The sequence below is a fragment of the Amblyomma mixtum genome, chromosome 1, assembly GCF_055824585.1.
Source record: "Amblyomma mixtum isolate Tamu chromosome 1, ASM5582458v1, whole genome shotgun sequence".
Lineage (NCBI taxonomy): Eukaryota > Metazoa > Arthropoda > Arachnida > Ixodida > Ixodidae > Amblyomma > Amblyomma mixtum.
Window position 1 is genome coordinate 216,236,885 of NC_143012.1, and position 144,179 is coordinate 216,381,063.

Genomic DNA, 144,179 nt, shown 5'->3' on the forward strand with positions numbered 1-144,179 from the left:
TGAGACTACCATCTCATACAGATGTGTTCCCACATTAATAAATTCTATTTTAAAATGTTCTACCGCACTCCTTGGCACCACAGCTGGCTAAACGGTAATTTGAGTAGGGAGCTATCGGTTGCCGCAAAGAAAATATGGTCGATAAAATTCAGTAGACTGACCCTTTAAGTTAAGGACAACGCAGCGAGCTATGGAAACAAAAATGATAGGTGTAATGTTACGAGACCGGAAGCGGGAAGAGTGGGTGAGGGAACAAACGCGGGTTAAAGACATCCTAGTCGAAATGAAGAGGGAGAAGTGGGCTTGGGCAGGGCATGTAATGCGAAGGCAAGATGACTGCTGGTTCTTAGGGGTAACAGAGTGGATTCCAAGAGAAGGCAAGCGTAGCAGGGAGCGGCAGAAAGTTAGGTGGGCGGATGAGATTAAGAAGTTTGCGGGGATACAGTGGCGGCAACTGACCACAGGGTTAATTGAAGAGACATGGGAGAGGCCTTTGCCCTGCGATGTGCATAGTTAGGCTGATGATGACTATGGTAGTTGTTGCCCTCTAAATTCTGCTTCTGTTCTGCAGCAGATAAATACGAATACCTTCGTTCTCCGGTTTCTTAGATTTATTTATTTTATACGTAATCTTCGCATCTGTGCACGTCCTGTTTGTCTTGGTCTATGCATCGAATAAATAAGAGGAAGGCATGCGGGTTGACATACGTGGCCCGCCCGCCCGTTCTTCAGCCTGACGTATGGGATTGTCCGTATCTGATCTGATACCTATCTTTCCTTCTTACTGGACAGGTGTACCATCGAGCGTAAGTTGATCTCCCATCTACTCCGCTCTCCAGCTATTGCTGTGTCACAGCTTCGACCACAGTGGACAGCCAAGATTTACGGCAGTCACCACGCGTTCTCCACTCCTAAAGATGCACAAAAAATATCTTTGTCATTTATCTTTTCCAGATATGTCACAAGGCGGTGGGCAGGGTGACGGGCGATCCGCTGTCGAGATCATACTGTGATTCCGCAAAATGACTTAAACACAGAACGTGGCAGACTATCAGGCAGAGTAAGCCGCAAGAAAAATGTGCAGCCGTGAGCTATTCGGAGACGCCAACGCCCAGAATGTCGACCTGTGTCATTCTCTCCAGCAGCGTACCGTCGCTTGCACCGCGTGACACCGTTTTTGAGCTAACTAAGCGGTCCGAATGCAGGCGCAAACAGAGGCAAAAAAAATGCAAAAACCGAAATCAGTTACCTTGGCCTCTTATTTCTCCCCTCGGACTACATTATATCCCCGTGTCATCGCCTTGACAGGCTAGTGACGTAAGCGGTTCAAGGTGTTTTATCGTATCGTTCAATCTAGCCTGCGGAGGCGTTCGGCAGAATTTCGAGGACCGACGGCTTATCATATGATTCTTCCGAGATAGGCTGCACAACGAGCGTAAATCTCGTCCCGCTCTCCGCCGTATCACTGGACAGCTGGAAGAATCGCGCGTGACGCGGAAAGCGGCAGAGAACGATAGGGAACTGAAGTGAGAAATGTGGGGTCGTCCGGAAGGCGATCGGATTCGAGCTCCGATGCGCCATCGCTGGAGCTCTTACGCAATACCAGATCCCCTTCCAGGCGGCGACAGGCGATGCGTGCACTCGAGAACCCGCCCCCTAGCGACCTTCGACGCGTTCTATAGCGTCGCTTCTTGGAGCATCACTCATTGCATGCCGGCGGTGCTTGATACGGCAGTGGAGTGGACGTGAGCACGTAGAAAGCGTCACGTACTCATTTATTTGTGTCAACCTGTAGTGGTGGTCTAAGTACTTAAATAACTGCGCGTGGTTTGTTACGTGAAGGGACGCGTAAACTATAGCAACGTCTAGAGGCTGGATTTCTAGAAAGCACATGAAGCGTAGTCATCAGGGAGTGAAGGCGAAGGAGCAGACAGAACGGGTGCTGCTCAGTGTCGCACCCAGACGCCCTGTACCGCGTCATAGCCAGCTGTAATGACTCGGAAAGAGGCGACATTGCCTTCATAAGCGGTCTTCATAGCATTGCATGTCCTGTCCTCACAGTTTCTCGTCGGGTGCGCGGGCGTGAATCAACTTTGTGGGCACATTGAGAGAAAGAGAGAAAAAAACTTTATTATTTGAAAGGAATTCGGGGCACGCCCCTGCCATGGGTCCCCCCAGGATAGCAGTGCCCTCAAGTGCTTGTGTTCCTAAGGTCCATAACGCTGGCAGCCTGGCCGGTGGCGATAGTCTGCACAGACGGATCTTCCGAGCCTCGCCAGCGCGTTTCTCTCCTTTTTCGTACAAAAAAAAAAAGAAGGCAAAAGCAAAATAAAAATACAAAGGCGGAGAAACGTCAGAAATTTAGGGCGAATACCGGCCTAGATATTAGCGCCACCACCTAAGAGTTGTGAGCCGCGGCGGTGGCTCAGTGGTTATGGTGCTCGGCTGCTCACACGAAAGACGCGGGTTCGATCCCGGCCGCGGAGGTTGAATTTCTTTGGAGGAGAAATTGTACTGTGCGATTTCAGTGCACGTAAAAGAACCCCACGTGGTAGAAATTTCCGGAGCCCACCACTACGGCGTCTCTCAAACCCTAGTCACTTTGGGACGTTAAACCCCATAAACCAACCAACCTTCGAGTTGTTGCGTTCAGAGGCTGTCTTTTCCCTATCTCCTTTCTACCTTGTATGTCTGTTACACGTCTCTTTTTGAATGTGGTATAAATTACACGGTTTATCAAAAAGCGAGCGCCCTACTACAGTACATGAGGAAAAGATAAGAACCCTGTCATCTTTTTTTTTTCATCTTGGATTTCATCAAAACTTCAGCTGACAAGACTGACACAGTGTAACACTTCAGTTTGTTTCTAATTTACACACTAAATACTAGAAATCACTAATTGCTTTGTCTCCTCGGTATGCCAATATGGTTCACCGCGGCGGTAGTCTAGTGGTTGAGCATCCGCCTAGCATGCTGGAGATGCCGGGTTCGATCCCCAGTGCCGCCGGGTACCCACCGGTGATACATGGTGTACGAGCTTCCCCTGGCCTGGAGCTCTGCTTAATCAGAGTGCTCAGACTTGGGGGATGCGTCTTTGGCCCCACCTTGAGCAATACGAATATACCTTGTGGCATGGCGCTCTTTGGCCGCAGATGCCCTTGCGCCATAAAAATCCACCGTCATCCGCATCATCATCAGCAAATATGGTTCATAACGTGAACAGGTTTGGATCGCGAGTGTGGTTAGCTCTTTGCCGCCGTGTGTACAGCTTCATGGCTTCCACAAAAGCCCTAATGGATGTCACTTGAAGGCGACGATGTCTCCACACAGCTTGGCATGCGTTTGTGTGTGTGCATGAAGGATGATAAATGATCTCGCTCATAGGAAACAGCAGCTGCAACGTAGTTAAAAAGTGACCACACTGACGAGGCATGTTATTTTACGACAGAAAAATGGCAATTTTTCTCAGTTTCTTTATTCGCGTTAATTATTCACTTCACTTACATGCATTCGCTCGCACATTCATGGCGTATTTATTCCCACTTAATTCATTCAAAATTGATTGAATAGATCAAGGTGTTCTCGTCTCTGACTGCGTGGTTACACCGCCACCTACTCGGTGAGGAATTGCAAATCCAGCCTGTAAGCAAAGCGCAACTCAGTGCCGTTTTCTCTTGCACTACATATAGCTCGGCGACGAACGGGGAGCTACTTCTTCAGTGACCCACTCTGTGGGTTTGAAGTCTGGTTGTGCGCAAAGCGTGGGACCGATTGAAGTCCCCATCAGACGGCCACGATGACCACGGCTGTCCACGCCGTGCCAGAGTTCGGCTTCAACACGGGGGTGTTTCTAGGCTCTCGGCCAGGATACAGAACCGGAAGTTCTGACTTGCTAGCGCGACGGTGGTCAGTTTTGGAAGAGACACACCGAAATAAACGAACCACTTATCTACGTGGAAGCATAAACCTAAGGGTTTCACACGGAAAACATCGCTGGTTGTCACCGCTACGTAAGAGCATGCACAGCACGTGCACATGAGCTGTTATCGAAGTATATGTGAACGCTTCATGTATATAGCTCTCGTGTTAAGTGTTCAAATAGATCCGATATCGGGACCTACTGCACGAAGGTATTAAAGGCCCTAATGCGCCTTCCTCAGGGAGAGAAAGCGAGAAACAACTTTATTCGTCAGCAAATCAAATGGCGACTCTACTGGATCAATTCAGCCGCTCCAGGTGGCCGGCAGTTGGCTGTCGGCGACCTCTAGCGCTCTCGTCGTCGCCCTGGACTGAACGCCGGGGTCCGAAACGGCGAGAACAGCTTCCCTTTATTCAGGAGAAGGAGATGTCAGTAGATCTACGAGAGGCGGATCCTCCGAGCTGATCCAGGTTCTGAGGTCCAAAGTGGCAGGCTCGCAGCACAACTGACAGAACGGGTCTACCAGATAGGGGAATATGTTAGAGCGCCCACGGATTCGGCTGCGACCTCAGGTAACAATATCAGGCGACTGCGTAGCGAGGTGGAGCTACAATAAACGTTTTTCTAAGAACTCGCGCCCCGCAAACTTTTATCACCGATAGTACATACATTCCCTTCGAGGGCCACAAATATAGTTGTGGCTGTAAAACACTGATTCGAGCCGCCGACCCTGCAGGCGTCATGCTTTGCGCTGCTATCGTCGAACCCATGTCGCACGTTTTTCTGCGAGTAACGGCCAGCCTGCTCGCTTTGTCTTCGGCGTGTTTTTTTTTTTTTTTTTCGTGATGACAGTTCTTTTAAACGCTCGCGCTCGACGGAAGAAGCCCGCGCCTTTACAGTTTTGAAGCGAAAAGCTTCACTACGCGGGTCATAGCCGAGCTTCGCGTGAGCCGAACTGGTGAGTTATGCGCATGCGTGAAATCGAGTGACGTCACGCGCCGCGTAGGTGGTCGCTCCTCGCCGCTGCCGAAGCCATCGCCGCCGCCGACTCCGTCGCCTGACCTTTCGGGGCAGCCGCCCGCTACTGCGCGTGTGCGTCCCCTCCTCGCTGCCGCTACAACTGCACGCTTCGCCTCCTCGCCCGCCGTTTGACCTTTCGTTGCAGCCGCGTGTGTGTTGCCCGCGTCGCAGCCGGCAACTCTCCTCTCCGCATTCCTGCGGGCAGTTTTAACCGCGCCGATTTCCGTCTCCTCCTCCGCCTCCGTACAGGCAGTGTGTGGGTGCCCATCATACCAAGCATAACTGAAGCTTTTCGCTTGTATATCCAGGCTTAACCAGAGCTAAGCCACTGCCTAATTTTTTCTTGCCTAGGTCCAGCTCCTTTTCATTTGCAGAATGACGTGAGCTCTGCAGCTTACGCGCACATTGTTCGAAAGATCACGCTCGTCTTTTCGAAGGCATCGCGACTGTGCCTCTACAGTGCACTTCAAGGGACCCTGAAATGGTTTCTTCAATCATATTTTATTGCAACAACTCTGTAGAGGTGGTCTCTGCGAGTATTCTAGTCTGATTCAGAAAGCTGCGCGTGGAACCAATAATTTACAAACAATGTTTCAAACTTGCCGCTCACAGCCGATTAGGGCGACACCTCACCGCGCGTTTTTACCCGCCCCTACCACTTGACGTAAACTGGGCAGCCTTGGCCATGGACTGGGCGACCCTTCTCATTGGCTCTGCCCATTGACGTCACGCGCAATTTTTGCAACATTTCATTTGAAACTGAGCACTGATGCTCCTTGAAATATTATTTTATTGATTGCTTATTATTTTTTAAAAACATACGTATACAGAGGTAAGAATCCAGCGCATTTCTTGAAATTAATGTGGTACTTCCGGTAAAGAAGGAAATCCGTCTGCTCCCAAAAGCATGTGTTTTCGTCAAATCTCGGCGCCCGCCTTTACGAGTTTCCTAGCTGCGCCGACGAGTCGCTGCTATAGTGTACTAGAATTATATATATCGCTGCTGTCGTCGCCCTGTGGGTCTCGGTATGGCGTGTACTGAAAGGCTCGAAGCCCATCTCAGCGGTGCCTGCACGCAGCCGCGCTTCGAGCTCCGGATCCATGCTGTTCGAGCAGCAATCAGGAGACAGATGTGCGAAAACTTGGATGGCGCGGCACCGATCGTCATCAGAAAGACTGCCAGCTATACTCGAGCAGCGACAAAGCATGCCTACTTATGTTGGGAGCTTTCGGCAACGGCACCGCTCGCGGGCTCTCCGAGCGACGAAGCTCTGCTGCTGCCTGGCTGTCGTGGTCGTCGCTAGGCCTATAGCTCGTTTTGCGTCGAAGAGGCAGCGGCCGGCGCTTCGGAAGTCGCCTGAGCTATAATAAAAGGCTTACTCTACACATCGCTTTACAGTCAACAGCATCATCTCACAATAAAGTAATAGTATGGTCACTTTCCGCGACGCCTTCAGCCGCGAAGCGAGCGGGCGCCAGGCGAGCCGGACCCCAACGCCAGGCCAGCGGCAGCTGCAAGGCGGTTGTGGCCAGAAATTTGCTCGTATCACAGTTGTTACCTTTACCAGCAGCTCAGTATTGGTCAGCGATCCTCAAAAATGACACATTTTTCACATTTCTTGGCCTAGGGTTTATAATTTACGTCAAGAACACTCTTTAGCTCATTTTTTATGACGCCGGCAGACCTGATCCAGGCCGGTCGGCCGGCCGGCATGCTCGGCGTACTTGACATTCGCACAAGGAAATACAAAACAGACATTCTACCAGAGATGATGCTTTCTAGATTCGAGCAACGACAACATGTCTGTTAAAAAGTGGATCTTTCGGCAACGACACCGACTGCGGCAACGCCGGGCGACGAACTGCACGCTGGTCCCAGGCTGCCCTAGTCGTCGCTAGGCCTAATGGTTTCGCATCGCTGACGGCGCTTCGGAAGTCGCTTGCGCTATATCAAAAGGCCTACTCTTCACATCGCTTTACTGCGAACTCGTCCCATAATAGAATATATATTCGATTTCCACGACGCCTTCAGCAACGGAGCTAGCAGGCGGCAGGCGAAGCGCCGCAGCAGCGCCAAAGCGGCTATGGGATAAAATTTGCTAGTATCGCATTCATCACTTGTACGATCAGCTCGGTATTGGCCAACGACCGTCAGAAGTGATGCATTTTTGACATGCATCTATCCCAGGGCTTGCTATAAACGTGACAAACAATACTAGCGCGTTTTTCACTCGCCGGCGGCCGGCGTCAAGGCTGGCAGGCCGGCCCGCTGTGGCTCGGCCCCGAGCGCCCTGAGGAGCGCGCTGTACGTCATCACGACGCTGCCGCTCTCCGTGCTCGCTTTGGCTCCCGCTTCCCGTCGTTGCGTCTGCCGCGCGCGGCTCGTCGTTGACATCTAGCAAGTTGCACGCAGGCGACGAGCTGCGATCGGACGTTGCGACGCCGTTCGCAACAGCGCACCGCAGTGAATCGCACTCACTTTCGCACATGTGTCTGCGACCACCGGAAGTAAACAAGCAGAGCGCCATTGCCTGACGTATGCATGGGCGGAGCATCGGCCCGTCTTTTCTTTTTTTTTTCGGAGCGAGCCCCGCGTGTATGAGTTGAGGGTGGTATGTGGGGGGAGAGGAGGAACATCATTTTTAATCGGCGATATCTTCGGTGTTGATGGAGTTCGCTTAACAATTTTTGCGGTGCGGCGACAAGTGATGGAATACCGATCTCTCGTGGGCTTTTGCTAACCTTGGCAAAGAGCTTTTCAGGGTCCCTTTCACTATCTTTCCTTTCGTTCGAGGTGTGAAGCACTCCGCAGTACGTTGCGATAGGCGCTCGTGATAGCGGCAAGGATACGCGCGTGAGCTGCGGAAGCCGGGCGCCGGTGATCTGCCACGTGCTTTTTTTTCATTGTCGAGACAAGACGTGCGAGCGACATTTCTTCGAAGCTGAGATAACAGCTAGTGCCAGGAACTACTCACGAGTAGCATATAAGCGCAAGTATATGTGACCTTAAAAAAATAGCTGACGGTTCAGCCTGGCTAAGAGCGGAATACCGTTCAGTAGCACTAACTGCGTTAGGCATTTAAGGTCCATACGTCTTAAAGGCATTTGAACTAAGGCCTTCTACCGAAAGACCTTTACCTGGAAGCATTTATCATGAAGGTCTTCGACCTACAGTCGTTTACCATAAGGCCTTTACCATAAAGGCATTTACTTAAAGGCTTTTACCCTGAAGGCATTTACATCGAAGGTCTTCATCCAGGTGTACCCTTCACCCAGGCCTTCACCCAGGAGGAGGCCTGTCAGGTGTGCGCAGTTGGCAGGTTGCCAACAACCCCATGGGCAGGTGGGCTGCATGCCACAAAGCAGCCTTCAGGAATGTATACATATGCCCGTAATCGAAAAATGTGCCTAGTAGTGCTACCGCACAAAAACTTCTGAAGAGTATGAATCGATTTCAGCATTGTCTCGCATACAGCATGAGTTTGAGATGAAAATACATGTCAATTCATGCCGGTAAATCGTCCGCACGCGTCAAAGTTAACGTTTAAAAATGTAGACCATACGGACTGTATTCTGGAAAGTACGGTATTTTTCTGTACAATTTCGGTACAAGCGTAGGCAGAAAGGACAGTGCGTATAGAGTTTCTAATGAGTGTGTTCCACCTCTTACTGTCCTGGGATGTGTCCACCGGCATCTTCTCCACCAGTTCTATCCATCTCTTTGATGGTCACCGCGTTATCTTCCCTCCAATGCCCGTCTCTTTTCTCCCTTCTTTCGTCACACTCTCCCCCCCCCCCCTTCCTCATCTGAGGTAAACACTCAGTTGAAATTAGCTTAAAATGGTGGGGGCATAGTTTAGACGCAAAGGGAGCAGCAGGACTTAAAGAACAATACTCGAGTTAACGATTTCTTCGCGGAAATCAAGAGGAGGAAAGAGAGTTTCGGGAGGGACAGCACAAGATAAGAAGGGCGGCACGAAACGACGGGAGATAACAATGCAAGAACTTCGCTCAAAGAAATGCAGTGAAGGAGCCAAACATACGATTAACAGACTGAAGTAGCTACATGGGACACGGCAACACTTGAAACACGAAAAGAAAACAGGTATGTGACAACATAAAAACGAGATGCAATAAAATAGCCAAAAGGGGCGTTAAAAGACTAAAAATGTGATGACAATTAAAACACATACATGGCCGAAGGGGCGAATAAAAAGCGAAAAACTGAAATTGAAGAACCTAAAACTTTTTAGACCTCAAGGAAAACAGCCCGACTGAACTACACAAATGACGTCATGCTGAGAAAGTCTAATTCACGTTTTGTTAGAGCTTTCGGTGCAGTGCAAGCACTTTCTTCTCCCTAGTCTCAAAGTGTGGGTGGTTTCAATGATTTCACGACTGATGTGATGCGCATTTCTCGCGAGAACAGGGCATTCATGAAAAAAAAAAGCCTTAAGGAACGAGAGAGGCACCTTCACAGTACAGTAAAGGTTGTTATAATGCTCTATTAGTGTAGGTTTTCCGGACGTAGTCTTTACCACAGTTCAAAGGAATTTTGTACACCACACTAATTTTGGATGCGGCAAATGATGACTAGTGCTGACTGTGCAGGCTGGCTTTCGCGCTGCAGAGGCCTTGGCTCTGTGACACAGCTTGGGCAGCTTGTAGGGTGCCAAAAACACAACACTGGCTCGGCTACTAAGGCAGAGTACCCGAGTTCGAACCCGGCCGCGGCGGCCCCGTTTCGATGCAGGCGAAACTCAAATGGCGCCCCTGTGCTGTGCGATGCCAGTGCACGATAAATATCCCCAGGTGGTCAAAATTATTCCCCTGAGCCCTCCACTATGGCACCTCTTTATTCGTTCACTACCACCTTTCACCCTCCCCTTAGGGCGCGGTTTGGGTGTCCATGGAGATGTGGGACAATTACGGCATTTCCTTTCCTCAGAAATCCATTTTCATTTGTCCGTTGCGCCATCCTCTTGAGCCGGTGAGAAATAGTGTGCAGGTAGGGTACAACAGCAACTTTCTCTTATTTGTCTAACGCAGCAGGCCCTATAGCTCCTGATTTTATCTTCTTCATGAGGAATCTGCTACCAAGATGAACGGGTGCTCAGGAGACCTTGCTTGAGCAAGCCTAGAAGTCTGCTCAATGAGACTGTGTCCCATAGAATGCATGCAAATCTTCATTAAGGCATTAGTGAAACACAGGTTCACAGTGCCGTGCTTTACAATCTTGCAATGAGCAGAACTGTAAGGTAACAGAGACTTGCCCCCTCTCGGCTCATATACCGTAACACACAGGTAGCTTTCTGTGATTAGGGGAAGCGTAGGGACCTTCTCTCAGGCATTTCATGTGTCTTTACGAGAGGCGAGTGGTGGTGGTGAAAAGCCTTTATTGAATAAAAGAGGTGAGGTTCTTTAAAGAGTGCCGCAATGGGTGGAGTCCTTACTCCGGGACAGCATTGGTCGAAGCCGCCAGCTTAGACCTCTTGACCAAGGCCTTTTGGGCCTGAAGGCCCGAGCAGCTATGCAGGGCCGCCTCCCATTCCTCTCTGGTAGGGTTGGGGGAGAGAGATGAGTTGCGCTGGCAAGTCCAAACCATGAGGTCGATGTCAGCCACCTCCCCACAGTGTTTGCACTCGCCAGTGAACGCTGGATTGAAGTGTTTTAGTACTGCCAGGCACAGCATAGCATTCGTGAATAATCGGAGCAGAACGCGTTCGTTTGCTTTCCCTAGTCACCTTGCAGGGGCTCGGTACAGGCGATGTCGATCCTTTTAATAGGATGTGATATCTTTGAAGGAGAATAGGCAGCCACCTTCAGGTTCCAGGGGCTCAGCTTCGTTTCCTGTTCCACCTTCAGGTTCCAGGGGCTCAGGAGCCAATGGGAGCGCCCGATGAATGAGTGCTCGGGCCGCCGCAGCTTCGTTTCCTGCTCCACCTTCAGGTTCCAGGGGCTCAGGAGCCAATGAGAGCGCCCGGTGAATGAGTGCTCGGGCCGCCGCGTCTGCAGCTTCGTTTCCTGCTAGGCCCTGATGGCCCGGAGACCAAACTATGCAGCGGGGAGTTGGATCGGTATCTCGGCTGCAGTTCCTTAGTATCCGTTCAGCTAGTGGAGTTATCCAGCCAGCCTCATAATTTCGACACGCCGAACACGAGTCTGTTATGATGTGCTTGGATTTCGAATCAGAAGCAGCTAGGGCGATGGCAACCTCTTCAGCTTGTGTTGTGCCTGGGGCTCCAAAGGAGAGCCCATCCACCTGTATTTCTTGATGTATGACCGCGGCCGTGTACCAACCCCCATGGCTCGGCCCGGCTACATCTACGTAATAGACACCATGCTTGTTGCCATAGTGGCGCGCCAACGCTTCCGCCTTAGCCTGGCGACGACCACTATGGTGTTTCTAATCTATTTTAGTGGGGAGGGATCTAACTCTGACGACGCGTCTGCAGAGTTCGGGCACTCGGACCCGCTCCTGAATGCGGAAATCGTGTTGGATGTGAAGCCGGGCTAGCATGTGCCGACCCGACTACGTTTGGGCTAGCCTCGTGTATTGATTTGGGAGATGGGCGTCCTTGAGCTCCTGAAAGGTGTTAACAACTTTGTGGGTTTCTGCGTGGACACAGGCCACCAACCACCGCTGGTTCGAGCTTCGCGCGAGCCAAGGGCCCCGATCAGCCGTCACCACACACACACTGGGACACCGATGCAGTGCATTCAACCTCCGCTGGGATGAGAGCGATTCGCCGCAAAGAAATAGGCCTCGAAGTTCACCAAGGAGACGTTTATTCACGTCGTCCTTCAGCAGTACACACACACTCAATCGTCACCCCGTCCCGGGGGCGCGCGAGGAGCAAGGCTCCGCTGCGCGCACGAAGCGACTCGAGCAATGCGCGCCGCTAGCACGCCGCTGCAGGAGAATGTCCCTGCGGCAGTGCTGTGATCTCCCTCTCGTGTCGACCGTGGGGCCGGTTGCGAGAGAGAGTGGGCAATAAACGCAAGGTACGCCTGTCGGAGGTCGCTGGACCCCGCTGGACAGGCTCGAGCCGCTGCAGGTCAGAGGACACGTGCGGGCGAGCTCGAGTATATGCACTGGTCCGAGCGGCAAAGGCCGGCAGGGACAAACAGTAGCGTACGCACCTTACGCTGTCTCCGAGGGATCTCTCTGGGCCGTTTCACATGCATGCGATTCTCGCCTGCGACGCTGCGAATTCGGTCGGTCTGCGACTGGGGAGGGCCGTCGGTCTAGCCGCAGACGGCCTGCGACCAAGTTCCGTCCGGTTGGAATCCAGTCGCAGCGTCGGTGTGGTCGCTCTGCGACTGACCAATGGGCAGCACCGAGACGGCACGTGACGTGACGTCACGCGGGAGCAGCTGCCGCGGCCACGACCGGTCTCCAGGCGCGCGAGCGAGAGCGCACGTGCGTCGAGACCTGCCGCGGCAACAACTCGCACGTGACGTGACGTCACGCGCCGTCTCGGCGTGGGGTCACGTGGGAGCTGTTCCCGCGGCGTAAGCAAAACTGTTTATTCTAATCAAAACATACGAAATATTGCCTTGCATCTAAAAACAAGCTGGTCATTATATCATCAACACATTCCGTGCAGTGTTTCTGTTGGGTTTAATCGTGGGTTGCCTATGCGAACATCGAGCAACCTTGCGTGTCCCTCCGACCGAATTCGCTGGGTACGCGTTGCATGTGAAAGCACTGTGCGAAAATCGCACTGCGGCGTCACCGACTAGGCCGACTATTTTCGTTCTAGTCGCAGCATGTGAAACGGCCCTCTCTCGGCCCCGCTCGGACGGTCGCGCGGTGCGCGGCCGCCCCAAGCGGGTCCCGAAATCCCGCCAAAAGGCACCAATGGCAAAGGCCGTTGGGGAGCCGGGGCGGAGCTGTGGCCAAATGACAGTGATTAGTCACCTAGCCGCCTCTCCACCGCCTGAGGCGGGAGCAAGGAAAAGAGGAGAAACAACGCGGGAAGCCGGCACAGCCGCGCAACGGCGACGGCGGAAAGCCAGGATTCCCACAACTTCCAATGCAAGAAGTATCGCATTAGAGGTGGAGACAGAAAGGTCAAGTGCCCCCTTCCTCATTTTGCGGAGTATTACCTCAAGTTTACCTTCGTCCTGCTTCCGCACGTGTAGGTAAGGGACCGAATAGAGAATACGGCTGATTATGAAAGCATGGGCCAGCCGCACGGCATCCCTGCTTCCCAAACCTTCTCTCTTATTGGAGACGCGGTGGACCATGCGGCCTACCTGGTCTCAAATTTTGCTGATTTATTGCAATGTTGTGTCTGCTCTTTGGTTATAAATGAAGAGTCCGAGTATTCGGATTTCCTTGGCCTCATGCATGGGGCCACTTGTTAAGGAGAGATGCATTTGAGTAGTGTCCTTAGGGGATGCCCTAAGGTGTACAAATTCAGACTTGTTGGGTACGCATTGGAGACCACAGTGCCCTGCGTAGCGATCCACTGCATGAGCGGCTGTTTGCAAGCATTCCTCCATGTGCCCTAAGTTTCTCTCGGTTGCCCAAACCGTGATTTCATCGGCGTATACAGCGCATGCCGTATGCCTTCGATACCCTGCAGCTGGCCCGGGAGATGGAGCATCGCCAAATTGAAGAGTAGGGGGGATAGCACCGCGCCTGATTGGGATGCCCCCCGCGTACCAATTTGATACGGACCATATTCTGCCTCTTGGATTTGAAAGTGTTGCGGCCACAGTGGGTCTCATTGAGGTGTGTCAGTATGACGCTGTGTTTGATGTTGTCGAAGTCTCCTTTCAAGTCCAAGGCTAGGACGACCTTGTCATTATGTGGGTGTTCGACTGGTTGTATTACAGGGTCTGTTCTGAAAGTAGTAGGTCTGGTTTTTTCCTGGGCGAACGGGCGGAAGAGAGCTGGTCTGCGCGTGCAGGATCGTTGAAGGGGGATATTGGGAATGCTGGGGAAAATCGGCAGTAGGCTCTCGGCCGCTGAAGAGAGGAGGTCGCTTGTACTGTGAACCCCTGTCAAAACGTCTCGTCACGCAGAATAGTCGAGCGTTTTCTCGATCAACGATACGCGATCAAATTTTGAGTAAATCTTAGTAAAACGGGCAAAGAGACTCACAACATGATTAAGGAGGCCTACGGTGATGCTTCCATGGGTAGATCAGGTGTTTTTTGAGTGGTACAAGCTGCTCCGAGAAGGTAAGGAAAGAGTGGAGGAAGACAACCGCTCCAGACGCCCTTCAACCAGCAAGACCAACGAAAATGTGTAGCGAGTGAAACATTTACTTAAGAGTGATCGTAAAATGAGTATCAGAGAATTGCTGGTGACTTCAGCATTCCTCAAACCCAAGTTTTTGAGATCGTGACAGAAAAATTATCCATGAGGAAAGCGTGCGCGAAGTTGGTGCCTGGTGTGTTGTCAGAGGAGGAAAAGGCCAACCGGTAGGATCTTCTTCATCATGTGAATGAGGACCCCGATTTTTTGCCCAGCACAAGGCGGCAACGCTGCCTCAGCCCCCCTACAGCCTCGACTTGGCCCCGCCAGACTTTTTTCTCTTCCCGAGAATAAAATCGACGCTCGAGGGGAAACATCACGGATCTGTAGAGGTGGTTCAACAGGCCGTGACGAGGGAGCTAAACAGCATTCCGGTCCAGGCGTTCCTGGAGGCGTACAAAAAATGCAAAACTCATAAGCAGTAGCGTGTAGGTGCGGAAGGGTGGTACCTTGAAAAATGGTAATCATTTGTAGTATTCTCTTGAATAAATTTTGTTTAAAAAAATCAGTCCTACTACTTTCAGAACAGACTATGTATGTCTCTGTTGAGTTGGAGGAGTATGTCCTGTGCTGACATATGTGGGCGAAAGCCGAACATAGTATCCGGAAATGTATTTAGTTGTTCCAGTTATTCGGAGAGCCTATCCTGCACCATGGTCTCCATCAGCTTGCCCACACACGAGGTGAGCGAGATAGGCCTCAAGTTGTTTTTGTTGATTTCCTTTCCCGCCTTGGGGATGAAGGTTACTAGAGCTGTTTTTCAATGAAGGAGAAGCGGGGTCTAGCCCTTCCATATAGCGTTCATGTAATCCAGAAGGGCCTCATACGCCTGGTCACCGAGATTGGCCAGAGACACTGCTCTAAGGACAAAAACGGGTCTGAAACCGTACTTGGAAAAGAACATTCATCAGCGGCCGAGAAGTCGAGGTAATCATCAACAAATATGAAAACTCTTATCAACGGGCGTGAGAAGTCTTTCAACAAGTAGTTGTTCGTGATGGGCAATGGAGGTAATTAGGATTGGAGTAATGCAAGAGCCAAAACACACGTTGCTTTTCTGAATAAAGGTACTCGCACCCCACTAGACATAAGTGTAATTAACAGTCTGTCAACAGTTATAAGCCGCCCACAGAGATACCACATGATTTCTGAGACGTGACAGCCGAACGCGTTCATGCAAACGCGTCAATGCAGCTTTCAATACACATAATAGTTGTGAATAATAAAGGTATTTAATGTCCTTGTCTGAAAATCACCCTGTGTTGTATTCCATGAATTACGTTGCTGGAGCAGCTACGCTCGCAAGTTATCATGTGGGCTTCAGCACATAGAAGACGGAGTTAAACAGTGGACCGGCTGTGTGGGCTTCAGTACCTGTACTCCCGGACAACTTTCTGTGGCTCTGCAGCCAAGGCTAGGCAGGAAAGGGTAAGAGATGGTCCTTTGCCCCCGTGACGTGGGGAGTGGACGCCTAGCGACCCCGCATCGTCTCTCCTAAAACTTCACTCTTTCACCCCTCCTCACCTCTAGCCAACGCCGCCTAGATTGGCTTCCTCTAGGCGGCGTTGCTCTGGCTCGAACAATGAACAACCCACTCCCCAGAACACGGAGACGAAGGCCCGTCTCGTTCCCTTACCTTCCTAGCCTTGGCTACAGAGCCACAGAAAAACCGGTTTTCTGGGCTGTAGAGAGAGCGTGTGTGAGCTTAGTCCTCAACTCTTTCCTGTACTACGAGCACAGCCCAGAGCCCAATATGGTGGCACCCGTCGACCGCTTTATGAAAAGGTCTACAGAAAACAGGTAATCTGTGGCCCACTCATGTGGGCTTCAGCATAGGTCCGTTTTCCAGGTGCTGACGCACAAGCTGCTGAGCCACTGTAAAAGAGGGGCGCACGGTGATGATTTCATTGTAACAAATTGCAATGGGGGGTTAGTGCTAGACTTCTTTGAGCGGCGCAACGTAGTTATTGTAAATAGAGAAACTAGATGTGAGGGACAAATCACGTGTAAATCCGTAAGAGGCAGACGATCATTGACTACTGCATAATGTAGCAGGGAATCATAGCAAGGCAAGCTCACAAAAATGGGAATAGAAGAGGGGAAGTACAGTCTGCGAAGTGAACATAAGCGTATTAGACTTCAGGTAGGAACCCTGATAGAAAGAGAAATGCAGCAAAGACAAAAACAGACAAAAAGAAAATTCTGGAACCATACAAGCTGGCTGAATAAAAAAAATAAAAGAAAGCAGGAACGGATTCAAGATGCCGAGGGAAAATGGGAGACAATGCTGTTAGCTGCATTATATCAGTTATAGCTGAGTCCTTTAGGAGCGACGATAGGGTAATCTCCCCTAATGAGGGAACAACACAGGGCAGCACAATAGAAAACAGCTTAGAACTGGCCAATCGTGACCGAAAAAAGGCGGAAGAAAATATTCCAAAATCAACACCCGCAGAGATAGACGAAATTCCAATCAAGCTAATTAATGAACTTGGTCCACGAAACAGGGAAACGTTGTTAAAAGCATTGGAAACAGTCATAACAAGTAAGAATATTCCGCACAACTGGCGACAGAATAAAATGAATTTAATTGAAAGGGAAAGAAGATAGGATGCACATAAAATCCTTTAGACCAACTACAATAACATCTGTTATATACAGCTGCCAATGCAGGAGGTCAAATCACAAATGCTGTCATGGATAGAAAGTAATAATTACGATATTCGGAGAACTTCAGAACGGATTCAGAAGGAGTAGGCGATTAGATGATAGCCTCTTCGCGCTTACCCAATGCATTTTTTGCACAGAAATAGTTCATGCGGAAAATAGACCTCTGTACTTTAGCCTTCCTGCACATAAGCGGTCATACGACAGCGTGAACAATGAATTCCTGTGCAACATACTAAAATATTAATGTATCGGTCATGAGATAACTGGGTTCCTACAGGAAATATACCGAGATCATAAAGGTAAAATTACATGGGAAGGTATAAGAAGTACGACAACTGTCGAGGTACGCAAAGGATTAAGGCAACGTTGTCCTCTGTCACCGCTGCTGTCCATGCTTTATGGGATGAATACGGAAAGAAGGCTAGAAAAAAGTAAATTTATTTATAACCTGTCGTACAGATTAGGCGGAAAAGTTGAGCAACGGCTTCCCGATTTAATGTATGCGGACGATATTGTACTGTTAGCAGATAGCCAGGAAGATTTGCAAATCTGGTTAATTGTTGTGGAGACGAAGGAGACGCTCTATGTTTCAATTTTAGTGCAACTAAGTCAGGTCTGATGATTGTCAACGATACAACTGATCAGGCGCTTACAATACAAGGCCATTAAATACCACAGAGTGGCTGAATACAAATATATTGGGGTATAGGTAAACGAAGGATGGATATACACGGAAAAGCACGAACAATCTATTAGGGCAAAGAGGTGAAGAGATGCCGGCATAATGAAACATATAGGGCATTATGGGAGTACAACCAACATGAAGTACTGAGAGGTATTTGGAAAGGAATAATGGTGCCGGGGCTTACTTTAGTGAATGCCGTTTTGCGCCTAAGCGCAAAAGTTCAGTCGATATTAGACGTAAATCAGTGAGCAGTTGGAAGATTATCACTAGGTGCCCACGGCAAAACCACAAACGAGGCATTATACAGGTGGATATGAGCTGGGCATTGTTTCAAGCACGGGAAGCTCAGAGTGAAATATTATATGAAAAATGTATGAGGAAATTGAACCATAAAAGGTGACAGCTAAAGAGGAGAAGGAAAGGCGAGGAGGCAGCTAAGGCATTCATAAACAGAAAGAGCGCTGACTCACAATGGCGGAAAAGGAGCAAGAAACGAAGTATGGAGGACACAAGGACGGAGAAATAAAGAGCTTTAAACTACAGGTAAAAAAAGAAGGAGAAGGTAAAAACTGGATTACTTCAACGAAAGAAAAAAAGTCTACAGAACTATATCGAAAGCGGAAAAGGAAGATTAGGCAAGAATTCTTATATAATAACTCAACAGGCAGTGCCCTACGCTTTGAAGCTAGGTCAGGGTGTCTTAGAACACGCAGCTACAAAAAAAAATTTAAAGAAGGAGCTGACGCACGTGCTGTGTGTGGTAGATCTTTAGAAGCAATTGAACACCTCCTACTCAAATTTGATGGTATCCATCCGGATGTCGATGTAGGCACAGTCTGTCTCCCTGAGGCCCTAGGGTTCAGAGATAACAATGAGAGTGTGAATGAATCTGCGGTGGAAGTTAAAAAAAAGGCGATTGGAAGATTGGCGGCTCAAGGGCAGAGACGTGACATTAGGTTAGAAGTATAGGAATAAAAACGTATTTAAAGAGAATGACGAATTTATAGACCGACTTAGAGAACTATAAAGAAAAAAAAGCCGAGCATGGTGGCAACTGCCAATACCCCTTTCAAAGGGGATCCATCCATCCATCCATCCATCCATCCATCCATCCATCCATCCATCCATCCATCCATCCATCCATCCATCCATCCATCCGTCCGTCCGTCCGTCCGTCCGTCCGTCCGTCCGTCCGTCCATCCATCCATCCATCCATCCATCCATCCGTCCGTCCGTCCGTCCGTCCGTCCGTCCGTCCGTCCATCCATCCATCCATCCATCCATCCATCCATCCATCCATCCGTCCATCCATCCATCCATCCATCCGTCCATCCGTCCATCCATCCGTCCATCCGTCCATCCATCCGTCCATCCATCCGTCAATCCGTCCATCCATCCGTCCATCCGTCCGTCCATCCGTCCATCCGTCCATCCGTCCATCCGTCCATCCGTCCATCCGTCCATCCGTCCATCCGTCCGTCCGTCCGTCCATCCAATCTCATACGTCGCGCTGGCTTCGCCGCACAGGTCGCGAGTACGCGGATGACATGGTCGCATACCCCGCATGACAAAATGTATTTTGGGAAAGGGGCATGACAAACCGGAGGCTTGGATGATGGCCGCGTTCTGATCAATGGAAACTGTTTTACGCTTTTGTTTTCTGAGTGAAAACAGCGGGACTTTGGTACCGTCAAGCGCCCCAAGCTAGCACACTACAAACGGCTTTAGAACATGCAGTGGAAACTAAAACCAAGCCCCACATGGAACCAGAGAAGCAGAGTGCGCTCGCTGTGGGCCATGTTGCGTAAGGATGTTGGAGAACCGGAAATTACAATTTTCCACGTACTACATCGAATAGGTACGAAAGTGTTTGGCTCGGTTACAGATTGCCACACTCAGCGCGAAATTCAAGTTTCAAAGTTTCAAAGTTTCAAAGTTTCAAAGTTTCAAAGTTTCAAAGTTTCAAAGTTTCAAAGTTTCAAAGTTTCAAAGTTTCAAAGTTTCAAAGTTTCAAAGTTTCAAAGTTTCAAAGTTTCAAAGTTTATTTTCCATTTAACACTACAGATGGAGGAATCGTAGAAAAAAGCTGCCCTTGGGCAGCTTGACGAGTCTACAATCCTAATTATTGACGGGGAGGCAACACAAGAGTTTATACAATTTTAAAAACAAGCACATCAAGGAAGCACCAGAGAATGCACGAAACAGCCATATGTATACATAATGAAACTTAAACCATGTTATTCAAAAACAAATTATGTAGTTCACGACGTGAAAAAGAAAACTAATCGAGGTTAATTTGGATATACCTATTTAGAAGAGATGGAAGAGTGTACTGAAGGCATTCCCTACCAAGATTTAGTCGAGGTGTTGGCACTGTCCATTCTTCGCCACGTCTTGTTGGATAGACTGATTCTTTTTTCCTTAGTTCTGCTAAATTTTTAAGATTGGTTACATTTTTCCTGATTTCTGTTTTAAAAGTAACACTGAGGCGATATTTATAAAGATTATGTGCTTTAATAACTCTGGAATGACAAAAGAAAGCTGCACTTGGATGTCGGAACGGTAAATAATATGTATTTCGGAGATATCTTTTTTGCATTAAATGAATACGTTCAAGGTTAGTGAATGTTGTAGTGCCCCACACTAACTGGGAATAGTTTAAATGCGAGTTGAATATTGAATTGTATACCAGCATCTTAGTTTTTGTGGGAAGTATGTATTTTAGACGGCCTATAACACCAGTGATTTGAGCTATTTTTTTTTTTTTTCAAGATATAATTTTTTCAAGATAAATGGCCAGTGGTATTCAATAATTGGAGGTTCGCTATATCCTGCTGTAGGAAAATATTAATTGTGTGAACACGAGGTACCAAATACACATGGGCCTCTATGAGGGCTTCCAAGGGAATAACTATTTCTTCGTTATAGTCATTATTTCATTATAGACCATTTCATTATTGCGTCGTTCTACTGTACCGCAATAGCTTCGCGGCATCACCGTCGGCTTAGAACTTTCGCTGCAGGAGACGTTTTTGCCGGCCGATCGACCACACTACGCGTACTAGATATAGAATACTCACACACGATGCAGTTGTGCGCCCGTGGTGGCAATTTTATAAGTCATTCAAATTTCTAAACCATTGGGTATACATGCACTGCAAGTTCCAGCGAAGTTTATGATAAAAAAAAAAACACGAAGAGCATAATTTAATTAATGATGCGTTTTCCATGCCCTAAACAAAGCACGCGCAATAATTAATGTATGCGACGTGAGCATGTTTTGACCATTCCACGCCTGGCAGCATGGGGCCAGCCGCGGGATGTTCAAAACTCTCCCATCAGCTATACATCAGCGCTGGACGTGAGCGTTGCGACACCTGTCGCCACAAGCGCTTCTCCGGGCTCCTCCGCGCGTTATTTACAACTTGGAACGTTTGAAATTCGGTATATTTACGACGCTTCGCCATTTCTGTTTTCATTCGACGCTTGCTGGCCCCTATTGCGTATTCCCATTCTCCAATGGCCTAAAAGTTGATGAAAGTTGACGGTCGTTTCTGAAATTGGTTTTTGAAAATTGGCGTTTGAGGAAAGGCAATGGCGCAGTATCTGTCTCACATATCTCTCGGTCGACACTCTAACCGCGCCGTAAGGGAAGGGATAAAGGAGGGAGTGAAAGGAAGAAAGAGGTGCCGAAGTAGAGGGCTTCGGGATAATTTCGACCACCTGGGGATCTTAATTTAACGTGCACTGACATCGCACAGAACACGGGCGCCTCTTGCGTTTTGTCTCCATCGAAACGCGGCCGCCGCGGTAGGGGTTCAAAACCAGGTACTCCGGCTCAGTAGCCGAGCGCCCTAACCACCGAGCCACCGCGGCGGGTATGGTCATTTCTCCCTCCCACGAAATAAAGAAGCGACAGAGACAGCTGCACCGCATTTCCAATCTGGGCGCCACCATATTGCTCCCGCTGGACTGTTGTGCACACCCTGCGCTACCATATGTCCACCGTGCTTGCGCCAGCAGCCTATATAGTGACACCCAGTGCGCCATTTGCACACTAGGTGTCCAGTGAGGAGTTTGTCGACGGACACGTTGCGCTGGTCTGGTGAGCAGAACATCTGGCTGCTCCGAGCAGCAGGTGTACGCGGGAGTTTAAAATGATCCTACATGCCACGCCGCCTGCCGAGACACCGGTCATACCAGGCAGATCTCCCCGTGCTTTGTTAACAGGGAACAGAGCAAACACAGGACACAGGAATGTACAACACATGCGCTGACTTACGACTGAAATTTATTCCGAAGGTGCACACACAATAAATAGCCTCGAGGCAAACTGTCAGCTGAGCCAACGTCAGGGGTGGCGCAACGGGCCGGATAAAAGCGATAAAATCTTAAAAGCTATAAAATTTTAACAAGGAACGATGCCTGTGGGAAGAGTGACATGAGAAAATGAAAATAACAAGATGCAGGTGAAGTATGGATAATGGCCATGCGGTTGGGCAAAAAAAGGAACGTGGCTAGCACTTTATGCAAAAGGTTTAAAAAGTTAAAAGTGTTCTACGAGGGATAGGATCACTTCTTCAGATAGGCAGTCTCTTTCGTAGTAGGTTGATGGACGGACTGCTGACGTGTCACCATGGTCTTGAATTCGGTAAGCTTCATGTACAGGTGCCGTCAAAAGTAAATGGAAGGCAATAATAACAAAAAAATTAAACATTGCCCGCTCAATTCATGCATCCTTGAATACATATGTGCAGACTAATTGTGATTGCGCGAATTGCATTGTGCACCAACAAACATCGACCATTATGCTTTAGATATAAAGAAATTAAATTTTTTTGACAAAGTCGCCTTCCATTTACTTTTGAAGGCAACTGTACCTTTCGTGTGCGCTTCTAAAAAGCGCATATCTTTTAAAAATCTTTGTCTTCTCGAGGGCTGGCACGCAAGAGCATTTCTTACAGTGAATGGCCAGGTTGCTGCCTGTGCCGGTCTTGAGTGACTTCGAGTGATCCATCAGACGCTCGTTGATGCACCTTCCTGTTTGTACAATGTAGGACGCACCACACGATAGTGGTATCTCATATACAGCCGAGGTCACACAGGGTTTTAGATATGGTGCCTTGCGCTTGATCTTCCACGCGCTTTTCGGCTGATCCTCTTTATTGACTCTTTTACATAGGCCTCCTAATGTGCCGAAAAAGCTATGCGTATCCGTGTTTCCAGGCTATTTCCTAGAGTCTATGACTTGCCTCGTGTACGTAGGGAATTACCGCTGTTCTTGACCGATTCGGGCTGCTGTTGGCGCGGCGAAAATGGCGAAGCTCTCGCAATAATTTCTCTGCCAAGCTAGTGAGGAGCGACATGGCCAGCACGAGTGGCGCCATCTGGTTAACAGCGGCGGCGAAAGGCAGACGCAGCTCTAATTCAGTCTGCAGTGAGCCAGGCGAGCGAAAGCAAAAGCAAACTTCGCTAATTATGGATGCTCGACCTACTGTTGTGTTTACCAATGTCATAACAGGTATAAAAACACTGCAGTCAAGGTTCGGAATATATTTTATTGCTTTCCTTGCAGATTGTGCACGCTTGCTCATGCACAAAGGGTCTACTGGATTAAGAGAGTGCATTGTGGAACTAAATTCATGAGTGAACTGGGAAGGCGTTTACACTGACGGGTGTTTTGAACGTGGTGGGAGTCTCTCCTAAGAATTGTATTATATCTTAGAGGGAAGGGATGCGCTCAATGAGCCACCAAAGATGGTGGGAAGGCGTTTACACTGACTGGGGTGTTTTGAACGTGGTGGGAGTCTCTCCTAAGAATTGTATTATATCTTAGAGGGAAGGGATGCGCTCAATGAGCCACCGAAGATGGTGGGAAGGCGTTTGCACTGACTGGGGTGTTTTGAACGTGGTGGGAGTCTCTCCTAAGAATTGTATTATATCTTAGAGGGAAGAGATGCGCTCAATGAGCCACCGAAGATGGTGTACGGTGAATTCAGTACTTGCAGCTATAGCATCTGAACTTTCACTCTTCGTTTGTTATCCTCACCTGTGGCTCAGGCGTCAATTTCATTTCTATGTTTTTTTCTTCTGTGTGTGTATGCTGTACATTTGTTTTGTACACTTAACTGTCGCATTCCCGAAATCTAAAATACTTTTCTGCGCGAATAAAAAGAAAAATATGGAGTGGTTCAAATTTCAGTATATATCTAAGTCTTGGATTTCACAACATCGCTTACCCCTTTCTGGGGTTATTCTTCTGATTTTTATGGGGTTTAACGTCCCAAGGCAACTCGGACTATAAGGGGCGCCCTAGTGCAAGGTTCCAGATAATTTCATAATTTCGACCACTTACTTGCACTGACATCGCACAGTACACGGGCCTCTAGAATTTCCCCTCCATCGAAATGCGACCGCCGCGACCAGAATCGATCCCGAGTCGTTTGGGTCAGCGGCTGAGCACCATAACCACTGTGCCAACGCGGCGGCCTTTTTAGAGTTAAGGATTTATCAAAAGAAAAATACGACCAAAATAATTGATTATGCCTTATGAAATATCTAAAATAAAAGACATTTAACTTTGGAAGATATTTAGCAAGAAGCACATCGTATTCTTAATTGTATGCTTAGAACTATAAAGCACTTTGAATCCTCAGGATACAGAGCATTATCATTTGTGTAGTAAATTAAGCTTGCGTTTTTCGCAATTCTAACCGACCATTCACACAGTAGATGTAAGGTACATAACTGGTTTCATTATGGGTCAATCAGATACTTGTTTCTCAAATTGTAAAGGCGCTGCCGAATGTTGCAGTGCCGTCAGGGCTGCAACACAATCATGGTTCCTCGAAATAGATGATCAGCCCAACCTGAAAGCAAACTGAAACTAAACATAGCGGTGGCGTCAAGGCTTTGAATGCGTTGAAATCCACAGAGAAGCAGGCGTTGACTTAGCCGCGATGCCATTCTGGCAACGCCGGTCAGTATATTAACCCTATGTATGCGTCTGCTATGCGCATGGAGGAAGGCTTTACTATTACTGCTATTACCTACAGGGAAAGCTGGCGCCCCGTCTATGGGAGTTTGCATGGAGCTTCCTCAAGACCACTTCAGCGAAATTCTTGGGGCCCGTGTACTGTGCGATGTCAGTGCACGTTAAAGAACCCCAGGCGGTCAAAATTTCCGGAGCCCTTCACTACGGCGTCCCTCATAGCACTTTTGGACGTTAAACCTTTATAAACCTAAACCTAAACTTTAGCCACCATGAGCGCTCTTAAAGGGGCCCAGAAACACAATCTTAGTTAACTGTTTTGCCTGTTGATTGCATACAGTGAGTTATAATGGTGCTATTAGCGTCGGTAACACCGCGTATATTCCGTTTTTTAATATTTTAATGTCCCCCCAAAAACAACTTCATGGCTCTGATGGTGTCGCCACACAGTGGCGGGTTTTTAGCAGCGGATATGACATCACCTTGCGCGAGCTTGATGACCGGACAAACAGTAAATATACTGCAAATTGTGTGAATAAATAGAGAAACATTTTGTCACCTGTCTGCGTTTTATATTATATCAACAAAGACAATTTGTTTGTCTTAGATAAAAGCCCTGCAAGGCAAGTAAAATAAAAATACACCACCAGGGGCGCTCTGGCATGGAAACAACGCTGCCAGTCTCACAGAGAGCAGGCAACCATGGAGTACAAACTTCCGCGACGTGCTCTGGCTGGCTGTTTTGATTGGTTGCGCCACGTGCCGTCATTGGGAGAGCGAAATAGGAGTGGGAAGCCCCGCCAAAATCGAGTTGAGGGCAGCGTTTTTTTTTGCTTGTATTTTCAAATTTCTTCATTGAATAACTCCCGTTTCTGAGCACCGATTCCTGTAATTCTTTTTGAGTCAGCATCTGTGTGACATAAAGAACCCACCTGAAGTATAGCCGGTATTCCCCCAGGCAGTGTTTCGCAGCCCCTTTAAGGATCATGGGCCGGTCCGCTAGCGACTGCAGAACCACAACTTTTGGCCAAAAAATAATGCAAAAATAAACGTTTCCCGATAATCAATAATACCCTAAAATTCAATATCCTGCCTATAAATTGCAACAAACGAGCAGAAAAGCATGTAAATGCAAAGTTTACCCAAAATTAGAGAATGTTTGCTCTTCTATTGGTCAACTATTGCACATTACAGAAACTAATATTTCGTGCTTAGCAGGCGCACTTTTAAAAAGAAATATGTTTAAAAAAGAATGTTGCTTTAAGAGGTTTTTTAATGGCATTTCGGAAGAAGAGAAACCTTTTACTGGCGTCGTGAGCTGTTGCGTTTTCACTACTATAGCTTTTGCGCACTACGATCGCGCCAAAGATGGCGCGGGGCGCGCCATCTGACGGCTCTTCTCTGAACTAGCACGTATGCGCGCACACACGGAGAACAGCGTTTTCGGAATAGGACATCTCAGTAACGCCACCCTATGTTCCCGAAAAAATACGATTGTCCCGCACCAAGTAGCTCACCGACCCATGATGCTCTGAGCGTCCATGGTGGCTGAAGTGCATGCAGCACCGCCAGCTTTTCCCTTTAGGTAAAAATACGGAGGCTAGAGACCATAGTAAGGAAGTCTATGCGGCCGGGCTGACGCGAACGCACGGCGCCGCGGCCGGTCTCGATGGGGGGTTAACGCAGCGAGTGCCACGAGGCGGCGCTGGTGATGCGGTCGCTGCTGGCGCCACCTATCCAGAGCATGGAGCCTATAGCACCAGTTCTGAAACTTTCCCCATCAAACCGTGAGCTGACTGCCCATTCATTTCCCGCGACACGTACCAGCTTTCTTCGAGCTCTTAGCCCACCATATATATAAACCGCTGTTGAAAATCTAATCATGCCATCGATCCTACATGCTTGAAATAAAGTTTCTCCATAATTACCACGTCCCAACGCCGGTCATGTGGCCATGCGCCATGACGTCACCGCGAGCATGCAGCCGTCCATGCACCCTCTCTGGGCATTTTTGATCACAAAGGAACTCAACAAATAAATACAATATTTTTCCGTTTATTTATACCTAAATACTATTAAAGTGACATCAAATTGTAGATTATGTATGTAAATATATACAAAAGTGCACAACAACATATATACATATAAATCCAAACATGTGTACGCAGGCTTCCTTAGCATAAAAAGGAAGAAATATGGTCCCTACATGACAAAACAGCCACGCTCTTTAGAGGGACAGAATCAAGTGATTAAGAGGGCACTGTAAAATTGATTGAGAATGCTCGACAATCGAGGCTTCATTTGAAACTGCTAAAAACTAGATAGGCATGAATAGAAGAACAGCCAATACTGACTGAGAGTCAGGCAAGAGTGATTAACAAAACCTCATGAGCCCAAAAAAGCAGTCCTGCCCACAGAAAAAGACTTTACATGTGCTCTTGAAGTGAGCATTTTCCAGTTTAATATATACAGTTTATCAAAGCATCACACGAGGACTCTCACGAAGGCACACAGTTAAGTCAATAACAATAGAAATCATCTCTGTGGAGGCACAATGACAAGAGCCACATTAAGAAATTAAATAATTTCAATCAACGAGCACACCTTAAAGGCGTAACTAGTGGAAGACTGCAAACAAACAGCACTGGGCTCGCTGACTGTTCCATCCTCAAGTTGCGTTCCTGAATGTAAGGCACACGTGTTTCAATTCTCATAGAAGAAACCAGATATCACAGAATGGCATGTCTGTGCGCAATGCAATAATGCATTGAAGGCGTGGTTTGCTCGATGAAGGCATTACAGGCACTATGTGCACAAACTAATGCTCTAAAACACCACACGTTTCACGTGTTTCACCGAGACGCCACAGTGCACAATGCATGGTGCACCATTGTTTGTAGAGAGAGGCATGTTTCAAGTACGGGCAGGATTATGAGACTAGAAAGATGCAAACGCCCAAAGGAAGAAAAGCACTCCCATGTTAACGTCATCACAACAACAGCCCCAACAAACAAATGCGCACACGGCAATGTAAACTGGCACAATGCCACAGCACAGAAGGTGGCGGGAGCCAACACATTACGACGATATGACATTTAAGCTCTATGGAAACAAAACAAAAACAAACACAAGGAATAGCTGATAACACATGACAATGTAAAAATAGACTCCACTGCGCACATACACAAGTGCATGCATGAGAAAAATTGCTTGTAGAGCTTACAGCAGGGTAAGGACAACCCTTGAAGATGCGTAAAATCTCTGGTGATTGCTTGTTATTTAAAGTTCAAACAACAAGGAACACCTGGCTGGCATCCAAGAGCTGCTCCTACTTTTGCATGCAATTCAAGGCTTCTTCCTTAACAAGATACGAGCGCCGTGCGATCCACAGGTGATGGTCGAACTCATGCCAGAGCCAGAAACCATTAGTTTCATACTAATGGATCCACCAGATCACAGTGAGTGCATATTGACAATCGTCTCACGGGGACAGTGATCATGACAGTCCTCGCTGCTATCCATAGTTTACTGGCAAGTTTTTCTGGCTGGTGTCTTACATTTAGGAAACATACTATACAATGAAGACTGTTTTGTAAAACTGCTATCTACGAAATGACCTGTTGCATACAATTCCTTTAGTCTATATCTGTTTAATTGTAGAACGAACGCATTCATAATTTAAAGTAAAACATAATTGCTAATGAAACAAATTATGCATTTTACATGCGACTTTTTGAGCTGTGGTTGCTACTCAGAGTGAATTGAAGGCCATAGCTATAAGCAGACTTTGCAACAGTGGGAACGTGGTAAAACTTGTGGTAAAAGAAGTCACTTGGGGGTCCCCAGTCACAATGCAACAGCTATCAAATCTCCAGCACAACAGCAGCAGTGTTAAGCACAGTAACGAACTGCAGCATAGACACATTACAATGCATCATATAACAGGCAACAACAGCCAATTAGCAAAAACAAATGCACATTTAAAACAGTTACTGTAAAATAAGCTCACAAGGCACCCAACACTGCGATCAGGAAAGCCAGAAGCAATTTTCGCAGCACAGTCCACAAAATGAGCTGCACAGATGTAGCAAAAACATCTGCAGGGCATCACTAGGTGGTGGGGCTCATCTGGGGATTCAAGAAGCAAGTACAAACAAACAGAACAAGCAGATCATGGAATGTGGCTGGAAGCCCTAAACACATTATCAAAGCCTTTGGCTCAAGGATAGGAATGGAAAAAAACCGCAGCTCCTACAAGCAGCGTGCTTAGCCTACGTCGTAGCATTGATAGATGATCAACCGATTGCTTTCTCTTTAGGCCTGGTCAGTAGCCTACAGTGACGTCGTATAAAGATTCCCAGCTCCTAACAATGGGCACCTTGTATGAGCCGTGAATAACTTGAGAATATGAAATGTGGTAACAATAATCTGGGCTAGGCCTCTTATCTCTCTTATGTGATCTTTAAAACACTAGCATCCGAAACAGGCAACTTCTTCCACTACAGCTGCAAAGGTTGGTTTCATCGGAAAAATCATCTGCCCAACTGCCTCAAATGTCACATTCATCACCTCCTCATTAATGAACAGCTGATCCATGCTCAATAAAAATAACATGGATGGTTTGTGCTTCACATGGCTACAGTCCAAGGTGGTGTAAAAGCAATTTCAATTCCAGTTCTAAATAGTCCCACAAAATCCTATTACATTTGCATTAGCATCACAAGAAACCAAGCTATTGAAACTTGCTTAAAAAGGTTACACCGAAAATTCTGGTGAAGTGTCCACCATACTGCAGTCTCTACACCAAATTCATTAGCCTTAGTTCAGGCAACACCAATACTGGCACCTAAAACAAAAACAACACATCATAGCAACAAACGTGGCAGTAGACAATGCCCCTCCATTCGGCTGTTCAGCTAAGCACACGCACTTAGCTAGCAGAAGCAGTATGACATGCTGTTGCATACTTCCCGCTGGATGTGCAATTCGATGCATTGCGCAACATCAAATGCCCATGTTTCTCACAGCTGTGAAGAGGTCCACCGTTTAAAGCCAACGCAACTGCCACACAAGTTTTGCAATATCACGTAAAAAAACAAAAAAGAGTGAAGCTGTTTCTGGCTTTTGTACAGTTTGGTGATCAGAGCTTGCTTGTGTAACACGTCTCCCATGTTTCTCAATGCATCTGCTTGCCCAAGAAAAAGCGTCTGTGCTCAAGCATCCATCATTGCATTAAGCCAGAACTGATTGTGATGCAAAATTACTGACGACACCTGTTCTCCGTTTTGAGCTGACTACGCAGTCTGATTACCTCGCAGAGGTGCAAATAATGCGCATAAGGGATTCATTTTGCCTAAGCACATAGAAAGGCACTCTGCATCATTCAGCTCAAGTGGGAAAGACAAGGGAGTGTGCCTAGTTCTAGAACTTCTGGGCAGTTGCATGAAACTTCGCGGTTCAGAGAGGAGACCAGAACGAATGTCGTCCCGCATCCCCGTGCCAAACGCAGCATCGAATGCAGCAATCATGCCGGTGGACTGCCGCCCCCTGAGCCACTCGAGAAGGTGTTGATGATCTCGGTGATGGTGACGAAGGTGCCGGTCACAAAGCCCAGCACTCCCAGCACGCAGATGAAGAGGTTCTTGGCACACAGCCAGGTCCACATGAGCCTGCCCTGGTCCCCCTCCCACAGCGTGAAGAGCTCCAGCAGCGGGGGCAGGATGAGCGCCAGGCTGCTGCTGGCCAGGGCGCCGACCAGCGGAATGAACAGGTCCAGCCTGGGTACTGCCACCGCCAGCACGACTGCACGGGGCAAAGAGAAGGCAGGGTGGGTTGTTAGCACAGCGGGGTGAGAAATATATGCAATGCTATCGTTGCTGAAATGCACTGTAAAAACCCACATATACAGTCAAGCCCACTTATAACAATATTCAAGTGCCATGGAAATACCATTGTTATAACCAATAATTGTTATAACAGGGTTGTGCCGAAAAAAAAAAGAAAGGATGACAAACTTCGGAGCATTTATTGACAGTAAATACCCAGAGGGGTTTGATTGTTCTAATGCCTGTAAAAGCTCGTTAAATCGAACTTCGGGGAACCGGAACAACGTTCACCGTTCACCGATGACCAATCACTGCGCCACCGGGAGCTTCGCGCACCTCCACGTCACAGGAATCAAGCCGGCTTTTTGGAAGCTATTCTTATGGGAGATTCAAGAAGCATGCAGAACTAAGGGTGCGGTGACAGCTGACAAGAGAAAAACTGCGCTGGCTGCACGCACGCGCACTGCACCGACTGATTGGGGGTACGCGTGGCGTGCGTAGCCAATGCAGCAATGCAGCAGCTCTCCTGACGCGATGACGCCTGCCTCTTGCTTTCGTGGCGTTGCTGCGCCAGCTTAGTCCATTGGTCGGCCCCACACATGCGCACTTTTGTGTTGTAAGCATGGTTTTGCTGGTGTGGTTGTAGCATTTCCTAGTTTTTTTCTGTAATGGTTGACACTAAATTACCGGATTTAATTGTTATAACGAATAATGTGCCTTGACAGCATTGCTATAAGCAGTTTATTTTACCATAGAACACAGGGCAAAGCTGATGGTGCCTCGATTGAGCATTGTTATATCCGATATATTGTTATAACCAGTATTGTTATACGTGGGCTTGACTGTAATAAGAACCTGAATGTAATACGAGGTAAAGTTTTAAAGACGCGAAATGGAAAAAAAAACTTTTACCCGCGTATAATACGAGTGACGAAAGCTTTGAGAAGACATTTATTCAAATCGCATCCTGCACTTCAATCACTTTCTTCTTCAGCCGCACTTCTTAAAAGAAAGAAGCACAAGATCTGGGATGGCCGTCCACGCGTCCACGATCCATTTGCACAGCGTGGCTGGCGAAGCCCGCTTCAGCTGCCCAGTTGGCGCCACTGCAGGCTCACCTGAGCGTATCCACTCTGCGTAGCCCCGCTTGACTGCGTCCTTGAAGGGTTTGTTTACACAAACATCAAGGGCCTGTAGTTGTGACGTCATCCCACCCAGAATCACGAGTGCAGTGCCGCAGTCACGTAGCAGCCTCTTCACTGTATCGGCCAAATGGCAATGAAACGCATCTAGCACAAGCATGGACGGACGGACAGGGATAGACGACCCCCGGCGCACCCAATGGATCAACAGCAAAGAAACGACATCGTGATGTCGTTTGTCGACAGTAACGGAGCCAAGCCATAGCCGCGCGCTAATAGCAAAGCTAAGCCGTAGCCATGCCGCAATAAGGAAACCAAAACTTCGAGCACCTTCGAAAATTTTTGTTCGGAACTGCAAATAGTACGAGGTAGAAGTTTAGGATGCCAATTATGGGTAAAAAAACCTCGTATTATGCACGGGTTTTTACGGTACCTGATGGGAGTTGTGTAACTAACAACAATCCACTGACGTATGCCCAGCATCGAAAGTTTACGGGGCATGCGAGTTGTGAGAAATGTAATTTTGCAGAAGTCGAAACTTGATGTATCCTGAAATGAAAACATGCAACTTGTGCAAACCCTTGTCGTATTTGGGCTGTCTACGCAGGCTGTGCGGAAACAGCGTTTTTTGCCGACCCACTCACCCCGCAAACTTTTGATGCCGGCGCCTACATCCTGCAAGGTAAGATATATTGCCGAGAAAAATGCGGTTCTGAATGAAATATCTTTTCCTGCCACTCAACTGAAAGTCGTGAAGATGATGGCGTTGAAAGAATTACAGTACGATTAGGGCCACTAAGTTTCTGCGGCGCAAAAATTCCCAATTCCGCGGATGCAGCACAAAGAATCTGCGAAATTCCGCAAATGCAGAATAAAAATCTCAGAAATTCCACGGGAAGCATAAGACGCATGAAAGAAACATGCAAGTTTATCTTCTGAGTGCATGCCTTGCATGCTGCAGAGGTTCATCTTCTAAAATTAAAGTTGGCTGTTGTAACTCGGCGTCAAGAAATATTTCGTGTACCGTAAAAACCCGTGTATAATACGAACCCGAATATAATACGAGGTGAAGTTTCAGAGACGCGAAATGGGAAAAAAAAGTTTTTACCCGCGTATAATACGAGTGATGCAAGATCATGCACAGAAGACATTTATTCAAATCACATTCCGCACTCCACTTCAATCACTTTCTTCTTCAGTAGCGCTTTCTTCGGACATTTCTTTGTCCGACAAATCATCCTAAATCTACTCATCTTTCGTGCCATTGAGGGCGCTCGAGATGCCGCGCTTCTTAAACCCGCTTCAACCGCCCGGTTGGCGTCACTGCAGGCTCACCTAAGAGCATCCACTCTGCGTAGCACCGCTTGACTGCGTCCTTGAACGGTTTGTTTACACAACCATCAAGTGGCCGCGAAAGCTTCGTCGCGTTCCGCTGCACGCGAAAAGGGCTTCTTTCTGTCGTGGCCATCCACGAATGCTTCCTTCGACGACACCAAACTGCCTCCCGACCGCACCGTTGCTGATGTTCTCCACAGCTAAAATCACTTTTCGCTTGAAAGCAGCCGAGTACTGTTTTCGAGACCCTGACATCGTGCTCCCCAAAACAATATCCACTTCACGAAGCGTGCCTTACATGCTAGCACGTGCGTTGTCAACAGGCACACGGCACACCGCAACCCCCCGGCGCACCCAACGGATCAACAAAGAAACGATGCCGTGACGTCGTTTGTCGAGAGTAACGAAGCCAAGCTGTAGCCACGCGCCAATAGCAAAGCCAAGCCGTAGCCACGCCGCAAAAACGAAACCAAAACTTCGAGCAACTTCGAAAATTTTTGTTCGGATCCGTAAATAGTACGAGACGGAAATTTAGGACGCTAATTATGGGAAAAAAACCTCGTATTATATGCGGGTTTTTACGGTAATCTTCATTCAAAGAATGGTGCTTGTTTGATAGAAAAGCTCCATAACCGCTGTAATGGAAGACAGTGCTGGAGTCACATCTTCCCTTCCAGCCCAGAAAGACGGCCCATTGAAACCTTCAACTTGTTCATCTTGCTTATAAGGAAACGGTGCAAGATTTCTGTCCCTGGATTTTAGTTCTCGAGCAGTTTTCGGACACATTTGGCGATCAGCAGCTAGAAATGGTGATCGTGACTAAGTTCAGGGACACTTGCAAACTCTAACCCCCCCCCCCCCCCCCCTTTTTTTCTGCTAGAACTGTATCAAAGAATGAGAAATTGGTGGCCAACACAAAATTCCAAGAACACGGCTTAAATATGCGATTTTTTGCAGAATCGCGGCCTTAAGTTGATAGACTCCGTGATCACCGGCTAGAAGTAATAGTCATGCACTCTAGCCTTACCAAACCGAACTAAAAACAAACTAAAAATCTCTCGTCATCGTAGCATAGTTGTGAGAATAGCCTGGGCGCCAGAATCTGTATTTCGTTTCTTTTTTTTTTTTTGCCTTTTCTTGCTAATAAAACAAGTTTTCAGTTAATGTAGCCTCTCTGTTAATGGAGCATGGTAGTACATTGATGCAGGCCAACTTCAACTCAGCTTCAGTGCCCAATCAAGAGTCAAAGCCAGTCTTTAGAATTCTACTCAGACATATTGGCACTTGTCTGAACTAGTGCACTGCACGGGCTCGGGCCGGCCCGAAAGCCCGGGCCCGGCCCGGCCCGGCCCGCGGGCCGGGCCGGGACATGATTTGTTTTGCCGGGCCTGGGCCGGGCCCGGGCCTGAACTTGCCCATAACTCCCCATAATGAGGTGTCTGCAGCTGACCTTGATACAACAAACTTGCAACACAGACCAATTATAACCTAGCGCTGCGTTACTTGCAATAGGGGATATTCAAAATTCCGCAAGTGCGCTTTCACGCATAACAATGTTGCCCCCAACAAGATGGCGGACCATGCGTTTCCAGCTGAAACAAAGCAAGAAAGACTGGTTTTTTTGTTTGATTCTTCCAAAATACGTTTCTTACATTCTATCTACACCTTTAGCGCCTGTCCTGAAGCCCATGTAGTTACTTTATAGCGAAGTCGGCCATCTTGTTGGGGGCAACATTGTTAGGCGGGAAAGCGCACTTGCGGAATTTTGAATATCCCCTATTCAGCCACACCATGCAAAAGTTACCTGCCCAATAACAATAAAACATGCGCAGCCACAAGAGGAATGTCAACAATCACAACGAACAAAAGTAGTTGACATTGCACTCTGCGCTCCAGTGCCGCCAACAGTGCTCCGTGGTAAACACAGCAATCTTTGGAGCTTTCATTTTTGTAGCGTGAAAGGGAGTGGCATTACGACAATTCATGCACAAAAGCAGTGCGAATTGGATGCCTGAATGCAATATAGGTACCACATTTGCTAGCGTGTTTTCTTCTTTGTAATGATGCGTAGGGCATAATTATACATAAATTACCACACGGTATTCTCCTACGACCGCTAAATAATTTACAATCAAATTTATTTCTCGTGCTGTCTCGGTTGCAGTTTCAAAACCCGAACGATGGCTGTGACGTCAAAGTGTGGTTAGAGGCCACGTGAGGCATGAAAAAACTACAATATAATCATTGTTTCTCCATTCGTTGTCATCCTGGCTCTTGAGAAAGGCGGGCTTCAGCCCTGTAGTGAAGCAAGCAGCTGCTTCAGTGAATGAAGCAGCGATTACCGTATTTACTCGCATAATAGGCGCACTTTTTTCCCAGAAAATCCGGCTCAAAGTTAGGGGTGCGCCTATTACGCGGGGTAAAATTTCCGGAAATTTTTCGACTCGCAAAATTGAACATACCGCTAAACACACCCATGTACGGGCCGCATCCTGTTTTCCCGAAGGAAATAATTAAAAATATATATCCGTGTAAGGGCCGCACCCAAACTTTCCACGATCCTCGTGGGAATAGCCTTCAAAATGCACACGCCGTGGCCTCCAAGATCGGCTCCGGCTGCGAGCAACGGTGCTTGGTCGCGGAGGCCACACAAGCGCACTGGAGTTTCCAGGTACCGCTCACGGATGACGCCCAAGGTCAAGCTTATCATCGTCATCAACTTTTTCGTCCGCCGCGAGCAGCCGCGAGCTTTCGCTATCCATATCAACATCAGCATCACCAGCTCCAGTTTTTTTTTATGGCTGTCAAAGGGCTGGTTTCTGTCATAGCGTGTTATCGTAGTTGTGGCTTTCTTGCGCTGTCGCCGAGTGTTGCTATTTGAGCACGACGGACAAGCGCCTTAATAGCTACACGGCTGGGAGTTAAATCTCGAACACAGCAAGCATGCGGCAGGCCGGAAATTCAATGTGGACGAGAAGTGCGGCAGTTGCAACTGCGGCGTGCCTAAATTTTCGTATGTGACTCCTATCACCGCAGTTTTCGGGGGTCGGGAAGGTTTCCGGTTGATGAAGCTTTCCAAACAGACGTTTAAAGTGAGCATCCCTGAAAACTGTGCGGCTGTTCCACACAATGTCGTTGTATGTGCTGTGGGTCCGCAGCAGCTGCGACGGCAGCAGCACTAGTGAGGACTAGTAATAAGTTAAGAAAAAACTTTGTTAAAATAAAGATTACGGGGGTGGGGAGGCGTCAGCTTGCAATCGTGTAAATACAGTACAGTTAAACCTGGATGTAACGAACCTCTATGTAACGAATTCCTGGATTTAACAAAATTTTGGAATTCCCCAACGCTGCCCCCATTGAAGCCCATGTATTTTCGACCTCGATGTAACGAAGACGTTGCGGCAGTTAACCTTGATGTAACGAACTCGCAAAGCTGATCAGTCATTACTTTTCGCACTTTTAAGGAAAATTCGACCAAATAAATGCACTTTATTAGTGAATATTAATATTGTACGGAGCCAACAGCTACGCGAACGCCTGGGATCACCGCGACTGGCCGCGACCAAGCGAACTTAGCAATGATGATGATAGCGACGGCTAGCGCGCGGCTGGCGCCGCCCCGTGGCTAACGTAGCAGCCTGTTCAGGCTTTGCTTGTGTAGCGTGGCACCAGGTGGCATCTGTAGCGGCGGTTGATTTCTTTTGTTGCATTTTTTATGTATGGATTTGAGGACAAGCACTTTTATTTTGTGATTTCCATTTGTTTCAATGGCTCAGACACAGTTATGTGTAAGAATTCACTTTAAAAGCAACGCTGATGGCCAGTTCTTTCATTACCAGGGCCACGGCCGGTCTCGAGGGGGGCGCGCGCTCTTTAAAGAGCGAGCGCGCCCCCCTCGAGACCGGCCGTGCCAGGGCAAAGGAAGGAGAAGGGGAAAGGAGAAGGAGAGGGGAAAGGAGGACGAGACCGACGAGACGACGCGTTGCATTCGCCATTTTGTGTTTGTCCTGCGTCTGCGCTTGTCAGCTGTGCTCTCGTGCTGGTTCGTTGACTTGTTTTGGAGGTGCTAGGCCTATCGTCGGCGTGTAGTCGTGCGTCTCCGCTTGTAACTGCGTCGTCGGTTGGTCGTGATGAGTTCTGCTGCCAGAAAACAAAAAGTTTTGTCTTTCGAAGACAAACTTGCAATTTTAAATGCAGTCGCCGCGGGCGAGAAGAAGAAGGACATTGCCGCCCGTTTCAGCATTCCAGCGAGCACCCTATCAACGATTTTGAGTGCGGAACACAGCATCAGAAACGCAGTGGAGTCGGGAACAAGCTCGAAGAAAAAAAGACTGAAGACGTCGACATATGCTGATGTGGACAAGGCAGTGTTCACGTGGTTTTTGGACACGCGAGCCAGAAATGTGCCCATTAGTGGCGCGATTTTGCAACAGAAGGCAAAGGACTTTGCGTGTATCTTGGGCCATGACGATTTCAAGGCAAGCAACGGGTGGCTGCAGGGTTTCAAGAGCCGACACGGTGTCGTCGGGAGAGTAATCAGCGGCGAATCTGCCTCCGCAGACAGCGATGCTGCTGCTTCATGGGTGGCTGACAAGCTGCCTGGAATACTTAGTCGCTTCGAGGCGGCCGAGGTCTACAATGCCGACGAGACAGCCCTATTTTATCAAACGCTTCCGGGCCGCACGCTAGCACTAAAAGGCGATGACTGCCGCGGCAGAAAGCAGAGCAAGCTCCGCATAACGATTCTGCTGTGCGCCAACCTCGACGGCACAGACAAGCGAGTCCCGCTGGTTGTCGGCAAAAGTGCCCGTCCCAGGTGCTTTAAGGGAACGAAGCGTATGCCCGTCAAGTATGTGGCGAACTCCAAGGCGTGGATGACTCGGCCAATATTTTCAGAGTGGTTAAAGGAATTTAACCAGGACGTCAAGCGGCAAGGCCGTCAAGTTTGCCTACTGCTGGACAATTGCTCGGCGCACCACGTTGAAGGCCTGCAGCTCTCGAACATCGAACTGCACTACTTCCCGGCCAACTGCACGTCCCTAATACAATACAACCCCTTGACAAAGGGGTCATTAACAGCTTTAAATGCTGTTACCGACGCCGACTAATCCAGAAGATTCTTCTCGACATCCGGCTGGAACGGGAGATAAAGATTGATATTTATCAAGCAGTCGAGATGCTTGCTGCCTCCTGGCAAGAGGTCAGGGCAGAGGTTATTAGGAATTGCTTTTTAAAGGTGCACTGAAGAGGAATCTGAACTCGTCTTTTTGCCGCGGGAACTCAATCTACACGTTCCTAACATTCTTACAAACTTCGATTTATTGCCCTGTGTGGCCGATTTCCCTAATGAAATCGAATTTACGCCCGGCTCCCGCCTTTTTTTTTTAATTCTGCCTCGTACGGTGGGCGGAGTCGACCAACGCGGGGAGTGCCGTTCACCCACTCCCGTGGCGGCTTGCCGCTCTGGCATCGGCGGAGTAATACCTCGTAGTCCGTAGAAGCAAATAGTCCGCGCGTATTTTTATTTCTGCGGGCTTATTTTGCGATTATATTACCTGCAAATTAAACTATTTATCCGCGAAAACCTAAAAAAGAAAATGAAGCGAAAGCAAAGCCTCCACGGAGCTGGCTGAAAGGCACTCCATGCGTTGGTCGACTCCGCCCACCGTACGAGGCAGAATTCAAAAATAAAGGCGGCAGCCGGGCGTTAATTCGATTTAATTAGGGAAATCGGCCACACAGGGCAATAAGTCGCAGTTTCTAAGAACGCTGGGAACGTGTAGATCGAGTTTCTGCATCAAAAAGACGAGTTCAGATTCCTCTTCAGTGCACCTTTAAAGGGACACTGAGGAGAAATTGAAGTTGGCTTGTATCGACAGAATACCAGCTCCTGATTACAAAAACGCCACTCATACCGACAACAAAGCTCTTGTAACGTAGAAAAGAGCAAGAACCAAAATACAGGTATCGCCGCCACAGGCCAAACTCGCAAGTACAAGCGTCATGACGTCATATAACAAAACAGTGTTGCTAGAACCAATGGTTCTAGCAACGCTAGGACACGAGAAGCACAAATCACTGAGGCGCAGCCAATGCATGCGCAAATCTCCTTGACGTCGCCAGATGGCGCCACGTGCCGGGCAGCTACGCGCTCGCCTGAAGCATCGGGACCAATCAGCGTCTGCTCGCCGGCGTTAGGCGGGCTCCCGGTATTCCGCTAGCGGTATCAAGGTACACGGTATGCTAAAGGTGTCTATTTGCGAGAACTTCGTTGACGACTTCGAGAACGAGATCCATCGTAACGCTCGCAAAACGCCGATGCAAACGTAAGCGAAGCGACTGTAGCGACGGCCGCAATAGCCGATAGATGCCTTCAACGTGCGGCCGGCGGTAGCTTTCTTTTCGGCTGCTGCTAGGCCGCACTGCTGGCAGCCAGAAATCACGGAGTCTGCATCACGTCATGTCACGTCATGTTTGACGTCACTTAGTCCTCTGTCGTCATAGCCGAATCCCAAGTTTGAATCAAAGCGGCGGGAAAAACCTTTTCAACTTCGAATCCAAATTTCTTGGAAATAAATGCATTTTTCGCTGCCGGCCAAGTGGCAACAAAGCCATGACATGCCAAACTATCGGATTTTGCTATAAAAAATATATTAATAGTGCTCTCCTCAGTGTCCCTTTAAAGGCCGGAATAGCAAAAAACGCACAGGCTGGTGCCGATGACGAGGAAGACGTTTCTACTCCGTCCGATGTGGCCGAAGCGTGGAACGAGCTACGCACTAACGGTGGTGCACCCGACGACGTTGAACTGGATGACTTTTTGTTTGCCGACAACGCCGCCGTGGCTACAGAGGAAATGACTGATGCAGCACTAGCTGAGAGCGTGCAAGATGATGGTGGTGATGGTGCTTGCGATGCAGATCCGTGTGACGTGCCTACTGCAAAGGAGGTGACGAACGCAATGGACGTTATGCGCCGTTTCGTCGGCTCGCGCGACGATGAAGGAGCTCTACACAATTTAGCTTCTTTGGAGCGGCGTGTTCTGCCTGCACTTGTGCCGAAGAAGCAGGCAGCAATTACGCAATTTTTCAGTGTAAAAAATATTTGAAGGGTGCCTTCACCGGCCGATCCGTGAAAAAAAAACTCCTCGCCCAACGGCGCCTCTCCTCCTCCCGTTCTCTCAAAGCTGCTTTGGAAGCTTTTTTTTTTTCAACGGTCCCTCTCGGGGCCACCAATCGCGCTTCGGCAGAGCATGCGGGCGCGATGCTTCCCGCTGCGTCTGACTCGAGTTCCTCTCTCTACACCAAGTCACCTGTGCGCAGACACATGGTGCAGTCGTTTCGCGCCACGCACTTTCACGTGCGCGGCGACGTAAGAACAGTCGTGTCACGTCATAAAAACAATTGTGACAATGAGGTATAAACAGTGTTGTAGGCATAGTGTTGTGGGCTATTTGATTTCGTTTCTGCATCATTCGTACGAGCCTTCACACGAAACCTGCATGTAACGAAAACCTGCATGTAACGAAAAATCGGGAGCTTTCTTCAACTTCGTTATATCCAGGTTTAACTGTACTGATCACAGTGCCAAGTTCGGGGTGCGCCTATTATGTGCGGAAATAAAAAAATCTGATTTTTCGCGACCGAACTGGGGGTGCGCCTATAGAGCTGTAGAGGTCGTAGGCGAATACCACACGGTGATTCATGCATAGTAGTGTCTTCCGCAGGATTGTAGAGAAGAAAACATGCCATCAAAATGAGATGTCTATACTCTGATTCATACATAGCAGGCAACGCTACCAAAGCTAGCGCGCCTGCTCACGCAGTCTAAGCCCGCAAGCAAAAAATAGTTCGCCTACAACCAAAGTGAACAGAAACATATTTCGTAGCGACACATCTTAAGCGCCATGACCGGCACCCCCTGGACTTCGTTTTACCTCTTGCCACATTTTTGCCTTGTGACTCGTCGAGATTTCGAGAAGCAAAAGTACACGTGGCAGTATGATATGCGGTTGGTAGGGCGAATCGCTTTTACCAAATCTGCGCCCAAAAAGTACCTCACACACCGTGAAAATTCTGGCCAGAGAGCCCAAACACTGAGTGCATCACAGCTTCGACCGCGATTTTCAATGCTACTGCATCGTTTTATACAACTCTTTGTATTGTCCAAGCAATGACCGGAGTTTCCAGAAGAACAATGATACATGGCAGAGTAATATGGTTTCCCGGACGCACTACTTCAGCAACCTCCGCAGCGTTGCCTGCTATGTATGAAACGGAGTATACATTCGTTTAATCGCGCTTTTCTGACGAGCTGCCACCTTTCCTGAGGGGCTATGCATGATTGTAACCAATTTTTCGAGAGCGACAAAGTCTAAAAGTTTGGTTTTCTGAAATTAACAGCATGCTTCTGGCGCTAGTCCTGCGGTGATAGAGCATTTCTACGAGCTTTTACAGCTCGTTTCAGGACTGTTCTCCCATTTCCTTGCTATCGTTGAGACGTGCAGCAAGAAAGTGAAAGGCAGGCAGAGTGAGTTCAACTCTGACGGCACGGTGGCTGCCTGAAACTGCCAGTATCCTCACACTGCATAAGAGGAAGAACAATGGAATGAGTGGCCTGCGATACCATCTGTGCTGCTAAAAACAAGCATCACTCTTTAAAGGGGCTGCGAAACACTGCCTGGGGGAATACCGGCTATACTTCAGGTGGGTTCTTTATGTCACACAGATGCTGACTTAAAAAGAATTACAGGAATCGATTCACAGGAACGGGAGTTATTCAGTGAAGAAATTTCAAAATACAAGCAAACAAAACGCTGCCCTCAACTCGATTTTGGCGGGGCTTCCCACTCCTATTTCGCTCTCCCAATGACAGCACCTGGCGCAACCAATCAAAACAGCCTGCCAGAGTGCGTCGCGGAAGTTTGTACTCCATGGTTGCCTGCTCTCTGTGAGACTGGCAGCGTCGTTTCCATGCCAGAGCGCCCCTGGTGGTGTATTTTTATTTTACTTGCTTTGCAGGGCTCTTATCTAAGACAAACAAGTTGTTTTTGTTGATCTAATATAAAACGCAGACAGGTGACAAAATGTGTCTCTATTTATTCACACAATTTGCAGTATATTTACTGTTTGTCCGCTCATCAAGCTTGCGCCAGGTGATGTCATATCCGCTGCTAAAAACCCGCCACTGTGTGGCGACACCATCAGAGCCATGAAGTTGTTTTTGGGAGGACATTAAAATATTAAAAAACGGAATGTACAGTCGACGACCAAAAATTCGGACGCCTGATTTTTCGGACATGCTTGATTATTCGGACTTTTTCGCGGCACCGCGACATGGCCCATAGAGCCAATGTGTAAGAGCGCTTGAAATTTCGGACGCACCGCAACTGACCACTCGATTTTTCGGACCTCGTTCGCACTCGCGCCAGCACCCAAGCCGCCATATAATGTGTACAGTGGAACCTCATTAATTCAGACTGCAGGAGATATCGAAAACTTGATCAAACAAAACGAAATTCAAGCTTAAAGGGAGCCTCTTGCGACGCTGAAATTCTGCGCGAGTCGGCAAATTGCGCTCGCGTGTTTTCGAATTCGTACTGTCCTTGAATGTCTTCCGCCGCACGAACTTGAACCGTAGTCTGAGTTCACGGAACTAATCTGTGCCGAGTCTTTAGTCCCGAACACGGAACGCGAATACGATCGCGGAGGCTACGCGCACGCCGTGGCCTCCGCGATCGAAGCGCGCTTCGGGCGCGCCGCCGGATCTTATCGCGGCCGCAATCTGCTCCGGCGCTGCGCCGTTCGCGGAGGCCACGCGCGCGCACCGGAGCTTCCAAGTGCCGTCTATGGATGGCGCCGCGATCATTATCAACATTTTTCTCGGTCGCGATTTTCCGTTGTTCACATCGGCATCAGTATCGCCAGCTCCAGCCTTTCGTGGCGTGTTCGCATGCGTGTTAGCGCGTTCGCCGTGATAGTGGCTTTCGCGTGCTGCTGCCGAGCTTCACAGTTTTAGCGCGATGGGCAAGCACCTTAAGCTACACGGCTGGGAGTTAGCTCTCGAACGCGGTCGGTAAGCGTGTGGCGGGCGGGAAATTCGACGTGGCCGAGAAGTGCGTCCGATGATGGTGCAACCAAAAGAGAAACACAAGCTGCAAAAAGCGCGCTTTCCGAGGCAAGCCGTGCGAGTTTCCTGAACTGGAAGAGCTGCTCCTCTTTGTGATGGAATTTCGGAACAGCGGCTACGCGTTGACAGCGGACATGCTGCGCGGCTTCTTTTGGCATGAGCGTGCACCAGAGCGCAGCACCAGCTCAGGAGTCTAAATACTTCGCGAGTGACGATTGAACGTAGAATAAATGTCGCTCATTCCCTGGTTGGTGTGTTTTTACTTAAAAAAAAAATTTTTTTTCGCATATCGCGTGTATGGGCCGCGTACCCCGAAAATTGGCCCTCGAATCTGGAAAAAAAAAAGTGCGGCCCTTATACGCGTTTATTTTCGCGCGGCGAAATATAGTCATGAGGAGCTTTAGAATGTGTGCAATACAATTGGCCGCTTTCTCCGGCATAGTGGTAATAAGTTCGTGATTTTTTCGGTGAAATTTGATTTTCCGGACTGCCCGATTTTTCGGTCGTTTTCGCGGTCCCTAGAGAGTCCGAAAAATCGGTCGTCGACTGTATGCGGCATTACCGACGCTAATAGCACCATTATAACTCACTCTATGCAATCAACAGGCAAAACAGTTAACTAAGATTGTGTTTCGGGGCCCCTTTAACTAGCCAAGTTACATGCGTGCACTATGCAAATGTGATGGCCATTTTTGACCCCTGCTGATTTGGTGACTGACGAAATATGTGATTCTGTGGCTCAAGTTATGATTTGGAGTGAGGATGGCAGTGCTCACGGGCGGATAGCGCTATAGCACCCATCATGCATGTTGGTATAGAAGAAATCTTGAAAAAAGTCCGTTTTTCAGAAAAGGTTCGCTGTCGTGGCAACCTAAATCTTGCAAACTATCTCACTGCTTTTTCTACCTTGCGCTAAACAAGACTTCAAAAAAAAAAAAAAAAAATACGCACACCGGAGGCCACTAGGGTGGAACTCCTCAACCCTGCAAAACTTCTTTTGGTGAAGAGCCAACACTTGGAAGAATTTTTTTCACACAACCTGCTGTGGGAAATTTCTGAAGGAAGCAAAGTCTCGCATGGCAAAGTGACTCTTCAAATTGGTAAGTTCAACCCCTGGAAACATGCATTTCATATAGCGTGTGTGCACACTACTATCACTGTGAACACTATCACTATAACACCTATCACCGTGAAAACAATGACCCAAGTGTGCATACTTACAGGTGAGTGTTACCAGGGCGGTGCGGACCAGGAACTCGAAGAACATGACCACACGTGGCGAGTGCTTTCCCTGGTCGAGCGAGAACCGCCTCATTATGGCGGGCCAGATGATCTTCACAGGCACGTACATTTGCAGGGCGTAGGACAGGAAGATGGAGATGGCGAAGATGATCCGGATCACCTCGTTCAGACTGGAAAAATGCGGACACAAGAAGGGATGGTTAGAGATCGCACGTCAAAGGCACTCTACCACCACAGGGCAGCCAAGTCGATGCAGACACTGTATTTTAATCAAAACCAAGATGAGCAAACAAATGTAAAGGATCTCACAGCACAGGCATTCACAGAGCACAGCACAGGAAGAGCACCGCATATGCATAGGTTAGGTGCACTTCTTGAACCCTTATTACCATGTACCCATGTACTATGTACATAACTGTGTAAATTATATATACACTATGTGTGCTCAGGTTTTTCTGGGAGTAAGCTACAGCCAGCAGTGGTTTTTTCATTTCAGATGAACTTCGCACTCCTCATATTGCAACTGGGGTGCTTTTCCATGCGCACTAGCAAAAGTAGTCAGCAATATTTCTCCAGACAGCTTGATAGCATATTTTTCGACATACTCATGTAGACAGATATTGTAACAAGTATTCGTATCGTTTTTTTTTTTTCTGCACTTCTAGCATTACATTCACCTAGCAAAGAGAATACGTGATTGTCTGACCCTTCGACTACTCATCTGACACATTATTATGTCTTGATGTTGAACTTTCTAGCATTGTGACATGTTGTACAAAATTTTGCCCATGCCTGTGAAAAAAAAAATTGCGCCTCTCCCGTAACCGAGAGTAGAGTAAGCATGAAATGTTTACGGGCCTAACACAGGCTCCATTGCTTGGCTTAAGCAGCTGTGATGGTGGCGGCATTGAAATCCAGGACGATGCAGAAGCGTACGCGGGCACGACGAGACGCAGGCCTGACAAGAATGTACAGGGTGGTCCACTCTAAGTGCGAACACAGCTCCGCGTGGCCGCGCTCCGCGGAGCGCCAGCGGATCCGGTGCGTTCGCACATCGAAGCAAAGCCGCGCAGGCGCACAGGGGCCCGGGGCAGGAGCTTTGTGTCCTCTGCTAGCACTGTAGCAGATGGCATGAAGCTCCTCCCCGCTCCTCCCGGGCCCCCTGTGCACCTGCGCTGCTTTGCTTCGATCCAAGCCCCTAATTGATCACGTATGACAACGAAGTGTATCGTGGCATTTATGTGCTTTTCGCACGCGTTATTAGAAATCGGAAATTATAATTCCGTGCATTATAAAATTCACAGCTCGAGTGATATCTTGATGAACATTGAGAAGACACTGGCAGCAGTTATTTTTTGTGACTCGTTTGGAGAGCAACCGGCGCTTGTATGCCGGTCCCGTAGGAGGGCTTAGAGAGTCTCGTTTCTCCCAGATGTTCTCGTTTCAGAGCCCGGATGAGTGGGATTCAGTGCCCGGATGTTGGCTCTCGATCTCGGCGTGACGTCACCACACTGCCGACAACGGGAGCTAAAAGCATTTCATGCTTAAAATTAATCACATGTTCTATGTAGCAAACTTGACTAACCGGCTTTCACCAAGCACTAACAAGGAAAAATGTTTTTTAAAAGAGAAATGGTGAGCGATGCAAGTTTTTCTTTATTTTTGCACGTTAAGCTGATATTTTCCAGTTTAACGAAAAGCAATTGTTATGGAAGCGACTAAACTCGCGCAACAGCTGAACAGTCGAATGCCTGTGTGATCTCAGCAAATATCTGAAAAACTGCTTAACATGTGCTTCCTTGTATACACCTCTTCTTTGTGCTCGTCTCAATACCAGCTTGGTAAAAGTGCAGTGCATGATCGCCCTACACATTCCTATGCTTAACACTTTCATTAAGCTAAGCTTCTGATAAGCCAAAACTAGAGGCTATATCACACAAAGCATGTTTAACTGTACTTTGAAAGGCATAGTACATCTGTGTTAATTCGCAGCCCATCGGATCAATAAAAAGTTTGAACTAAGCGCGGTTTCAAATTATTCAAAATAGAAAAAGGGCAAGTACGAAATGTTGTTCACCCATGCTGCACTTACAGTTGCTGCCATTGTACTCAACCATAACAGCTAACTAATCCTACAGCAGGAGCTCATTAGAACTTATCATGGTCGCTACATCATTGCTGGTAGCCAGAATTCTGGCATGGCAGTTTCAATGCCCGCAGAACATGTTCGCACATCTCCCCTGATTTAACTCAGTTCCTGGCAAAGCTCTTCGTCATTTTCTGACGCTTTTATACTTCGACGTTCTCAACGTGCACAACATGGCAGCCAAGGTTGTGTAGATCAGGTTAGCTTCAACGAGCATGCCCAGAAGAGCTTGCGATAAGTGCACCCTGTCAGTTGAAAAGGAGCAACAAGGTGACAATGCACATGGTACAGTCAAACCTCGATATAATGAACACAGATATTATGAATTATCAGGTATATTGAACGCGGTTGACCATGAAACGGGCATATCGAACTCGCCAGTGCCAAACTGCGCTCGTTCGGATAGCAGGCGGCAGGCTTTGCCACACTACAGAAATGACTGGTGGTGGTGCGCCAAGGTTTGACTTTTATCTCGCACTCGCCAATAGCGATGTGCAGGGTTGCAATCTGGCCGTCAGCACGCATTCACGCCTCTGGTATACATCAACAGCACCCTGGAAGCAGCAGCGAAGGTGATTGTAAGCTTGCAGCAACAATCCTGTGCTCATGTTGGCTGCCGCGGAGGTGGTGAAAACGGCGATATCTTTCGCTTTGACGTACCGCTTTCTGCGCGACATGGCTGAGATGCGGGGAAGCCACCGCAGCCGGCGCCTAACTTGCACTTGCGGTGCTGTGCGGAGAAGCCAACTTAACTGGAGCTCGTTTTTTTTTGCGGCTTTCGGAATACTTTGGAATAACCGCGAGCGCCTTCGAAACACCGCCAAAACCTGGGAAAACGTCTCTTAGTTTCTCTAGTAAGGATCGCCAGAATTGCCAGAGTTCAATGACTAAACTGCACCGCTATAGCATGAGTTTCTGATGAAATTTTTTTATTGCGAATTTCGGCTATATCGAACTGTTTTACTATTTTTTACCTGTTCGCTATAATGAGGTTTCACTGTATATCTGGATAATCTAGGGCTGTATCGACGAGCTCGATGTGGCACATGGCAAGCACTAAACAGAAACTAAACTCTGTATCAGCATGCTGGCAAGCTGCACAGGATTGCTCTGGCTGGCGGTATGCCACCGTACAGTGCACAAATTCATTAAAGAGTGGCGTCGCTTTCTGTATGATGGTGCGTGAACCATTCAGTTGAATTCAGTGCCGTGCTGCTTAGGCTCGCACGACATATATATGCAGCGCAATGCTTGTGTTGTTTGGTCTTCCTTGTCCGTTGTCCTGAGTCCGCTATTCTTTCCATGATGCTATGTTATCAGTCAAACTTGGCCATTCCCCCGTAAGCGGCAAAACTCAGCCATTCTCACACAGCATTCATGGTCTTCAAATAAGCCAGGTTGGTGAAAGCTGCTCGCTGCTTTAATTATCCACTAAAATTTACATTAGAAACTACGGGAAAGCAGGATTTTTTAATTATCTGAGCATGGCGCCCAGATCTGCACCTGCCAGGTGTCTGCAGCCATGTTACCCGCAGTGCGCAAGCTCTGTAACTGGCATGGCACCGTGCACCAATAGAAATTTAGCATAGCACGACCCACGTGCCGCCTGTGCACACGAGCTGACTTGTCCCGACGGGGCAGGCAATTGCTGTGCAACGACGCAATCGCAATTAAGACCAGCATTTGGGGATCTCATAGGTACATCTCACATCGCACACAAACGTCAGCTCCACATGTCGGCCAACTCCCTAACTTCCGATGGCTACTTCTGCAGGATGCTGACACAGCTTCAATGAGTGTGACAATGTTCAATGCATTCTCTATTTTTTTTTTTTCATGTAATCACCATGTGTGTTCGAAAAATACATGATTTTGAAAATGCTTATTGCGTCATTCATCCTTTTTTTTTGTGTGCCAGAAGTATTCGAAATATTCGCTTTGAAATTATTATTCGGCTCGAATTCACTTCAAACCAAAAAAAAAAAAATCACTATTCGCACATGCTTAATCCCAAAGAAACACACCGCAAGTGTGCTGTTACTAATTTCGAAAAACAGCATTCTCTCCTTATTTTTTTTTTTTTGGTCTCAAATACTTACGGTGAAGGTGGGAAGTTGAGGGTGATGCTGCCCAACACATGACTGCCGTACTTGAGGTAACCGAAGAAGCCAATGGCCGTGTAGAGGCAGACCACAATGACCATGCCAGTGTTGAGCACGCCAGTCAGGCCACCAAAGTCCTGCGGTGTCTTCATTTCATTTTCCAAGGGCAGAACCTGAAGTGAAGTGCACATTAATTGAGCTTGACATATGACAATCTGTACAGCACTGCAGAATAGTGTTGATTACGAAATCAAGAGCTCAATCAAAAGCTCAAAACTTTGCCTCTGTTTTAATAATATGACATGTCAAAACATACTTTCTATCTGCATTTTGAGTCAGCTCTTTGAGTATTTTCCTCCGGTTCCTTGCTAATGTTTACTGCAGTACACTGTTTTTTTCTGCCGAAACATCAACTTTTTTTTAATTGCTCATTAGCACATATTGACTAACTTCCTTCTTGCATTATTTTACACAGCAGGTCCCCACAGCTCTTGCTTTGGTACTTCCTGCTCAATAATATCTCTGAATACGTTACCACTCTTATACAATACAGACTTGATTGATAGGCTGATTAACATCGCAAAAATATGCCTGCCCAATCAAATGGAAGTAGGTAGAGCATCATATTGGTTTTCATCTCAGCTGACAAGTGGTTATCTCTTCCTGCCAACAAAACAAGTCAGTACTCCTCAATAAAAGAGGTGGCTTACAACCAAAGTGCACCGAGGCTGACAGCCTGGAACACAGGAAATGCAAAACACAAGACGTGTGACGTGGAGGAACAGCAACAGAAGCTGCTGACGCTTCCAGTCGATAAAAGCTAGTCACGTGATGGCACTGTCTGGTTACATGAAAGACAACTGGCCCCACGCTTCTGTTTTTTATAAGCTAATTTTCGTAATGAATCATTAAATTAAGCTTTCCACACACAGGACCCAAAGGGCACTGAACCTGTCCTGGACGTCCTGTGGACATCCTGAACATCCATAGGATGTCCAAGGGACTTTCAATGCCCATTGGGGAGCTTCAAAGGGGCCATTAAGGATAAACTGAAGTAAATTACGTGCATTGCCAGTTTTTCAAGCACGGATCCCAGAGGCTAGGCTAACTGCCATTCCCTACAAAACGGTGATCCCGGAGTCCTTTCGGGTGCACTATATGTCGCGAGTTTTAAACGAGAGGCAAGAAAAATTCTCAAATGCAATTTTCTCAGCAATAAATGCATTGTTTGCCACAAGAAAAACATCAACACAGCTAGAAAAAGCTAGACAATCAATTTTTACTGGAAACAAGAACTGAATCATCGGGGTCCCTTTGAGAGCTCATCCACTGGTTCATTTTGCTAGGTGATACTGCTGGAAGATCGTATTCCATGCCATCAACATGACCACCTCCACCAGTGCCATCATTTACCATGCATTTACAACACATCTCCTACAGCATACCTCCTTCTTAGGGGGCTTTAAGTGACCTATCTGCCTGCAATATAATTTCGACTAAGCAGTTTAAAGCAATTGGTACAAAATTATGCATAACCCTATCTTGCTATACTGCCCAACTCGCACGTCAGACAAGACAAGAAACGTAAAACAAATGTTGCCTATCAACGCTCGTTCGGCAAAATAAGTCCATATCTTCTTTACCTAATGTATCCTTATATCATGCCTTCACCGTTCCTTCTTCAGCCAAGCAGCTATAGTTCATTGACAAGACACGCAACTTTTGTTCAACCCCGCAAACAAAATCACGTGAGAATGCTGAGGTCTCGCACTGAAAGAAGAGGGACCTAGCACGTGACCTGTCCGTTGGTCAAAGTGACTGTGAATGAAATAGAACTGCTCGGCCAAAGAAGACAGCCGCAGAAGCAGAAGAAAAGGAGACAAGAAGAAAAGAAGTTATGAGCTGTTTTCACGCGTTAAAAAAGAGTTAATAAATAGTCAGCAATTGCTCCTCATTCTTAGCTTGTCTACGTTATGCAAGGTACATTATGTACCAAGATGCACATGATGATCTCCTGGGTAATGGTCTCTGGGACTTCATCGAGCTTTAATTATCTTTCAGCCAAGAAGAGCTTTCTGGTTTGTGGAAAAATAAAGTGTAGGCACGTACCGTAAAAACCCGCGTATAATACGAACCTGAATATAATACGAGGCTAAGTTCTAGAGACGCGAAATGGGAAAAAAAAAGTTTCACCCGCGTATAATACGAGTAACACAAGCTCATAGAAGACATTTATTCAAATCACATCCCGCACTTCACTTCAATTACTTTCTTCTTCAGTAGCGCTTTCTTCGGAAATTTCTTTGTCCGACAAATCATCCCAAATGTACTCATCTTCCGTGCCATCGAGGGCGTTCGAGATGCCGCACTTCTTAAGCCCACTTCAGCCGCCCAGTTGGCGTCACTGCAGGCTCACCTGAGCGCATCCACTCTGCGTAGCACCGCTTGACTGCGTCCTTGAATGGTTTGTTTACATAACCATCAAGCGGCCGCGAAAGCTTTGTCGCGTTCCGCTGCACGCGAAAAGGGCTTCTTTCAGTTGTGGCCATCCACGAATGCTTCCTTCGACGACACCAAACTGCCTCCCGGCCGCACCGTTGCCGATGTTCTCCGCAGCTAAAATCGCTTGAAAGTAGCCGAGTACTGTTTTCGAGACCGTGACATCGTGCTCCCTAAAACAATATCCACTTCACCAAGCCGTAGCCACGTGCCAATAGCAAAGCCAAGCCGTAGCCACGCCGCAAAAACGAAACCAAAACTTCGAGCAACTTCGAAAATTTTTGTTCGGATCCACAAATAGTACGAGGCGGAAATTTAGGACGCTAATTATGGGGAAAAAACCTCGTATTATACGCGGGTTTTTACGGTATATGTACATGTACGCAGTCTGTACTTTTGTGTTTTCTCAAACATATGGACAGCTTGGTCATTCTTCGTAATACTGTCACTGTGCAGTTAAAATGAATTGCAAAAGGAGAGTAACGTGAAAAAAATTACCGACGATTATTTTACTTCCTAATGTGAAATTTTAGCATAGCTGATCAGCTATTTCAGATTTTCCATAGATTGAGGCAATGAATTCGAACAAGACATGTATGTACAATTACGGACAACCTGTCATTCTACACACATACTCTCCATAGATTGAGGCAATGAATTCGAACAAGACATGTATGTACAATTACGGACAACCTGTCATTCTACACACATACTCCTTCTTCAAGAAACACTCCACTAACAGTTCTTGATTGTCATGAAGGAAGCTTTGTGGTAGGAGAAATAGATGGATATAAGCTCGACTTGCTGCACCAATGCCTGGTTCTCAAAGATGAGGTCCGCGCAAGTATTTCGCAAGGTTGTCAGCAATGCCGCGAAATGTAGAAACGGGCGCCAAAGAGCTGCCCTCTAAAACGCGAAACACAAAGCAGGAGAAGTGATCCACGCATAGTGCTTTGTGCTGCATGCTTTTCACCGTGCTTCCGCTAGCTCAACACTCCACACCGTAATGCTAAATTCTATTTTCGATCGAATGCACCTATGGGGCAGAAACGTGGAGGCTAACAAAGAGGGTTCAATTTAAGTTACGGGCAATGCAGCGAGCTATGGAAAGAAAAATGACAGGTGTAACGTTAAGAGATCGGAAGAGGGCGGAGTGGGTCAGAGAACAAGTGTGGGTTAATGACATCCAAGTTGAAATCTAGAGGAAGAGCCTGCTTGGGCAGGGCATGTAATGCGAAGGCAAGATAACTGCTGGTCCTTAAGGGTAACGGAGTGGATTCCAAGAGAAGGCAAGCGTAGCAGGGGGAGGCAGGAAGTTAGGTGGGCGAATGAGATTAAGAAGTTTGTGGGGATACGGTGGCCGCAACAGGCAAAGGACAGGGTTAATTGGGAGAGAGACATGGGAAAGGCCTTCGCCCTGCAGTGGGCGTAATCAGGCTGATGATGATGCCACTCACGATGCCGATGCCCTCGAAGGCGTAGATGACGGTGCCGAAGTAGATGGGCAACCGGCTCCAGCCCACGAAGAGGGGCCGCTCGCTGATGTTGGGCATGTCCTGCAGCAGGTTGTAGAAGATGAGCACCATGCCGGTGGTCTGCAGCAGGTTGGCCAGGGTGGAGGCCAGCGCCAGCATGCGCAGACTCCGGATGAAGTTGTACAGCACCATGAAGGGCAGCAGGATGGCCAGGCACACATACACATTCATCTCTATGCCCGCCCCGTGGAGGACCTGCGTGGGACAGGGACAGGCCAGTCCGTCATCTTGCCGCCCACAGTAGATTTATTTATTTCAGAATACTGCAGGCCACTGCTTGGCCCAAGCAGGTCGTGCATGGTCGTACAAGGTCATACAAGGTCATCCATTCCTAGTGTGAACGCACGAACATGTGGCTGCGCTCTTTGGAGTGCTAGTGTGTGCAACACAGCCCCACATCGAAGCGAAGTGGCACTCACACAGAGGAACCTGGTGGCCGTGCTTATCGTTACCTGACACTTTGCTTCAATGCATGGCCATGCCACATACACTGGCACTCCAAAGAGCACAGCCATGCGCTTGCATGTTCACCCCACGAGCGGATGACTCTGTATGTAGGGCACATTTTCAGTGCGTGACTAAGCACCATTAGTAGCAACACAAAAAGAAGAAAGAGAAGTTCTATCCAGCTACATCCAATGTCAGCACCATTCCCATGTTAACAAAGCTATTACAGTCGAGTTTCTCTCTGGCTTGAGAGTTATATGCACAAGGTTCAATTCCACCAACTACTAATTACATACTAGACATAACTATACATACATATACATATATACACATGACTATACAGAGTGTGTGCGTGCGTGTGTGTGTGTGTGTGTGTGTGTGTGTGTGTGCGTGTGAGCACATATATATGTATGTACAACTACCAGCTAGAACATTACAGACTGTCACATCTGGGGACAAAAAGGTGTTCAGTTTCACTTCAATGTCCACTTCCCTTTCACAAAATTGGCTCTACAAACCTAGCACGACATAACCTAAAAGCATTTCATGCTTTCATGCCAAAAAATTATTCTGTGTGCTTTTTGATAGCGTCAGTCAGTTATAAGCCAGGACCTTTTAATCGGCAACATTCTTACCCCAAAATGCCTACGAGTAAACCACACTGCCACTTATAGCCTGGCTTGCTTGCTACCCAAACATGAAAACACGACCACATTAAAAGATTATAGTTCATTTGCTTGCATACACACGACCTTAGGACCACCCAAAGCCTTGAAAGGTGAAATATATATAAGCTCTCTATGCTTGCATTTGTCCCAGCAAGTGATCGCCAGATGCAAAGAAAGAAGAGAAACTAGAAGCTGCGGTAATTTAGTCATAGTCATAGTAAAGTAGTCATATTTTTATAAGCACCACTACTCACCTCCTTCATACTTGTAGCAACGAAGACGAAGTAGACACAACAAAAGCCAAACTGAGTCAACAAAAGAAAGCAGTTCACAACTGACCTGCAATGGAGAAAAAAAACAACACTGTTATCCTAGCCTGCAAACTTAGTAAGTGTCGTGTTGTAGTACATTGCAAATATCTCACAGTCAAAAAGAAGTCTAATGGTGAGAGAATTCATCTATGTACACTAACCCCCTTGTCCGTACCGAGATGTAAACAAGACATCAGGCATCGGTCACAGTGAAAATCAGAAGCACCGTAAAAAGCACTTCTGGAACCACACAGTCCAATGGCCTAAAAGCCACACCACTCACATTAAGTAAAGAGTATGCTGGGACTTGTCTGAGCCATCTTTGCAGGTCAGCGGACCTACTGCAAGTGTTTTCAATCTTACAAACCAGGAAACTACACACACACGTCTCTTTTCAAGTAATGTCGAAAGGATTGCCAAGAATTCTGAAGCACCAAATTGAATGTTGCTGCTCATAACTAACAAGCAGAATTAGCCGGACAATGCTGACCTGTGGCTGTATTTTTAGCAATTCTGTTCCTGAATCATGACATTTCTTCTATTTTTTTCTTCCACCATCACTCAGCACTCCTTTTGATAGCAGAGTCAGAGACAAATAATGCTTGCTAGCCGCTATCAGCCTTGACGTTATCAGCAGTAGCAACAAACAGCGGAGGAGCACTCTGCTGTTTGAAAGGAATAAAGAATTAATGTAGAGAAGAAATGTTACGAAAACAGCCTCAGGGGCGAGTTTTGCGACCTTCGCCAGCACAGATGAACTCTGTGATACGATGGCAACTTCCCTCCTCCTGCAGAAGGCAGGCTTCCTTAAAATGCCGAAATAATGTGAGCAAAGTTAAAACTTGGTCAGGTAAAATTTGTTTAAAGTTCAGTGTTACACTCGACAAAGCTTGCTCACTTCCCCCAACCCCACTTTGCAGCTGCATCATTTTGTCACAAACTGGTTTTCAGCACAAAATGCACGCACATATTGCGCTGCCCTCTTACAGCAATGTCCAGAACTGTCACAGCAACTACCAAGGAATGCAGAACAAATGCTGTTGGCGATATTTATTTACACCTTCCATTTCCACATGTTTGCTGCTGCTGAGTTCATAGGTTTTGTGGGAAAAGCCGTGCTCAACTATGTTTCTACTGCAGGCACAGCAACGGGGGTTGGCCTTTGCCTTTTTTATTTTTAGAAAAATCGAGACTTTTCTGCGGCTTATTGCAGAACACAGTTTTCCACAGTTTTAGCTAATATTATTGTCTATGGGTGAATTACAGGCCTTTTTCAGTGACATAAGGCAGTATTCCTGTGCGGTCAAACCCTCTTACTGCTCACCTTGATCTTTTTGTCAGCACGAGCAGTTCAGTTACCAGTAATTAACATTCAAATGGTTGTACTTAGATCTGTGCTTGTGGAAGAAGTGGTATAGCAATTAAACACACACAAAAAAGGAACAGAAGTTAAATGACGGAGCAATCAGACAAAAACGTGTGGAAGTTTCTTTCTAAAGACTGGGTTGTCCCAGTATTGCTATAAGTTGCATACAGCTTAAGTCTGCAGTGAAGCTCAGCCCACATTCAGCCTCTGCGCACAGAATTCCTCCACGACGAAAAAGTAGTCCGCTAGTTAAACATTTCTTGTTATCTAAACAGGAGGCTTATCACAAGAAAAAAGATTATCGGCTCTAGAATTTCGATATATGGATTGTTTGATATAGTCAAACATTAAAAAGCTGATTTCATTTACTGTTGGGATTGGCCAGCGGAGTAATACAAAATGCTGTGGACCGCAGCCCAGTGTTAGCAACTGCTGCTTTTTTTTTACGACAGCCTATCCTACTATAGGCTGTCGTACTGGGTTGAGCGAGAGGGCGGGGCATCCCATGATCAGCATATCAACAGCAGCGATGGAACAGCCCAAGGACCAGGAGCGAATTTATGAGGGGTCGGTCAGCTTTAGCAAGAAATTTTACAGAGAAGAACTATACTGAAACCCCTGCAAGAGTGACCCACAAATCCGTTTTTCCACAAGACCGTCGCAGTAGCCATGACAAGACACATTTTAGTAACTCTCATTCATGGTTTCATGTCTGTGATCTTAAATGTACTAAAGAAACCTACTTTACAAAGTAACTGCTTTAGCGAGTTCAGCTGGCAAAGACAGTGAACAAGTAGTGCTCCATTAGCCGACAGAGAAGAAGTGGAGTTTCCCGGTGAGCAATGAGAGATAAGGCAGCAAAGCAATCATTCAAAACTGTGCTAATCCAACAGTGCCACAGTCTTACCCCACTACCCTAGCTTTGGCACTTTGTTAATTTTCTGCTCTGAATTAGCCAAACTCCTGCCTGGTCGCCAGCTAACTATGGTGTGCATGTTTAAAACCCAACTCCAAAAACTGAATTCAGCATACTTTTACTGGTTCAAACCAAAAAGTCCAACCCCTAATTTTAAAGTTTCGCAATAATGGCTCTCAGAAAGTCAAATGAAGTTCCTATGGTGTGCTACCTGCTCTTAACCAAAATAAGCCCATTCTTTCACAATTACAAGCTGGACATTACCTTTCGAGGTACAAGTTTGGCTACAGTAAAGACCCTCATGTACAAAGAATTACTGCACATTTTCAAGCAGTTCACCACTGTCGGGCTCTACTGCACAAAAGAAATACTGAAAACAACTCAGCCCTCCGCAGCTCAGCTGCGAGTTCAAACAAGCAACACACCGACATTCTTGACTGTTAAATATTTCAAAATGAAGGCGAAGGCGTCAATGTCAGTAGCATACGATGACCATTTTCCAGTTATACAGTTAGAATCAACCTTCTGCACAAGCAGCATCAGCTTTCCTTGTTCCAACAATGACTAATATCTCGCGCTACGACTTCCACACACTCACCTAGCAAAACTAGAATATCGTCGCAAGCAGTGTGGTCCAAATTTGAAAGAGTACTGTGCTACACCAGCAAAATCTAAAGTCCTCAGTCCGGTCCTGGAAACAGAGGAAAAAAAAAACACGTGATCAACTCTGCACAAAAGGCACTGCTGCTGTAAGAAGAGTAACACAGTTAGAGTCAAAGCTTGTTACAATGGACTTGTATGATCCAGAAAAAAATGTCTGCTACACATGGAGTACACTCTATGTGAAACAAGGTGCACAAAAATAAAAGAGCTTTTTGCAACGCATCTTCACTAAGCTTCAGTTCTTATTCTGAAAATAAATAAGCAATGGACTGCCTCGGTCTGAAATTTCAAACAATCTGCAATTGCTTGGCACTTCTTAGTCGCAGAACTCCTTTCTCCAGGAATAACATTATTGTCTTGATGTGCTTTATGACACTGTGCAAACAGTTTTAAAAAACAAGTCTCTTGCAACATGGCTTGAATGGAGAAGGACTGCAGTGATCATTCAAGTGAAAGAGCAGTAAACTTTTTCTGCATTTCTACTAGGTACAGAACTTCAGTAGAGCAGTTGTCTTGCTGCTGTAGCAAGTACTAACCCTCGACAGCTTCTTTGTGCTGAATGGCGTCATGAGAGCTCAGTTTAACCTGGGGTTCGCTCTGTTAAGCACTACCTTTATCCTCTTCACTGCTGACAGCGGAGTTACTACTGGGGCTAGATGGTATTTGATCTTTACGGTTTGGAAAGCACTAGGCAGACAGGTATAGAGCTAGGAGCTGAAAAGAATGAGAAATCATCTAAGGTTTTGCCATAGAGATTGCACCAGATAACAAATGTGTCAGTGCGCCTTCAGTCATTTTACGGAGAGCCGAACTTAACTATCTGAAGGACTATAATCATTTTTGTAACTTGAACAAGTTGGCTGACATGATTTTTATTCCATTTTTTCCCCCCAGTTTTTGTCTTTTTCATATTTTTCTTTTCTTTTTTTGTTTTTACATGTGAAGGTGCAGTTCTAGGGCTACTGCCCCTCTTATTGTGCATGGTATGATGTGGCCTGTTTTTATACTCATGTCTCTTCCATAAAATAAACAGCTGTTTGTAGCACTACGTCGTGCGTGCACGTGTGTCCCCGTTCCTGTGCCCAGTTAGTGCTTTCCAAAGCCGTAAGGGAAGCGGGCTTTGCTGTGATGGCTTCCTTGACAACGAGTTGTAACGTGCCACAGAGGTCCGCTACAAAATTTGGCAGCACCAACTTCTACCCCAAATTTAGTGTGCTGCAGCGATAGAGTTTCTTACTATTACCTAGAGGGAAAGCTGGCGGTGAAGCACTTCAGCCACCATGGACGCTCAAAGCATCATGGGGCGGTGAGCTACTTGTTGCGGCACAGTCGCAGTTTTTCGGGAACATGGAGTGGCACTACTGAGATGTTTCATTCCAAAAACGCTGTTCGTGTGTGCGTAGACGACTTTGGCACGAACGCAGTGTGCAAAAACCATAGTAAAGAAACCGCAATAGCACACGACGCCAATAAAAGGTTTCACTTTTTCGAAATGCCATTAAAAACCCTTTTATAGTGTTTAAGCAGCAACATTTTTTTTGAAAACAAATGTACCTTTAAAAGTGCGCCTGTTAATTACGAAATATTAGTTTTTATAGTGTTCACTACTTGGCCAATAGGAGAGCGAGTCTTCTCTTATTTTGGGCAAACTTTGCACTTAAATGCTTTGCTGCTCGTTTGTTGCAATCATTAGACCAGACATTGAATGCTAGGACGTTTGTAGTTATCAAACAGCTTTATTTTCCTATTATATTTTGTCCAAAAGTTGCAGTTCCGCAACAAGTAGCTCACCACCCCATGATGCTTTGAGCGCCCATGGTGGCTGAAGTGGTCTCGAGGGGTCGCCATGCAAACTCCCATAGACGGGCTGCCAGCTTTCCCTCTAGGTAATAGTAAGAAACTCTATGGCTGCAGCCAACAGAACCATTATAACGAGCCCGTTAATATGAAAAACGCCGCATTTCTAATGTATGTGGCCCAAACAATATCAATCATACTGTCTATTATATCCACATGTCTGTTTTATCCGTAGCCATTGTAAAGAGTGTTGACTGTATGTTATATTGTCTAGTACAAGTCCAAGAAGCACATACTTTTTGGAGAGTATGTGGTTGCACTCGACCAGCATGTGCATGCAGTGGATGCAGATCAGGCCCACAAACACCACACCAAGAGAGCCCACCTGAAACATGGGAGATGTTCATAACACTACTATTAGGTCAAAAAGCGCAAAGAAAGTGGTGAAACCATGCAGGGTTATGTCAAGGATTACATCACCACCATCACCCTATAGCTATGTCCATGGCAGGCCAAAGACCATTCCCGCTGATCTCTTAAGTTCATTCCACCAACGTAGGTCCTTCCCTGGTAATTTTTGCAGTACTGTTATTCTGTGAACTTCACTTCCTACTATTAAATATCACATGTATATCCGACAGGCATGTCCGGTGACTTTACCTTGAACATATAGAATACATTACAATGCCAACGATGATACTCTACATATTTTGATTTTGTGGACGCAAAGAAAAACAAATTGGCCAATATGCAAGAAAAATAGCATTTGATTCCAGTCACAATACACATCTTGCACAAAACCAAAAAACAAGAACTACACATCTGCCTTTACAACAGCTGTCTACATGCCGTCTTTCTCTTATCAACAGTTATGGAAATGAACATGTGCTTTCTTGCTTATATAAACAGAGTTTTTTTTTAAAACAGAAGCTAAAATTTCGAATGCCATAATGCTATGGCAAGAGGAAGAATATTTTGGTAAGCACAGGCCGCGATGTCCTTTCCTGCTGTGTTGATTCAAACTGTTCCTCCCACATGCACAGAACCTACATTGATGAAACTGTCATCACATCCCAATAATTGTGGGCGCATGAAGGTTGGTATTCCCTTAGTTCCCTTACAACCTACGCATAAACTACCGTCATTTGTTATCAGCACATAGTAGAAATATTTGCGAAGAGTTAGTGTTTGAACAGAATATGCTGCAAGGAATAGCTGGCATGTCTTTTCAATCACCTTCATTTCAGCTCATTTTGCAATTGCATGTTACGAAAGTTAATTAGTAAAATAAAGAAAATTTGCAATATGGACTCATGGAAATCACAGTTTCTCGTAAGACTTGTGGACGCTGAGGGCAGTGAAAAAAAAAAAAAAGCTGTTAAGATACACAGTGACAAGTCAATGCAACTTTGTCCACCAAAGGATAGCTGAGGAAATGAAAAAGCCAACTTACAAGAGCTCCTGCGTTCGCCAAGGCACTAGGCATGGCCAGCACACCGGTACCAATGTTTCCTTTGAGTAGATGCATCATTGTCTGACAGTTCCTTGAAAAAAGGAAAAAAATATTTTCTAAAATTTTCACTCAGCTCACTTGGAATTACAATGTCACCCTCAACACAATGCATACTCCATTGATATAGGCTTCAAAAATGTTGCTCAACAAGTTATGCGTGTAAGGCAATCTGTCATATGTCATGTGTTAATGGATGCAAGTGCATGACTACAATGCAAGCTTGCAGCTGAAGAATGTACGAGTTTCCAGCCATCAAATGATGGAGTAAACTATGAAAAGCCATGTACTACAAATGTTCCGCACATTCATTCTCCATTGAGCTCTAGTGCATACACTCATTTCTAGAAGGACACATGTCATAGCAAAAACACAAAGGTACTTTAGCCTTAATCATTACTGCACAAACAGTGAAAAAATAAATAAATAAAAGATCACAGAGACAACAGCGGGGATATGCTTCTACTGTTACTACTGACACCACCAGCTTCCACTAAAGACCCTCACTTCGCTCCATCTGTGATCTTTCCTATCTCACCCCAGCAACTGGACACTATCTACTGGTTCAATGCAAAGTGATTATTCTCTCCATTTCCCCCTTTCTGACCTCATTTCTAAATGGTTCCAGAGAAAAGAGTCCCCTGGAAGTCCAGCAGTTTTCCTGATTTAGACGTCCGTCTTCGGTTGTGTTTCATTCTTCCCATGGATGTTAAGCTTTAGCTTCGGACAAAAGGCTATTAATCGGATATTCCTCAGATATCAATGGCAGTGCCAGAGAAAAAAGTTCCCTGGAAGTCTAGAAGTTTTCCCGATTTCAGCGTCTCTCTTCGGTTGTGTTTCATTCTTCCCATGGATGTTCAGCTGTAGCTTCGGACAAAAGGCTATTAATCGGATATCCCTCAGACAACAATGGCAGTGCAAGAGAAAAAAGTCCCCTGGAAGTCCAGCAGTTTTCCAGATTTTGACGTCCGGCTTCGGTTGTGTTTCATTCATCCCATGGATGTTCAGCTTTAGCTTTGGACAAAAGGATATCCCTCAGACAACAACGGCAGTGCAAGAGAAAAAAAGTCCCCTGGAAGTCCAGCAGTTTTCCAGATTTTGACGTCCATCTTCGGTTGTGTTTCGTTCTTCCCATGGATGTTCGGATTTAGCTTTGGACAAAAGGCTATTAATCGGATATCCCTCGGACATCAACGGCAGTGTGGGGTATTACATGTTACGACTCCTTTAAGCCTAACTGCAATTTCAATTACAGGTCCAAGTCTACCGGCTGTCCTCACTTATAAATGAAAAACAACAAAAGGGCATACTGTGGTAAACCAGCCTGCAAGCACTCTGCTGGACTTGAAGGGGGCACGGGACAAGACTGCTTACGTGGTTGGTTCGTGCTCTGAGGGGGATGTGAAGGAGGACCCTTCCACGTCGTGCAGCCGGTCTGGAAAGAGCGGACTCGTCTCGCTCTCCTTGTCTCCATCTGAGCGGCCAAGGGGTGTTCCCTGCGCACCCAAGACAAAGCACCCAGAAGAAAGTTTCAAAACTAGTTTCACCAGTTAGGAAAACACCAAGGACAACTCAATCCCATTGTTGTTTTTTGGGGAAGTTGACTGTTTATTTCTTTGTGGCTATTTTGATGTTTCTTTGGCTGCGAAATACGTATTTATTGGTAGAAAATTGGATTTTAAAATCTGAAAAAAATCTCGCCCTCATTCAATTACAACCTGTGACATTGATAATGAAAAGGACTTTGTGACTGCCATTTGGAAGTTAATGGCAGTGCAACCTAGCCTTAGAGATTCGAGCACAACAAACCACCTAGACGTCACGAAAGCAGCCGGAGGCGGCGATGCTCGTATTTCATTTCTTTCTGCCTGTTCTAGTTTTTAAGTACTCTATATTAGTGAAAGTAGCTTCTCTGTCGTTAGAATATGGTAATCTGTGGATACCGGCCAACCTCAATTAGCCCTCGGTATCCCTTTGACAGACCATCAAAGACCAATGCAATTTGCATGTTTGATATGTCAAACAGAAACTTCTCCATTGCTTTCTTTTCTGAACATTTCCAATGCGAGAATAGAATGAAGCCAACACTGAGAAAACAAGCTAGAGCACATTGAAAGGGACAAAAAAAAAAAGGAAAACGGAAACCCTAAACTATGTTGCACTGCGCTGAAGTTTTTCACTCACACTGGCATGGCAGTGAAATGCTGAAAACTAAGAATGTTACGGTCCCTGCTGTAAACACACACGTACAAATAAACAAGGAGGAATCAGTCAACCTAACAGATTTTTCAAGTGCATAAAATTAAATATGTCAACACACTGAATGTTAGATCATTTTATTCAGCTAGTAAGCCTCTATTACAACAACTACTTTGGACCGGTTAGTAACTTTTGATCGGTTGCTGCACATTCAGTACAAAAAAGAGAAAAACCAATACACTGACAGAGAAAATTCCAAGTCACACCTAAAAGATTTCGGAGCTGCACCAGTAATGAAATTTCAAGGACATACCACTCAGCCCTGTTTATAGCAGCTGTTTGACAACATCCATTTTGCTCATAGTGGGCACCCTTTAATCTAATGAAATATGGCTTGAGTGGATGTACGCAAAGTTATACACAAGCTTACTTATACAAGCTTTTGGCTTCTGATTCCAAACGAAAAGCAAGGCTTCAAAGGGTAACTGGCGTCAATTTCATACAGTTTTCGTTCCGAGAAAAAATCAATCGGATCGCTTTTTGCAGTGACACTGATGTCTGTTCAGCAGCAAGAGATGCGTTCCTTGCTAAGCAAACTACATTTCCAAATGGAACATTATTCTTCTCATCACTTACATCTATTCCAGTCAACAACATTTGGAATCTATTCCTTTAACAAAATTGCTCTTGTGCACCTGTGCTGTGCATTGTGTGAAATGATTTGATGTTCATTTTTTATCACTTGTTCTAATTAGCTTCATTTGTAAGCTGCTCACAAGTTTGTGTATTGTAATGAGCCCAAAGTTTTTATCATTGTATTTGTTTCGCAATGAATGGTTTTTCAATGATTCTGTCAAATAAATTTGTGCTCTTTCCACTGAACTGCTAACTGAAGCAACCAAGGATCGGGAGCTTTGGTTCTGAAGAAAAAAGAAAAAACATGAAACATTGAAACTTGACCGAAACCTGTGATGTCAAAACAGAAAAGGGTTTCATGATCGCCATTCAGAAGTGAATTGTGGTGCAGCCTAGGCTCAGACATCTGCATAGAAAATCAGTCGTGACGTCATCACACTTTGCTTGTGACAACAACCAGTATTGATAATAACTCTACTTCATTTTTTTGGACTTTTCCAGCTTATGCCTTGAAGGCACGTCACACACAACTGTCCGCACTGCAAACTTGCAGTTCTTTTTCTCAGAGTGTGATTTACTCGTTTCAGGCAAATTTAGTTTTCTTCGGCTTTAAAATAGGATGCTTTTTAATGTTAGCTAGTGAATGCAACAAAAAATATTTCACAATACAGTGAGCCTGGTCGCATGTCTTTCGCCATTTTCGTGCCAACAGATTTTTCCACCAGCACATTCAAAACGTAAAATGGTTCCACGATCACCAAGGTGTTGGTTTCATGAATCCTGGCATTTTAATATCACAGTTTTCAACTATTCTGAGCTTGTAAGAAATTTTTATGCACATGTATAAAGTTAACTATTGGTGCTTTCCAATGGAAAACTAACAAATTAGCTTTCTTGAGGCCTGGATGTGCTACTTAGGCCAAAAAAAAATTTTGTTTTGAATTGGAAGGGTAAACGGCACCTGAAAGTTATAAAAGCTCCATTTCCAGACCAAGCAGCCTCTTTGCCATTAGAATGCGGTACTCTATCGATACAAAACAACTTGTTTGTGGTCAGTGTCCTTTTAACAATGCATAATAAGCAACACGGTTGCCCCTTTAAAGGATAACTGTTGTACTGTAAGAAAAAATTTGAAGAAAAAAAACAAAAAAAACCATAGGTGACAATGGGCCATAATCCATGGTGTCCTGTATTACCCCACTGATCAATCACAACATTAAACGAAATCAGTGTTTAAATGAGTGACTATACTAAATAAGCCAGAAGCACCAAATTTCTTGAGCTTATAATTAATTCTCTTTGTAAGCTTCCCTTTAGGCAGGCAACAAGACAAGCTTTAAGAACAGACTCCTTTTTTTTTTTGGCTCTGAGAAATTCTGCGTGGCAGTCCCGAATGTGGGCAGAGCTTCGTCGTGGACTTAAGTTGTATCCGACAAGTGCACGTGCTATTCAGACCGCCACCCCATGCATTTGAATGCTGACTGATATTCATTGCTCAGCAATGCTACTCTATCAAAGGCAACAGATAAACCTGCGGCTATCATTCAGCCCACCCATAAATGTTAGCCTCAGCAAATATAAGAGAAAGAAGGCTTTAGCACAGCTAGACAATGCGGTAATTTTATGCAGGAAAGAACAGGTTAAAGCTCCCACTATCGGTTCAAGCAAAGGTCAAATGCAGTCTGGTTATCAAGCGCCTTCAAGTTTCTGACTGTGCGTTCAGTGCATGTTAATCTTTACACAATTGGCCAAAGCAGAATGAATACAGCACCGCAGGTTTCTATCGACCAACAAGGTTATCCGGAACGAAACTGACGCCTTATTGAGGACATTCGGTACTTGAGCAACAGTAAACGCCCAAGCTGTCTTGACACTTTATCATCAAACACACGAAGCAGCAACGCCAAACATGCCAAAAATGGCTAAGAAAAATGAAAAACTAGTGTTATATGAAACTAAGCACTCAATCAAATGTTTTGCTTTTGCCTGAAAACAATAAAAAATGGGCACTGGTCATCTGACGACAAATATCCCAGCATCTGTCACCTGGTCGTTTCAAATCCAGTTATTCGAATATTGTTACTTCCTGTTGTAACATACAGATTTTAAAAAAATAACATAATAATAACAATAATATATATGTAATCACAATAATCATATAATATAATAAGATTCCCTCACTTTATGATACTAGGAAACTTGTTTTGTGTCTCTGCTTTCTTTTCCTCCTGAATTGTTGCCCAATTTTTGCCCTTGGACATTTTTTACTGTAATATATTAATCGCTAGCAAATGAGCAGGTGCATGCAATGCACCAAATCTGAAAAATCCTACGAAATTATTGGCATGGAAAGAATACAGTCATAGAGAACCTGTCACCTTACGCTGCTTACGCATAAAACTGGAGGCTACGAACATCAGTGATAAATTACAGAGCTGCACGTTCAACTGATGTTGATGCACACATACTCCGAAAGGTGCAAATCCCCTACAGGCTTCAGGATGTGTGGACGGCTAAATCTGGGCCAGCAGCTCTTGAAAACGACTATCTAATGGTGCCATCCCTGATACGGCTGAATAGATGTAGAAAATATACCAGGCAAATACTGAACATATGCCATGGAATCCCAAAACGAAGCCCACACATTTGTCGGCAGACCTCATATTTCAGTGACGCAAGGTGTATGGCAGATATGCTGACGAATAATTACACAGCACCCGATCTGTACTTGCCGTGCTAACAAGTAAAGTGCTAGGCAGGTAATAAATATCTATTCAATTATGATGTTTTTCAGTCCGGCAAAGCTCATGCAATCAGGAAGAGAACTCACATTTGTACTGTGGCCAACATCACTCAACCTCAGGAAGACGTCACTGATGGTTCGCTCATCCCGATCGACGTCTCCGTTCACCTCCATGACAAAACGCTCACAACCACGCGACTGCACGACGTCGGCGGGTGCGAAGGCGCGCTGCTCGGCAGACGCCGCCTTTACCGCTTGCGGGCGTTACGTAGAGAACGCATCACGTGGTGTCAGTCGGCAATCTGTCTCTATGCCGCTCGCCCTCGCCATCGTTAGCGGCTGCAACTGGCACGAGGTGGTAGCGGGAGAGAGTCTCCGCGGTTTCTTCTCGGCCGTAGCGCTCCTCGATTACGACGCCTGGCTTTTTTTTTTTTTTGTTCGTTACGCGAAACCAGGCGTATACGACTACGGGCCTGAGTCACAGGCCTCTCTGCTTCGCGCAACGCGCCTGACAACTCGCCTAGCCCGCGCAAGAAACAACAAATAACCGCTTTCGCCGGGTCTCCAGCGCAGGGGTGTTATAACTCTCGAGAGGTGAGAACAACTTAGCGACAAGCGCCGAAAGCGGTGCCGCCGGCTCGACGAGGAAGGCTTTTTTGAAACCAAGAATTTCGGTAGAAGTTTGACATCATGTCATGTACGGCAGCACACGGAGGGTCACGGTAAACGAACTTAATTACCGCATATGGACAGTGCACGGTAAGGTGCTTCGCGAAAAGGTAACGCACCGACTCACCGTTTCTCCGATCATAAATGAGCACTGTAGTACACTCGGGTGTGCCCGAAAGACTACTTGGTTATGTTATTGGTAAGACGGGACCCCGCGCTCTTCCGGGGCTGGGTATTTTCCAACAACGAGCGGACGTACAAAAGATAGCGCACGCCGCGACGAAACTTTTCCATGGCATCTGTGAGCTTCGCTCGTTCTGCTGTACCGTTCGCCACAATCAGCAGCGAAGTGAGCAGCTCGGCGAATGTGTGCGCCGTTGCGGAGATACGAGAAGTTTATCGTGCAATATAGTGACTCCCTTCGATAAACCCGCTGAACTCCAGAAGCACTTTCGGACCGGGAAACGAGCCGCTAAACAGTTACAACGTAAGTTGAAGCTTGCTTTGTGGTTTGGCCCGGCACTCTTCGTTAGAGTACTTGTTAATATGATGGCTACAGGCGGGCCGCACAGCGGAGCCGACATGAAGCGAACATGACGCGTCAGCTGTTGTCGCGGCAGTTGCAACACAAGCAAATGCAATACGCCAGGTCTGTTCTCAGCTGCCCAGGGGCATGTTCGCGTAGAGAGCTTCATAAGGACGTTGGGCATTTGGAGACAAGATATATAATAGACGCAGTGTCATACAAACTTTGTTTTAACTACTGTCGTTGTAAGTCCACGACGTGTGAGCGAAAGTTTCTGGGAAACCATGAGGTGCTGCCGACCTTGTACTCACGTCATAAATTTCTTCCTCCGAATCATCTTTAGCTTCGACCAACTCAGAGTAGAGCATTTAAATGTGATGGTCGGGTTTCCGATCTTGTTATCAACAGGTTACAAGGTATGAAACAAGGACAACAAACAAATCAACGTTGCCGCGAAAACAAAACAGCTTGCACGCGAAGCTTTAAAAAAAAATGCGCAAACCGGATTCAGAAAAAAAGGCGGAAGTCGCCGCTCGCGGTTGCCAGGCTGTGCTACTAAACGCGCTAAAAAAGTTCAAAACTACAGATCGTACTGTGCACTCTTATCGAGTGACACACAGCCCCACAGCTGAACAGTGTTTACCCAGCGCTGTCGCGCACTGCGCTAATGTGCACATATTTAAATGCTTTAAACGTCGGGACATGCGAGTACATTAAATTTGGCGCAGATACCAAAAATAAACAGAACTCGTATGTCATCCAGTCGTACCAGCGCGAGACTTAATCAGTATTCTGGCATAAAACCGGAGTATTGAGAGCTCAGTACGCCGGCTGAACTCCAAAACGTTGCATATTGGGCGCCCGCGAATTCGGACGTCAACAGTTGTTATTATGATAACATATCGGTAACGGTTGCTTGCAAACGCCCTGCTTAGGGAGTTCCACAAGCCAAGGGCGTCCGCAGAATTTTTTGCAGGGGGGGGCCCCGTTGGTGCCCGGGGGGGGGGGGGGGGGGGTATGTTCGTAGCAGAAAGGCGCTATTTGCGGAGTAAATTTATTTATTTATATATAAATAAAAATTAAACAAAATGCACACATGAAAGAAAAATTACAAACAGCAAATTAAAGCGCGGCTAGGAGAGGTACATTGGAGTTTATCAACGAACAAACAACTAAAATTAATAAAAATGCAAAAAGATGCTATATCACTTCGTGGAGAAGAGTGCTCAGTCTTGCTGCATACGGGTTCTCGACTCACCCGGATTGATGACCAGCACACAGCACAATATGTTCACAAACACGCAACTACAGTCACTCAGTCAGTCTTCCTTGAACAGCAACTGTAGGCGCCTCGGATTTTTCTGGGCGAATTGCGTAATTACACGTGTGATAAATTCACTTCTGTGCTTCATTACACGCTCTCGGTGCACACTCATCATACACATTGATTGGAAAAACTGTTGAACGCGTACGTTGAAAACAAAAGATGACTATATATACAACGAAAACTTATTTACAAGATAAATGCACGCTCGCAGCTTCATACACCTCGCTCCATCTTGCTTGCGCATCCGCACAGTCGAGCAACCGCACACACACTGCTCTCCGCTCGTCGTTTTCTCGTCCGCTGTCTTGGTTGTTCTCAGCTTCGCTGACAACCGGCCAAGGGCGTCCGCAGAATTTTTTGCAGGGGGGGGCCCCGTTGGTGCCCCGGGGGGGGGGGGGGGGGGGGGGTATGTTCGTAGCAAAAAGGCGCTATTTGCGGAGTAAATTTATTTATTTATATATAAATAAAAATTAAACAAAATGCACACATGAAAGAAAAATTACAAACAGCAAATTAAAGCGCGGCTAGGAGAGGTACATTGGAGTTTATCAACGAAGAAACAACTAAAATTAATAAAAAATGCAAAAAGATGCTATATCACTTCGTGGAGAAGAGTGCTCAGTCTTCCTGCATACGGGTTCTCGACTCACCCGGATTGATGACCAGCACACAGCACAATATGTTCGCAAACACGCAACTACAGTCACTCAGTCAGTCTTCCTTGAACAGCAACTGTAGGCGCCTCGGATTTTTCTGGGCGAATTGCGTAATTACACGTGTGATAAATTCACTTCTGTGCTTCATTACACGCTCTCGGTGCACACTCATCATACACATTGATTGGAAAAACTGTTGAACGCGTACGTTGAAAACAAAAGATGACTATATATACAACGAAAACTTATTTACAAGATAAATGCACGCTCGCAGCTTCATACACCTCGCTCCATCTTGCTTGCGCATCCGCACAGTCGAGCAACCCCACACACACTGCTCGCCGCTCGTCGTTTTCTCGTCCGCTGTCTTGGTTGTTCTCAGCTTCGCTGACAACCGGCCACTAAAAACACCCAAGCACAAACACAGAGGCGCGCACACGTGCGAGGGCTTACTTGCCGCAGTATCCCCGAATGCGCACTTTGGGGGTGAAAGGAACGCCGCGCAACTTCCGAGGGGAAGGGACACTCGCCACTCCGGTCGGAAAATTTGTTTTTGTGTTTTTATGGGGTTCAGAGCCCCAAAACGACTCAGGCTATGAGGGATGGAGTAGTACAGAGTTCCGGGTAATGTCGACCACCTGGGTCTCTTTACCATGCACTGACACGCACAGTACATGGGCGCTGTTGTGATTTGAGGCCCAGCCAGAGGTGACAGGCGAGCCAGGCAGGCGCCATCGGGCTGCGTTGACCAAAGGCGCTGGTTTTCACAGAAGACGCAAAGAACGCTGGTGTGGGGGCGCCTCGGGAGACTGCGTCGCCGTGAACAAAAGCAGCTAATCCCTTTTGCCGGAGATTCTGAAAGCGGCGCTTCTACCGAACTGCGCTACACGTGGATCGGAGGAGACAGCGAGCGGCGGCGGCGCCAACTCATCGCCCGCTTGCCCCTGAGCAGCCCGACAAAGCGGGGGTGGACACGGCTGATTTGTCCTTCCCTCCTTAAGAATTCATCGGTGACCAGCGTAACGACATAGGCGAAAACAAGATGCCCCGTGCACTGTCTGCCTCCGTATCGCTCTCTAGAGATCAAAGAAACAGACACCCATCTCAAGGCGGCTCGAAACACATGCTCGCCGGTGCCGCTGTATGTCTGGAACAGGTCGCCCTTCAGTAGAGCTAACGATGGCGTGGTTTGAAAACGGCGGAACGACGCACGCCCGGACGCGGCATTTCGCAGATGTGACCATGCGGGGCTGCTTTTACCCTTTTGACTGAGCGCACCACCGCCCCTGGTGTGCGGCCATCACTCACGGTTCGAGTGATTTTCCAGGGGGGTGCAACCGCCCCCCCTTGCCCCCCCCTCCGGACGCCCATGCAACCGGCCACTAAAAACACCCAAGCACAAACACAGAGGCGCGCACACGTGCAAGGGCTTACTTGCCGCAGTATCCCCGAATGCGCACTTTGGGGGTGAAAGGAACGCCGCGCAACTTCCGAGGGGAAGGGACACTCGCCACTCCAGTCGGAAAATTTGTTTTTGTGTTTTTATGGGGTTCAGAGCCCCAAAACGACTCAGGCTATGAGGGATGGAGTAGTACAGAGTTCCGGGTAATGTCGACCACCTGGGTCTCTTTACCATGCACTGACACGCACAGTACATGGGCGCTGTTGTGATTTGAGGCCCAGCCAGAGGTGACAGGCGAGCCAGGCAGGCGCCATCGGGCTGCGTTGACCAAAGGCGCTGGTTTTCGCAGAAGACGCAAAGAACGCTGGTGTGGGGGCGCCCCGGGAGACTGCGTCGCCGTGAACAAAAGCAGCTAATCCCCTTTGCCGGAGATTCTGAAAGCGGCGCTTCTACCGAACTGCGCTACCCGTGGATCGGAGGAGACAGCGAGCGGCGGCAGCGCCAACTCATCGCCCGCTTGCCCCTGAGCAGCCCGACAAAGCGGGGGTGGACACGGCTGATTTTACCTTTCCTCCTTAAGAATTCATCGGTGACCGGCGTAACGATAGGCGAAAACAAGATGCCCCGTGCACTGTCTGCCTCCGTGTCGCTATCTCTCTAGAGATCAAAGAAACAGACACCCATCTCAAGGCGGCTCGAAACACATGCTCGCCGGTGCCGCTGTATGTCTGGAACAGGTCGCCCTTCAGTAGAGCTAACGATGGCGTGGTTTGAAAACGGCGGAACGACGCACGCCCGGACGCGGCATTTCGCAGATGTGACCATGCGGGGCTGCTTTTACCCTTTTGACTGAGCGCACCACCGCCCCTGGCGTGCGGCCATCACTCACGGTTCGAGTGAGTGATTTTCCAGGGGGGTGCAGCCGCCCCCCCTTGCCCCCCCCTCCGGACGCCCATGCCACAAGCCCGAATTGTACTACACCAATCCTAGGAGCTTGCGATTCTTATTCCTTGATAAGAGCTGTGCACATCGCAAACACGGTGACCAAAAACTCAAGAACCAAGCGGCTTTTCCCCGTCAAAGGACCACCCCTTCCAGCCAATGGCGTCGGCTGATTCTGATGAGCCTGCTAGCGTGACAATGCAGGAAGTGGCAGATAGGGGATAGTTCCCTTCCTCCAGGACTGGGAATAGACCCCTCTCTGCATTGTTGCGCCGCTGACTGCATTTTCGCGCTAGCATTTGGGTCATGATAATCGGTCGACGCCAATGGAAAGGGGTCCTGTAATTGGGAAAAGCCGCCTCGCTCTTGAGTTGTGTCCAGCTACGCGAATCTTTGCGGGGACGGCACTAGGATGGATATATTAAGGCGAAAGCCTTTAATGGATCATACTGTCGTCTGTTAGCAGATGGTGTCACACCTTTGGAAGCGTTTAACTCGTGCTAACTGGGGAACTAAAAAAGATAGGAGAAAATGAATGATTGCTTCAGATAGAGGAGGAAAAAAATAACCTAGAAGCCACGTTTGACGACTGTGGAGTAATTAGTGAATTAATTACAGTCAAAATTGCATCGAAATAGCGCGGACATACAATAGCCACAAAAACAATGCGACGTCACATCGACCGGAAGTCGTCACGGCATAGTGAAGATAATTATTTATTTATTTCAAGTTACCCTCTTCGCCCAGAGGGCATTACAGAGGGGCATTGCAAAATTGCCACAGAATGGTCGGAAAAACGTCGGATTTGTGTCAATTTAGATGGAAAAATGTGTAATTAAGCGTAATTAACACTTAACATTCGAGAAAGATGTGTGACGTCACATCCTCCGGAAGTCGTCACGGCATAGTGTTCTCGGTTTTCGCCTCTCAACACTTTAGTTCATAAAGTGTCCTTGCAATTTTCGTGTGAGGTGGCGCGGAGAAGATATGCGGGTAGAGCGGAGAGGGGTAGCCTAATTTGGATGCCTCTGTGGCATTGATCCTCTTAAAGCGCACCACTCATTGATCTTCATCCTCACCCCTCGCCTCTTCTTGAAGTCGTCACAGAGTCTTTGTCTGTACCATCCACACTCAGTTTAGGCCGGCGGCTCGATCGGTACACTGCAATAAAGTTCCGCCTTTATTGCAGTGTGCTGGGCCGGCTTTCGCAGAACTCTATGACATTGCATTAAGGCTAAGGTAAAAACAAAGGACCTCAAGTCCTGTACGCGTGAGATGAGGCGACGTTACTAGGGCTTCGAGCAACTAAATGGAGGCTTCCGTTGACCTAAAACCATGCACCCGCCCAGACCAAAAGCAAACGGCACAGCTCCGAACGAAGGTGCCGAAGTTTGCGTTTGCTGACAGTGATACGACGGTGTGCGTTGACACAAATTAATCACTGCAAAAGCTTCCATTGACACAGTCTGCGCGACTATGGGGAAACGAGCACAAACAATCGTGTTGTTCACGACGAGGATATATGCAGTGCACACAAACCGTGCAAAGATAACACAGTGCGATAGCGAAGACATATACTGGTGTTTCCTTTTTAGGGGCAATGCTTGCGATATTTGCATTTATTCGTTAGCTCCTAATATTTCCTCTGTATTTATTATTTTCATCAAGCAAGTTCGATTGAAAATGATGTGCTCAGTTGAGCTGCCAAGCGAACGAGTTTAGAGACGGTGTGCGCAGTTCTTCGTAGGAAATTTATTTCACTGTGGAATTTAACACAATATATGACGTTGAAGAAAGTGTATAATAAATTTACCAAGGAATTATGAAGCTCGATCTCGCCTCCGTCGTTGCTCAATGATATCAGAAAGCCGTTATTAATTTTCAGGTCGAAAATTTATCGATCGACTTTGGCGCAAAGAAGTGTCCCGACAGCCCGCATTGTTAAGCAGGTGCCGCGCTGATTGCACTGCTCCTGTGATCGGCAAGGAGTTGTTATATATTATATAGTTATATAATATATAGTTATATATAGTTATATAATATTATATAGTTATATTTAACATGAGGCGAATGCTCCGATAGCGTTTATCAAAGTGTACATGTGTGCGTAAGTGTCAGATTAATTTTATAGAGAAAACGCGGTTGTTTTATTACGTTGTAAAGTAAGTGTACGCATAAGTATGCTTATTCAGAGCCGTATAGCATTCCCAAGTGGTCTGTGAGATGTACCGAACAGTCTACACCGCGGAGTCCCGAGTAGGTTTTTATCAAAAATAGCCTTTTTACAAGACCAGTTCCTTACGTGTCCCGAAGTATGATGCGGCTAAAGTCATCGGTGCCCCGCCGCGGTGGCTCAGTGGTTATGGCACTCGGCTGCTGCCCCGAAGACGCGGATTCGATCCCGGCCGCGGCGGCCAATGGAGGCGAAATGCTAGAAACTCGTGTACTGTGCGATGTCAGTGCACGCTAAAGAACCCCAGGTGGTCGAAATTTCCAGAGCCCTTCACTACGGCGTCCCTCATAGCCTTAGTCGCTTTGGGACGTTAAACCCCATAAACCAAACCACACCAAAGTCATAGGTGATAATAAGCAGGAAGTTCTGGGGCGTTACAAGTGCGAAACTGTGAAGGAGAAATAGAAAGTGCACTACTAACGTATTCTGTGATATGCGTAAGGTAGTATTTCCAAGCATGCAGGCACCGCCCTTTTGCTCGCCTTTATTGCACACAAGTTTCTGCCACTCAATGATGGCGACAACGCGAGTTCATACGGGTCCATCGACCCATTAGAGATATTTAGCATAGGGGGGCCTTACTGATTAGGGGCATAGCGGGATTCAAGTGCGCATGCGCTAAAGGGGCACTGTTCTGAGCATGCGCACTGGCACCCCGTTATGCCCCTAATCGATAGGGTTCCCATATTCTAAAAGTCTCTATTATCATCACTGTTGTATGCCTTGTAGGTGACTTCTTTGATGATTGTAGATGATTTATTTTTTTTTATACTTGGTCGCCATCTGCGCTGATACTTTATTGTTATCACGGTGCATCAGTCGGCGTGCACATGTGCCAGCTTCAGACGACAACGACCGACTTTTCTGCTTCATAGTCCTAATACTTAGCTGTTGTCAGCGAAAAAGCGTTTTCTGCTTCATTTTATGGTTTTCGAGTGTGTATATTACAGAACCTATATCGTAAGCCTGACTTTCAGTGATTGTTTTTTATTTAGGAAATGAAAGGCGCAGCAACTGTCTCACTTCTCGGCTCGCGCCCTAAGGGAATGAAGGTGAGTATGAAAGAAGGAAAGAATGAAATAAAGAGGGAGAGAAAGAAAGACACAAAGAGAGAAAGAAAGAAAGAAAGATAGAAAGAAAGAAAGAAGGAAAGGAAGAAAGAAGGAAAGAAGAAAGAAAGAGAGAAAGAAAGAAGGAAAGAAAGAAAGAAAGAAAGAAAGAAGGAAAGAAAGAAAGAAAGAAAGAAAGAAAGAAAGAAAGAAAGAAAGAAAGAAAGAAAGAAAGAAAGAAAGAAAGAAAGAAAGAAAGAAAGAAAGAAAGAAAGAAAGAAAGAAAGAAAGAAAGAAAGAAAGAAAGAAAGAAAGAGGCGCCGTAGTGGAGTGCTCCGGAATGATTTTGACCAGCTGGGGATCTTTAAAGAAACCCTGAAATGATTTTGATGGTCATTTGCTAATGCAAAAAATATCCACAGGTGGTCTTTGTGAGTATTCGAGTCAAATTTCAAAGCCCTGCGTGAACTCTATAATTCACAAATAATTTTTAAAGAATTCTGCTCGCAACCGGTCAGGGCGGGACGCTGATGTTGCAAATAGGCAGTCTGGACAAGCCTGCACGCTAGACGTGCCAAACTGACATGGGCGGAATAGGGCACGGCGGTGTTCAGTCCCGTACTGTTTTCTTTTTTATTTTTTTCCTGGCGCGTCGACGTGTATAAGTTGAGGAGGGAGAGGTGGATCATCATTGTGATCGTCGATATCTTGGATGATATCGGAATGATATCATCCAAGATATCGGCGGGTGATGATATCGGCGAGTGATGGAATACCGATCACTCGTGTACATTTCATAACCTCAATAAATACAATGTCATGGTCCCTTTAACGTGCACTGAAATCGCGCTAAGCGCGAGCATCTTTTGCGTTTCGTCTCTATCGAAACGAGGCCGCCGCGGCCGGGTTCGAACCCGGGTACTCCGGCTCGGTAGCCGAACGTCCTAACCTTAGGCCCGAAGCGACAGCTACCCTCGTACCAGATAAGCAAAGGGGAAATTACTAACTTATCTTATCCCTTAGGTGGTTTAAAATGTGAAACGGAAAAAAACGAAGCGGCATAGAAATGTATGTTTTCAGCTTGCCCCACGAATAGGGCGACGAGAGGCAGAGCGTGACGCGCATATGGCTCGTGCGGAGTTGTGACGCCAGCTGCACTTGTAACAAAATAATTTAAAAAAAAAGGCAGTCGCTGTCCACGGGCACAACAACCCCTGAAAAAGGTTGGTTTGGTTTTGGTTTATGGGGTTTAACGTCCCAAAGCGACTAAGGCTATGAGAGACGCCGTAGTGGCTCCGGAAATTTCGACCACCTGGGGTTCTTTAACGTGCACTGACATCGCACAGTACACGGGCCTCTAGAATTTCTCCTCCAAAGAAATTCTAGCCGCCGCGGCCGGGATCGAACCCGCGTCTTTTGGGTCAGCAGCCGAGCATCATAACCGCTGAGCCACCATGGCGGCCAACCCCTGAAAAAGCTCGGCAAAGACCCAGGGCAGCGAACATTGGAATAGTTTTCTGAAACTGTTTGCTGAAAATGTTGCAGTAGCGTTATGTGTTACACTGGAACATTACATTAATGTTAAAATTAAAAAATAATCTTATATGTTGTAACGTAAATATTAGTTTAACGTTCCAGATAAGCGTTGATTTAATATAGTATCCTCAATGACATTTTAATGCTTGAATCATAACTATAAAACAAAATTACAAATATATAGGTGCGAGAACTTTTCCCATTGTTCTCACAGTAAGGATGTTCTTTCAACTAGCAGTACTCTGCGACTAAATCTCTTAGATTGCGCCTTCCATAGATTTAATCCACAGCCCATTATTTTCTCACAAAGCTTTGCGTATTACCCATTCGCCACTATCACTCATGGGACACCTTTCAGCAATGGCTATAAAAGCTTGACTCCATGGTACAGCACTGCACGGGCTCGGGCTTACCCGAAAGTCCGGGCCCAGGACGGGCCCGGGCCGGGCTCGGTGCAGTAATTTTATGCCGGGCTTGAGGCATGCCCGGCCTTGGGGCCCGTATACTGACGGGTCTGAGCCGGGCTCGGGTTTGTGCAGTGAACGGGTACTTTCGCTGAACTTACAATGTTCTCATGGAATTAACATATGGAAAATCGAGACAAAGCCAGTTTTCAACTACTTCCAGAGTGCGAACTTATTAATCTTCCTGTTTTGGTGCTGGATTTTCACCTGCTCCCTAGCACGCGCCTTGGCTTGGCAGTATTCCACGCTTAATTGATAATGACGAGTCTCATATTTCCTGATAACCGTAGTATCATTTCTCCTCTTTACCGGTGGTACTCCCCCTGTTCTCCCGGAGCATTGAGCAGGCTGCACGTGGGGGCAAATCTGGGCTTGGAGGGGGAATCCAATAAATGCTCTTAGCTTATAGCACCGTGCAATGTGGTTTCTCTACTTCCGGTCTGTGTGTTCGTGCTAAACACTTTTCATAATCTATGGAGCGATATTTATGAGGCCTTTCTCCTTTGTGCGTCAAGTCCTGCCTTTATTTGAAGTATTTTGTGCCCTTTGATTCTACAAAAGTTTTCTAACCTAATTTGGGGCCTGTCGAAGTTGACACATTCCTTGCGTAATATATCCGAGCCGAGTTGAAGTTCCTGCGTTTTGTCTTTGCTGGTCGGTAAGATGCAAGCGACAGTGCGAGAAGAAGCTGTTTGACAGACACAAGTGGACACCTCGCTGCCTTGTGTACTCGCATGACATCTTGCATGTCGATGGCGAACCGACTGCAGTGTTACAGGCTGTTTGAGATGTGTTTGCGAAAATTAAATTCGGAAGTAAGAGGCAGAAAACTGGCTTCAGTTGATTATTTCCAGCAAAGTGGTATGTGTGGCATTCAAGGAATTCTAACAACGACGCTCTCTTTTTCACTGAAATTCACTGCAACAACACGTTTTGCGCTTCTGTAGAGCGCTTATAGCTTTTGTGTTGTTTCGGGCCTGAGCCGGGCCGGACCGGGTAGGTGAGAGCTTCCTCGGGCTCGGGCCGGGCCCGTGCATGTATTAGAGTAACCGGGCCGGGTCCGGGCCAGTAACTACGGCCCGTGCAGCGCTCTACACTCTATGGTATGCGTTTGGAGGTGAGCGAACGAAGTGCATGCTCTGCTGCATAGTGAAGCTCAAGTGTCGCCCTCTTTGTTGATCCTTGCACAACGTTGATGAAGTTGTGTACCGTCACAACTGGTGGGCCTGCATGCTCGTGTAGGGTTGCTTTGCCATTTTAGAGAATGTTGCATATGTTTAATCAATGCTATAGAAAGGTTTTATATTCCACACTAGAACAAAACGGTACAAAAATGACAATAAGAACATTGCATTAACATTTGACCAAAACAAAATTGTAACAGTAAAGTTGTGCCGGTGGTGTTGGTCCGGTGGTTTCCAGCAACTGGATGCACCGCTTGAAGGGCTTCTCGATGAAGTGACTTCCAGGCGAAGAGATTCACGGAGAAACGAAGAACTTTTATACAGGCTATTTACAGATGGGTACAAGATTCAGTACGGTCGAACTATCCGCGGCCGGCCTAGCCGACCGCCTTCACAGAGGCGAGGGACACCACGTCCCAACAGTCGAACTGGCGCTCCTTGCACCAGCTCTCAACGGCCGCTACTCCGCGCTCGGCCCGACCGAGCGCCTGACAGCTACGAGTAGCTATAGAGCCAAAAGCCCTCGGGCGCGGGTCTCTTCACGAGTTCACCCCGATCCCGCGCCCCTTTCCACACGCCAAATTTGAACTGTGTTACAGCTTCCTGCCTGACATCAGTTTTAACGAATAGGAAAGCTCAGAACTGATGTCAGGGTTTTTCCCTCACCCCGAAATTCCTCCCTACGTGGCTGCGCAATCCTCCGCCAAGTGGACCGGAGGCGCGTCAGACGTGTGGGGCCAACGGACACTTTCAACTCCTAACCGTGCTGGCCTAGTATACCGCCCGTCGCGTAACGCGACGAAACCGAGACCGTTCTCGCTTGTTTATGGCCGGCGGCTTCTCCCCCCGGGAGGCAGGATTCCGGGAAGATGGGGGACAGGAGCCCAAGGTCGATGTCGGCAGAGAGCCCCGCCATCTGGAGTGGCAAGGGAAAACGCAAGAACGAACGGGGAGACCAACCGAAGAGCATGGGCGTTCGAGCCGCTCCTCCCCTTCCAACGGCACGCACTAAAACAAAACAAACAAAACGAAACAAAACGGGGCGCGCAGCCTAGTCCACTCTCCTCTCGCGGAATGTTCGTAACACATGTACAAAAAGAGGCGGCAGCGTGCCGAACCCTACAGTAACATTAATGTGGAGACGTGGGAAGTGCGTCACCGCGACCATCTGTGCCTCGTTTCATGGCCCTGCGCGGCATTCAGAAACCGAGCGCATGCTTAGGCTTTTTCATCATAATTGTGCTGTCAGAGATGCACCGTGGTGCCTCAGTGGTTACGGCTGCTCAGGCAAAGGCCATGGGATCGCATCCCAGATGGCCGCAGCGGTTGAGCTTCGGTGGGGGCGACATGCAAAACATGCTAGGGGGAGCCGAGGAAAAAAATTGCGAGGACACTTTGGCAACTAAAGTGTTGAGAGGCGAAAGCCGAGGACACTATGCCGCGACGACTTGCGGTCGATTTGACGTCATACCGTTCCCGTGGCTATACTGATACACAAATTATACATCTTTCGGGGATGCTAATTGTTAATTACGCTTAATTACACATTATTCCAACTAATTTGGCACAAATCCGACGTTTTTCCGACATTCTGTGACAATTTTCACTATGCCATGACGACTTCCGTTGGATGTGACGTCACATTGTTCTTGTGGCTATATCGACGTCGGCGCTATTTCGATGCAATTGCGACATTTTTGCCTACACTTGGCTTCTAGGTTCATTTTTTCCTCCTCTATCTGAAGCAACCATTGGTTTTCTTCTTTTTTTATAGTTCCCGAGTAAAACGCGTGTTCAAAAACTTTATTTGAGGCCAGTGCTTAGGCAGAGTGAAATAGAGCGCTTGCTACACTAAGCCGATAATTTCAGGAAAAATGAGTTTGGGTTAAGGGAAAACATATTATGGTTTTAGTTTTATGGGGTTATCGTCGCAAAGCGGCTCAGAATGGACACCATAGTGGAAGACTGTCGGTAATTCCGACCGCCTTCTGTTCCGCAATATGCACTGACATCGCGCAGCACACAGGCCGCTAGTATTTCGCCTCCGTCAAATTGTGAACGCCGCGGCCGGGATCGAACCAGTCTTTTGGTCAGCAGCCGAGCACCGTAACCCATGGGCTGTTGCTGTTGTGGTTCTGACTGCAGAAAGAATGGAAAGGAAGTTGCACGGGCCTGCCCATAGGCTTGAGCTGAGCCACAATCGCTGCCACGTGCAGACGGAGGAGAGTTGAAAGAGACGCGAGAGGAAAGATCAAAAGAAGAAGCCGCAATTGGTTTAAGAATTATGGGGGCACTTACGTTGGAAGCAACGTTGCTGCCACATGTTTCTGTGTCTGTGTCAGTTCTTTCACCACATACACGAGTGGTTACTGTCATCGTGTCTTCATTTGCATGCACATAATCATAAGCTGAGTCAGTCCGCCGAGAACCTGTTCCAGTCCGCTTGACTCGCCCTTTCCCGGGTACGCACTCCCGCTTGTTTTTCAGTTTTGAATTTTCGCACAGCAGTCGAATAGAATTAAACTGCATTAATTTAATTTCGGCCTGCCACGGTGGGCAGGTTTTGTTGACGTCACAAGTACAGTATTTGTCAAAAGTAACCAGGCTGCACGTTTTCCTTCTCACTCGTATATTAAATCTATTATGCCAGTCCTCAAGCTCTAAATCTCTGTGTTGTAAAAAGAACCCCTGTTCTCACCCTCAAATAACTTTTTGATCTTTAGGGAAGCTGTGAGGGCTCTGTTATACGAATGAGAAGCAAAAGCCTGGTTACTTTTGACAAAGACTGTACATGTGATGTTGTGACGTCATCGCCCCTTCGACCAATCAGCGACTTTTGTGACTGACGTAGGACGTGCAATCGTATGTTGTGCACTACCATGGTTGGCGTGTGGCTATTGCGTTGAATTTATTTGAGGTAGTTTAACTGACTTACCACAGTGGACAGGCTGCTCATAATTCGATGGGCAGGTCGCCAGTTGCATCTGTGGGCAGGCTGTGATGACGTCTTAAGGTTACATGACCTGTACCGACCAATCAGGCTCTATATCTGAGTGTGACGTCTTCTGAGTCAATGATGAGTACCCGGGTTCAAACACGACACCCGCCGCGGTGGGTCTGGTGGTTAGCGTGCTCGGCTGCTGAGCCGGAGTACCCGGGTTCGAATCCAACCACGGCGGCCGCGTTTCGATGGAGGCGAAACGCAGAAGGTGCCCATTTGCTGTGCGATCTCAGTGCACGTGCAAAGATAGGCGGTCTAAATTATTCCGTAACCCTCCACAACGGCACCTCTTTCTTACTTTCTTACGCGCCGCAGTGGCTCAGTTGGGGCGCTCGGTTGCTGAGGCGGAGTTCCCAGGTTCGAACCCGGCCGTAGCGGCCGCGTTTCTATAGATTCAGCGCGATGTCAGTGCATCCCCAGGTGGTCGAAATTAATCCGGAGTCCTCCACTACAACTCTTCTTTCTTCATTTCTTCTTTCACTCCCTCTTTTATCCCCTCCCTTACGGCGCGGCTCGGGTGTTCCGAACGTGTCCTAAAGAAACAAAAACATAGTTTCATTTTCTCTCTTTCTTCTTTCACTCACTCATTTTTCCCTTCCCTTACGGCATTCATGGTTGAGGCGTCAAAAAACTTTTGTCAAAAACTATTTTTCAATGACGAAATGTGAGCAGCAAAAAAACTTGGGGCCTTCTTCACGATATTCTCAAAGAAAATGCGACAGCATTTGGAAGTTGGCTCAGCCCCGAATATTCCAAAAGACGCCTCAAATTTTGGCACTAGGGCCTCCTCAAGTAATGGATTAAGGTGGATTAGTGGGTGATTAAGGTGAAACAGTGCGTCCGGTAAGTAGAGAGAGAGAGATACAGAGAAGGGGAAAGGCAGCGGTGTTAGCCAGAAAGGTTTCCGGTTGACTACCCTGCACTGGAGAAGGGAATGAGGGGATTAAAAAGGGAAGAGAGGAGGGACGAGAGACAAAGTCACAATCTATCAATCAAAGCAGTCTCTCGGAAAAAATAAAACAATGCCTTGTGAGCATTGATGGCAGTCGACTGTTGTGGCGACGGACCGAGGATCTTGGCCTCTGTGAAAGGGCGAGGATCAAGGCGGTCCAGAGCACAACGCAGCTTACGTCTTTCGTTAACGAAAACAGGGCACTCCACAAGAGATGATACTGGTTGTCGTTGTGTGGGGGAACCGAATGAAGCACATATGTAAGTTCACGTATAATGTAGACAACGACTTTGCTTGTTCTGTTGCGCGTGGGAGAAGTAAAGGCTTCATAGCCGGATGATCGTAAAATGTTGGGCAGATTCCGTTCACAGATAACCATAATGGGGAAGCGGTTGTCATAAACATAGTGTCTAATATCTGAAATCCGGGACTGGAGCCCGCGGGCACTCCACTGAAAGATAAAAGCTTGCTTGACTTTCTTCGGAAAAGGTAGTTCCGCGGGAGCCATGGTGTCTTCTAATGTAGAGCTTCAAGAACTGGCTGTAGCGCGTCCAGTACTTGCAATGCGTTGTGTGCTACTGGCGTGCGCAAGCTGGACAGCAGAGCATGCATGACATTCATCAGTGACGTGAGCATGATCCTGTCGACCAATCAGGGAATTTCTTTACGGAGAAACCCAGTGGTTTGTGCAAGACGACAACCTAAATGTCATCGCAATAAAAAAAAAATGCTATTACAATGAATGGTTGCGCTTTCCTTGCCCAGCTGACTAATAGGAGAAAACGCGCTCTCTAGCTCTGTGTTTAAGACACGTGCAGTAGGTCGTTCCTTCGGCAGTTTCATTTGCAGTGTATAAGCGCCGTTCGACCGGCTGCACGTGGACAATAAATAACATTGCCGCGTAGTGTCATTCCGATCGCGAATATGCCATTGCTCTCCCTGTAGGAAATGCACGACGTGCATGTTTAGAATTATTGAATTCCTACTGTGATTTCGTTGGTGGGCAACGTTATTACAGAAAAGCATTTCCGAGCTGCGTCTCGAAAAATAACTATGAGCAGCTGGACAGGTGGGATATGCCTCGGAAAGTTATCAGTGTGAATATCGAAAAACTGCGAACATCTCTGCGGCTCTTTAGAATGCTGCGCAGTTTCCGCCCAGTGTCAGTTTCGGTCATTACTGCCACCTGTGAGACATGACGTCATGGAGGAAGAAGGACCTATGTAGCAGCATCGCATGGCAATCATGAAGCTTATGCACTCTAAGGATAAAGCTGGCCTATAGAAGGGGTGCAAATACAACATTATTCCTCAAAACCTGCTGTATATCCCTAAGTTTGCACACGGCACGCCTTTTGCCACAAATGCTTGCGGTGCGCAAACTCAACGGAGTAACTGCCGAGAAACCGTCTAACGGGGGGGGGGGGCGAACCGCAGCACAGCAGCACACGCAAGTAGCCCTGCATTTTTCGAAGTTCAAGGCAGAGATACGCATATGCAAGGTTATACAAAGGTTAAACGAGGCAAAACGAGTCGCCATCTTTGTAGTCGTTACCCACACAAAAAGGGGCAGGTCCAAAAAGCAGAGAAGGGGGGGAGGGGGGGGGGTGTAAGCGAGACCCGCCGCGGCGGCTCAGTGGTTAGAGCGCTCGGCTACTGAACCGGAGTTCCCGAGTTCGAACCGGCCGCGGCGGCAGCATTTCGATGGAGGCGAAACAAAAGCGCCCGTGTGATGTGAGGTGTCAGTGCACGAGAAAGATCCCCAGGTGGTCGGAATTATTACGGAGACCTCCACTGTGACACCTCCTTCTCTCTTTCTTCTTTCACTCCCACCTTCCTTCCTTCCCTTACGGCGTGTTTCGTGTGTCCACCGAGATGTGAGACAATTACTGCGCCAATTTCTTTCTTCGCAAACCAAACCAAGAGGCTGGCTTCCGAAAGCTGGCTTGTGCCTTTCATGTCGAACCATGCTATATTATTTTGAGCTTTACTGTGTAGCTGTTGTAACCAGCCGGAGGGACGACGCTTACAGCAGCATGGTCAGTGCAAGAATGAACCACTGTTTATTGAAGGCACAGCTTTTATAGGCACGACGCTTGCCGGCGTTCAGGGCCAGCCGAGTGGGACGCGCGCCGGCGTTCTTGGCAAGCCGAGCGGGACGCGCGCCGGCGTTCTGGGCGAGCCGAGCGGGACGCTGTAACCTACTGCGCATTACTGTTGCGCATCGGCGCGATGCAATAACTGATGCGCGGCACTGATACGAACACGACACGTGTCCGTTACATCCTCCCTCGGGAAAGAACAAAATGAGACACTTCAATATAACAGTCACAGTTAGGGCACTTGATTAAAGTGTTCGCCATAGCGTAGCCTCTGTGGGGGCCGGGAGGTCCGAGTTGATCTTCTCACGGTGGGCGACGATGGGATGCTCGACGGAGAATTGTATCCACTTGCTGGTCGAGAAGATTCCTCACCGTTTGTAGCAGAGGCCACTCTAGAGGATTGTGCACCTGATTCAGCTGGTGTCGTAGGTTGCTGTGTACGGGGCTGAGAACCCGAACAAGTGTCGTCGTCGCTTTCACTGGTGTACTGCTCCGCCGTCCTAAGCAGATGCCGGCGGTTCCGCCGCAGCATACGTTGATGTTTGGTTTGTACCAAGTAGGATCTTGGAGCGGTTTCAGCAACGACCTTCGCTTTACGCGACCAACCAGCAGCATCCTGAAGTCGCACCGTTGAGCCTCTGTGTAGTGCTGCCAAAGGCTGTCCAGCCCTGGCTTGGTGGCGTTTCCTTACTGTAGTACGAGTCACCCTGCCGAAGTCGGGAAGGTTAGAACGAAGTCGCCTTCGCTGAAGAAGCTCACCCGGAGAATGCCCATCTTCCAGCGGTGTAGAGCGATATGCAAGAAGACCAAGCCAGAAGTCCTCCCGGGCGTCGAGGGTCTTTTTCAGGATCCTCTTCACGATCTGCACTCCTTTTTCCGCCAAGCCGTTCGACTGCGGATAACGGGGGCTCGATGTTATATGATGAAAGTCATATGCTCTGGCAAACGTGGCAAATTCATGGCTCGAGAACTGGGGTCCGTTATCCGTGCATACTTCCACTGGTATACCATACCGGGCGAACATGGCGCTAAGGGCTGCGATCGTGGTTTCCGCAGTTGTGTTGTCGAGCGTGGCGACCTCGGGAAAATTTGAAAATGCATCATACGCAACCACGTACGACTTGCCCGCATAGGAAAAGATATCTACTCCAACCCTGTACCAAGCACATTTTGGAACGGGTCGCATTAGCAAGGGTTCTTCTGGCTGCCTGTACGCGTATTTTCTGCACGTTGCACAGCTTTCCACACGGGCAGTGATGTCGCCATTCAGACCAGGCCAAAAAATAAGTTTCCGAGCCCTCTCCTTACATTTTTGCATCCCAAGGTGGCCCGCATGAATTCTTTCCAACATGATTCGTCGCATACTTTTCGGTATGACGACTTTAGTGCCTTTCAGCACTACTCCATTAACGACAGAGAGTTCGTGCGAAAATGGCTTGAGTTCACCTGTCACTGGCTGCCCGTCCACCAAGCATGCTATCACAGTCTGGAGGTAGCAGTCCCGTGCAGTTTCCAGCTGTAGCGACCGCAGCGTTTCGGAGGTGACCATGTAGCCCAAGGACTGGACGGCGTGAACCTCAACGTCGTGTGTTGTGCCACCTTTTTCTTCGACCTGATCCTTTGTTGACCGTGACAACATGTCGGCGAGAACGAGATGTTTTCCTGGAATGTACTGCAAGACAAAGTCGTACTTTAGCAAACGCAAAAAGAATCGTTGCACTCGTGGTGGCATGTCAGCAATTTCTTTCCGTGCTATCGCTACCAGCGGTTTGTGGTCCGTTTCGATAAGCACGTTTCTACCGTACACGAACTCGTGAAACCTTTCGCAGCCAAAACATATCCCAAGTGCTTCCTTCTCAATTTGGGCATAATTCTTCTCGGCTTGCGTTAAAACACGAGATGCGTATGCTACGGGCCTCCACTCACCACTGTAGTCTTGCAGTAATGCTGCACCAACGCCGTCTTTTGATGCGTCACAGGTAATCTTGGATTTTCGTTGCGGATCAAAGATTGCAAGAAGGGGGGCGGTGGTCAGGATTTGTGTTAGTTTTTTCCACTCCTGCGCATGGTTATCTGTCCATTGGAATTCTGAGCGCGTCTTGATAAGCTCACGTAGAAGCGTTGTTCGCTCGGACAGTCGTGGGACAAATTTACCAAAGTAATTAAGTACACCCAGCATTCGCTGAACGTCACTCGTGGACGTTGGTGTTGGTATATTCACCAAGTTTTTGATCAGCTTGGGGTCAGGCGATATGCCCGTTCGGCCTATGATATCGCCAAGGAATCTGACTTCTTTCACCCTAAACTTGCACTTCTGGATGTTGAAAGTCAAGCCGGCTTTCTCGGCGGCTTTTAGCGCTGCTATCAACCGCTCATCGTGTTCTTGTCTACTGGAACCCCATACTAAAATATCGTCAATATATACCAGTACGCCGGGTAGGCCATCAAAGACTTGGCTCATACTCTGTTGAAATACCTCTGGTGCGGAAGAAATGCCAAAGGGCAGCCGGAGAAAACGGTATCTCCCGAACGGCGAAGAAAAAGTGCAGATCCTCGAAGTCCGCTCATCAAGCGGTATCTGATGATAGCCCGAATTTGCATCAAGGCAGCTGAAGTACTGGGCATTTGTTAAACGGGCTTCCAAATCTTCTCGCCTAGGAAGCGGGAAATGCTGCCTCTTTATGTACTTGTTTATAGCCCTGGGATCCATACACACCCTTAGCGTGCCATCTTTCTTCTTTGCCAAAACTAGGGGGCTGACCCAGTCGGTAGGTTCGTTCACCCTCACAATGATGCCAGCACGTACCATTCTGTCAAGTTCTTTTTTAAGGGGTTCTTCTAGCGCCACCGGAACTCGTCGCGCTGGTTGCACTACTGGTATCGCTTCAGGTGACAAGACCATACTGTACGCCTGCTGCAAACACCCGAGGCCCTGGAATATGTGCCCGAAATTTTTCAGAAGGTCATCAGTTGCGGTCTTGTCTACGGCACATACCCTACGCTGGACTAGCCCCAGAGCTTCACTCGCTTCTAGCCCAAGTATGGCTTGACGCCCATTTTTCACCACAAAGAACTTCACCGTGGCAGAAGTGTTCCCAAGACGGACTTCAAGCGTACACGTTCCAAAACACGTTATGATGCCTCCGTTATACGCCCGCAGGATCGAATTAGTCGGCTTCAGTTCTTCTGCTCCCCGCAGTTTTTGGTAAATCGACATAGGAAACAAGCTTGCTTGCGATCCGGTGTCCACTTTAAAACGGATCGCATAGTTACGAACTTGAGCCTTGACCATCCAATCCCTCTCGCGCTTTGCCGTGGTGACTTCTAGGATGTCAAAGTCCGCGTCTTGCTGTTCTCGCACTTCACTGACCCCGGCTGACGCGCAGCAATTTGCGAAATGGTTCAGCTTGTGACACAAACGACACTTCTTTCCAAAAGCTGGGCATTGCTTAGGTTTGTGCCAGCGGTTGCACTTACGACAACGAAACTGTTTTTTTGCTTCTTTCCCCTCTTTCGAGGGAGCCGCGCGCCTCGAAATCGCGTCGACACTGTCGTCCCCTCTGTGCCAAACTTCATTCCGCTGTGCTAGCGTCTCTGCTGCTCTGCACATTTCCTCTGCTTTTTTTCAACGTCAGCTGGTTGTCCCGCAGCATCTTCTCACGTAGTCGAGGATTACACGTGCCAAATACAATCTGGTCCCTTATCATCGATTCTTGCAGCGTGCCAAAGTTGCACTGTGCCGCTTGCTTTTTCAAGTCACGAACAAATTTTTCAAAAGGTTCTCCCTCCGCTTGCTTTCTTGAACGGAATACGTATCTTTCATGTACTTCATTGCTAACTTCGGCACAATAAGCATTAAACTTGCTCACCAAGGTGCTGTAGTTCGTCTTGTCTTCATTGTCGCCAAACTGGAAGTTGTTGAAGACGTCCAAAGCGTCGTCGCCAGCGATGCTCAACAGGAGTGCCGCCTTGGATGCATCCGATCTGGGCTGGTCCTTAGTCTCCGTCGCCTGCAGAAATAACTCGAATTTCTGCTTAAAACGCTTCCAGTTTTCTGTTACGTTACCAGTCAGCCGCAATGGCTCTGGTGTCTTCAGCAGGTCCATAGCACGCCGGACGCAGGGTCGATTTCCATAGGCCTCAAAGGGCCACTTCTGACACCATGTAACCAGCCGGAGGGACGACGCTTACAGCAGCATGGTCAGTGCAAGAATGAACCACTGTTTATTGAAGGCACAGCTTTTATAGGCACGACGCTTGCCGGCGTTCAGGGCCAGCCGAGTGGGACGCGCGCCGGCGTTCTTGGCAAGCCGAGCGGGACGCGCGCCGGCGTTCTGGGCGAGCCGAGCGGGACGCGTGCCGGCGTTCTGGGCGAGCCGAGCGGGACGCTGTAACCTACTGCGCATTACTGTTGCGCATCGGCGCGATGCAATAACTGATGCGCGGCACTGATACGAACACGACACGTGTCCGTTACAGCTGTATTGGGGACTAAGCGTGAGTGATGTCGTTGGCATAAAACACGACGTGACCATGGATCAACCACTTTACACATACTATTCATATTGGTGCTCAGAAACATGACGCCATCACCCACGTGACCTCTCAGATACTTCGAGTTGGTTCTAAGAATCGGTGACGTCATCGCCAAGTGTATACCGGGTGTCCCAGCTAAATGTAACCAAACTTTAAAAAAAGGCGAAGTGTCCTAGTCCAGTGATACCAACTCAGGGTTGTTCATAGTCGCGTGGCCTAGTCTTGAGTATTTTTTTCGCTCTTCATAGTTCATTAATTAGTTAAGTTTAATTTGCTAACTTTTTAATTATTAACTTCAGGAAGAAAGTGTCAATGAAAAAGTTTTAGATCACCTCGAGAAACCGCTAGTAGTGCTGTTTCCGTCAAGTTACGATTTACGTAGCTTCATTTATTGGCCTTAAAATAAAGTTGTCACGTGACCAGCTGCACGCTCACTTCTCTGCCCCAATGTGCACCCAAAGTCTCAACGAGGAGAGGACTTCAGAAATAATGGATTTTATTCTTTAGGGCGCGTCTTGAGACGTTGAAGTGGCACAGTTGTCATGTGGAAGCTTTTTCTTATGGTGCGGGTTACGGTTAAATGCCGGTAAAAACCTACTTTACGTAAGTATTACTTTGCTGAAAATGTCTCAGTAAGCTGTTTCTCAAAGCGATCTACAACTTTTCCATTGACACTTTGTTCCTCAAGTCAATAATTAAAAAGTTAGTTAATTCAGCTCAACTAATTACTCAACCTTGAAGAACGAAAAAAATACTGCAGACTAGGTCACGCGACTCTAAACAACCCTCATTTGGTACCAGGCGGCTAGGGCACCCCGTGTTTTTTAAAAGCTTGGTTACATTTAGCTGGGACACCTGGTATAAGACGCCGTTGACAGTTCCTCTCAATGCTGCTCGGTGCTAATTTCAACGTTGATATAGGAGAGATGAACTTTGGCACTGACATCACAATCATCATTTGCAATGACGCTGGAAAATTTATTCACTATGTAAATTAGTGACTACATTTCCCCCACAACAGCTACACTGTAATAATGTACTATTACCGGGTATAGTAATCGTCTTGTAAGTTCTTTTGAATACATTAGTATTGAATGCCCATCATCGCAAAAAGAGCCCGGCGTTGGCGTTTGAAGCCTCGGTGGAGAAGAGGCGAAGTAGAGAGAGAAAAATCCTCCACTCCAGGTTCAGGGGAGAAATTAAGAGAGAAAAGAGGGAGGGAGTGCAGGAGAGGAAGGGGGCGAGAGGGACACCGCAGCCGCCATTCAGAGTCGAGGGCTGGGGAGAGGGACAAGGCATGTCAGGCCGTTATTGGTGGATTGGATCGGGTGAGTGGAGAGGGGTTACGGCTTGTAGCATGGTGATTGGTGGACTGAATCACTCCACCCGCTTGCACGGTCTGAGCACGTCAGCGGCTGCTCAGTCCGGGAGGAACACTAATGCTAACGCATCCTCAGCCGCTTGAGTCGCATTGGTCGTCTGCGAATTTCTTTTTCCTTCCTCAATTCACCCGCCGCGGTAGTGGTTGTAATGTTGTGCTGCTGAGCGCGAGGACGTGGGATCAAATCCTGACCGGTGCAGTCGAAACGAAGCCTCGAGGAGGCGAAAAGCAAAAGACCTCGTGTGTTGTGCGATGCCAGTACGCGTTGAACGGTTGAAATTATCTGGAGAGCTCCATTGCGAAAGCTAATTCTGCCCTTCTTCTTTCGCTACCTTGAATTCCTCCGCCATACGACGCTGTCGCGGCGTCCACCAAAGAAGTGAGGCAGTTATCGCGCTTTTCCTCAATGCACAGCACCAGCCATTTGTGTCCGTCATTGTAACTTTAATCCCTTCAAAGTGCGATGCCAGTGCACGTTAAAGATATCCAGGCGGTAGAAATTATTCCGGAGCTCTCCACTTCTTCACCTCTTTGTTCTTTCACTCCCGCCTTCCTTCCTTCCTTGCTTAATTCCCTGACGGCGCGGTTGATGTGTCCACCGAGAAGCGAGTCAGTTGCTGCGCCTTTTATTTACTTGAAGTGAAAGGTGCAGTTTCTCCTTTTTTGGAGCAAAGTGGTTGTATGTGAAGCGGCATTACGTGAAAGTCGAGAAGGACCGCTATATATCGAGAGTAGAGAGTGAACACTATCGCGTCGTGACCTTAAGTGTACCCTCCAGTTTTAGTGCGAGAGCATTAAAGCCTCCTGCACGATTTCGCCGATTTTTATCTGAAGTCTGCTTGACCTTGAAAACGCGTCCCTCATAGCCTGAGTCGCTTTGGGACTTTAAACCCTCATAAAATAAAAATAGACTAAGCTTGACCTTGAAAACCAAGCCTCGAACTGAAACCGTAACCAAAGTGCTAGCGCATCTAAATCGCATTTGGCCTAGCCACGCTAAATCATCCTTCATTTTTGTTTATCTCCAGACTTTTTATTAATGCGAGTTCATCGTAAGAAACGTTTCATGTTTGTTGTGTAATACAGAAGGAGTTATCAATGTTACACTGTAAGGATGACCTCTTGTGACTAAATGCATGGCAGAAAGTGTAAAAAACTGGAAGATAACATTCATAAATAAATAAAGAAATGAGAATAAAACACAATTATATGAATGCAAACAGAACTTTCTACACTGCATTAAAAAAATTCCGAAGGGCCTAACAGAGGGCTCCATATGTGAAGCATACATAATTTTAATCATATTCTTCAAATTTAAATATGTCAGCGGTGTAAAGTACTATAATGCCACCTAAATGCGCAACTAAAAAAAGCGAAAAAAGAAGACAGATGAATTCATATTTGCTAGCGCTTAGTGAGCACACGGGACAAGAACACAAATACACAGGACAGACGTCTGTCCTGTGTATTTGTGTTCTTGTCCCGTGTGCTCACTAAGCGCTAGCAAATATGAATCCAAATGCTTTCCAACTAGCCCAAGTTTCCGCCTTAATAAGACAGATGAAGTCGCGGTAGATTTCGCTTTTGTTCCTTGCCCCACCTGGGATGATGTATGGGAGGACTTCCTGGAATTCATACTGCGCACCTGCTACGCACACACCGTGAGCTGTCAAGGACGCTAGACACTGGAAATGACCGTGCTGCACTAAAGATTTCCACACGGCTCTCACTATCAGCGCGCGCTGCTCCAATCTCGGAATTTTCCCGTGTTTTGCGTGCTTTCTTTATTGCCGTGGAAGTGCTCAGCACATGTCCCGAGTATTCCACGACGGCCTCTGAGGTGGATCTTTGCCACCTTTTGTGGACTTGCACAGGAATGCAGGACTCAAGATGAAGACGATTACTGGAATTTGCACTCACGGCTGCAAGGGAGGAACACCTGTCCTTTTGGCTAGCGGACAACGCTGAGAGCCGGGGCCTGGTAAGGTTTCTTGAAGGGAGGCGGCTCCGCGACCTACTCTAGCTTTTCGAGACAGCCTCTTCTTATGCCGTGGTAAATCTTCTAATTAAAAAAAAAAGCAAGGCCAGCATATCGGCGCTCCACTCTTCTATCACGTAAGCTGCGTGTTCGATGGGTCTGAACCGCAAATTTAAAGATATTGAGTGTCGATACCCCAAAGGGCCATGAAATTATTATTGTTTTTATATTTGCAAGTTTGAGAAGTGATTTTTATTATATATTTGCCCGGAATCTTGTACTTGCCCAGGAAAAAATTTCGAAGTGTGAATGGTGCAGTTGGACCTCTTAAACAAAGCATAAGTTAGCATTTGTTGCAAGAGACAATAGCAGTATTCCCGTAACGAAAACCGCTGAAATAACAGCAAGGGAAACAGCAGTTATAGAAAATGCCCTAGTGCAGTAATTAACAACACGGGCATATAGTAATTAGCAGTTTCAAAGCTCGGACACATAAGAAAGCCAAGTAATAAATAGCAAATATAATGAATAGTAAATAGCACTTTCAAGTCTCACACACATAAGAAAGCGAATTAATGGCATGACAAATATAATGAAAGCTATTATTCGGATGCATTATTGACATGAAGGCAATGTGCCGTAATTTCACATTTAAATAAAGGAATGACCGGCGATTATGCTTAAATGATGGCAAACGCGTTCCAGATACCACGCCATAATCCGTTCACTCAAATCGCTAAGAAACCAACTGTCTGAATACGTAATCAGTGTAGCACATGTCCTCGACAAAGGTCTCGTTATATTGGTATTGATTACCTGATGTTAGTGAATGGACTAAGGTAGAGTATGACTTCACGTAAGAATACACAAACAAAGTCCTGAAAATTTAATTCGCGCGCATACTCAGTTTGTTAAAATGTCTATGAAATAGGCTAACTTGAGCATTGCGACGGCTCCAATTAATAACGCGGACAGCATGGTTTTGCAGACACACAAAACACTTAAGTTGCACAAGCTATAGAACGGTGTGAACTGGAAATAATGTCTGGCATCATAAAATCACGGAATATCTTGGTTTTCTACGAATGGAGGGATAATAGAGTATAGTTAGGATGCTTAAGTGAAAGTGATGATGCGCCTTCAAAAGAAGTCTGTTTCACACATATCTTAGTCTGTTGTACAATATTGTGTAAAATGAACTTTAAGAAACCATCAGCTTCGATGCCTGAAATGTGCGCCGATCTGACAGGTAGGCCACAACATACACTCGAAGAACAACTGAAAGATAAAGATATGCTAGGATTGAAAATTGTTGTCCCTCTTTTTTAGTGAGTTAATTACTCGGAACCACATCCGCAGACTTCTAAGGTCAAGTTCCCGTTGACAGATCAGTGTGCTTAAGTAAGCGTACGCATCAATAAACGCAGTCGTAGAGAAAGTATGGCAGTTGGGATGGTGGTTAATGCAAATTAAGAGTAAAACTGGGCCAGGAACGGAGCCCCGAAGAACACCTGTGAGAGAAATTTGTGTTATGGCTAAAACGCTTGACTTACTGTAAGATTTTGGCCGCGCATGCAGGTTTGAATTAATCGAAGGGTAGCCCCAGCTATTTTCGATGAGTTGAACTTTTCAAAAAAGAAATCCTGTTATCAGTACTGTTCAGCGCTTTCGTAAAATGAGTTAAAACTTATATCCAGCGCTGTTACTCTTCTCAGTTTGCTTATTCAGCGAAGGCTACTAAAACACTGTTAGTGGACTATAACCAGGCCAGAAAACAAATTGCTTAGTGCGCTGCGAAACATGCTAAGGTAGCGGGAGGATTTCAAGCGAATCAATATTCCGATCGAATTTTACTAGAGATACATAAGGATAGGCCGGAAAGTTTTTGCCAACGATTATCATTCCTTTGAATACAGGAATGCAGGTATATTTGATGGTCCAGCAGGTGAGAGGCAGCAAAAGATGTCACTGGATGCGTTGTTCATATTTATGGCCAGCACTGCTGTTAATATTATTAGCGCTATTATTAGTCATGGCAGAACGGATACATTTGTACAGAATAGGATCAGAAGCTATTGCTCATCTATGTCGATGCAAGGTTTTGCCATTCCACGCTCAGGAGGTTTTTTTTTTTTTGTTTAAAAAACAACGTTTATAGCGTTGTTGTAATTAAACCTTGCATAAACCTTTGTCAGACCATACTGTGCCCACGTTCTTGTATTCGTATCGCTAATAGCAATGCGAAACATAGCAGGCTTTATATTTCTTCCGTTAGTGGCCAAAGATCATTGTTAAGGTCACTCTAATTCCAGCGTTCGAGCTGGTTATTGCGCAGGTTTCTCATTATTGCCTAATTACATTTTAGGCTTATACCTATACTAAAATTTCTGTAGAGGCTCTATAGACTGTCTATAGAATTTTGTCTGTGGAGTCAAGACTTTCTATAGATAAATCCTAGAGACTAATCTATAAGCAAAACAAATAGTATAGACAGTGTATAGACAATCTATAGATTTATGGCCATACACTTTTAGTATACTTTTTCTATAGACAGATTGTACACTAGTAATAGACAAAAGGAGATATCTACGGGAGGGCAATAATGTAGGGAAATGTACGAATGAATTCAATTGTGCATGTTAATCTTGAAGTTTTTTTATTTTACACGGTCTGCAGTAATATTGTACTTGTTTTGTATTTGGACCCCTCACTAGCCGTAAAGGCTATGGGTCCAAACAACAGTTTGTGTACTGTTTCTGAGAATAAATGAAGAAAAAATTAAAAAAAAAATCAATAAGAAATCTATAGACAATCTATAAACAATCTATAGACAATATTTATTTAGGCGGCAGAAAGCAGGCTCGAATCCGCCGCACAACTCGGCAGCAAGCAAATCTGGCGCCACAGGCGCTCACCCCTTAAACCCTCCAAAGCTTTACTAGGTTTCAGCCGCGTGTAGGTTAGCAGTTTACGATTGTAAAAGCCGTAAGCCCGTGCTATAGGTGAGTCAATAACTACACATGCAAACGTTCCACGCTCGCTGCAGCACCGTAAAACGAACCGCTACATTATCCAGCCTTAATTGGCTGTGCATGGGCTGTGTGTGGGAGGTATTGCGCTCACTGTACACGTATATATCAGCGGTTGGTCCAACAGGTGCGTGTGTGCGGCTACCGTGCTAGCTAGGCTTTGCCTGCTGGGCATGCGAAGTGCGCAAACACGACGCATGTACCGATTCGGTAGCGCTTCACTCCGAAGGTCACTGCGCAGAGCCCATGGAAAACTTCCGTTGACACATGAAACAGGCTGCGTATGACCTTTGGATTACATTCTTGTTTGCGTGTGTGAGAGAGACAGAGGTTGAGGAATACAGCTGGAATAGCGCGACATCTGGCAGCGCGCTGATGCTGATGATAAAACACGTGCGCGGTGCAGCCCATGACCATGTATAAGTTTGGTTTGGTTTATGGGGTTTAACGTGCCAAAGCGACTCAGGCTATGAGGGACGCCGTAGAGAAGGGCTCCGGAAATTTCGACCACCTATAGGGTTCTTTAACGTGCACTGACATCGCACAGTACACGGCCCTCTAACATTTCGCCTCCATCGAAATTCGACCGCCGCGGCCGGGATCGAACCCGCGTCTTTCGGGTCAGCAGCCGAGCACCGTGACCACTGAGCCACCGCGGCGGCCATGACCGCGTATAAGTGTGTGCGTACTTGTATGCGTATGTGGGACCGTAACTGTCGCCACCAAAAGGGCTAAGGACGCGGCTAAGGAAGTGAAATTTCGATGTAACCAGTAGTGATAACAAGGACCGCAAGGCCCTTCGGAGAAACCGACGTTTCGAAAGAAGCGAGTTCTTTAGCTGTGCTAAGAAACTTAGTTTACTGTGCCCGCTGCGTTTCGCTAATCCCAAGCCCCTGAGGAGAGCAATTGAGAACGCGTTCAAGTGCTGCAGCTACGTCGCATATCGTTTGTGGCCATTCATATTTCTGTTCTCGTTGGCAGAGATAAAGGTATACAAGCGGTCTTTCAGATGACATGTGATTTTATATGTCGGAAATAAAAGCAACTAGCAGTAGTAGGTTGAGACCTTAATTTTACAGCGCACGTAAACATTTTTACCCACTTTTACGCTCTACGGTCCTGAGCACTTTCGACGCTGAATGAATGAATGAATGAATGAATGAATGAATGAATGAATGAATGAATGAATGAATGAATGAATGAATGAATGAAACTTCTTCCTTAGACCAGGATGTTAGATGGTGCTACAGTGTGAGCGTGTGTAGTCTGCGGATGCGAGTGAAGCCTAAAAATGTTCGGATGGTTTGCTTGAAAGAGTTGCTATGGGCATGGCAGAATTCTACTACCTCGAAGACTTGAGTGGGACCTCGAAAACGGCATGCTTATCCCTTTGCTTTAAGGCAGACTGCAACGACCTCTTGGTTTGACGTCATACGCGTAACACCTGTAGACTGCGACAAACACTTAACGGCCGTTGAAATCCTCTACCTTCTTCAGGCCAACTGAGATGAGCCACCCGGTCAGCTCCAGCGCCCAGTTTTTTGCTATGGCGCTCATCACGTGTCTCTGCGGTACAGCCATGCTAGTGCACGGCCAATCATGCTTTACTGGGCTTCCTGTACTTCTCCGCAAACTTCGTGCATACATCTGCATAGCCGACAAAAATCGAGCCAGCTGTTACCGAACGTATTCGTGTAGCGGAAATCGATGGTCGTTTGTTCAGGGATCCTTGAAAGTGCCTGTGTAGTATGCGCGCGAGAATAAAGCGCATTATTGGCTGAAACGTGAAGACTTTACATCAGAATACAACTGGCGTATACCTCTCATTTATGCTTCAGACGCCGCGACAGGATGATAACAAAACTCGGTGTAGTTAACGGAATGGGGCGTGCGGACAAAAGATAGGTGTGGTAAAAACTGTCCGTCCCTATGGCATGCTTCAAAGGAGTTCTAAATGGTCAGGTATTACAGGGTCTCTAGAGGCTGCAAGTTAAACTGTGGCATATGGGCTAAAGGGGCTCAAGAAATGTATTCTCGACACATATCTCAGTACATACCAGTTCAAAAGTGCATGTTGCGCCGGGCTAGTTGATGCTGCAGTGTGAAGAAGTCAACGCGAAAACCAGACGACGCACTTGAGAAGACATGTAAGACATTCGCCAGAGCTGGTGAGTACCTTCTCAAGTCTCTTGTCTGGTTTTCACGCTGACTTCTTCACATCTAAGCGCTTATATTTATGCCTCGACACCTGATGTGCACAGTACGCAGCGGCGGCGTCATCTTCTATCCCGTAACATTACGCTTGTGCACCGAACGGCTGTAGCGTTCCCGTCCTCAAATCATCCAGTTCAATTCTTCTTTCGTGTCGGTTTTCCTTATTCCTCTGGTGGCCTCTGTACTGAAGACACGGAAGATTGTAAGATTCCGTTATAACAATCTGTATCCACAGATCTACCCTAGGCATGTCGGCATCGTTTTGCTGTTTACGCGTTTGCAATGGTCAAAAAAGTTCCCCATTGGCTTTCTATGAAAGTCTTAAATACTCGATGCAAGCGACGGAGAAACTTTAAAAGATTTTGCGACGCGTCCGAAGAATGGACCATTATCTTCAATATTTCCATAACAGTAGCTTACAATATTCCAATATTAAACATTTTTGTCCAAAATGCTGGAAATAGGTGATGTTTCCGTTCACTTGCGTGTTGACGCTATAAAGCGCCTTGTGTCGTTCCCTGCTCACCAAACCTATTTCGGTGAAGACGAAACACATAAACACCACAGAGCAGCGAGAATGTAGTGAACGGTGAAAAATATCCCCTGCAGTGCTTGGAGTCATTTCGAAACATCTCTCCCGCATGACAACATTTCCCACGGGGACGCCTGCGGAGTTAAAACCGCACTGTTTTCATTCGGGTATATCCCCTGACCCAAGACGCAGGATGGCGGGAGCATTGCTTCTGGGAAGCTTCATCCAGTGCACGTCTCGCCACTTCCGCGAACACGGAAAAAGAAAGTACTGAAAGCCATGTTGTCGAGAATGCCCCAGTTTTCCAGATCAACCCTGATGAACCATGTAGCCATAGGTTCCCGCTGGTACGCGGTACATATCCTTCAAGAGAGTGACGGCAACAAATAATTCCGCGTTTTTTTTTTGCCCTTTTCCGCTGCGAAGTTATAATGACACCTGTCAACCGTCCTCCTCTGTGAAGGCCCATTCCCACGAACTCCTATACACGATCACAAATGGCACATTCCCGAGGGAGCGCCCACAGCTAATTCCAACAGCTGTCCAGGTAAAAGAAAAAAAATAAACACGCCGCTGTGGCTCAATGGTTTTGAAGTTCGGCTGTCAATCTCAAGGTCGAGGGTTCGACCCAGGTTTCGGCGACTATATTTCGATGGAGGCGAAACACAAAGAGGCCCGTATGCTGTGCGATGTCAGAGCCCGTTAAAGTACCCCAAGTGGTATAAATTAATTCGGAGTCCTAAAATACAGCGTTCTTCAAAGACTGAGTCTCTTCGGGACGTCAAAATCCTAAAACCCCTTAATCCACGATGGTTAAAAGAAACGGGGTACTCACGTATCTGTACTCTATCACAAGGCCAGGAGTCCGCCTGCAGACGTACACTGCTGCGGTCATGACGTCCAACGGTAGAGCACTGGAAGTCAGCCGTGAACGTGCAGTAGCTTCGCTCGAGCTCGCGAAACTGGCGCACTGTTCGTCCTGACGCGCCGCTGTGCAGCACGCGAGTCCACGAGTGTTTTGTTCCGAGCGCAGCCTCACTCCTCGGGACTCAGTGTCACTCTCGACTTTATGGCGGTGAGCTTATCATCCGCCCGGAGAGCGCCGAAACTATGCGCGCAGCTGTTACGGCGCGCGTACACTTGCGTCGCCGCGGGATAGATGGGAGAGGGGGGTTTAAGACCTGGGACAGCAAAAAAATGCGCTCACGTGCCAGGCACTCGCTGAACAACGTCGATGCGTTGCGGAAGATGAGCTGCACACCGCGTGTGAGTACATGCCGGTCCAACTTGTCGTACCTGTCGGAAAAAGGTGTGCACGACTGCTGTGTGCCGAGGGGGTTCCCAGGGTCCGACTGCTGACGTAAGCGTCTGCGCTGTGAGCGAAGCTGTCCCTTTCTCTGTTCTTCCTCATAGTCAGCAGATACGCGAACTCGTTCCGGCTATGAAATCGTGCACGGAATGCTTTCTGCGAGCGCGAAGGTTGCAGTAGCGATCTTCAACTCCGTGCGCAGGTTCAAGCAGGCATGAAATCATTCTTTGCCACACGTTACCATTGAAGAGAGTAGGCTCACTGTAACTGCACACAGAAGGTTTGCTTAAAAATGCAAACCGTCGATGTAGAAAAGAGACGTGCACAGTCGAGTTCTCAAGGGTACGAAATCTCTCCTGCTGCTCTGTATCGGTCATCCAAGGCAGACAGTCAAATATCCCGTCAGGAAACCCGCAAATAGCATAATCTGCTTAAAATCCTGCATATTATCCCGCCTCCCTTCCTATCAGAACGCGTATACCAGGGGTATTTAGTAACTCTACCAGACACTCAGCCAGTAAGCTGTGTTTGTCAGGTGTACCGATGGGACATTCTTTCTTCACCACCCTCCGAAGACATCCTCCTCTATGTTCGATTTCTCTTCGGGCGTCCTGCCCGTAAAATTTGTGGTAAAAGTATGTTTTTTTTATTTCTGAACTGTTCTGGTTCAAGTATGTAGTGTACAGAATATGTCAAGGATACACAGCCTACACGGCTTGCTACCGGGTCATGCCGTTTGTCACGTTTTGCGTCAGCAAAATTTAAATTCTCTACATGGTGAGATGAAACGCCTGTGAGTTTCAAGGCCACTGGACCGCCCCACTGCACGGCTTTGAAGCAAACCGCTTGAACTGTATGTTTTTGGCAATGTCTGTACATTTGTACCTTATACTCTGAACCAAAGTAGTAGGTAGTGCGTTAGAAGTCATTGACCACTTGTAGTAAATTACATTTTCCTCGAATTTTCTAATGCTTTGATTGATTTTTGCAATTCAATCACAATTTAATGCGATCTCGTTCCCTATGATTTCGCGTTCGTTAAGTCACAAAGGTCGCTAATTGGTCGAAAGTGCGATGACGCCACATGGTCACGTGACCTTGGCAGGTCATTACAACCTGTCCACTGTGGCAGATGGAAACCAGCCCAACGGGTTCTGAGCGCCGTGCCCACCAAGGCAGGTGGCAATTAAATAAAATAAAATAAATTGACACAGGCCTACAGTGGCGCTTCACATCATGCAATTTCGTGTTCTGCGTTAGTTACAAGAGTCGCTGCCTGATCGAGAGGCCAATGACGTCACAATGACACATGACGACAGCGTCTCAGTCAGCGACATAAACGAAGACAGAAGAGCCGTATGAAGAGGAGCACTACGATGATATCCTCAGCGCATATTTATTCGTGTGCCAATAACGATACTATCACAGTGACCACATCGCGTATGTGGGGAAAAAACTGAGACACAGAAACACAGAGCAGCAACACTGCTTCGCATGCAGTCGCATTTCGCTCTTAAAGGGGCCCAGAAACACAATCTTAGTTAACTGTTTTGCCTGTTGATTGCATACAGTGAGTTATAATGGTGCTATTAGCGTCGGTAATACCGCGTATATTCCGTTTTTTAATATTTTAATGTCCTCCCAAAAACAACTTCATGGCTCTGATGGTGTCGCCACACAGTGGTGGGTTTTTAGCAGCGGATATGACATCACCTGGCGCGAGCTTGATGATCGGACAAACAGTAAATACACTGCAAATTGTGTGAATAAATAGAGACACATTTTGTCACCTGTCTGCGTTTTATACTATATCAACAAAAACAACTTGTTTGTCTTAGATAAAAGCCCTGCAAAGCAAGTAAAATGAAAATACACCACCAGGGGCGCTCTGGCATGGAAACGACTGCCAGTCTCAGCAAGAACGAGTTACAGATAGCAGGCAATCATGGAGTACAAACTTCCGCGACGTGCTCTGGCTGGCTGTTTTGATTGGTTGCGCCAGGTGCCGTCATTGGGAGAGCGAAATAGGAGTGGGAAGCCCCGCCAAAATCGAGTTGAGGGCAGCGTTTTGTTTGCTTGTATTTTCAAATTTCTTCACTGAATAACTCCCGTTCCTGTGCATCGATTCCTGTAATTCTTTTTAAATCAGCATCTGTGTGACATAAAGACCCCACCTGAAGTATAGCCGGTATCCCCCCAAGCAGTGTTTCGCAGCTCCTTTAAGGTGACTTCTGCGTCCCCGTATTTCTTTTTTCTGCAATCGATTGCTAATAATCAGTTACCTGCTATTCGAAAAACAAGTTATAACCACCGGTATACGTTCTAGAACCTCAACTTGGAGGCAAACCGCTAGCACGGATATTTTTTGTTTATTTGTTTGTTTGTTTGCAATAGAGAGACAACGGTCGGGCTGGGGAGAAGACGCGCGCTCTAGGACGATTTGACATGCAAGTCCGAACAGTCTGCATTTGACTAGCCCTGTTTTCCACGATTCACGTTTCTTCCCGACGGCACAGTCGAGTGTCATATTTAGTAGCTTGCGCGTTGTCCTCTCAGAACTCGAGCAACAACGAAGTGCGGCGTTTGTTAAACCACGAGCTCGTGCTCAGGCCATTCGTTCGTTACCACTCCACCCCTCCCTTCAGTGCTCGATAGATGGATGGATGGATGGATGGATGGATGGATGGATGGATGGATGGATGGATGGATGGATGGATGGATGGATGGATGGATGGATGGATGGATGGATGGACGGACGGACGGACGGACGGACGGACGGACGGACGGACGGACGGACGGACGGACGGACGGACGGACGGACGGACGGATGGATGCATGGATGGATGGACGGACGGACGGACGGACGGACGGACGGACGGACGGATGGATGGATGGATGGATGGATGGATGGATGGATGGATGGATGGATGGATGGATGGATGGATGGATGGATGGATGGATGGATGGATGGGTGGGTGGGTGGGTGGGTGGGTGGGTGGGTGGGTGGGTGGGTGGGTGGGTGGGTGGGTGGATGGGTGGATGGATGGATGGATGGATGGATGGATGGATGGATGGATGGATGGATGGATGGATGGATGGATGGATGGATGGATGGATGGATGGATGGATGGATGGATGGGAGCGCCCCCTTTGAAACGGGGGGGTGGCAATTGCCACCATGCTCAGCTTTTCTTTCTTTATTATTTTTTTTGTTTACTGTGTTGGCAATTCTCATTAAGAATCGCCATCATCTTTACCTATGGTTTCCTACAATTCTAACCTTATGCCACATCTCTGTTTTTCAGCCACCAATCCTCCAATCGCTTTTTGCTAACTTCCACTGCAGATTTATTTACATGACCATTGTTATCGTTAAACCCTAGGGCCTCAGGAAGAGTGACTGCGCCTGCATCGACATCCGGCTGTGCTTACACTGTGCTGTGCTGTGCTGTGCTTACACAGAGAGAGTGTTCACACAGCAGCGATCCTGATGTTTTTGACAAGGAAACGTGAAAAAGACACCGAAGAAAACTTGGAAAAACAATTGCTGGTGAAAATTACCCGCACTTGACTTGCAACAGACAACAGAACAAGAAGGCCGCATCGGATCATTCTAGTTCCCGTGCATATTTGTCGTATGCTAATAAAAGCGGGGGAGGAGAATATGGTAATCGATTACTGTTTTGTAATTCTTCAGTTACTTTTTTTGGGCTGTAATTTACGACTGAAATCAGTCATATTTCAGGTGACGTATTTGTAATTGCAATCTGTTACTTCTCTTCTGTAACGTGTACAAGACTCATCTGAGCCATTCTCCATTTCTTGCTAGCTGCTACTTTTATTTCTAATGTTTCTCCTTCCTCTTAGAATACACATATGATATGAGCTGTTCCAAGATTTGGCGTTTAATGCAGGCTATGATAAGATCCAATCAGGCTTTCACACGTTTCATCCCATTCACTCCTGCAGGAGCTTGAACTCTGCTCAAAGCAGACTGTATACCTTGCACATTATACCAAACATCCTGCAGGACGTCTTTCCGTAACCAGAATTTTCATGGACATTGCGATAAGAAAAAGTTCATCGAGTGAACCCACTTAATTTGACCCCCAGCCCCAAGTAGAAGCAAAAAAAAAAAATCTACCACACATTTTGCCTTCCTTTCTGTTGCGTACTTGTGCCCACCAACCCCTACCCATGCATGCCAAGGCCACGTGTATATTTTGAAATTGACACTGCTGGAAACTACTGATGGGACTACAGCCTTGCGCAATAATGCCTGCAGTTGGGCCACCGTAACGGTGCCCAAAGAATAACTAAGGTCAACGACCCCTTGTGCCACAGTTTTATGATGTCACTACTCGGACAAGCACCACAATATATCCAGCAGCTACTGTTCAACACGTGCACACCAGTTCAGGGTTATGAAGGTCTCACGCTCAGGAGTCATCATCATCATCAGTATGACTACGCCCACTGCAGGGCAAAGGCCTCCCCAAGTCTCTCCAATTAACCATGTCCTTCGCCAGCTGCGGCCACCGTATCCCCGCAAACTTCTTAATCTCATCCGTCCGTCTGACTTTCTGCCGCCCCCTGCTACGTTTGGCTTCTCTTGGAATGCACTCCGTTACCCTTAAGGACCAGCGGTTATCCTGCCTTCACATTACATGCCCAGCCCAAGCCCATTTCTTCCTCTTGATTTCGACTAGGACGTCCGCTGTGCCGCGCAATTTTCCACCGGGTTTTTAAAAAAAACTCGGTGTGCCGATGGAATTGCATAACCAGGCCTGTACTATGGCCTCATCTCGGTGACCAGAATCGACAACGCACTCCCACACCAGAACAGCATTTGGCTACCCTGGTGTAGTACCTGGCCCCAACCTTCAATGACCAAATCTATTAACGCCCAGGAGTACGGCAGTTTTATTGGCAGTGAGGGCCGGGGTAATTATGTCACGACATGCTACCAAGTTTACGCCTAAAGAAGGCCCTCTGACAGCTAACGCGGGAAATAAAAAAAAGGTAGAAATATTTGTTAGCTGTTTATGAATGCACAGTAAGAATTCAAAACAGCTCTGAAGTCTGCTTCGGGCTAGTTGCGCTCATGTTGGCTGTTCTCCGCAAAAGCAAATAGGCACACGCCACACAAACGGCAGCGATTGACATCAAACGACGTCGTTTGTGTCTCGTTTCTGCACGGTAAACAAGATTGAAACTGGTCGCTTGGTTTATGTTTGTGCTCATAGTACAGCATATATGCTTCACGTAATTTTAATTTTGTGTTCATGGGGTTCCGGAGCCTTGAATGTTTCGCTCTGTTATAGATTTCGAAAGTAGTGAAATACTGCATCGTTACACCATTTCCTGTTATCGCCGACCGGATATTCCTTTGTCGCCATGACACAGCTCGCGCGGCACCTATGAAAGCTGCTTTTGCACCTACGGCTGTATTTTGTAATTTCTTTTCATGTTCATTATTTTTGCCTCTGCATCATTAGTAATCACACCGCGAGTTACCTCAGGATTGCGAGCTAGAAAAGCAAAGTGTATGGGGTGCTCTGTCGGCTCTGAAAGCAGCGCCGGAAAAAAACGAAACGCCAAATTGATTAATAGAGGGTTAAAAAAAGCTTTAGAGAGCACGGCCCATATATGGATGAATTGAATGAACTGAAACACACAGGTGAACGCGTTGACTTCCAGGAAAAGTATGCGTGAGCCATGCGCACTGTCTCCCCTGGAACGCCACTAGCGGAAGGCTGTGAACCGCAGACAGCACCTGTTCTGGCTCAGCTGGCATGTGCCAGACCTCGGCGATGGCGTCACCACATTGCGGAGTCACTGAAAACATACCTGCACGTTAACACGCACAAGGAATGGAATGTGAGCGTGTGTCCGGGTAGCCCTGCATGCCCTTATTTGGCGCAACCTCAAGAGTCTGCATAAGAGCTAAGAGACGACGGTTCAGAAGAGCGTGTTGTCGGGCTAGTTGGTTCTGCACAGTATATAAGTGAATTGCGCAACAACTTAGACAGGACACAAAAAGAAACACATACAACAGTTCACGAGCTCGTGAACTGTTGGATGTGTTTCTTTCTGTGTCCTGTTTAAGTTGTTGCGCAATTCACTTATATACTAGACGACGGTATAGGGTCGAGTAAGGAGAAAGACAAGAGCCCAGTAGGTGCCTGTCCTTTTCGCCCATCTTTTGCGCAGAGTTTGTCGCCAGAAACATCTCAAAACTTACTAAACGTAAATTTTCTTAATGATGGCGCTCGACTGCTGTCCCGAAAAACGCGGGTTCGATCCCGGCCGCGGCGGTAGAATTTCGATAGGGGAGAAATGACGGAGGCCTGTGTACTGTGCGATGTCAGTGCACGTTAAAGAATCCCAGGTGGTCGAAGTTTCCGGAGACCTTCACTACGGCGTCCCTCATAGCCTGAGTAGCTTTGGGATGTTAAACTCCCATAAACCCACAAACGCCTTTTAATTGGCACGCGGCAGCACGGCGCCAGCCATGTCTGACAAACACCCTGTTCTACTGCTCCAGGTCCTGCTTTCTGTCTTGGTGCACGGTGGCTTCCAGCTCGGCAGTCGACCCAATCCCAACTGCTTCATCGAAAGCCGCTATCCTGCGGCCAACCCCGTTCAACTACAGGCTGACATCCCTCTGCCGCCAGGCGACGCAGAAGCGCTCCTGGCAATCCCCGATAGCCGTTTCTTCACGTGGCAAGCTGCATCCTCATCTACACACTGGGGACCGCCTGATATAAACGGACAGCAACGCCCTGCACCCTTCAGTGGGCACGCGGACAGCACGGCGCCAGCCATGTCTGACAAACACCCTGTTCTACTGCTCCAGGTCCTGCTTTCTGTCTTGGTGCACGGTGGCTTCCAGCTCGGCAGTCGACCCAATCCCAACTGCTTCATCGAAAGCCGCTATCCTGCGGCCAACCCCGTTCAACTACAGGCTGACATCCCTCTGCCGCCAGGCGACGCAGAAGCGCTCCTGGCAATCCCCGATAGCCGTTTCTTCACGTGGCAAGCTGCATCCTCATCTACACACTGGGGACCGCCTGATATAAACGGACAGCAACGCCCTGCACCCTTCAGTGGGCACGCGGACAGCACGGCGCCAGCCATGTCTGACAAACACCCTGTTCTACTGCTCCAGGTCCTGCTTTCTGTCTTGGTGCACGGTGGCTTCCAGCTCGGCAGTCGACCCAATCCCAACTGCTTCATCGAAAGCCGCTATCCTGCGGCCAACCCCGTTCAACTACAGGCTGACATCCCTCTGCCGCCAGGCGACGCAGAAGCGCTCCTGGCAATCCCCGATAGCCGTTTCTTCACGTGGCAAGCTGCATCCTCATCTACACACTGGGGACCGCCTGATATAAACGGACAGCAACGCCCTGCACCCTTCAGTGGGCACGCGGACAGCACGGCGCCAGCCATGTCTGACAAACACCCTGTTCTACTGCTCCAGGTGCGTAACTGTATTTCTGTATACGCAAAAAAGAACGCAAACCGTTGCCTGTTGCTGTTCCCGTGCCCACGGGTTTTCTCTCATATATTATCAGAGTGTCTAAACAATTGCCTTCTGTTATTGATGTCGGGAGATGTCGAAGAAAACCCCGGCCCCTCGACACGCCATGTTATCCGTCAAGATTCGAAAGATAGCCCCCCCGATAAAGTCAAACCGTCTACGGCTAATAGTTCAGAAGTAACCTCACAAAACGACGAAATACTGCGCATCCTCCAAGTGCTACAGGACCAGTCTGCTTCAATAACAGCCAGTAATCTTGAAATGAAAAAAAGTATTGAAGAAGTCCGTCAAGGTCAGCAAAAAATCGAATCGGTTCTCGGGAACCTGGGCAGCAGGCTTGCGGACGTTGAGCGCAAGGTGGAAGCCATAGACAGCCTTAAAGAAAATATGGAACACACTATCAACGATCTTAGGAAACAAAACGAGCTTTTGCAATCGCGTATGAACGAACTCGAGGACAGAAGCCGGCGAGACAACTTGCTATTCCATGGAATTCCTGATGAAACCGAAACATGGGCACAGACCGAAGAGAAGGTGCTAAACTTGCTCGGTAACCAGATAACTTCAGCTGACATTCAGCGCGCGCATAGAATAGGACAACACCGCCCCTCCCGTAACCGCCCCGTTATAGTAAAATTCGCCAGTCATAAGTCAAAGGAAAAAGTTCTGCAGTTAAAAGCTAAACTAAAAGAAGACGAAATCAGCATAACTGAGGATTTTTCACCAGCGACTCGTGAAACTAGGAAGAGGCTGATCGAATATGCTAAATCCCTACCAAACTTGCCATTTTTCAAGCTTAAGTACAATAAGCTAGTCATCGATAACAAGTGCTTTACGTACAATCCTATTACAGATGTTATATCTGAGTTACCCTACACTAGCCCAAAACGTTCTGTCACCCGTAACCCGCTTCCTAGTCTTTCACCCCCGCCTGCCTCTTCAGAGGAACAAAATCCGTTATCTTGTGATTAGCGGTTACAGAGGGGCAGTGGTTGCCACCTTCCCCCAACACACGTGTCCGTCTTGTATACCAACATAAGAAGCGCAATCAGGAAAAGAACTGAACTTTCATCTCTTGTTGATTCATGCTCTGCTGATATCTTAGTACTAACCGAAACATGGCTTCATGGGCACATTCGTGACAGCGAAATCCTTGACTCACCTAACAAATTTCAATTTTATCGTTGTGATAGGAATGCAAGGCAAGGCGGTGGCGTCCTTACAGCCATTAACAAAAATTTCGAATCTTTCGCCCTTAATGTCACGACCGGATTAGAGATAATATGGGTATATCTGAAACTAACGCACCGTCAATTCATTATAGGGGCTTGTTATCGCGCACCAAACGCATCGTCGACGTTTGTCTCTGAGCTTCATGACAGTATCAACATCGTAACTACACGATTTCCGACAACACCTATATTTTTAATGGGCGATTTTAATCTTCCTGGCATTGATTGGTCAGTGAGTACTGCTTCTATTAATTCAACTTCCTCTACTTCCAAGGAATTCACAGATTTTTGTTCGTGCTTTAACCTCACGCAAATAGTTACACAACCTACCCGAATAACGGACACCACTGCTAATATATTAGATTTAGTCCTGTGCTCGAGCCCTGAATTATGTTCAGATATAATATACCTGCCAGGGCTGAGTGACCATCTTGCATTGAATTTTACTATTAACATACCCAAACAAAAGAGAGTAAAGACAACTAAAACACTGCGCAATTATCACCGTGCAGATTTTACCCAAATCAACAGTGAGTTAAGCCTATTTTTAACAAAGTTCCTAGAAGGCTTCGAGCAACGCTCTGTTGAAACGAACTGGACACTCTTCAAGAATAAGGTTACCGAGCTTATCAATCGATTTATTCCCATCCGAAATATCTCATATAATCCAAAGGCGCCTTGGTATAACTCATACATTAGGCGCTTATCTAACCGGAAGAAGCGCTTATACCGGCTTGCTAACACCTCATGTAGTCAGTTTCGTTGGTCTTTATATCGTACTGCAAACGACGCTTATATTTCAGCAGTTAAAAATGCTAAAAAAATGTTTCTTGCAAAGACTTTACCCGATATATTGATAGATAATCCTAAAAAGTTCTGGAAAGTTATCAATCCTACAGACCGGTCTAAAATTATTTTAACAAGCGCTAATGACGAACCTGTTCCTGACAATGAATGCTCCACTGTATTAAATGATGTCTTCTCCAGCTACTTCACGAAATCCCTGCCAAACGACTTACCTTATTGTTGCGCCCATAATTATCTGCCAATGTATCCTGTTATCGTCAACCCGGATGGAATCGCCAAAATCATTGACGGCCTGAAACCATTTTCAGCCGCCGGCATCGACTGTATTAACTCAAAATTTCTGAAAAGCACTAAGATATATTCCTCCATTATTCTTTCTAAATTATTTCAGCAGTCTCTAGAAAATAGCGCGATGCCGGCCGACTGGAAGATAGGGAAGGTGATTCCAGTACATAAATCTGGAAACAAGCACTCACCTTACAACTACCGGCCTATTTCAATCACCAGCATCCCCTGTAAGATCCTAGAACACGTTCTTTTTTCACATATAGCAAATTTCTTAGAGTCAAACTCGTTTTTTCATCATGCACAACACGGTTTTCGTAAGTCATATTCATGTGAAACGCAACTTGTTCTCTTTACTCATAAATTGCATGCAATTCTTGATCATCGTTCCACTGCAGATTGCATATTTTTAGATTTCGCCAAGGCTTTTGATAAAGTTTGTCACCGGCTTTTGCTACTAAAACTGCGCATGATAGGGCTCGATACTGACGTACTAAAATGGCTAGAGTGCTTTTTAACAGACCGTCAGCAGTTTGTAGCAACTAATGGAACTAACTCACATTTACACCCCGTTCTTTCTGGCGTTCCTCAAGGTACCGTGCTTGGGCCCTTACTCTTCTTAATATTCATTAATGACATGCCTGATTCTGTTACATCATCAATTCACTTATTTGCAGATGACTGCGTCCTTTTCCGTGAAATAATAACCGACGATGACGTACGCGCAATTCAAACTGACATTAACAACATCTCTTCTTGGTGCAAAGCATGGCAAATGACGCTAAACGTTAACAAGTGCAAATTCCTGCGCGTATCAAGGTCATCTAGCAATTCACTTACGTATCACCTTAACAATGTAGCTCTCGAATCAGTAGCGTCATACAAGTACCTTGGCATTCATATCGCTTCTAACCTTAGCTGGAACAGTCATGTCGAATTCATTGTCAACAAAGCTAACCGCATGCTAGGCTACTTAAAACGGAACTTTCGCTCGGCCCCTTCTAGTACCAAGCTTCTCTTTTACAAAACATTAGTTCGTTCGCAACTTGAATACGCATCTTCAGTTTGGGACCCGGGCACTACTGATCTCATTAACCAGCTAGAAATGATTCAAAATAATGCAGCTCGTTTCATCTTCTCTAATTATCACCGCACCGCTAGTGTATCCTCAATGAAATCTAATCTCAATCTGCTACCCCTCACATTTCGTCGAAAGCATGCACGGTTATGCCTCTTTCATAAGATATTTGACCATGATGACTTACACGATAAATTGCTCATTCCGCCTTCATATGTATCATCACGCATTGACCACGCTCACAAGGTTGGCATAAATTCGTGCAACACTAAATGTTTCTCCGATTCTTTCATACCCCACACATCTAAAGACTGGAACCGCCTTCCCTCTTCCGTTGCAACAATTGAAAAATTTTGGTTATTTCAGTCTGCCGTGCGCAATATAGACCATGCGAGTTCTTCTTAACATTGTATAAAACCTACCTCTTTCCTGTGTGTTCATATATTATTTAATTTCACCACTGTGTACACTCAAACGATTTTCATTGTGTTATATTAAGTGTTACGGGACTTTGTTTAGATCATTTTTAACCAAACTTAACTGTCACTTACAGTATTACTTGTATGTTTTTGTTGCAGTGCATATCTTTTGTTTGTTTATTGATTAAAACCCACTCCCCTCTGTAATGTTTATACCCTGAGGGTAACAATAAATAAAAAAAAATAAAATTCTGGATGAGCTAACGGAGGGTGTGACAAACGTATTAAGGAACCCAACGGTCATGGAAACCAATGAAAGCACAGGGATTTTTTTTTTATAGCTCATATTGCAGTCTCTCCCAGGTCTTGAATGGAAGTTTGCCAATATCCCTCAAGAGAAAAGTATATAACAGCTGTATCTTATGGGTACCCCCTACGGGGCAGGCGTCACTTTCACCTATCATTTTTCTTTTCATAGCTCGCCTCGTTTTTCTTAACTTATAGGTGCAGTGAAGAGGAATCTGAACTCGTCTTTTTGCCGCGGGAACTCAATCTGCACGTTCCGAGCATTATTAGAAACCTCGACTTATTGCCCTGTGTGGCCGATTTCCCTAATTAAATCGGATTAACGTGTGGCTCCCGCATTTTTTTTTAATTCTTCCCCGTACGGTGGGCGGAGTCGACCAACGCGTGGAGCGCCTTTCACCCAGTCCCGTGGCGGCTTGCCGCTCTGTCATCGGCGGAGTAATACGTACGTAGTAATCCGTAGAAGCAAATAGAGCGCGCGTATTTTTATTTCTGCGGGATTATTTTGCGGCTATATTATCTGCGAATGAAACTATTTATTCACGGAAACCTAAAAAAACAAAATAAAGTGAAAGCAAAGCCTCCACAGAGAGGCTGAAAGGCACTCCACGCGTTGGTCGACTCCGCCTACCGTACGAGGAGAATTAAAAAAAAAAAAAGGCGGGAGCCGGACGTTAATTCGATTTAATTAGGGAAATCGGCCACACAGGGCAATAAGTCGAAGTTTCTAAGAATGCTCGGAACGTGTAGATCGAGTTCCCGCGGCAAAAAGGCGAGTTCAGATTCCTCTTCAGTGCACCTTTAAGTTAAGAAAAACGAGGCGAGCTATGGAAAGAAAAATGATAGGTGAAAGTGAGGCCGGAAGCGGGCAGAGTGGGTGAGGGAACAAAAGCTGATTAATGCCATCCTAGTCGCAATCAAGAGTAAGAAATGGGCTTGGGCAGGGCATGTAATGCGAAGGCAAGATAACCGCTGGTCCTTAAGGGTAACAGAGTGGATTCCAAGAGATGGCAAGCGTACCAGGGGGCGGCAGAAAGTTAGGTGGGCAGATGAGATTAAGAAGTTTGCGGGGATACTGTGGCCGCAACTGTCAAAGGAGAGGATTAAATGGAGAGACGTGGGAGAGGCCTTTGCCCTATAGTGGGCGTAGTCAGGCTGATGATGATGATGATCAATGGGAGGTTAACATGTAATCATTTTATGGCTGGAAGGAAACTTGTTGGAAAGTAGAAAAAAAAAGACAACCACATGTCCCAACAGTAATACCCGACACCACATGTAATACCCGACCTCCGTATATCGCGTACGACAGCGACCCACCAACTGAGCCTGAGAGACTGAGAGCCAACTGAGAAACATTCCCCTATATTTTCCTCGGTTTCAATAGGTGGTTTGGTTTGGTTTATGGGGTTTAACGTCCCAAAGCGACTAAGGCTAGGAGAGACGCCGTAGTGGAGGACTCCGGAAATTTCGACCACCTTGGGTTCTTCAACGTGCACTGACATCGCACAGTACACGGGCCTCTAGAATTTCTCCTCCAAAGAAATTCAACCGCCGCGGCCGGGATCGAAGCCCCATCTTTCGGGTCAGCAGCCGAGCGCCATAACCACTGAGCCACCGCGGCGGCGGTTTCAATAGCTGTTACCTTCCGTTATAAACTATCCCCTCCTGTATCTTCAAGACACAAGCTGAATAGGGTGTCAGTGTGCGCAAAAATTGGAGGGGACGCTTAAGCTCCGCCTTAAAGGTATGACGCGATAGCTTTATTGGATTATCGCTCATATATGCGGAATTGGACATACTCGACTTTACATTCATAGATCCCTGGGAGTCCTCATGCCACTCCTGGCGCAGTGGTACAGCGGTACACCTGCCATCGCACGACAACTTATTGCAACTCCTCCTAGGAAACTTATTGTGACCAATGATTAATTTAACTGCCACCTGCCATGGCGGTCAGTTTGCTCACAATTCAGTGTGCAGGTTGTGGCGACACCACAAGGTCACGTGACCTAGGTTGGCCACCTATAGGTTGCTTTTACGCTGATTTTTCGCTCACAACGCCAACGACGTCACCGGATTTTCTGCATAACGGGAACCTTAAAGCTATCACGTTAAAAGATGCCATGGTTTATTTCGATACACAACGACTGAAAAGCAAAGCTAGCGCAGGAGACTGCATATAGTGGTTTACGCCGTTCATTCGTTCCGGGCAGCAGAGAGCAGAGGGAGAGACTCTTTAATGAAATATAGAGAATTTAGCCGGCGTTTAAAAATCGCTGGCATGCTGGAGTTCGGTACTGCACCTTAACTTTCGTTACTGCGACCTTGGCTCCAGCCATACAACTCGCCGTGACATCGAGCAAAGCGGCGTGACCTTTTCCGGCCTTTCATAACAGGACGTTCCAGTGTCTATTTCCAGCCCTCGCTACAGGTGAGGAGGCAGTGAGAAAGAGATGACGAAAGACAGTAAAGGAACGACATTGATGGCAACTAAACTGACGTGGAAGAGGGGAAAGCGAACAAAAATAGATGAAAGACAGCGAGAGAAAGCAGAGAAAGGATATATAGAGCTGTTTGCACGCGTCAACCACTGCAACAGAGTTACCTGCGCCATTGGTCGATATGCGGCCGAGGTCACGCCAAGTTTCGCTTTCTGAAGCGCTGACGCACGTCAGCAATGTTTTACCTAGCATCTTAACGTTTCCACACGCGTATTCGCGATTGAACAGATACTTCAGCAATGTTTTAGCAGAACATATAATTCTTAAGTATGCCATAGTTTGCCTCGACTCCAGCAATGTTCTCAGCAATCTTCAGCATGGCTTTCGACGTGATTCAGCACCATCACGCTGTTAGCTGACCTCTCTTGTGGCATCTCTCGTTCTCTTCGTTCAGCAGAAAAGGTTCACTGCATATTTAGAGACATTTCGAAGGCGTTTGACGCTGTCCTTCACTGTTAACTCTTGCAAAAGCTTAGCTGTATATTAAAGGGGCCCTGTAACAGCCGCGAGGAGCGTACATCACCTCGCTCAATCACTACATCGTGTCGTCATGAACACCTAGGCCAAATAATACGCTTCCACACGCAGCAGAGAACCTACGCTCGCGCACGAAAGTTGGCAAGCCTTTTCCGGCGACTTTTTGAAGCATTCGCTGTCCTCCGCGCCTCGCATCTGCGTATGTCGGTCAAGAGATGGCTATTGGTTAGATTCTTTCAGACGTCACGCAGCAACCATGGCCACGGCCAGTGAGCCGAGTCGCTCCAGTGGGTCAGGAAGCTCGCCCCCCCCCCCCCCCCCCCCCCTCACGGGGGGAATTCCCGCGCGCGCATCGGCAGCCGACGACGAAGCTGAGTGGGTGGGGCTGAGCCGCAGTCATGGCCCTCACCCTGCCCAGAGGCCTAGAGATGTCTGTCAAGGCCCGCGTGCTCCAGGAACTTCAGGAGAGACTGGAAGACTTTGGTGGCTTTGTGTTCCCTGGGGAAAGGAGGCCTTCCGGGTTGCAGGAGGGGAGGCCAATTCTCTGATAGGCTGTCTAGAGAGTTGTCCGCATTGCTGCGAAGACAGAGAGGGTGGTGTGTCGTTTCCTCCTGGTGAACACAGTGAAAGGATTCACTTCTGGGCGCCAGACCGTTTCTGAAGAGCCGTGAACTGATCCACGAACAGCCCTCCCGAAGGCGCACGAGAACCGTTCCCGTCTCTGGAGCTCCTTGGTGGGAAGTGACCTTGTGGACGTGCCGCCAGCCACTCTGGGGTCAGGATGTTCGCGAATAAGATGGCGATCCATGGTGGCGTTCGTCACATCCAGAGGGACCACCACCGCAATAAGGGGCGTGAAGGCCTTCGCCAGGGCGTCGGCAGCCTCATTTCCAGGTACGCCGACGTGGTCAGAGATCCAGAGGAGCCTGACTGAGATGCCCAGGGCGCACAAGTGGTCCAGTCTGGATGCCAGCTTACGAACGATGGGGAGGGGACAGCGGGAATCCTGGAGGAGCTAGAACGCTGGACTGTAATAGGTGAGAATGGTAGCCGCCTGCACCGCGGATCTGCCATCGAAGATGTCAGCGGCCAGGTGGATGGCCGCCAGCTCTGCCACGGCATAGCTGGCGACGAAAGGCAGTCTGGACTGCCTGCTCCCTCCTAGGGATGGGGCCACGCACGCAGCCGATGATGACGGGCAGCTTCCTGGCAGGACCGAGCCATCCGTGTACAGCTGGTGATCATTGACCGGGTCATCTTCCGGAGCTGAAGTCACCTCCTGATGAAGGCCGGTTGCAGAATTGCGGTGTTTGGGCCTGACCCAAACGAGACCTGGTCTCAGGATGACCTCCGACGATCTGCTCAAACGTGCGTGCCGCCTGCCCCATCCTGGAGTGGGGCGGCTCCAGAAGGCTCTCCAGGAGAGAACGACCATCCGGTGCCAAGTGGAGGCAGCTGATGTGGCGAAGGGAGGCTCGCCAGAGTTGGCGGTATTTTGTAGCGCCGAGGTAGTCCCAGCCAGACATGAATGGCCGCCCTCTGAGAGCGCTCAATAGCCAACTGCTGCTTACTGGTAAGCTGGACCAGCGGGAAGGCATAGGAAAAATGCGTCCCCGCCACCTGAAAAAGGCGAAGGCCCATGTCTGACGTGATGCCATTCCCGCTCGCCAGGAGTTTGCGGACCGCTCCCTGGGCCTTGGCGGCCTGTTTGCAAGAGGTGTGGACTGCCGGTTGCCAGGTGAGGCGGTGGTCTATCTTTAGACCCAGGTAGCGGGCTACCCGTTTACAGGACAGCTCCTGGCCGGCGATGCTGAGGGTGGTAACGCCAGGTCTCGCCTCAGGTCTGGTGTTCAAGAGCATTCCTTCTGCCTTTGCAGGAGAGAGGCAGACACAAGCTCGCTGGAGAAAGGTGCTCACTAGTGTGATGGCTGTCTGGACGCTCCGGATGACCGGCGCCCGCTGAGGTCGTGGGCCACGACACCATATGGCGACGTCGTCAGCGTATATGGCAATGCGGATAGGAAGGTTCACTGAGCCAGTCGGAAGGCAACCAGAAAGGTGTGCAAGGACGAGGTTGAACATGGAGGGGCTCAGGACGGTGCCCTGAGGCACCCCTATGTTGTTGAACTTGGCTGTGCTAGTGTCACCGCCAACACTCACGCAGCTCGGTCTTTCTGCCAGGAAGCTCACGATATAGCCCCGGAAGTTGCCCGTGATGCCCAGGAAGTCCGGAGCCTCCAAGATGGCCCCATGTGAGGCGTTGTTGAATGCTCCACGGACGTCAGGGAGGGCCAGACACACAACATGGTGAGAAAGTTCTGCCTCCTCGAGAGAGGCAACGAAATGCGAAATGGCGTCAGCTATGTAGTATTGCCACCGGAATCCCGAGTGCTGTTCCGGCATGAACCCAGTGGCCTCCGCAGCCCACGTTAGTTGCTCCAGAGTGATGGCCTCCGTGATCTCTCCTGTAGCCGAATTGAGAGACACTGGGAGATAGGAGGACAGCTCTGCTGGTAGTTTGCAGGCCTTGAGGAGAGGGACCGTAAGGGCTGTTCTGCAGCCCTACTGCAGCATGCCAGTGGCCCAGACTTCGTTATAGGTCTGAAGCAGGCTGCACTACAACCCCTCGTCCAGGTTCCTCAGCATCTGGTTCATGATTCAATCCAGACCTGGGGCGCTGCCACGTTTGGCACGTTGGAGGGCCATGGACAGCTCTCCGAACGTAAGTGGAGAATAGGAGGCAGCTTTGACGTCCTCGGCATATGGGGAGGCGCTCGGCGGTGAGGCGACTAGGTGGGGGTGTGGGTCAGGAGGTGGGGGCTCAGCCGGGAATACGGCCTTGACTAGTCTGTCTGCCAGCTGCTGGTAGCTGTAAAGGTAAGCCCTTTTTTCATAGGCTTTGCGGCGGGCGCCGGAGACCTTCGTGGACGCTGTCTTTTGTTCGCCATTCTCCCCCCCCCCCCCACCCCCCTTAACATCGCGCACGTTCACATACCACTTTGCCACTACTTGAGCTTCCCGTCGCAGCGGGGTGAAGGTAACTTTGGTTCTAGCCCTGTGACCTTGCTGCCGAAAAAGTAAACACGAACACAATATACACCGACTAAGTGGCGCCTCTGAGCAGCGCGTGACAACTCACGTCATACTTTCAGCCTAAGTGCCGTTTCCGCTCACCGCACTGCTGCCATTCCCAATAAAGAAATTTTAGCGCAGCGCTAACGCCAGCCGCCGTCAGCGCAAGCTCATTGGCGGCTGGAAGTATGCGATAGCAGAATCTGCTATGCAAAAATGTGTACTGGTTCGATTCTACTTATAACGTGTCCGCCGTCAGTTACGGCGCGCTGCTGGGTATCGCGTGGTTTTCTCTTTCCGTGTCTCTCAGCGCCGCAGGAGAGTCCATGTCAAAGAACGTGGAAAACAGCCGGTGGTATGCATAAGCTGCATATATATTACCGGGCCCTCAGCGCCGTTTGTTGAGGTTGGAGCCGCTCGGTCTCTCTGTAGCCCGGCGACGCCACGATAACCTTTATATAAGAATCTCCGGGGCTGATAAGCTGCCTCAGTGATACTGATGCTATCGGAATGAATCACAAACAATCGCGAGGGCACTCACCGTACAAGAGACATTCCAAGTTATGGTTAACTGTCCCGCCAGATATCTTGCACGAGCCATCACATCATCAAGCCTCACTGTGGATGTCAGGATGCGAACATCAGTACTACATGACCGAGCGATAGCTATAACTTACAGCAGCGGTGATCGGCGGTCGGTCACAATCACTCAAATTCTCAAAACAAGAAGTCGTATAAACGCGGTGACCAGTTATACACAGCAATCTCCTGAAGCTCACGGTGTGTGCACTGCGGAGAGTATAGGGGTACCACTGGTGTAGCTTAGCTGGCGTTGCGTATGTCTTGGTTTGTAGTCTCCTAAGGGTGTTCTCTTCTAACTTATTGAGGGATTTATGGGGTGTTGGGTACTCCTTCCTGGCTGTTCTGTATGGGTCGATATTGTCAGAATACACTGCTAAACCTATTAGGTCGCGGCACCCTTCATGGTCATCATGGGGAGACGTCCGGTATAGAAGAGCTCGGGCATGCCTGTGAGCGGCTTCGTTTCCTCCTGGTTCCAGGTTACCGGGAAACCAGATGACTGAGGCTCGGCTGGGTGGATGCTTAGTCAGCAATGACAACCCTGACCTGTGAATTAATCCGTTATTGAAGTTGCGACAGGCGTTCTGGGAATCAGTGAGCACAACGGCGTTGGGGTTAGATACTACAGCTAATGCAATAGCTGCCTCCTCTGCGTGAGTGGGGTTAGACGTTTTCATCGAGGCGCAGTTTACCATCGATCCTGAAGAGGTAGCTAACCTCTACCACATGGTATGGGCATGCCAATTTAATCCCTTAGTTGACCCCATTCCAAACCGCTCAGAGGAGCAGTGGGAGGCTATTCTACTCAGCGATGATCCTGACCGTCAGCAATGGCTGGTGGGGAGGGCCAGCGCAGCAGCAATAACCAGTGGACTACCGGACTAGGCGACCCACCCACATGTCCTAAGAATATTGAGCAAGTAAAGATGTTTTCAATCAATCAGTCAATCCTGAAGCTCACGGCGAACATGCTTAGCGGCGAACGGCGCAAGTATCAGCAGCATGGAAGAACGCCGTGCATAAGGGAACCCCTACAACAATAGCATGGCTTGAATGCACTGAGTGTTTTCGAAACCAGAGATCGCCCCCGAAACCCGTATAGCAGCATCTCGAGCTACATGCATGATCACGAATGAAACTACATGTTGGGGACACGCGACGCCTTTCTGTATACCCTTCTTCAAGCAATAAGTTCTGCGTTGTCGCCGGAGCAAACACGGTCCCAAGTCGCTCCTCGGCGGGCTTAAAGGCACCCCCGGACGGCCAGCACATTGCGCGTTACAACTGCGCCCTTGTCACGATAGCGCGGAAAGGGCCTGCAGATACGCGGTATGTACGATAGAAGAAGCACCGCGAAATATCCGTTTTGGCACGCGCGCCCCCCAGTCTACGTCAGCGTCCTGCAAGCCAGCCGTTTCACCCTGACAACGGATCCCAACGCTATAGCCAGACACTGTTCTACGCGTCACAAGTATGGGAGAGATGTCCGTGGACACGCTGCCTTTGTTTGCTAAGGATAAAATTAGGTTATTCAACGAGCCATGTCCGGCGCTAATTGAAGAAAAAAGCGTGTTGGCAAACGCTCTAATTAACCAAGCGAGTCCGGGTGAGTTCGAAGATATATGTTTCTGGGTTCTGCATAAGGCGGAAACCTCCGAAGTGTTGCTTTTGCAACTCAGGTCCTAATTTATCTTTCTTATTTCTTAGTAGCTGTCTTCCTGATAGCTTCCCTGTTAGTTTCTTCCTATCGTTTAATTTTTGACATGACGAGGCGAAGAGCGGGGACCTGACGAAAGGCAAGCAAACAAGACTTTAAGCTGTAAATTGTCCGTTCCTTTTCAATAGAAGCAACCAAATTTGGACAGCATTTGCTTCATGCTCGTCCGTACGCCCTACCAAGCGCCATTTAGACAGCCAATTAGACTTAGATATACTGAGCGCACGTGAAGTTATCATCGCAAAATAATTTACGGATAACGTTGGGATTGCTTGTTGTTGACAGTTTTTTTTTTGCTCTACATCGAACGTCACAGGGTCACAATATGTCACATTAATGCGAGCAGCCACAATCGCAAAGTCCCACGACAGCCGCTTGCGCTATCTGTAGGCACTTGGTTAAACGAGGTCATTAGGTGGCTCTATTGTCAACAGAGATAATCAGCTCGCATGACAGTTAAAAAAAGATAGAAGATTGAAAGTGATAGACATTCCTCTCGCAACAGTCATCGCTGTTTTTGTTTCCAGATCTGCAGCTGCTTTAATAAGCGTTCTTTATTAATCAAAAACTACCCAACATTACAGAGTTTTAGCATCGCGAACACCTATACTGGTGTACACGGTGTACATACCACTACGGCTGAATGTCTGCTGCGCAAGCGCAATGGTAGGCCTGTCCTGCCTGGTTCACGTCTAATATACGTCAAAGCTAGCGCAACTGCGTTAGGTTAATGAGCACTGGTAGGTGTGTCCTGCCTTGTGCACGTCTAATATACGTCTAAACTAATACACATATTCGTTACGTTAAAACTGTCGTTGGAGACAGCCTAAACTAGTACACATCTTCGTTATTTATTTATTTATTTATTTATTTATTTATTCAAATACCCTAAAGGCCCGAGCGGGCATTACATAGGGGGGAACAACAGTAAAAACAAAGCAAGCAAAATTTTCGATAAGTACAAAATTCGTTGGCCGGGAACACATTGTTGAAAAGCATCAAACACTCAAAATATAAAGGCACATGACAAAGAACACTCAGGTTTCCTTCAAAAGCAGTGCTTCAACAAGAATGCGAAAAATATGAAGGTTACAGCTCGAAGTGACGTTTTAGAGCGGTTACAAACGCTTCGTAATCATTGGCAGACGCAATGGTGCCAGGGAGTAGATTCCATTGACGGATGGCGATGAGGAGAGGCGAATGAAAGAAGAGATTAGTTCTAGCAAAGATGTTAAAACTGTCTGTCGTTGGAGACATCTATTGCGTTTCCTCCTGCAATTCGCATTCAGCTATCTTCTGCGCAACCTAACCGCATATCTGCGCGTAAGCCCGCGCCTTTAGTCCGTTGTCCCCACATCTATTTTTGGAGTCGTTTCCTGGACATTCGTAGGTAACAAATAGACCCTTTAGAAAATTCAGCGCCATCTGGTGTGTGATGCGCAAACCGCGGTGCCTCCGCCATTACTTGGGCATACGCCTGCCGGTATGCGCTCGGGCCAGATTGAAAAGTACGGCGCCCGGCGAAGCCACAACAAGCGCAATTTTCTTGTTTCTGTGTCCTAGCCATGTTCCTTGACATTGGCTCTCTGCTCCAAGCTATAGTCGCGATGCCGGCATGCTGCTGTGTGCCTTTCTGCAGCCAGCGCGGCGAAGAGACGCGCACGGAAACAAGCTGTGTTTCCAGAGCACGGAGCGCATGGAGTAGCTGCATGCTTCTTTCTTCTCGTCCGTGACATGTCTGTTTTCACATTAAAATAAATGATAGACGTATTGAAAGAGCAGCGAAAAGTTCCTTCTACCGTGTAGCCGCTCCGCTGTATAGTGAGCACAAAAATAAAGGTGCCACCTTCGGCGCACTCGAGGACATGCATTCCGATGCTGGCGACTATTTCGGCGCGTCACAAAATTAAAACGTAGCTCAAACGCGCTTGTTTTGGATTTTCAAGCATCCACGTCCATTCATAGAGAGTTCCGTGTGCGCGAAAAAGAGCACGACGATGCGGCGCGGCGAGGAGCGCCGTCGTTCTCTCCGTTGCGAACATGCAGCAAACGACGGCAACATAGGCGGAGTGCAGCAGCAGCAGCTGTGTGTTTTCGTTCGGTCAGGGCCTGTGCACTCTGGCTAAGGCAGGAGACGCATGTCCGGCAGCACGTCCGGCGCGCCGCTCCAGTCTCCGCTCCCGAACTGGCACACCACAGCAAGCAGGGACACACGGAGCGGCAAGCAACCGGTGTCGTACTTCACCGCAGCGCAGCAGTGCCTGAGCGCTGCTTGGCTTGGTGTACAAATATTGCAAGAAAACACGGCATCACCTTGTCATCAGAAAGACTGCCAGCTATACTCGAGCGGCGACAAAGCATGCCTGCTGATGTTGCGAGCTTTCGGCAACAGCACCGCTCGCGGGCGCTCCGGGCGACGAGCTCTGCGGCTGCCTGTCTGCCGTGGTCGTCGCTAGGCCTATAGCCTGCTTCGCATCGAAGAGGCAAGGGCCGGCGCTTCGGAAGTCGCCTGTGCTATAATTGAAGGCCTATTCTTCACTCCGCTTTGCTGTCGACAGCATCATCTCACAACAAAATAAAAGTATGGTCAATTTCTACGGCGCCTTCAGCAGCGGAGCTAGCGGGCGCCAGTCGAGCCGGACCCCAGCGTCGGGCCAGCAGCAGCTGAGGCGGTTCTCGCAACAAATTCGCTCGCACCACAGTTGCCACTTTTACCAGCAACTCGGTATTGACCAATGACCCAGAAAAAATGATATATTTTCTCATTTCCCTATCCCAGGGTTTATTATTTACGTCGAGAACACTCATTAGCTCATTTTTATGACGCCGGCAGACGGGATCCAGGCTGGCCGGCCGGCAGGCTCGGCTTACTTCACGTTCGCACAAGAAAATACAAAACAGCCATGCTACCAGAAAGGATGCTTCCAAGATTCTAGCAACGACAGCATGCCTGTGCTTTAGTGGAGCTTTCGGCAACGCCGGGCGACGAACTGCTCGCTGGTCACCGACTGCCCTAGTCGTCGCTAGGCCTAGATGGTGAACAGCTACAACGCGACTGATTTCGCACCGACGGCTAGCGCACCGGCACTGTTGATCGAGCGCCCATATCCGGATCCACACGCACGCCCTGCAGTGCGCCTGCTCATAGTCGAGTCCGGTCCAAGTGTTGTTAGCCCTCCTTTATCGACAGTAGATTCGACCTGCAGGGTGACACGGCAACGCGCACTGTCGACGGATCGCAGTAATACCGGCTTGTAGCTTCGCTGAGAGGTGCGGCCGGACAATAGGAGTCCAAAAGCCTTTCCGAAAATCCGCCCGGGATGACAGTCAGGTCCCTCGACCACTGCAAATTTTCCGCCATCGCTTTCACAAACGCAACCAACATGCCACAAGATGGAAACTAGAGCAAAGGCTGTGCGCGTCTTCCAGCCAAAGGTGCCCAAAATATGGCGCACGGCGCCGACGGAAGTTGCTGATGATGATGCCTGCCAAGTTGCCAGACTGAATTTTCTAACGGGTCTATTGGGCATCAAAATATAGACGTGACGTCGTCCTGTGCCCTTCTCTTCTTCCTTCTTCAAGCCTCGAGGCTGGAAACAATGAGCGATAAAGACGGTCATGTCGTGCGGCTTTGACCCATTGCGCTCGGGGCCAAGCTCGGGAGCGTCCTTGTCCAAACGGGCGCCGTTGTCGTCTGCTCCAAATATCAGTGGCCTTGCAGACGATGCGCTGCCCTGACACGACAGATAGATCAGTCTGGGCGCTCTAATTTCACGGCGTCCGATAAATGTCCGCAACCGCCGCACGTGGAGAAAAATCTTTTTATTTTCCGTTGGCAGTCTTTTCCTCGGCGTTGTTTTTGCGCGAAGTTGTTTCGATAACGGTCGTGCAGCGACTATAGCACGTCGACAGCTTGAATTCCGGGTCAGGCGATAGGGTCAGTGAACGTTCGTGAGAGCTGCTTACGCACTGATCGCACATGCGGCCGAGCTTCACCGCTCGCTGTGTTTACACTGAGAAATAAAAACAACGCTTGCAGGTTTGCCGGCACTGTCGCAGCTGCGGTAGGATGTGTTTCAGACAGAAAACAGGAAGAGTATACGGCGAAGCTCGGGAGCCAGCCAGACGGACCTTCGTAATGGATGTCTACGTATAAAAGGGATTCGTTGCGCACTAGGTGCGTTGCAATCACTATTCCACTGGTTGCCTCGGCAAGGAAGTGGCAGGTATTACTATAAAGCACTCCATTGTCAGTGCACTGAAAGAGAGATAAAGAAAAAGAAGGAAGGTAGGGATGTCAACCAGAAGGGTGTTCCGGTTGGCCACCCTGTACGGGGGAAGCGGGATGAGGGGGTTAAAAAGAAAACGGGAGTATGGATGAAAAGCGCAGTCAAAGTTTGTCATTCAAGCCAGTCGCTCTCAGGAATGGCGCAGCAGGCCTTGAGTGCGGTCGACTGCTGTAGCCATGGTCCAAGGATCGTAACCTGTGCTAAAAGGTGAGGATCCAGGCGGTACAGAGCACAACACAGCGGGTCTCTCGATCGCAAAAGGCTATCGGCAATCCCACCGTTCATGTGCACTGCGAAAGTGTGGGAAAACGCTACAGTGACATCCGTCCGCATAAATTGACTGTACTGTGAATAGAGTGCCAACTGAGTGAAAAACGTACTGTCGGCAACTCGGCGACGTCGTTGAAGAGTGAAAGGGAAACGGAAGGCAATAAAGCAGGTGCGGTTCCTCCGACTAAGGTTGACGCACTAATTAATAACTTTATTATAGTGTTAAGTTTGTATTCTATGTAGGTGCTACCTGCTTATTGGAGCACTGTTAAAAAAACGCGCAGCTGTGGCTACAGGCAAGCGATTATACGCAACGAAAAGTTGCCTTGTTCACGGCCGACCACTATCAGACTATCGAGTATCAGAATGTTTTATCGCGTTCAGTCAATCGTTCACGGTTCCTTGCGTCCTTGTACTGCCCTATAATTACAAGCGATTCAGGAACTCTGTTCATGCTTGCACTGATTCATTGGACTGGATTCCGGCAGTTTTTCCACTGGAGTGTTTCGCGCATGAAGAGAAATGGAAAATGACCCGCCGCGGTGGCTCAGTGGTTACGGCGCTCGTATGCTGACCCGAAAGACGCGGGTTCGATCCCGGCCACGACGGCTGAAGGCTGAATTTCGATGCCGGGCGAAATTCTAGAGGCCCGTGTACTGTGCGATGTCAGTGCACGTTAAAGAACATCAGGGGGTCGACATTTCCGGAGCCCTTCACTACGGCGTCCCTCATAGCTTGAGTCGCTTTGGGACGTTAAACCCCAATAAATCAATAAATCAAATCAGAAATTGAAATAGAGAGAGGGTAAAGGGCTGAGGATATATAAAGGTGAAGAGCTAAGATTAAAATGAGATTAGTAAGGACTAAGCGTATGACAATATGTCACAGCCTATCGCGCAGTCTCGACGCCCTCAAGAAAAGGAACAGTGCGGACGGCTTTGAGAGCCGTCGACCGCCTCGGCTACCGTCCAAGAATCTTCATCTTTGTCAGCAGACGGGGATCAAAACGGTCCAGTGCTTGACATAGCGATCTGCCTTTCCGCACTAAATTCATGGGAATCCACAAAGAATGCGTTTTATCAACTCGCCACACCTCGTGCTAGCCCAAGCATAGATATCAGCCATACCGATAAGATAGGAGATTCATGAACACAATGCCAAGCCACAGGAGACGCATAAAGGTTGCTTGACGTCGCGGTAGGCAGGATGGAAGTTGAAGTGCAGTCCAGTGAATGCAGACTTGGGTTAGAAAACTAGCCCGAATTTATCGAGTCAAGCGTAACCTCCTGCGTTCGAAGCCAAACTGATGCGGCCACTTTCGAAATTTGGATCGACACAAAATCACCGTCGTAATAGGCAGTAAACACAAAAGGGGATGGCAAAACAGTGGTCATGAGTAGACACTTAGGGTAGACGACGGACAACTTTTGGATACCTTGCACGCGGTCCACTTGTCTCAAGCTAGCGGTGTAATCCCAGGTTTTAGGTGTAGCCCCAGGTTATAATCAACATCCATCTTCGTGAAATCGAAAACACTTCCGATACAGAGCTCAGCAAGCCCGGCACAGAGACGAGGGGTCTCCACCCCGGGGCTTGGCCCGTTCTCGACGCCGGCCTACCCTCCTTCCATTCGTCTTTTGGCCTCAGCATAGTGAAACACTGCGCAAAAAATTTTCAGGCTAGTCACACGTTACTCTTAGTCCTGGATAATGTTACTGTGAAGGAATGTGCGCGTTCTGCGCCGTGTTGTGCTGTCATGCACGCAGACCGAGCGTTATCAGCAAAGAAATTGAAATTGAAATTTATTTTCTTTCTTTCTACAGAAAGAGGGAGCCGGGGCAAAAGACACATTTATTCACTCTTTTAGTTTGCGCATCTCAGTGCGGTAGCCCGGTTAAAGGCTAATGCACTCGACCGAGGCTATCTGCGCGTTGTTGTTGTCGTTGTTGGTCTCTGGAAGAATCGCACATGCCCGCAATGGGGTATTGGCCACGGTGCTTTGCATGCACACAGTATAGTGGCATACTGACGCGGTTAAGGAAGACGAGGATGGAGTTTTGTGTGAGAGGAAACAATTTTGTAAAATTATAACTAACAAGGGAATCTCCCTGACGCAGTGGCACACATATGAAGATAATGGCACACTGGTTTTAGTACGAACCCCCTGGCGCTTCCACCAAAGAAGAAAAGAACCGGAACAGAAAGAGGAAGCCCTAATCGAGCGATGGGAATCTGCAGATAAGCTTTTCGCGGAGAAGCGAACCGCCGACAGGAGAGAAGAAAGTAATCAAGTGAGTCAATTTCGCCACATGCTTTACAAAGGTTCGACAGAGAGAACCCCAATCGACACAAATAGATATATAATCGTAGTATTGTGCACCGCAAGAGGGCCATGGACACCTCGAATTGCCGTGAACTACATAAGCGCACTCTACAAGGGAATACCAAATGCTGAAAATCACCTGCAGCAAGGAGAGGCTCATGACTCAAAAATGCAGTTGCAGGAAACGTTGTAAGCGGGCTGTCGTCAAATGCACAGTGTTTGGAATAAATGATACCATAGGTCCGCAAAATACAGAATTTTCTAAAAAATCAGCCATCACATTAGCATCAATGCCGCGATGTCTAGGTATGCACTGACAACGCGCTTCATCAACATGTGGTGGAATGAAAAATCTCAGGGAACGGCCTTCGAGCCTTCGAGTGCAGTCAGGACAGAAAGGCTGTCAGCAAGTATAATGGCCTGATTAACGTTGCAAGGGATCTTTTGTAAGGCCAACTGTCTTCGTCTACTACTACTGCTTCAACTTCTACGAAGTCAACAAGGATGACGTGATTACCCCCCTACCTATACGCGGTCATGCAAGCAATGTACACTTGTAAAGCAATGTGTGGCGCACTTTATTTGTATCCACGCCTTTCCGTTTCCGTGTGGGCGAAGGAAAATGTGCAGATTAACATGCGTGACAGTGAAAATGTAGGCGTTTCAATGCATTCCGTGCATCAAAATAACACAGGTTGCAGGTGCAGCGACAAACCAATTCCTTTGAGAAAGAGGAAGAGAGAGACGGGGCTAATGGAGAGAAAACTTACTTCGTTAGTTGTTCCCCAGGGAAGTATTTTAGGCCCATATTTGTTTAACATATATATTAATAATATAGTTCATACTGATGAATCTGTTAAATTCATTATGCATGCGTATGGTACGTGCTTACTTGTAAGTGACGATTATAATGACATGTTATTTAGCAGAATCAATGCGATTATAAAAAGAAACAACTTCGTAACGGGCTACTTATCAACTCAGAAAACTAATACAGTTATTTTCTGCGCAAGAAGCCGACAGATCACACAGAATTGCGCTCTCTATGCAAATGGAAGTCGCGCTAAAGTAGTTAACGATGTCAAACCTTTCGGTGTAATGTTCAGTGCGCATATGCTTTGATATGCACATACATGTATATATCTGGTACTATCCAAATTAGCACGTATAATTGCCGTGTTCTATCAACACAGGGATGTTCTTCCTCTCCGTGCAAGGCTCCTAATTTACCATTCACTTTTTTTTATCATAAATCTCACAATTTTTTCTAATATAAGTTACCACCACTTCTACAAACATTGGGAGACTCTAGAATTCAGAACAAAATGGTTAGAGTAATCTAAAACGATGGAATCGATCACTCTGCAGCTCTTTTACTGCAAAAGTTTAGTTTGTTTAGAATCAGTCATTTTTAAAGTTATCACCTGTGCAAGGCACTGAAAAAAATGAAATAAAACATAACAGTAATGTCATAACAAGTTTATATGACATGCGACTCAATTCACACACCTGCCCGACACAACATCCAGAATACTGGAAGGTTAGTTTAGGTAAAAGCACCTACGGTGATTCCATGTTGCGTAACTTAGCTTCCAGGATTAGATATGACCTTCACCAAATGGGCACCGATGTAATAACCCTCTATGCTAGAGAGATTCATAAACATTTTTTTGCACGAGTAATATGTTGGACGGAAATATTGTGATTTCCGTTCCTTCTTTCGTATTTGTATAGTTTTTTTTGCATGTGTGTGCCTTTAGAGATGAATGCAATTAGTGTCTATGTAAATAAAAAGTGTTTTGTTTTCTACAAATTCAGTTGTGCGCGCTCATGGAAGCGTTAAATATCTATTTTTGCCTAATTCACACATTGTTTTTGCTTATAGTACTTTTCACTGTTCGCCGCTCTTGTTACTAGTATACTTAACGGGGAATTGGAACTCGTCAAGTTGCTTCAAACAGCGTTTTTTTCCCTACACCCCATGTTCGTGGTCAGCATGAAATAAAGATTTGATCTGATTGCATTTTAACTTGAAGTGAGGTTCGAACTACTGCGCCGTTTGCACAATAATGACCAGAGTTAGGGGGTGAAGGGGTCTTCTACAGCTAAGATTCGCCCTGAAGAATATTTTCCTAACGCAGGCAGCATGCCGTGTAACTCGTGCAAGCTAGCCGCTTTTTTTTTTTCAGGATTTTGTTTCAGCGCAGCGCTTGAGCGAAATCAGCATTTTCCGGGAAAATTTTACTGCGTTAGCATTATGAGCGACAGTCTCTGGAAACGGCGGCGTGGGAAGCCTCGTTGGGTGAAGCCTCCACTCTCCACAAGTGCTGAAACAGGGCAGAGGCTGAAACAAATTCAAAGCGGCAATGGGAAAGCGATCAATGTAAAAGCGAAATGTACACCTGCTGCGCACATTTGTCGCACCATATCGCATGTTCACCCACCAGTTTACCCATTATAGTGGTACCCATATTATGTGTTCCCCGTTTGTACAGCGGCCCGCATTTCACGAATTAGCGCGTGCCCGGCGAACCCTTCATTGAGTTAACGCACTGAAAGTCTGGGTGATACGGAGACCGGCAGGAACGATACGAAGAAATTGGCGATGGTTTAGCTCTGCTTAAACCTGGAGATTACGAAAGCAACGAGGAGAGAGAGAGAGGCGATGGAGAGCGCGCGGCAGCGGCGCCGGCCCCGGCACGCTCGCTATGCGCCGCTACTGCGCATGCGCAACTGGCGAGTGCGGCGGCGGCACTTCTGAGTCACCCGCGCACGGCGGCGGCGCGCCAGCTGTGCGCCGTGTGACGTCACTGCTCCTCGCGCATGCGCAGTATCGCCTTTCGTCAGCTCCGCGAAATGGCTCGGCGACTCGCGCATAGTGTTGCTTTCGCAACAATATAAAAAGCTGGTCACCCCAAACGTTCAGAACAAGAATCAAGGCGGATACATGCGTGTCTAACGATGCGATTCAGCGCTCGACTGGCCGTACTGACCGCAACGACTGACCATTGAGAGCAGCGACTGGCACGTGAGACCCGCGATCGTAAATGCGAGGTGTCCTCCGGCGCCTCGCCATGCTTTTCTGCTCGCATCAATGTAATCAATCGTGCCTCCATTTGAATGTCAAGTTACTGTGGTGATGGCAAACTGGCAACAAGATTAGACCGTTTTGAGAAGCGGCGAGCTCTAAAGCACGCTAATAGCACTCTAAACACGAATACGCCTGTATAAAAAGGGAGAAAGCACTTCACTAGCGCGCATCCTTTTATAAAAGGAAGCGAGCTAGAGGGAAAGGAAAATGGTAGGTGTAACGTTAAGAGATCGGAAGCGGCCGGAGTGGGTGAGGGAACAAACACGGATTAATGATATCCTAGTTGAAATCAAGAGGAAGAAGTGGGCTTGGGCAGGGCATGTAATGCGAAGGCAAGATAACCGCTGGTCCTTAAGGATAACGGAGTGGGTTCCAGGAGAAGGCAGGCGTAGCAGGGGGCGGCAGAAAATTAGGTGGGCGGATGAGATTAAGAAATTTGCGGGAATATGGTGGCCGCGGCTGGAGCAGGACAGGGTTAATTGGAGAGACATGGGAGAGGCCTTTGCCCTGCAGTGGGCGTAGTCAGGCTGATGATGATGATGATGAGCTAGAGGGCAGTGTAATCCCTTTTTACTCTTTTCTGTTTAGAGTGTACCAGTCCGCAGTAACACAACCCGCCGGCAGGCGGAGCATATGGCTCCAGGGAAGACTGTAGCTAGTGTGGTGGCACCTCATCCTGCCTTTTGTGTAGCAGGCGAACGCTGTGGTGACGCTTTAATGCGGCAGCATTAGAGCAGCTTTGCACTCTACGAAAAAAACTGGCCCAGGGGGGAGTAAAGACAACTTTAGTCCTCAAAACGGCTCGTTAGTCCCTAAATTTGCACACGACACTCATCTTGCAGCAAATGCGCGCCGTGCGCAAACTGAACGGACTAACTGCCGAGAAAGAGACTAACGGGGGGCGAATCGCAGTATAGCAACACGCGAAAATCGCGCAAGAAGACCCTGACTGCAATAGTACTCGATTTTTGAAGCGCAGGGCGTGGTCTAAGGCACCGCCGCTGCCTGTGACGAAGCGGATAGCCTTTTGCGTGAGGAAAAGGCTTCGTGCCACCGAAACGGCTGGCAGCTGTGCAAGTGCATGAACAAATACTACGAGCTTCAATACGTGTCGAATGTGAGTTGTAAAGGTTAGGGTTGAGAAGTAGTTTCATATCGTTGCCGTTGTTTACGGGCTTATTTGATGCTGTGTAAGTATCGGCGACACTTAGCGAATCGGTGAGTGGCAAGCAGTCAATTCCCTGTCACCCCTGTCCGCCAGCAACAAAAAACGAAGGGAACCATCGCTTTCTGTATCTGATTTCAACAGGCTCTATTGTGCAGCTGAAAATGGCAAGAAATGAGCCCACCTTATACGCAAAAAAAAAAAAAACGAAAGTTGTGGTTGTAAAGTACCGGCCGTAATGTATCACAGTTCAGGACTTCTTTTTTGGCCAGTACGCGATTTAGACCGTTGTGCGTGCGCATTAAAGCTTACCGAAGGTTGTTTCAAAAGCATATGATACCAAAATCACCACACTATGCTCTAAAAAGCAATATGTTTCATAACAATTTGAGCGCTAAAGACCTACGATGTGTGTGTTTCGCATGTAAGGCTTTTATTTTCAGCCGTGGATCGTCCACTGTGGTGGCCTAGTTATATCTGCGCTCGGCTCATAATCCCAAGGTTGGCTGTTCGAATCCTGGTGTTTTCATGCATGTTTATTTCTGTTTCCTTTATCGTTGTTATGTGTGTCAAGTTCTGTCGGAAACTATCCCGCTCTAAATTACACTGGAAATCACGCGTCGTTTGCATTTCTTCATTAAACGTCTGCTCTCAGGGGCCAACTGTTGCACCGTTTTCAAGGGGACCAACGGTAACACCCTTTGCAGTTAGTCCCGAAAAGGACGAATGCCAATGGCAGGTCTTTTAGACCCCCAAAAGACTAACCTGTCGCCCCCTGTTAGCCCCTTTTTCCTAAGAGTGTAATCGACAGCGAGGCGCTGGAAGTGTTGACAGAATTCGTATACTTGGGGCAGGTAGTGACCGTAGGTACAAATCACGAGAGTGAAAAAACGAGAAGAATAAGACTGGAGCGGTGCGAATTTGGCAGGTTCTCTCAGATAGCAATATGCCTCAAGAGGGAAGTATGCAGCAGCTGTATCTTACCCGTGCTCACCTGTGGGGCATAAACCTAACGAAAAGGGTTTAGCTTAAGTTAAGGACAACACAGCGAGCTATGGAAAGGAAAATGATAGGCGTAATGTTAAGAGATCGGAAACGGGAGGGAGTGGGTGAGAGAACAAACGCGGATTAATGACATACTAGTCGAAACCAAGAAGTGGTCTTGGGCAGGGCATAATGCGAAGGCAAGATGACCTTGTTCCGAAAGACATGCTATCGCGATGAAAAAAAAAAAAAAGAAAGGCACGCGCAGCCTGGCGCACGACTCTGTCACTTTGCTGCCTCAGTTCTAATCCCACACCTGATAGCATAGCACAGAGCTATAGAGTAAGCTCTATTACGCAATAGGGCGCCGATTGTGCAAATTTATCTGCGGTCCGGGGTCGCCAGCCCGCCCGAATAACCGATTTGTAAAGTCAATCTGTCGTAAAGCGTTGCGGCTTGAAGGTGAAATTCAAGCCGCCGACCTGCCTATCCACCGTCGTCGCCGCACGGCAGCGTATCGGTTGCGCATCCGTAGAGGCAATCGGAAAGAATTGTCCCGCAACCTTTATTAGATTTCGCCACCGTCATAGACGAGTCTACAGACGTGACCGCCTTGTCGCAATACGCTCGCAGAATATCAAGGCATTTCCGCTCATAAGAGGCGCGTGGACTGCCCCGTACGCATAAAACAACTGAAAGAAGTAAAGGCTACGGGTTGTGCTCACAAGTCCAATGTTACGCAAGAGTCCTCAGCGATTGGCTGGAACTGTCCAGTCATGATAGCTAAGTAGAAATGAGCTGTCCAAACGCGAACTGTGTTTGCGAAAGAGAAATTTGGCGTTTGGCAGGCGCTGGTCAATCGTTGTTGCCAAATAAACAATAGCCCAACCATTAATAGCAGAAATGAGCCGTCCAATCAAGAACTTGACTTGAAGAAGACGTATTTCTGATTGGCTATCTCTGGCTATACAGGCTAAAACAATCATTCAGCAAGTAACGAATCGCAGAAGAAAAGGTGGATGATTGGTCGCCGCTGCGCAAGCACGATAGTCAAGGAGACTAAGGTCGAATTAAAGCACCCGTGGAGACATGGGACATCAAATAACGAACTGCACTCGCACGCAAAAGAAAAAGCTATAGTGATTGGCCTACCCTGTTCAGTCGTGGCAGTCAAAAAGATTATGGACCAACCACGATCGCCAAAGAAAAAAATTGGAAGTGGTTTAGCTCTGGTTAAACATGGAGGATTGCGAAAGCAACGAGGAGAGAGAGGCGATGGAGAGCGCGCGGCAGCGGCCCCGACACGCTAGCTTTGCGCCGCTACTGCGCATGCGCAACTGGCGAGCGCGGCGGCGGCACCTCTGAGTCACCCGCGCAGCGACGGTGGCGGCGCGTCAGCTGTGCGCCGTATGACGTCACTGCTCCTCGCGCATGCGCAGTATGGCCTTTCCTCGGCTCCGCGAAATGGCTCGAAGACTCGCGTAGTGTTGCTTTCGCAACAAAAATGACGGACGGTTTAGCGTGGTTAGGTCAAATTAGCATTAGGTGCGTTTGCACCTCGGTTTGCACTTCGGTTTCGGTTCGGGGCTCGGTTTTCAACGCCAAGCTGGCTTCAGACAAACATCGGCGAAATCAGACTTCAGCTCCGGCTTAAGGACTATATATGCGGAATTGGTCACTCTCTACATTACATTCATAGATCCTCGGAAGCCCTCATACCACCCGTGGAGCAGTGGTACGCAGAGGTTAAGCGATGCGTCACTGCCCTTCGATGGCAGGTGCTGCCACCAGCGGGACTTGTGAGACTCACGTTGCTGTTCCCGGAGGGAGGCTTCGGACAGACAAACATCGGTGAAATCTGAGATTGGGGGTATTAGTTCTAACGCAGTACAAAGGCGCCGACCAGTCGCGGGTGAAAAGCATCGTGGATATCGTCGCAACTGAGCACTCACTGCCGAGTGTTTTGACAAGGAGGCATAGCGAGGGGCTGAAATCAGAGACGGAACTTCCCGGTCGAGCAGCGGCCTCCGGAAGAGCGGCACCCTATTGCAACGACGTGTCGCAACCTTCTCGATGAGCTGTGTAGGAGCTGCTTAAGGAGGAGAGGACGAAAAAAAAGCCAGCGACCTCATTTTCCGCTTCCTTTGTGCTCGCTGTGTGACTTCAAAAAAAAAAAAAAAAACTAGCGACAGCTTCAAATGCTCCTCGAAGACGAAGCCCACTTTGTTTCTTTAGCATCAAATGGAAACTTGAACGACGTGCGCGTTTGCGAACGTGAGATCACCCAAAGGGGAAAAAAGACGAGATGAAGAGAGAAACCGTCTGGACGATCATGAAACCTGAGCAGAAAAAGCTGCGATAGCAGTTGGATTCACCCTCGAACATTTTACTCCGATGAATGCTTTTACTGGGTGGGTGGAATGTGAGGCCCGTGGCTGATGCTCCCGCAGGGCAGCTGGCTTTCTCACTGTGCACGCTTTTGAATTCAAATTGCCTTCGCCTTTTCACTCCGCTGCAGCGTTCGCTTATTGTGGGTGGAGGCTACTGGAGGGTGTGGGTGGGTAGGTGGTGGGTAGAGACTCGACTTCGCCGTTTCATGCGTTTCTGGTGGGTGGAGCTCGCAGGTGACAGATGCATTTTTATTTTTTTCCGTTGAGTTCCGTGAGGCGCAGCCACCGCACGGCGCGCGCACGCACAGGAAGAGAGCAAACAATTTTGAAAACAATAGCGCAAACAGGCGAGGGACGAAGTGCGAAACGGACACCACAACCACTTGTTGTTTGAAAGCACGAAAGCACGAACTGATGGGCGAATTGGTTATGCATGGTATGATTGAAACAGCGCAAGGCCGAAGGCCAACGAAGAGAGCGGCAGTTCTAATCAACACGGCTTTAGGAAAGGGCTATCAACTACAACTCAACTGCTGGAAACGATCCACGATCTCGCATGCGCACTGGATAAACGTAACCAGGTTGATGTTTTATTTCTTGATTTGTCGAAAGCGTTAGATCGTGTATCACACCCAAAATTGATGTTTAAACTTCAACATTTTCTTGGTTGTAATAAAATTACAAACTGGATACAAAATTACCTTTCAGACCGCAACCAGTTTGTGCAATATGACGGCCACGCATCGCACCATGTCAAAGTAATGTCTGGAGTACCTCAGGGAACGGTATTAGCACCCATATTATTTCTACTTTACATCAACGATCTAACAGTTAACCTTAACGCAACAGTCCGAATGTTCGCAGATGATTGCATTACTTATAAAGAAATTAAATCGCACGACGATCAAGTCACATTAAACAATGCAGTTGGTCAAATAGCAGAATGGTGTCGAGAGTGGCAGATGACCCTGAATCTCGAGAAATCAGTGTGTATGACTGTATCAAGAAAAAAGAACCCGCTCGTTTTCTCATATGAAGTCGAAAATAAACTTTTAAAATCAGTCCAAAAATTCAAGTACCTCGGTGTTGTAATCTCCTCTAACCTGAAATGGGATAATCATGTAGAATATATATCGTCAAAAGCACTTTCCGCACTCTTTTCTCTAAAGCGATCAATACCGACTGCCTCTCCCGACACCAAGCTACTGGTCTACCGTTCACTCGTCCTTCCTGTGCTCGAGTACAACATCCTGTGTTGGTTTCCGCACACACAGAAATGCATAAATAAGTTAGAAAGCGTCCATCGGAAAGCAGTAAGGTTTATTTTTAACAAAAATAAACGTAATGACTCTCCAACTGAACTCTTAAACAAGGCGAATCTCTCCACTATTAGTAACCGCGCCCGGATCTCGCGCCTTACTCCTCTTAAACGGTGCTCTTAAAATAGATTCTGAACGCTACTTAGTTCCTTCACCAAAACGCAATACCAGAACGAAACACTCACAGCATTTAACAGAGTACAAATTCAATACTGACACCTTTCGTTATTCATTTTTCCGCAACCGATTAGGGAATGGAATATGTTACCTGCAAATGTTGTTAGCTCTGAATCTCTGAGTAGCTTTCTTTGTCACCTGTCATAATTGTTTATTTGAACTTTTTAGTAAGGCTTTGCTTGTGCTTTTTCTAAAAAATATTTTTTCACACTGTGCTTTATTTTGTGTTTAATACTGCGTCTTCCATTTCGAAACTGTCTCCCATGATTATCCCTTTTACAATGTTATTTCAGTTGTGTGAACCTTCTTTGTGAGTTTTTTTTTGTGACGTACCTAAAAAAAACGAAAACAAACATGTACCCATTCCTGCAACCGCCTCGAAAGAGGCTAGCAGTATGTTCCAAATAAATAAATGAATAAAAATAAATAAACGGAAAACAAAGCGCTGAACTAACAACTGACATTTATATGGCACGCTGCGCGTATAAATACATTCAGGCAAAGCCGCCGCGGTGGCTCAGTGGTTATGGTGCTCGGCTGCTGACCCAAAAGACGCGGGTTCGATCCCGGCCGCGGCGGCTGGAATTTCTTTGGAGGAGAAATTCTAGAGGCCCGTGTACTGTGCGATGTCAGTGCACGTAAAAGAACCCCAGGTGGTCGAAATTTCCGGAGCCCTCCACTACGGCGTCTCTCATAGCCTGAGTCGCTTTGGGACGCTAAACCCCATAAACCAAACCAAACCAAAATAGAAAACAACGCATAGAGCTCATTCATGCACCCGAATCCCTGCAAGCCAACACAAGCTAAGATGTGCAATTCAGGAAGCGAAGTTCTTTTTGTGATAAGGATACTTATGCAGCCCTTACACATGTATCACCACACTTCTTGATATTCGAAGCCTCGATTATTTCTCGACACAGCTGGTCTTGGTTCCTAGCAACAACTCGGCAAAAATTAAACTGTGGGGAGCAATCGCACTCACGGCAATGCATGTTAAGGTTACGAGACTCTTTGTTATCAACATTATTGCGGTGCTGCCTGAGCCTACCATTTAAGCACTGTCCTGTTTGGCCAATATAAAGCCTATTACAAGTGACAGGAATGGAATACACGACATTTTTTTTGACACTTCACGAATTTGCACTCATGATTTTTCGGGCAATCGGGGGTTGTTGTTGTTTCTTGTTGTTGTTTCTTATGTAGCATACAACTCAAGAACGAAGCGGCAGATGCGCCTCAAAGGAGGCCCTTAAGCCAATGGCTTCTACCGAGTTTCAATACGTCGTTAATGCGGCTAAGCCGCGGTGAATCCCCTTCATCTGCCAGCGGTCTGCTATGTCACGTTGGCATGTCAAAGGGGATCAACCACGTAGTCATGACAACCGGTCGCCGCCACTGGCCGGAGGTCTCCCTTTGAGGAGCATCTTCGTTCATGAGTTGTGTCCGGCTAGAGGAGGAGAATCACCTTACAGAGAAGGGCTCAGGGTATTAGTAATGAGCTGAAATAGTATATGGACAATTAGACCAGCTTAAATTGCATTTTTATGTACGTGCCTTTTATGTACCAGATGTGTCGAACGACCTGCCAGATAATGTTCTATCTTTCAGCACTCGGAAAGAAGTGAAATCTGCTATCTTTGATTTGTATGAGTAATCTTGTTTCTTTTCGTTTTTTCCTTTTTTTTCCAGTCCTTTCTCACTGCCTTTCCTTAGTTTTATTCTAAATTTGTGCAGTATTGATTGACTCTGCCGTTCTCTGGCTTGCTCCATTCTGCCGAGCACTGCCCCACAAGCCCATTGTTGGCTTGGGCAGGCTCGTATTTGTACAATGTAATTTTTGAAATAAACAATTTTTATTTATTATTATTATTTAAAACAAAATCGCAAACGGACCATGCACGAATGAAGTATTGGACACCACAAGCGTTTGGGTCTGCTGGCGTTGTTGTTATCAAAATGGTGGGAAAGAGAGAGAGAGAAAGAAATTGTAAAGAGAGGAAAGGAGGACAGGTTGGCCGGTGGTAACATGACCCTGGCCTGCTACTCCACACTGGGGAAAGGGAAGGGGAGGAAAGGTAAAATGCGAATGAAGGTTGATGGTGGCATAACACAGTGAGTTTCACAGGTTATGTCCACACACACACACTGGCTGGCACTCGCATCGTGGTGAGTAGACGCACGTGAAACTCATGTTTTGAACAGACACACCAACACGTGTCATTGACACATACTGGAGTAGGGGCTCTATGAAAACACAAATGTAAACCGTGTAAACTGCGTAAACCGTAGGTAGTGCTCAGGTGATCACAGACGGGTATTTAGGCCTGTGGCGCATAAAAACTTCAGCACGGACTTCGTCACACACCACCAATCAGCACGTTTCGCCCTGGCGCCTATAAAAAAAAAAAGAGAGGGCGAGAGTCAATTTGTCTCATGGTCGCTTCCAACGTTCTCCTCTCACCAGTGCAGTTCGGGCACTCGCAAAGAAGGTGTCCAATAGTCTCTGGAGTGTCAAAATGGTAGGAATCCCAGCAGTGTGTAGCAGTGGCGTATGTGAGAGCGTTAAACAGTAGGGACGCCAAAGAGAGAATTAGATGAGTCAAACATGTTCAACAAAGCATTCCAAGGTGACGTTCGATACCAGTAAAAGAGAATTTTCGCCCATGATGGACAGGGCGCACCGAAAAACAACAAACATAACAGAAAGCTAATTATTAAGCAAAGAGTGTTAGAAGCGAAACCAATAAAGGCTGCTAGAGGCTAGTATGGTTTATTGGGGTTGAACGTCCCAAAGCGACTAAGGCTATGAGGGACGCTGCAGTGGAGGGCTCCGGAAATTTCGACCACCTGGGGTTCTTTAACGTGCACTGACATCGCACAGTACACAGGCCTCTAGAATTTCGCCTCCATCGAAATTCGGCCGCCGCGGCCGGGATCGAACCCGCGTTTTTAGGGCCAGCAGCCGAGCACCGTAACCACTGAGCCAGCGCGGCGGGGCAAAGGCTGCTAGGCCTCCAGCCCGGGGCAAGCAAATGATAACGAAACATCTGTCATGTCTCCGCTGCCTCATTTCCCCCCTCGTAGTTTGCCCCACGAGAGCAAGCTCTCCCCGACATGCCTGTACAACTTTCGAGAGTTTTTGCATAGCGTTACTGCATACCACTACCGCCAGTCGCCATCTGCGCATGTGCTGCTGGTGGCCGGCAGTACGCTGGATAGCATCACGCCAAGGACCCCGGAACAGGGACGTTATCAGTGCAAAGCACAGTGGGGCACAGCTATAGCTGGCTTTGTAGCCATGATTTTAAAGCATTTCGTTTCAGTAACATAAAGCATGTAATCATATTCAAACAGAAGTTGTTGACTGACCCTTTTCGCGACACTTGACACAGACTGTGCGCAAACTTATTGAATCCAGTCGGTTACTCCTTCTTTGTACATCACTATACACCTGCCCATGCATTTCATCACGTTTTATATGCATTAACAAATACTCATTTGAGCAGCACTAAATAAGTAAAAATACAAACAAGAAATCTAATTTAATATGTAAATAATACGTAATATGTAAATAAATCACAAAACAAACTCTGTCTCGCCCCGTACTCAATAAAAAAGTTCCGGAGCCCATGCATCACGCCAAACCTCCCTATTCTCATCGCCGAGAAGTTTAACGCGGTACACCTTTGGGCTACGACGTACTACGTAACCAAAGCCTTTTACGCCGATCGAAGAACAGTTCACTTCTACAGCTGTAAAAATTGAGGAACCCGCTTTGAAGTCGCCTCGCACAGGAGAAGAATACAGACTTGGGAGGACGCAGGGCCGTGGTTACGAAAGCCGCTCTCAGCAGGCGGCCGCCACGTGTGCGTCACCGCAGGCGAGCGCTAGCAGGCAGCTTCTGCGCGCATCGAAACGCGGCACTCAGACAGGCCGAGTGCCAAGCGAATGACGCGTAAGCACGGATGGAATTCCGCCGAACAAAGGAACGGGCGCGCTGCCGCACCTGGCGTCTGAAACACAAATAACAAAAAAGAGGGGGGGGGGGGGGGGGACAAAAACGGCGCGAACAAAGGAAGCTAAACGTAACGTGTATATATCAGACATCAGACAGCGCTCGTGCTCGACGAACATTACGCAGCGTTGTAAAGCGCTTTTGGCGTTGTTTGATTAACACTATTTTTATAGTACGAAAGCACTACTTCACTAGCAATCATGAAAAAGCCGGTGCCTGTCTGAAGCCTCTCAGAAGCCTGCACAAATAAAATAAAAAATCTCTGCCTCTCCCGTAACCGAGAGTAGAGTAAGCATGAAATGTTTACGGGCCTAATGTCATCTCGGTGGACACCCGAACCGCACCGTACAGGAAGGGAGGAACGCCACCACCCGTTCAGCGCGATGCCTTGCCATTTGGTTTTTTGAGGAAAGGAAATGGCGCAGTAATTCTCTGCCATCTCGGTGGACACTCGAACCGCACCGTAAAGCAAGGGAGGAACGCCACCACCCGTTCGGCGCGATGCCTTGCCCTTTGAACGCAGCGCTTCTCCCCCGGGCCCCTGTGCACCTGCGCAGCTTTGCTTCGATGCGCGAAGCCCCTAAGAGATCACGTACGACAACGAAGTGTACGTGGCATTTATGTGCTTTTTGCAGGCGTTATTAGAAATCGGAAATTATAATTCCGTGCATTATCAAACGCACAGCGCGACTGATATCTTGATAAACATTGAGAAGGCACTGGCAGCAGTTATTTTTTGTGACTCGTTTGGAGACCAACCGTTGCTTGCATGCCGGTCGCGTAGGAGGGCTTAGAGAGTCTCGTTAAATCTCGTTAAGTCTCGTACGGTGCCCGGATGTTCTCGTTTCAGAGCCCGGATGACTGGAATTCAGTGCCCGGATGACTCGATTTCAGTGCCCGGATGACTCGATTTCAGTGCCCGGATGAGTGGATTTCAGTGCCCGGATGATGGCTCTCGGTCTCGGCGTGACGTCACCACACTGCCGACAACGGGGGCTAAAAGCATTTCATGCTTAATATTTTCAACGACTGGGTTTCGAACCCGCGGTGGTGAGAACAGGCCAGCTTCGCTGTCCACTGCACGAGAGCACTATGCTATCGCAGCATTTTTTTAAGCATGAGATGCTTTTAGCTCATGTTGTCGGCAGTGTGGTGACGTCACGCCGAGACCGAGAGCCATCATCCGGGCACTGAAATCCACTCATCCGGGCACTGAATTCCAGTCATCCGGGCACTGAAATCCACTCATCCGGGCACTGAATTCCAGTCATCCGGGCACTGAATTCCAGTCATCCGGGCACTGAAATCCACTCATCCGGGCACTGAAATCCACTCATCCGGGCACTGAAATCCACTCATCCGGGCACTGATTTCCAGTCATCCGGGCTCTGAAACGAGAACATCCGGGCACCGTACGAGACTTAACGAGATTTAACGAGACTCTCTAAGCCCTCCTACGCGACCGGCATGCAAGCGCCGGTTGGTCTCCAAATGAGACAAAAAATAACTGCTGCCAGTGCCTTCTCAATGTTTATCAAGATATCAGTGGAGCTGTGGGTTTGATAATGCACGGAATTATAATTTCCGATTTCTAATAACGCGTGCAAAAAGCACATAAATGCCACGTTACACTTCGTTGTCATACGTGATCCGGGGGAGAAGCGCTGCGTTCAAAGGGCAAGACATCGCGCCGAACGGGTGGTGGCGTTCCTCCCTTCCTTTACGGTGCGGTTCGGGTGTCCACCGAGATGGCAGAGAATTACTGCGCCATTTCCTTTCCTCAAAAAACCTTGCGTTCAAATGGCAAGGCATTGCGCTGAACGGGTGGTGGCGTTCCTCCCTTCCTGTACGGTGCGGTTCGGGTGTCCACCGAGATGACATTAGGCCCGTAAACATTTCATGCTTACTCTACTCTCGATCGTTTACGGGAGAGGCAGAGATTTTTTTCTTGTGCAGTATTTATTGCACGAAGTTATGTATGTACAGAAACGGCTACATACAGACTATTTACAAAGCACTCAGATAGTGGCTGCACTGCACTAGTCTGACAGACGACAGCACAACTAAAAGGGCGGCAACGACAGACACCGCACCCCCAGGAAACCAGTCCGGTAGAAAGTCTCTCATCATAAATGTCCCCGAGTTGGGGCATCATTCGGCTAAAATGGTTTCTTAGTGAAACGAGAGGTTCAGCCTTGCGGTCTGAACAGTGGTTTTTGAGGAAAGCAAATGGCATGGTAATACTCACACATCCCGGTGGACGCCTGAACAGAGCCGGAAAGGAAACGAGAAAGGTGGGAGTGAAAGAAGAAAGAGGTGCCGTAGTTGAGGGCTCCGTACGGACATCGCACAGCACGCGGGCGCCTATTGTGATTTGCCTCCATGCATCGAAACGCGGCCGTCGCGGCCGGATTCGAAACCAGGAACTCCGGTTCAATAGCCGAGCGCCCTAACCACTGAGCCACCGCGGAGGGTAGACTTTGCGGTCTGATGTGCGCGTTTTCAACAGGCTATGAAGTGCAAAAACTTGTCAGATATAGGTTCTTAAGCAGGTTGAGTGGCCACAAGGTAACGTACACTGTATCGAATTTAAAACAGTCTTTCTGCAGCGTCCTTTGCAAAACATCCCATGAGCGCTTTGCCCTTGGGACTCGTAATGCCTAATCGCAATGGCCACGGTGGTGGTCTCCGCGGCCGCTGGTGTTTCGGCTCTTACAGAAGCAGTGAATAGAGTGGAGAAGCGGTGGTCCACTGCCGCCACTGTGTACTTATCATGGTCCGTGCATGCTGCGGCGTCAACATAAACCACTTTCGTGGAATTGGCTACGCATCCGCGTAGGTAGATACCCGCGCTCGTCGTCTGCTTGTGTGAGCGTAAGCATATGTTTCGGTACCGGAGCCACGCTGATATATTTCCTGTGCTGTTTTTCGAGAGAGGGTTGAGCATTCAGTGCGGGAATGTCGGCAACTGTGCTATACTCGGCGTAGGAAAGCTCGTCCAGCTGGGTGGTCTGAAGTCTCAGCGTTTGAGATGCACGGATGGCTTCTGTTCCGTAAAGGTGTTGAAGATTCCTAGGGTGGTCAGGCACTACGTCGAGGTATATTGAGGAAGGTTAAGGGCCGTCTTCCGTTTTTACCCCTCTACCTTCCAGGTATAACGAACGCCTCGAGTTTCAGCGCCTTCAAAGGAGACACTTACGCCCCCCCCCCCCCCCCCCCCCTCATAAGAAATTAGACAGCCAGATGCCGTCCCTTGGCAGCAGGTACAGACGAACACATTTCCAAACCTCCTTAGACTACATCTCATACACCCATCATTATATACTTCGAGACCTGTCCTTGTGCCACGCCCGCTGTACGCTGTTCCAGATTTCGTGGGGATGTGGCGCCAAATCAAACGCTCTACAGACCGTAAATACGTCTTTTGAGCGGTGGGAGGCGCTGCTGACCAGTGATAACCTGGAGGGTCAACGGGCCCGCATACAACAGGTCCGCAGGGCAGCTCAAGCCAGTGGAACCCTGGAATGAGCACCCCACCCATTAGCTCTCGCACAACTTCCCTTCTTTTTTAGTTTTTCCTCCTCCTCATCATCCTGCAAAACAACCCTAAACAAAAACGCATCCTTGCAGTTAATAAAACTGTTCAATGGTTTCAGGCACAGTGAAGGCGCATAAAAGGCTCCCTGGGTCAGTGGACACATCAATCGCGCTTTGAGGTATGTGTTGGTCGTGTCCACCTGCAAAAGCTGTTGTCACACAATATTTCGTGCTTTTTTTTCGCCAGCATTTTTTTCCTGGTGAAATAAAAAAAATAACGTGTAGTATTGCGTCGTACGAGGAAATAAACGCGCTGGTTGCAACCTCCACCGATAACGAAGCCGTGGACCCCTCAAAACGCTCGCGTTTCAAGGCAGTCATTGAAAAGTTGATCCCTTTCAGGGGCCACCCACTCCTCAAGTAAAACACCTATACAGGGCAGTCGAGGAATTAATAAATAAATATGGATTTAGCTGGTCGCAACGAGCGCCCAGCTTTTCAATAATTATGCATCTTCGCTGCGCCAGATGGCGCCGCGTTCTGCTTCTGTTTTTCTCGTGGATTCTCGCCCTTCCTCGCCGATATTTTACTATTTCTGGCACACTGCGCGCCGCCCAGCGGCAGATAACGTCACTCAACGCATGTGTCCGGCGCGTGGCCAACTGAAGGAACAGACCGCCCAGTTTTCAGCTCCCCAGCTTGCGACACGGCTCAATGGAACTCGCTGATACGAAATTCACGACTTCCCGGCAAACACACACACAACGCCGCTTATCTCCGCAGCAGCGCGATATATCAGCTCCGTGGTGAGATATAAGCGGTATGCCGAGGGGCGGCTGGTGGCACGACCTGGTATCGTGCTAACCGCAACACGCGGACGCTCGCTTCAACGCGCGCAGGCTTGCCCGGGATTCAACCCCGGCGCACGTTAAGCGATAACGGACAATGCATATGGAAGGCATACGCAGGCTGAACGCACGCTGCTGAGATTTGCGCTGGCCCAGATCGCATTGTGGCTTACATATACCGTATACTGCCGCTTATTACCCTAATGCCTGCACAAATGCCACCTGAGTACTCTGGTGCAGAAACTTAAAGGCGCTACAAAACAAATCAGCGCATAAAAGGCGCAGCCCGCCACTGGCGACGTATAGAGGGAGCCCGTATAATAAATCAAGGCGCGCTGCTGTAGCATTACAAACGACTAAAGTTGCTGCGCAGTTTATTATCACATTAATATAAAAATGTGCTAAGAAATCAGGCGCATTTTTGCCTGCAATAATTAGCCACAAATCCGTAATAAAACACCTCCCCCCCCCATCCCCTTTCTGGGTTATTTCTTTAGCAACTATATAGGCTACAAGTGACAACGACGGCATTCGCTAGACTGGCTGTGACGCGCCACTTTTTTCTTACCGTTTCCTTGGCTTTTTTCAGCAGCTTTTGTATTTTGCGACTTTAACACACGATCAAAAATTCGTCCCCCCCCCCCCGCCCCCCTATGTTGCCTTACACTTATACAAAAGCTTATACTCCGAGCCCCACAGAGGCCATACACCTCCCACACCACCACGTGACCACACAAGGTGCATCTTCGAGAACGGCCACTCCCCGCACCCCCTGGATGACGCCCTCATCGACCAGCAGAACTCTCAAAAGGAGAGCAATGCGAGAGCATTGCTAGGCTCACTGTGCGAAAACCCCGCCGTCATCAGAAACCCGTGGCAGGCACGTGAGGCAGAACCGCAGCACGCGTTCATTGGGTTTATGGCGTGGTTGAGGTGTCCACCGAGAAGTGAGACAGTTACTG

General features: G+C 47.7%; 1 protein-coding gene and 1 long non-coding RNA gene across 5 annotated transcripts; one reads left to right on the top strand and one right to left on the bottom strand.

Annotated features, from left to right (window-relative positions):
* Positions 1-26,595: 26,595 nt before the first annotated feature.
* LOC149370810 (proton-coupled amino acid transporter 1-like) lies at positions 26,596-98,544 on the bottom strand. Of its 4 annotated transcripts, none has more exons than XM_089563312.1 (10): positions 98,314-98,544; positions 61,563-61,684; positions 60,132-60,222; positions 58,975-59,063; positions 56,817-56,909; positions 53,880-53,964; positions 52,433-52,705; positions 48,474-48,649; positions 44,208-44,398; positions 26,596-30,358 (listed from the first exon to the last, which is right to left on the bottom strand). In XM_089563312.1, the coding sequence occupies exons 1-10, from the start codon at positions 98,371-98,373 to the stop codon at positions 30,081-30,083; spliced, it is 1,458 nt and encodes a 485-aa protein (XP_089419438.1). In that variant the 5' UTR covers positions 98,374-98,544; the 3' UTR covers positions 26,596-30,080. The 4 variants fall into 4 exon arrangements, with proteins under 4 accessions (XP_089419438.1, XP_089419442.1, XP_089419446.1 ...); XM_089563316.1 differs by lacking the exon at positions 98,314-98,544 and adding an exon at positions 67,273-67,480; XM_089563320.1 differs by lacking the exon at positions 98,314-98,544 and adding an exon at positions 66,563-66,781.
* LOC149370811 (uncharacterized) lies at positions 66,322-93,342 on the top strand. Its single transcript, XR_016286265.1, has 3 exons — positions 66,322-66,922; positions 74,517-74,573; positions 91,600-93,342. It is a non-coding gene; the product is annotated as an uncharacterized LOC149370811 (long non-coding RNA).
* Positions 98,545-144,179: the final 45,635 nt, after the last annotated feature.

What these genes read in the sequence shown, in the direction of transcription:
- LOC149370810 (XM_089563309.1), bottom strand. Translation starts at nt 65,940, where the DNA reads ATGGAGGTGAACGGAGACGTCGATCGGGATGAGCGAACCATCAGTGAC. An exon ending in TCAGAGCACGAACCAACCAC is followed by an intron (nt 60,223 to 61,562) that starts GTAAGCAGTCTT and finishes CCTTTTTTCAAG; the next exon opens with GAACTGTCAGACAATGATGC. An exon ending in CCTTCGAGGGCATCGGCATC is followed by an intron (nt 48,650 to 52,432) that starts GTGAGTGGCATC and finishes ACTTCACTTCAG; the next exon opens with GTTCTGCCCTTGGAAAATGA.